We start from the raw sequence: 144,179 nt of genomic DNA on the forward strand, positions 1-144,179 counted from the left end.
AGCTATGTGTGACAGCCACAGCTGCTGCCAGTGTCCCCAGGGAAGGGTAAAGGACCCTTTCTGATCAAGGGAGGCACAGGCAAACTCAGCACCCTGCCAACAGAAGTGAAAGTATTTCTTACGAATGTGGAACAGCTCTTCCAGAAGGCACTGGGACACAACACTGGGAATCTGTACATCGAGGGGTGATGACATTGATAGTGCTTTTTAGGCTGTAGCCAGTGCTGAAAGGCTTTTTTTACAGCAGTCACACACATCCAGTTACTGCAGAAGGTCCTGTAAATAAGCAAAGCCCAGTTTTGCAGCCACCACACTGGACTTAGGTACTGAGTAATGAGTAACAGGACAGGAGACACATCCCTACAGCTTAAAAAAAAAAGTGACTTTATTCCATGACTGCTTTGAGACATTCATTAGTGGTGGCCCAAGAAGTGAAAACAAACTGACTACAGTACCAGGACAGGAGCTGTTTTTAATGGAGACACATTGTTGATCACAATTTATTCTGAAATCATGAGATGCCAGCAACAGAACAGACTGAATCAGCAGGTCAGGCTGGACAAATACTTGATTGTAGCCACAGCTGTTGGCTACGGGCAGCAGCACTGAGTTACACAACAAGGCAACGGTTTCTCTTCTACCTTCCTAACAGAACTGCCAGGTAAGGCAAAGGATGGACAGCTACTGAACTGTGGTATAAACCATGCAAGAGTAACAAATGTGAGAGTAGGTGTGTAATAAATACTTGATGACATTAGAGAAGAAGGAGGAGGAGAGGCTCATTAAAAAAAAAAATTATCTTCTGCAAGACATTAAAGCTATTTTAAGTATTGTCACCACCACAGTGGGCAGTCCAGTCCCATAGTGACTAATTGGTACATGGATCAGTTTTAAAACAATAGCCCTCTGCACATGAGAAGGTTTGAACAAATTATTTATCCACTTGCTAAAGCTCTGGGGTTAAAGAAGTGATCAGTAATCAACATTTATTTCACACCTAGGCAGAATGGCTAAAACGGAAGACTATTGTTCAGCTGCTTCTTCAACGACTTCAATTCTGCGAGGCCCGTAGAGTAGAACATAAGCTATATGCCAGTCTCCACCCCCAGATAACCTCAAAATGTCTTCAGGTGTAACAATGCTGACTTTGTCATCATCAAATTTAATCCATTCATCTGCAAGGAAAACAAGAGGATCGTTTGTAACTTAGGTGCATTAAATTGAAGCTTGCTTAACATCCCCTTTGCTGAAAGGAGCTGTGAAAAGTGGTTGGCAGGGCAATTTATTTATTATTTTTTACCTTGTTTCCTTTTAACCCAAGACACATAATGCCCAGAGGAACTTGATCTGCCTTGATGAGTTAGCACTGCCTGCAGGTCGTAATAGCCGCAATTGTTAGAGCCAATATCTGAAGGGGAAAGAAAAAGTAATGTTGAGTCCTGCTTGAACAGCTGCAGTGTTTTTAACAGCTCGCAGTCCAAAGATGCATCAGCCAGGCTGCAGCACCATAGCTGTGTGTGCAAAACCCCAGCTGCAAAACCACAGTACAAAACCACTGTGAACTAAAGCAGCAGCTCTCAGCCAGGAGACTCTCAGGAAACTGAAGATATTGTGCATTCTCATGAAATAAATACGTACCCATAAGAATTACTGATATAATGCACAGGGTGAGTGCTTTGGACTTCCAGGCTCCAAGCCCTCCCAAAACTGAGGCAACACCAGCACCACTACAGCACTTTTAGAAGTCCAGTTTAAGTTTTTGTTTGGAGTTCAGCCTTCTACCACACACTGACAAGACAGACAGCGTGCAAAACAACTGCACGTTACGTGCAAATGTCTTTTGATGTGCCTGTCTTCTATTATCACCGCTTGTCAGATGGATGGCAATTATGCCTTTCATTATCTCAACATTTTGGTTTACCTAATCTTTCCATTCCTGTCAGTCTTTGAAGATTAATTTTCAAAAGCATTAAAGAGACAGGCTTCTCAAAATAGTCCTACCATCAGGTACACTTAAACACAAGTAAATAGAAAGTTACTTTAAAGTAGATTTGATTCCCTGTACTCACCATCAGGAAAAGAAAATGGTTCATATTTAACTTCTTTCTGTGCACCATCACTTTTACTAGACTAAAAGAGAGAGTAAGTTGAATTAATGTGGAACAGTTTAATAAAAGCTCTAGCACAATCACATCAAATCCCAAGTCTCCATTAATTTAAGTACATTTCTAAATCCAGACATTTTTGTACAACTTGAAAGAAGTTCATTGCTGTATTTTTTAGGTGGACATGCTAACTTTTCTGAAGAAGACCAGTTTTAAAGCAAATACATAACCATTTTAGCACAACACTGCCTGCAGTGTTCACCCACAAGATTTATGGGTTTGTTTATGAAACAATTCTGCAATTGCAGATTTATTCCTTGGTGGGGGCTTGCTAGCAGCAGAAGTGGCAATAAGAAAATACCAGAGACAGACTCTCAGTGCCAATACATTCTGTTCAAAAATAGCACTCTTTCCTTGCTCCCATCTGTGTAAGAGGGGATGCAAGCCTTATCCAAATGCCTAAAAGAATTTGACATGAGTTAGGCCAGGAAAAATACCAGCAAACTTTAAAAAAATAGCTAAAACATGACAGTTTTAGCTCATTTGCATTTGTCTTTGTTAAAGACAGGGAAGTCAATCTTAGAATTATGTAGACAGGATAAGACATGAGACCATTTTCCAAGTTTTTACAGTGCTGACTTTAAGCTCTCTAGTACAACATGTACTCTAATTTTTACCAGTCAGGTACACAGCAGTGCCTTGTACAACCCTTTCCAGCTGCTGAGCAGGGAACAGCTTCCTATGCTCCACTGAAGAAGGGAGCAGCCACCAAAGAGTAATATTTGAAGAGAGTAATTTTGTGTAACTTACAGAAAACTTTTAGGCATAGCACTGACAAACAGAAGCGCTACGTTTTAATATATTTAATACCTGCTGTCTGACTACAGCATTTAACATTTCTCATCAAGCAAACACATCAAAGCAGATACTGTATTTTCATGAAAATACAGGATAAAAAGATCTAAAGCTCAATACCAAGGAGTTTGCTATGTAAGAAAATAATATATTAAGGGACATCAAGTTTTCTCTAGTCCTTATTAGTACCCCAATTTTAAATGTATGAATTAGTGAAAGTGTTAGAAGACTTACATTCTTTGGCTGTTGATTTACTTTTTTGTCTTCTAGATCTTTGAATTTTGATCGATAAGAAACCATTTTTTCCTGCAGGTCTGGCGTACACAGCTCGTACACATCCAACATAAGAGGAAATTTGACATCCTAGGAAGTAAAAAACAAAGATTTATTAACATGGTTTGGTACTCCACGTTAAAGCATTCTCTCATGGGAAGATAACACAATCAAATTAAATGCAACCCTCTTCAAACTGATGGCAACCTGACCTACTGGGATTCTGGTGACCATATTTACCAAAAGAGCTACAATGCTTTCACAGAAGAATGTCTAATTCACTATAAATTATTACCTTCAGCGCAGACTAATAAATCAGATTCGTTATTGTTAGCTGTCATACTTTTACACTATGGAAATACCTATACAGGCCTAAGGGAAAAGAAAAAAGAGGAATGACTGTACCCTGGCAAAAATGTTATTTTGTGCTATCCAAACTACCTTCTGAAATCGTTAACATGTACCTTCAATCCTGATTTCGTTTCCCCCTCTTGTAAGGAAGGAGCATCTATCATGATGCTCCTCGGGCAGCCTACGAGGTCTGTCGGCCACGGCCAACAGAAAGCAAAACCAGAACATTCAGCTGTTTGCAGCTGGTTCCTGCATTTGTCCATCAGAAAGCCAGACAACTAAAATAACTAATACAGGAAGTGTCTGACAGCATAAACATCTCTCATCAGAATTAGAACACTGTTCAGAGTTTGAAAGCATGGCCCTCTCCTTAGTTAAACGTTCTTCTCGGAACCACTAGTGAGAAAAGACCAAAAAACATCTTATTTACTGTCATGATATAATATTAGCAGTACTGGGACAAATTCACTTCTGCCCCTCACCTCCCTCCCCAGTCTGTCATTGGTAGTGTAGTTTGCCACACACCATCACAACTGGGAATAAAAGTACTTGGTACTTTGAGCAAATAAACTGCCCTCAATGTTTTTAAATGCAATTTAAAGGCAAACAACTTAGTAAGTAGTCTTCAAGTCCTCACAGTCTACCTTTAATAAAAACTCACAAAAAACGTAAAGAGGAATTAAACTTCAATATGCAGAAAACTTACCTTAAGAACTTTTGCATTCACAGATTCTTTCTCTTTGTAAAAAAATCTAACCATCTGAATAGTCAGGTATGCTGGCAAGCGACTAATTTTGGACTATAAAGAAAAAACAAATTAGAAAAAGCTATTACTTTAAATATTCACAGATTTTTTTTTTTACCTTAAACACTGGTCATCCTAAATTCTATTATGTCTATTCTGGGAATGTATTTGTACACAAACCCACAGGAATAAAACAAGGTCTCCTTTTTTGAAGCTCTGTCTTAAATTTCCTGGTAGTGGATACTCAGATGCTTTATAAACATAAATCACATGGTGTCACAGCAATAACTTTGTGGCTTGGAACAGAAAACTGACAATTAAAAGAATTGTAAAGAGGAAGGAAAGTACCACTCACAGATTTGATATAGAGTGCATTTCTCTGCAGTGTTGGAGAGAGTTTGGTGATTTCCTCCTGAAGACGCTGTTACAAGAAAAAGAAGTAACACATGTTCGTCATAAAACACAGCTTAGAGAAAAGCACAACAGGGGTAAACAAACCATAAACTAAATCTTGTTCTGCCAGTCTCTTCTGTTGCTGTCAGCCATTACAACACATAAGATTTTGAAATTCCTTGGCAGAAGGGACCATGCCCATTCATTCCTTCAGCTCCAGGCTCATTCCTGAGCCCTGACAACACTGAGTTTCTCTCTGCAGAAAATTTTGCCTCACAGGAGTAGAACTCACAATTGGATTTTATTATTAATTGTGTCTGGACTTGGTTACAAATGTACCATATCATGCTTGGAACACAATTGAAGAAAATCTAAATTTTCCTGTAAGATGAATATTTGCACATTTCTCAGCTCTCAGTCTCAAGCAGCCAGAGCTGCATCTAAACTGACAGCTGGCTTCTCCTAACAAAATTCCAGGAAAGACTAGCTTGGTTCTTAGTGTTGCAATTCTCTTGCTCCAGGCAATCTAGCATAAGAATTGTAGATTTCTTTTGGCCTGAAAGTGAACTTTCTTTTTTTATAGTTTTTTTTCATTTGTGAGTATTAGCTATTTTATCCTACTTTTCCTTCTAAATTCTGTTAGGAAAAAAAAAATAGAAGACAAAGAGATACAGAGATTATCTGAGAATCACACAACTTGGTTTTAGTCCTATACAAACCAGATCACTGCTCTAGTCTTACACAGTTACTACAAAGGTTTTACAGTAGCTCCTCTCCTTTCTACTTCAGACTCCCCAAAAAGCCCTTACAATTTCAAAATACAAACATACATAAAAATCACAGAGGAGTTCTAATTAAAAAAAGTTTGAGAATTATGTTATCACGGAAAATAACACCCCATTCAAAATCTGCAAAATCAAATTTAGTTGTTACATCATCTGGTGGGGTTTTATTTTGGAACCAAAATGCCACCCGACTTTCAAGCTGACTTTTTTGGACCTTTTTGGAACTGATTGCTGCATAAATCATGATACTGCTGAGTCTGGAGCGAAACCCAGCTGAAGAAACAAGGAGCAAATTGCCTTGCACTTGGTTACCTGCAAGGGGAAGACCACGTCAGGGTCCAGATAATGCTCTGCTGAACTCTGTTTGACATTAACATGCAATTCCCTTTCACAGCCATCTTCCCAATGAACACCAAAAGATTCCCGAAACTTTGTAAAGCTTGGACAGCAGACATCAATTCCAAGTCGCAGATTAAATACACTTAGAATTAAGTGCATTTAGGTCACTTAGAATTTCAACTGAAAAATATGCAGGCCATTTAGAATTTCAATTCAATAAAAGTTGCAATAGCTTACCAATTTTAGTCCTGTAAACAGGTATTTCACTTCTTGATTGATAAAGCAGCTAAGCTGAAGGAGATTTTCCTTTCCTTTAGTAACTTCTTCTTCTTCGGCTTCTGTACATTTCATGCTTCACAAAATTAAGGAAAACCATCATGCACCAAGAGCTGAACTACTACTCTAGTGAAAAGAACATGCCAGGCAGCACAGCAATTTAGGTAATGATGTGCTTGTGTAGACAGTACTTTTCCTTCTCATAGCACAAAAATGATTTGAAGGAGCCCTTCCTTCAGACCAATCTGTTCCTTCGTGGCTAAGGACACGGGACAGCAGGGGCAGACAGCACACCAAAAAAATAAAAATAAGTCTTTGATCACCATTTAAGCTGAGGCCTGCTTTTTCTTTCTTCTCCCCCATCACCACCCAAGCCCCAGGACACAGAACACATTAACTGGCTGCCAACACCCTGTTACAAAGCTCTCCTGCAACATTACACTCCATTGTTGCTTATGATTAATAAAGTTCTTCTATGCTGCTGGCCAGGCTTCCTGCTTCTTTCAACATGCAGAGCCTCCTTTCTCTGCCTTGTATCTGTCCTCTTCACTGAAATAAAATTAATTCCTTCGTTATTTTCTACACAATGCTTTTAATTGTTCTGTCCATCCTCTCATCTTTTCATAGTTCTAGCCCAATGCTTTTCTCTCATCTATCTCCTTCCAACCAGGTATTTTTCTGACTGCAGCTATTCTACAAATGCTGCTGTAATTACACTTAGAAAGTCTAAAACTCTTCTAACAAGTCTTCTTGCTGATACTGGTCTATGCATTATTCCTCTTAGGTACATATTCCAAGACTCCCAACTATTTTAAGGACAACAAACATCACAGTAGAGGGAGAGAGATGCAAGATTCTTACCTTAAAAAAGGCCTTTATTCCTCATTACTACCAAGCCATGAGATACAGTACCTCATCTAAGGGCATGTTTCCTTATTTCAGACAAGCAAAATGCACAGTGTATAATTCTTTCTAAAAGTGGTGCTCAGTTTGATGACAGCCAGGATTTTGGGGTGGAGAAATGGGAAAAGAGTAATATTTGCCATGACATGTGTGCCCCATGTGGTAATATCCTCTTTTTCTTGCTATAAAGAATCACTAGAAAGCTGTCAGCTGCATTTGTTTCTTACTCATACAACTGTGGACACCTACTTTATTTCTTAAGAAATCAATCAAGCTACCTTTTGTACATCTTTTAGTATACCAGGTATGTCAGCAACACACCCATACAAGCCAAAAAAGCTGATTTAGGACAACAATTACTTTTAGATGGATAAAGCATGTCAGCACCCTTGAAGCTGGTAAGTACCAATCTTCTCTGGAAAGGATATGTGCTGTTGAAATTCAACAAGGGCTTTTTTTCCTGCATTACCATTCCTTCTCCCCACATCATCCTCTCTCTCAAAGCATATCCAATCTTAAAGTTAAGTTTTGTGTACTCCTGCATAACATCATGACCCTCTTCCCCAACCTACACCTTCATTTTCCATACTATTCTGAACAATGCTTTTCATCCTCCCTGAACTCAACTGCTAAAGTGTGAAATCCTCGTTGTTTATGTCTTGCCTTAGTCTTTAGGATACGCTGTTTCAAATTCAATGCTGAAGAACTGATCAATTAAACTCTTCTTTTTAGAGGATGCTGCTGTAGCTCCAGAGTCTGTCTGTAAAACAAAATCTCTTATGATGTAACTTTAAATACAATGTAAATAGTCTTCTCTACAGACAAAATCATTTATTTAGATTCTTTAAAGCCTACTCCTTCATCTTTCTATAGGTGCATTTCTCCTAGTCAGTCAATCTTCTTACACAGCATAAAAGTTTCAAAATAAATATGCTTATAACATGCTGCTAAAACCAACCTGAAGCCCATTAACAAGCAAGATCAAAAATTCATAAATCACTGGCCCCTTAATTTAAATCCATCTTAAGTTTCAGGATAGTTTTCCAAGGCTCTGCCAAAACTCTCCAGAAATCAGTTTACAGAGAAAAGAGAAAGCTGTTCTGGTAAAATCTCAGCAAAACCTTTGAGCAATTTCTTGTATCAGGTTAACAGTTAAAGTTAAAACTGTAGCATGCTTTTTTCAGAAAAAAAAAAAAAAAGTTCTCATGTGTTGAATTCACAGGTTATCAGGGCCAGCTGCCACATACATGAGAGGGGGTCCCCACTAGCTTGGTGCAACACTGCCTTACACAGCCCTAAGGGCAAGGTTTCTTTTAGCACACTCCACTGCATCACTGACAGCACCATGGCAGCATTATGCTGATCAGAGACACCAGAAAGCAATTTCACTATTCCAGACATATGTTAAAGAACTCACAAACAGATAATACTTAACAAAACATATGTGAAATACTATAAATCCTTATTCTGGTTAGAGTAAGACTACAATTACCTCCATAATTGTATCACCTTCTATGCCTTCCAACTTCTGCTGTAGTACCCTCATCATTTGCACCCAGCACTCATTGGCATCCTAGGAAGGGAGCACAACATTAAATCTGACTACAAGCACTATGATTTAGTAACATTAAACCCATCAATTATAAAGCCAAACATGATGATTCCTTAACTAAGAATTTCTCCCAATTCCACCATGTATTCTCAAAATTAGCACTTGATATTACGTTCAACTTCTATGCAACTTTTCTTCAGAAAAAACACCCCACTTCACTGGGAGTAATTATTTTCACAGGAGAAGGAAAGTCTTAAAACATTCTTGTTCTCAACTTCTAACATACTGTAGAATTTTAAACAATAAGCTAATAATTGGTCTTTACCTGTTGAAGGTACTGGCCTTGATCTCCTTTCTCTGCAAACTGTGGGAAGGCCATATGTAAAAACTGCAGGAGAATGATAGGTGGGATACTGGAGGAAGTTTTATCCATGGAATCAAACAAGTCTCTAAGAGCTTGAAGAAAAAGTGAATGCTTTGAGAAGTGAAAAAACAATTCAAACATGGCAGGAAGTGTAAAAAGAACAGTAAAACAGCAACAACATTTAAAGACTGATCATTTAACAGTGTCAAATTTGATCTTTCCAAAGCAGAACCAAATTTTCCAGGTGGCATAACAGGTGCACCTATGATCTCCTTTCTGAACACAACTTGGAAAGCATAAAGATGGCAATTCTGAGAATTTGGCACATATTGCCTTGCCTTTCCTGGCTGCTAACAGGGGAAAAAAAATAAATTGAGCAATTAAGATTTTGTTTGGAATACATCTGAGGAACAACTTTTTCACAAAAGAAACCAGCAGGCATTCACAATCTTTCCTCTAGAGCAACTTAAGTTTCACCAGCTACCAGGAAAAAGAACTTTAATAAAATATCTAAGAAATACCTATGCTTAAGACTCAGGAAAACAAGTATGTGTATGCATATGTGCAGAGAGCTCGTAACTATGTGCAATCCAATGAATGATACTGACTGCATGACAACACACATGGCTTTCTTTTTTATCCCATACTCTAGCACATGTTTTATCTACCCAAGTTACAGCATTTTAAATCCACAGATCACTTCAAAGGTACCTGTTAATCCTCACAACAACCCTGTGAGGTAGGCAACAATCTGCATGGTCACTAATTTATAAGTGAAGAGACTAATGAATTGTTCTCTCCAGTAAGTGAATATAGGTAAGATTACAGGGAACCAAGGTCAGTTGCTTCCTCTTTTAGAAATGTCTTCACTGACCTTGATAAGAGGTGCAACTGATATGACAGAGCAATTTAAAAAATAAAATGCCATAAGTGTCATGCAGGAGTTCCTGAACAGCTCAGCACCCAAGAATTAACTACAAATTACTTAAACTATTAAAATTCCTAAGAAGCAGAGCTGTCACCTTAAAAAGAAAACGAGGGACACGAAGTAAAGGCAGTGAAAAGGGGAGGGGCAGGCATGGCTGTATAGAGTAACCATTGAACTTACCACCCCAAAATTCGATCAGCAGGCATACCCACAAACTGGACCTTTCCTTCCTTATATTGTTTTGTTTTTCCTTAAATGGACTGGTAGAAATCCCAGTGTCCTGGCCCAGCATCTTAGTGGGGCAATGAAATAGAGTAAAAAAAGAAAAAGCGGACAAGTAGTACCCTTGTTCAAGTGTAAGGGGTCTAACTAGAACTCTAGTTAGAGCTTGAAGATACGGGGCCACCGTGAGCTCCCACAGTGTGAGCACCCAGACCACCACAACAAAGAGTAACTTCTGCTTTGAAGACTCTCCTTTCCATTCCAGTTAAGAAATCTGGATCTTTAGGGCAGAGGCCAAGACCACTGATAAAGCATCAGTTTCCATCATAATAATGCTCAGCCAATAAATCATGCTAAAAAACACCAATGAAATACATATCCCCAGGAGTAGGGTGTTAGCCTACCACCACATGAAACAAAGAACTTAAGTTTTTCTACACAAAGCGATCAAATCAATAGATGGATGGATGAAATCTGCCTTAAGAAGTTCCAATTACTTCATGCCTACATGTAAAACAATTAAGAGATACAAGTTGTTTCTATCTAAACCTAGTCTGAAGTATCTTTTCCTTAGCCTGCAGCCTGACAATGTGCAGAGATAAATGCCTTGCAGGCAGGGGCAGAACAACCTTTAAAGACAAAATGAATCCTCCAGTGCCAGCAGATCTGACATTCCTAAGGCATATGCACTAAAGAACAATACACAGAGTTTTAACTGCAAATTTCATCTGCAGCTAGCAGGAAATCACACACTTGTCTAAAACCCTGTTTTCTACTCTAAACACCAACCTGCAGTAATGTATTGAGCAGAGGCCATTTCTCCTGAAGCTCTTAAGGCACCACCATACCTAAAAGGGAAGAAAAATAATTTGCATGCAATTAAACACAAATAGGAATGACAGCCAGGTTTTTGAAGCAGGCAGCAACTGGATTCATTTAAAGGAAATCTATCACCAAGCCAGAAGTAACCAAAGGTAAGATTCACTCACATTTGCGTCAAAGTTTCAGCTACTTTGCAAGTATGGAAGCAAAGGAAAACGGGCATCTTTCAGACAGTAAAGGCAGCCCAAGAAGTCTGGCTACATCACTGCTGCTTCCCTAATCCTTTTGCCTCAAAGACTCATTTTATTTTTAAAGAAACTGAGGAAGTCTAAACACAAGCTATGCCATTTCTGAAACATTTGCCATGGCCTCTTCAGATACATGGAAAAAAACACCTTCAAGGATAGATGGCAGATGAAATGCACACAAGCTTGCTTCCTCCCTCCAAAGCAGAAGCAAAACAGTGAGAGATGAGATGTTTTCTTGGGGGAAGTATTTCCTACACCAAGAAGGCATGGGAGTCCACCTGTATGACAAGAACTTACCACCCTTCTTTGAATTCCTAATTTAGCAGCTGGATGAGGAACAGATGGACTCCCCAAAGCCTTCAAGCTAAAGGAAGATCTCACGTATTCTCTGAACTTTTGACTCTGAAATTCTGACCATTGCTAGATGATGAGCAGGAAACTCTCCCCTGACATGCTACAGAACAGGGAGGAGTTCCTTGGGGAGATCAGCAGAGCAGGCTGCGAGGGAAGAAGCTTAACAGCTTTCCCAAGTGAGTCCTTTCACACCTCTCCCACTGCCATGCACCCTATAGCCTTCCAGGCTGTCATCAAGCAGGGAAGACCAAAAAAAGGCTAAATCTCCAGGGAAAAACAGAGCTTGAATCCGAGTGTGAATCTGACTTCCCACAGACAATACGGCCACATCTTGTATTGCAGTCTGCCAGTTGCATGGGCTACATTTTGCTTTTTTGGTATGTTAAATTTGTCCAATATTCAGATTCAGCGCCATAACTCAAAGAGTCTTTCACATGGAAAGAAGCAGACTTTCCAAAAATGCTAACACTGATAGTGTTTTTATTTTTCAATAAAAACCTTGAAACCAAATTTCTGTACTTCACGAGTAGTTCTCAGTGCTTAATAATTAAGGTTCACCTGCTAACAGAATGAAAAACTGTTTATACCTATTTAAATAAAAAGCGATTCTGTAATACAGAATATCCAGCTGGGTACCACGGAATCAAGAAAGCAGTGCATTTTAAAGGAATTAAATTAACCCTAAGACGGGTTAATTATGCTCTACCTAATTCTCACTTTTTAAAAATACTCATTGTTTTCTCATTACAATTCATCTGGAGGACAAATTCAGGCCACATTGGCCGGTATTCTTTTTTCCTTCAATATTCATAGCTTTCAAGTTTCTTGTATATTCCTTATGAAAAAAAAAAAAAACAAAAAACAACCAACCAACCAAAAAAAAAATCCACTAGCTATTTTCACATTTCAGTCTAGAACAGCAAAAACAAACAAACAAAACCAGAAAAGTTAACCTACAATCAGAAAAAACTAGCAAACAAAACAAAATTCCATGAAGACATGTCTTAGAACTTCCTGCTGTACCTGCAAGTAGCAAATGTCAGAATTTCTCAGCTGAAAATACTGTGCAATAGAGCCATTGCAGGAAATATTCCTCAAAGGAACAGGACTTCCATATGATTCTTTTATGTAGAACAGGACCATAAAAACTAACAGCAAAAAAAACAGGGTTAAGAGTTCAGTAGCTTATTTTAGAATTCTAAACTGGTCTTGATAGGAACTACTTTCTAGCTAAGCAAAACACATTCTCTCTATTAAAAGCCAGTTCCAAGAAACACAAAGCCTTAACTTCTTCATTAAAGTACACACACAGCCACAGGATAAACTTTAATTGATCATTCTGTTAATCTTGAATAGACCTAAAGAGTAATAGATTGTCATGATAATCTATACCAGTATTAAGATGACCACTCTGCAAAATATCTACTTCATAAGCTAAAGGAAACATTTTTGTCATGGTATTTTTGTCCTACCTTTTAAGGGCCTCTTTCACTTCTGGCACTGAGCGGATACACTGAACCGTAGCATTCATGTAGCAAGTGTTGCCAAGGTTTGTCAATCCACATGGCAATTCCATCTACCAAAAAAATTCACAAGGGTGCTTGAAGGTCAGAGAGAAGTGGCAACCATTTCTGCACAAATGCTATAATGTGACATTAACGTCTAAGCACATGAATTATGCATAAAACCTGGACTATTCCGTCAAACGTTATATGAAGATTTCCAGATCCACTTTATGATTATATTTATCATTACACCATTTGATACTTTTAGGGAACATTCAGGAATGCTTTGGGGTTTTTTCTGTGCATGTTGAGTTTAATGAATATGTTCTTCAAGCATGCAATTATTCAGAAAGTTCAACTATAATCCCATTCAAGTTTTGACCTTAAACTTCTACTTCTGTGAAATTTCCACATGAATACATTTGTACAAAACACTGATGTTTTAATTAGAATCAGTTTTCAGTAAAACTCTGAAAATTATGGAGTTCATAGTTGGAAACAAAAGCACTGTTTAAACTCCTCTCCAGAAATTTGCAACAGGTCATTAATCTGATCTTTTCAGGCAACTTGTGAATTTACGACGTTTTGACCAATATGAAGGCCAACTAATAATAAGCTAACCAGTTGCAGAAATAACTATAAATCACCATGTAATAGAATTTTTCTTTCTTTTTCTTTAATCCTGAATACTTAGGTATTTGTCAGGGAAAACCACAAAGTTTAATGAAACTGAAGTAGTACTGCATACTAATATCAACAAATTATTTTAGGAAGAGAGAACTCATTCATCATATCTCACAAGTGAACACATGCACTGCAGACAACTGAATTTTGATGTGTAACAAAATTTCCATGTGACCAACTTTTTTATCTGACAGTGAAATCATGCCCTTGCTTGCCTGTCAGTTATCTCAATGTCTCTGTATGGGGTTACTCCAAAATACATAAATACCCTTCACCTGCAGGTGGCCTGGAAAGCACTAAATCCTGAAGCACAAACCCAGTGCTGAACTACGGATCCTTTTTCATACAGACATGCATAGAAGTATTTCTGTTCTGCATGCACAGCTGACAGCAATCATGCAACTGTTAAGTATGACAAAACTTGCAGTTCAAATGACTGGTGAGAAAATTAAGGCTTTCAAGTTGTATAAAAGGAAATTCAGGAGTTACTTCATTAAGAAAATAATAATTATGCTCTTTCAGACTTTACTTCCACAAAGCAAAACACTTGTGTCAAACTTACTTTCGTTAGTTGACTCAATACTAGTAACATGGATACTAGTAACATGGACAAACAAAACCCCAAATACACCCCACCCCAAAACAAACCCTAGTTTCTCCTCACAGATATGAAAGAAGCGGGAAATAATTTTGCATATCTAAGAGGCCTTGTTTAGACAAAGTACAGGACACTGATGCAGTAAGGGCAATACAACTTCATCTTTAAAAACATCAGCAATGCTATTTTTAGAAAATCTACTAAGCTGCCTGCTCAAAGGAAAAACAGCACTATTTGTATGACTTTTAAATTAAATCTCAGATTTCTTTTCACTGCTCCCAGTTCGGTCATCGATGTGAATTTGTGATTCTTGGTGAAGATACTAAACAGACACTACAGTTTCAAAACCCACTTTTAAGCAACTGCAAGTATTTAAAAACTTGCCATTACTCGAAGGTTTACCAGAAACTGAAGTTGTAAACATGCTTACAGCTGAAGCCAACTGCTCCTCTGTCATGTCCTCCACGAAGATGGGGCGAGCAACCGGCTCTTCTGGAAGCGCGTCGGCGGAGCCCATCATTAGTAAGGTCATCCCCTTGAAACACAGTGAAAGCAGCAATGAATGGCTTGGGACAGTTATTTCCACTCAAACCCTTAAGCTCTTAACATACTTCAGCTATTTCCCCAAAAATAAACACAGCTGATTTATTTATTTATCTCTTAGTTTAACAGAACCAATACACTGCACTACCGTGACTGCAGGGCATGCCTCAATTCCTCATATCTAGGAAGTACCTATTGGGAACAACTCCACAGAATTATCCATGGTAGATGTTTCCACTGAAATGTCTGGTGAGGCTGGTGAGCTGGCCTGGCAAGTTCTGGGTTAAACCAGTTGAAAAGTGAAAAATAACCTAAGCTACCACATCAGTTTAGACATGAGAACTAACATTTATGGGGTAAAAAAAAAAAAGTCAATCAGGTTTCCATGCTTGCTGAGCTAGCATAATATGAAAACGAGTCTTTTAGCATTCAACAGGAGCACATCTACACAATAAGATCTGTCAAAGAGGAGAAAATTACTATCTGGAGTCTTGAAACATACAGTGCTAAGGAAAAGGATGAACAACAGAATGAAGAGAATGAAGAGAAACTGCTTTGACAGTGTAAATAAATCCCTAGAACTTGTATATAACATTATTAAAATGAATAAAAGCAGCTATTATCACAACCACATGCAGAAAAAGACAAGAATATTATGTACTCCATCTTTTGCTGAATAACTTTGCTACAATAGCTGCAGCTAGAGGCTGCTAACAGATGCTTGCAAACTAGTTACAAGGGTAAGAGCAATGCTCCCTAATTCAAGCTGCCCGGTGAAGAACTGGAATCAAATCTGTAAAGCTGCTACAAGAGGTTACAAGAGACGTACAGTAACGAAAATGACACAAAAAAAAAACCAACAGAAACCTGTGGGATTCCCTGATGCAATATTATACCGGCAAGCAACATAAACACAAACACTTTCTGTTTTCTTTTTGAACTAGCCGAAGGTATGAATTACCATTACTAATGGCTTTGTTTAAAAACAGCACTGTTTAACAGAGGAGAGCACATTTCAGCAGGCTGGTAAAAAAGGACTTAAGCAGAGGTGTAACTTCAGCATCACCAAAACATCTGTCCCTGCTGGCGATGTGCAAGGACAAAGGTCTGGAGACAGTGCCCAGGTTCACCAGATCTCTCTAAACATCATCACTTATTTTTATGGTCACAGATAAAACAGCATTGTTCTGATCCAGAACATTTATTGTCAGGAATAAATAAACATATGCACTCAAGTACTCCAGAAAAGACAGTAAGAGCTCCCTACTGATGCAAAAAAAGAAGTTTTTTAAAAAATCAATGATGAGACCTTTCTAAGCATGCTTACATATGACATCGATAAAATTATTTTTCATCAAGGTATAACTTTTTGAGATAGCACTGCCCATTCAAACAGAAACAGCAAGCACTTTCAAGTCTTTCTTTAAATGCCAAAATAAAAAATCAGAATAGTAAAATTTAGTTACTGCTCAGAACTTACATTCTTTATTTTTAGGTTTCCCCAGTCATCATCCTGTGAAATAAAAGAAAAGACAAGCTAATTATCTTGTAGCAGGTATTTTCATTAATATTAATCACATTTCTAAATATACAATTGTGTTTCATCCAAGGTTACACAACATTAACTATTTACATGTTATCAAGTCTTGTCTGACTAAAACAAAAAGCAGCCAAGTTGTGTTTTCAATAAGGTTTCTCATGTGTTGCTCAACACTGCTTAAATGTAAGCAACTTTTTGCAGCAAAATTGCCTATGTCTCATTACACCACTAAGTCTCCAGCAGAGAAGCACCCAAGAAAATTCTATTAAACAAGCTAGAAAGAAAAAACCTGCATTCAGATTCTGAACATAAAAAAGTAACAAAAAAAAAAATCTCCCACCAAGCTGTGTTTTGTATAAATAAGTCAAGAAGTGCAGTCAGTTTAACACATACAACCAAAGATCTTCCGGAGGAACACCCAGAAACATCGTCACTGTTCATGTTAACACATAACAAAGTTAGACATAATATAAAAAATTGATTTCTACCTTCAGAGTTCCTCCTTTAACCATAACCTTCTGTCTGGCTGGCTGAACTCCAGTCAGTGCAAATAACTGGGCTTTGAAGACCATCGGAGGTTCATCAGTGTTCAGCTCCACGCCATCAAATTTCTCTTTTCCCCATTTCACATTCACTGCAAACAAAATGTTTTGAAACTTGATTATTTCCTAATACTTAAGAATGCAATTACCAAGATTACCAAGACTTCATACAGTCTCAAAATATTCTATTTTCAGCTCTTAAAATTGTCAATAATGAAGCCAGGGAACACCCTTACTATATGGCACCTCATCCATCAGAACATACTACTTCCAGCAGGTCTAAAAATATCTGAAAAACAAGTCTAAAGTAACTTATGTACTGAGAAACTCTGCAAGCAGTGTGTCTAACAGCACAAGAAACCCTTTAGTGGGTCTTCAGAAAAGCAGCTGGGAACTAATTCTCCCATTCTCTTGGCACTGCTTGCTGCAAACAACTGAACTTTCTGAAGGAAGTTCAGAGGTGCGATTCCAGCTCAGTTATCCACAGGACTTCCGTTCTCCTTCAGAGGAAAACAATACACTGTTCTTTAAAAGCAAGGCTACTGACCCCAGTAAGGGTGCAGGACTGGAATTAGGAAGCAAAGTGAAATTTGGTCACAAAAAGTGTAAACCTTGATGCAGGAAATGGGATCATTAGCAGAAACGGGAGGCAGAATGGCACAATGGAATGTTAACTTCACTTCGGTGAGGTTAGTAATGACCACGAGCAGACAAAAAATGCCTGGAATAAGCTGTGTGCCTCTACAGTGACCAGAACAGTGACACACCTTTGACCACTTCCAAGAACTAACACAGGTACATAAGGCTTCCTTAGCAAGCTGAGATTTTACTGAAAATCTGTAAAATACAGCATGCAGCAATATCCTAAATGCACAGTAAGCAGCTGAAATACCAGACTTTAGGAAAGCCACATTCTTCTACCTCTGCTTTGGTTTTACATAAATATATTACAGCAACCATACCTTTTCAAAACACAAAGCCCTTAGAAGTCATAATTTTGAAAACTCTTCCAAAAAGGTTCAGATTTCAGATGTATGCTTGTGATGCGTAGTATCACAGAATAATCAAAAGCAAGTCTAAATGAGCTAGACTAAATTCATCTACAAAGGAACTCAAATGACCAACTTTTCAGTATTTCTAATAGAAAGCATCTTCTATTTTGCCCAACGTTCTGATTTTTTTAAAAACACATTTATTATTTTGCATATTCAAGATCTACAAAGCACAAGACAACCCACTCAGTCACTGAACAAGTCAGCTGCACAGACTTTTGGGTTTTGAATTTTTGAACAGTCATGCTTCCACTGCTAAATATGCACAAGAGTTAGCAATTATTAATCTGTAGTGTCGCTGGTTTTGACAATGCAGCACTCAAGAAGAAGAATGGAAGAGCATGACTGTCTTCTCTTCAGAGATGGCAACCAAGACTTCGTGCAAAACAAAAGAGAAACTCGTTAATTTGAAAACAGTGAAAAGTATGAAAAAGGAAGAACATATTTTCCCTGCTGATCAGAAAACACAGCATATACGCTTCACAGAATGGGTCAGGTTGAAAGGGACCACAGAGGGTCATCTCATCCAACCTCGCTGCTCAAGCAGGGTCATCCCAGAGCACAAGCCACAGGACTGTGCCCAGACTATTCCTGAACATCTCCAGTGAGGGAGACTCCGCTAGATTTGGATGAGTTCAAGAAAAATCATTAAACTGACATAAGGATCCCGGTGTGCTAACCACAGCCAAAACAAGCTGTGTACTGAGGCTGCATACAACCTAAAAACCTGAAAAGCCCAAATAGGCCAAATCTGTGAGATATTATCAAGGCAGTTACTGGTCCCAGAAGTGTCACTGGCGGCTTTGTTCTTACAGTCTTCCATGGAAACCTTTCCTTTCAGCAGGAAGGGCCAGCAGGATGAGGTACAATTTAAGAAAGCTTTAATTTTAGGTTTAGGCTAGACATTAGGAAGAATTTCTTCACCGAAAGGGTGATTAGACACTGGAACATTCCGCCCAGGGAGGCGGTGGAGTCACCATGCCTGGCGGTATTTGGGAAAGGGCTGGATGTGGCATTCAGTGGATGTGGCCCTGCTCTAGCTGACATGGTGGTGCCTGGTCAAAGGTTGGACTTGGGGTTTTCCAACCCAACGGAGCCTGCAGGATATAATGGATTTCAAAGAGCGGAGGCAGACACACCTGGAAGGCGCAGATGGCTCACCAGAGGGACAGCACCAGGCCTCTTTTAGCAGGAAGCCAGAGCAAACCGAGACAGGGCAGTGCCGCGGCACGGCGGCCCGCGATTGACACCCGCCCTCCCGCCAGCAGGGCCCGGCCAGCGCTGCCTCCCCGCTTCCCTTCCCGCCTCCCCGCCCCCCGCCCGGGCCGCGCCTCCCGGGCGCTCCCGCCGCCGGCCGGGCCGGGATGGGCGCGCACGTGCGAGCCGCTCGGGGTCTCATTCAAACCAGCCCCCGGGATGACGCTGCAAGCGCGGCCGAGCGGCGGAAGCGGGGCGGGAGCACTGCGCGCGCACCGCCGGAACGGGCGGGGCCGGCGGCGGGAGCGGGCCCGGCCTGGATCGTCGTATCTCTGCGGGGCCTGGGCACAGCGGTCCGGGTTGGCGTCTGGAACGGGCCCGAGCGCCAGGATGAGGTGCAGGCGGTGCTGGTGCCGCGGGCAGGAACGTCGGTGTGGAGGGGGCAGGGCTGGAGCGAGAGTGTGTCCGGTTCTGGGATCGCCGGTGCAGCAGAGACAGGAGCTCTGGAGCGGGCAGCAAAGACGATGAAGGGACAGGAGCATCTCTGTCACGATGACACGCTGAGAGCTGGGCCTGTTCAGCCTCGAGGAGAGGACCAAGAGGGGCCCTCATCAATGTGTATAAACATCTGAAGGGAGGATGGAGCCGGGCTCTCCTCGGTGGTCACAAGCAATAGGGCAAGAGGCAACTAGTGGCAGCTAGTGTACAGAAAATTCCACCTGAACACAAGATGAATGTCCTTATTGTGTGGGTGACCCTGCACTGGAACAGGTTTCACAGACAGTTGTGGAGTCTTTCTCACTGGAGATATTCAAGAGCCACCTGGATGCAATTCTGTGCAATGTGCTTCAGGATGACTCTGCCTGAAAAGGGAGGTTGGATGAGATTGGGGTTGGAGGCTGGACCCACTGTGCTCCCTCCCAGCCTGACCCATTCTGTGACTGCGATTCTGTGAGAGCTGAGCTGGGCTTTTGCACCCCCAGGGGTCTGCCCAAAAGCTGTGATTGCACAAGGCAGGGGAAGGGAGGCAGAAACAACAAAAAGCCTCTTGTGGATTAAATAGGTTTGGTTTATAGGAAATGGTGAAATAGGAGCTAAAATTATCAACAGAATTGGGAGGAGAGGAGTAATCAACCAGCAATGTTTTTTAGGCTCAGTGATAGATAAGGAGCACTGAAGGATGGGTGTGATGGCAACAGCCAGGAGCCTTCAATATGATAAACCCCAAGTCGTAAACATTGAAACCAGTAGACATGGAGACCTGAATCTCAACTGCTTCTACAAACACTCTTGGTATTTGGATGTGGTTAAAGAAACCCGAGCAGTACATTAAGCTATAAGGGAGAGAATGAAACAAGAGAGAAGCATCCCTTCCTTGGACCCCTCCTAACTTGCACCTCCAGAAACCCAGCGCTCCTCTGCAGCTTCACAGCTGCAGCTGTGAAGAGCTTCTGGCACAGCTTATACCGCTCTCTGGTTGTTGGTGTGTGCACTTCTGGCCATGCTTTTGCCAAAGAACTGATATCCTAAACAAGAAGGATCTTTTCCTTGCTGTCCCCCAAATGTGATTTTCAGTTCCAAACAGTAGAAAAATGAAATATAAAATAGCCATAGAAATAACCCAGGGTTTGAATGTAAGCCTTAAGGTGAAAGGCTTAGACATTTCTGTCTTTTCAGTTTGTCATGGAGAAGAACAGCAAAAGCTCATTTTATTGTCCAGTGTAGGCTCCTAGATGGGACAAGGAGTTTTGGGGCAGCAAGGATTACATTTCACAGAGAAGCTTCAAAGGGTGTTATGGTGAAATTTTGCTGCATTATCCTGGATCTTGAATGAAGTTTACAATTACTGAAGCGATTTAATTGTTAAAATTGACCAGCAAATGTGATGAATATTTTGTTACTTGGACTTGCTGGAAGAAGCTTTCTAGAAAAGCTTTGATCCAGCTCTAGGGCGAGATCCTGCAGACCACCTATTCAAGAGACAGCAGATCCCAGCTGCCTGCCTGTGAATTTACGTGGGGGATAACTCCAGCTGAATGTTTTGCTCTTTATACCAAAAGTGATATACGTAGAGTCACTTGTACTTGTGCCAGCTAAATGGAAGTGGAATGCTCTATGTTCTGAAGCTGCACTGAATCCTTCCCTTATGAGAAACCCTTAGCTGTGACTGCTCAGGCAGTCACAGACCATGCATTTCCAGAATTTGGGAAAGGCACTAGAGGGTGCTGTGCTGAAGGAGAAGAAACGGGATTTGTATCAGCAGGAAAAACCATCCCAACCTCTGCAAGGTGGAGAACGACTATGTCCCTCTTCTTTCCTCCGACACCATGTAGGCCTCTTCCTGCAGTAACAGCCGTGTCCCTTTTTCCTAAAGGAGGGGATCAACAGGTGCTGGTTTTCCTGTATCTTACACAAAGTGACATAAGGAGTGTTGCCATCAGGTGACAAAGAGTGCAGCCTGATGTATAAATATGAATTTGATGACATTAAAATTGTAAAAGATTGGTTGAGCATTATTAAATGCATCTTTTTTCTTAGTAAAGACAGCCCCCAGGGGAACCTTGGGTAGGGGCATGGGGACACTAGAAGTGTCCCCTGGCTGTGTCTCTGTGGCCTGTGACATCCTGAGCTGGTTGGATACAGGCCAGCTTGGATCCAAAAGCTGGGGCTGTGTCATCAGCACTGTAGTGCACGTAGGCCAACAGGCCTGGCAGGATTTATGAGTGCTGGAGGATGGCTCAGAGCAAGTCCAGATCTGTTTAGAAAAGGTTTTAAATGCTGTGGAAGCTCCCGTGGTCTGGTTCTGAGTAGCACAAGTGATAGGTGAACCCTCAGACAAGCAGGTGCTGCGATACAGCAGAAGGTGTGGGGAAGGAAACCAAACCCCTTGAGAAGACATGCTTTAGGCATCTGTGTGATGCCTGGGACAGAACAAAGATTCTCTTTAAGTAACAGACATTCAGGACTCAAAATACTGCATTTACATTTCTTGTTTCTCTAAAGGTCAAGATGAGTTACCCTCACTCAATACATTGGCAGGTGCACTTATTAATATATATTTTGTTTTCTGCGGGGAACACAATGTTCTTGGGAACCTGTCTACCACAGAATGGTTTGGGTTGGAAGGGACCGTGGGCAGGGATGCCGTTTACTAGATCATAGTGCCCAGGGCCCCATCCAACTTGGCCTTGAACACTTAGGGAAAGGAGGCAGCCACTCTCCAGTGGATCTTCTACAGATCTTCAGTAAAGAAAATGTAGCAATTCAGGAGATGTTTAGGGTACCAACACCCCCACCCCCCCAAATTTTTGTGTTACATCTTCCATTCCAGCAATTTTCAAACGTTTTACATTCTGAGTCACAAGTGTAGATCAAAGGGAAGGAACAAGAATAAAACTCTACCTGCACTTTTTTTTAATGTTTGTAATTAGTACATTAGAAAAATCCCAGCAGAGTTCACGAGCTCAGAGGGAAGCTCAGCTGCTGCTCCCTCTACTCACTGCACAATTCCCAATTTGCTTCTGACTACAGCCTCAGTGGCTACAGTAGGAAAATCCCACCTTTGGAGGAGGCTGTATCCTTTATTACCAGGCTGTTTTGCTACAGTTAGCTACTCTTTCCAGTTTCTTTCCTGTTGCCTTCAGCAGGAATAGGGAGGCTTGAAGAGAGAATCAGATTTTTCGCCTTCTGCCACTGTCAGTGAACCTAACACAGTCATAAAAAAGTGAAAAGGTGGAGCCAAATAAAAAAAAAAAATAAAGATCATGTAAGAATCTGAACTTTCTGATTTCTCAAGCAGCTTGTAAAACTACAGCTTCGCCAGCATAAAGGCAGCCAGGGTGATTTATGCTGGCTCTTCACAGCTTACATGTTTCATACCTCTTGATGATTTTCAGTTGAGATGGTATGCATTACTTTTCCTAACAGTAGAAACATTTGGCTGCTTTTTTTATTCAAAGTGTAGCTATTCCTGTACATAGGCACCTTGCTTACAGTAAACAAGTGCCAACATCAGTGTACACACAAACTGTAATTTGCACGTCTAGACTTTATTATTACAGCATTTTAGTTGCAATTTATCCAGACACACAAGTCAATGTAATTTTACACTTCATTATGTCTGCTGCTGCTTCCCCAAGCAAAATCAGCATTAAAAAAAAAACCTGCCTAACTTCAGCATTACTGAAAAACTCTGGAAATGACAGTAGGTGCCAGTCTATAGTGCAAAAACCATTTTTCCACAATCCCTCTTCTCACTAGTCACTAGCTATTCATAACAGGGCTTATGCTGTTTTTCAGATTAATGAAATATGAAATTACAAGATACTACTATTTATTAATAAATTACTCAAAAGATTTTGAGCCTGCAGAGGTAGCTAGTTACACATAAAGGAAAGCAGAAAAGCAATCCACAACCTAATCTGAGTCTGGAGAGACCACAAGCCTTTCCAACTGCTCCAAATTTCCTATTATAATGGATATATTTAAGTAAGATATGTTTGATCATCTTACTATATTTTCCCTTCCCAGTAGGTGACAGGAGATTAAAGCAGATCATAATTATCCCTTATATTGCTTGACAAGCTCACCATCAGTGTGACTGGTGATCTGGAATGTTGTCTTCAGTGTGCTCCACCACAGCTTTGATGCTGCTGACATTTCAGATACAGCAAGCTCAACACAGAGGAACTCGCTGAAGTTACATCAGTGGCTTCTCTTTATCTGCACTTCCCAGCTCTGTGACCTTCAAAGGACATACAGTCATTCACATGTCATTTGGCCTTACTGCTCTATTGTTCTGCAGGCCTTGGTGGATTTCCCAGGGAGATTTATGGACAGCTAGCTTCATGGGATGTACATGGCTGTTCCAAAAAAGCCCAAACAAGCCTAATGCCAAAACCCCACACCAACAAAAACTGCTTTGTCTTTTGAACAGTGTTCCCTCCCACAAATGAGTGGATTTTCTGAAACTCCAAACCTGCATCATGAAGGCCAATCACAATGAATGCAATCACAAGGCCAGCTCAGGATGGCGGTTGAATAATAAATACAAATTAGGCTACTACAGCAGGCCATGAAAATAAGGAAATGAAAACATTATTTAATATGGTATTTACTTATTCATGAGGAATAGTAAAAGAAAAAAAATACCTTCCAGACTGCCCTGGGCATTATGATGCAAATCCACCTTGTACTTGGAACCTGTTGCAATGTCTGAATGCTTAGAAACATGTATAAGCTACAGTCAGGAGAAAACACCATGCCAGTCATTTTCAAATGGGTCTTTCCATAAATTACTTTATTTCTCATTAAATGAGCACAGAGTCATTACCATATTAATAACAGATATGTTTATTATTACATATCCATCAGTGCGGCTTTCAATACCACTTGAAACATGCAAATCGTCCTAAGGACGAATCAGTTTTCCAGTGCTTCTTATTTAATACACAACTGCAAAGCCATTATAAATTATTGAGGAGGTATTTGGTTAAGAAATAAAATAAAATAAAACCATACTGCCCATACCATGAATGTATTCCTGCTACAAAGCAAGAGTCTGACAGCATTTACTGAAATTCCTGAATTTTACCCAGAGCTTTGTGTCTTTTTTTTTTTCCTGCATTGCCTGCACATCTCCTGGCTTATGAACAAGAATCAGTCTTTCTTTGTAAGAGGAATTCTCACTCAAAGATTGTACTTAATTTAGGAATGCATCTAGCATCTACAATACTTCAACCAATTAAAGTTCAGTAAAAACTACTGATATGCAATAGTTTTTTAGAGGTTTCTTTTGCTTTGTTTTAGGTTTCTACATTTATCGACATGGCAATAATACAATTCTCTCAAATTAAGGCACTAAAAGAACAATGTAAAACCCAGTAAAAGTGTTCTAAGAATAATTTACAGTTCAAACAGTGCATATATTTCTTAAATGTTTGTTAACTTAATGTATGTTATCACTTAAAATTGTAAGGCAATACATTATACAGTAATAGAAATGATGTACCCCAAAATATGCTTCCAAACTCGGTGGTTCTTTTTACTGTTAGTTTCTAATGCCTCTAACAATAAAATAATTCAGTATGGCTTGGCAAAAATGCATAGATTAAAGGCAATTACTTGTTTTCCCCCCTTTACAAACCTGCTGCATCAGTATTTTGTAAAGCATAATGCAAAATATTTAACACTTTGATCCATTCCATAGTGGGTGGTTAGCATTAAGGCCGTAAAGAACTCTGCAGTGAAGGCACTGAAGTTCAAGTGATAAGGCTTCATTTTAAGCTAGTTCTGCAGTCTTCAAGAGCACAACTTAAGAGTCTTGAAAGCAATTGCAGTCCTTCTCACTGAGAAACCTTCCTCTCCTACTCCGTTTCATATGCTCATCTTGACATAAATATCCCCTTCACAGGGTTAACAGTCTTTTTCTTTCACTGGTACAAAGAAAGTTGGCTGCATTTCATTGTGACTGACAGGCTTTTTTGAAAAAATCCAAAAGGCAGCACCTTTTTTATATACCTAGCTAAGCTTTATTTGCTTTAACTTGCATTACATAGTAATAATTAATCTACTCTACCTTGAGGCAAACCCGCAATTAAACACCCTCAGCGTGCTTTTGTGCCAAAGCAAGGAGGAGACAGTAATAGCAATCTTAACCCTGAAGCCTGTGATAGTTATGTTGAAAGGAACAACAGCCCGTCTGCACTGCTCTGTGTGGTTAAAAAAAGCCCTGTTTCTCTGACTGCATCCCATGAGGTTCCATCAAGCACTGTACATGTGGTTAGCTGGAACAAAAAAGAAAATAGACAATTAATAACAAATAAAAAAATTAGCTTTGTAACACTAGTGCGTGTTTGCCAAAAGCCTCAGTGAAGAAAATACTTGATTTTAACAGACTTTTTTTCAATTGACAAGGTACAATACTAACATCATACCTACATCATCTTCCACAAACTGTTCTCAGTTTCAAACAACATTAAGCAAACACAGAGATCAGGCAGATGAAAATATTACTGCAGCTTTACAAGTAAGCAATTAAGAGCCAACAATCATGGGTGTATTCATGGCAAATGCAAGGTGATCCTCTTTCACTTGCAGGACAAGAAAAGGCTCTCTAGGCTAAGAGCACGCACATGCAGTTGCAGAGCTCATCTGATGCACAGGAATTTTGGCTGGTTGGTTGTTTTCCTCTTCAAACATGCATTAACTTGACCAAGTGCCCAAGTCCAAATGTATTAAAACAAAAGATCTCAGCTGTGCTAATACAATGTGAATAAATCAGCAGACTGGAAGCTATAAAGTGTAGGTTCTGATCTTGAAGCAGTACTGCAAATGCCAGCAAGTTCATCATGAAGTTCTGATTCACTGTCATTAGTGGTAAGTTATTAAAATGAGGAATAGAACTTAGGATGAACTTTTATATGTGAAGCTCCTTTCAAGGGGTCTGAGACACCTCTCCATGAAGTCAAGGAAGCACTGCCTACCGACTGCAAAGAAAGGTGGGTCAGACCCTGAATGAAATATACTGAAATGTCTTCAAGCATGTGTTCAAGTCTGTACCCATTCAGCAAAACAGTTAATGCCTGCTTACATGGTAGGACTCCATCACCGAGGGCAAGTTCTGCTATACTGTCTGACAAGAGAACAATTTTCAGGTACTCAGTAAAAGCCAGATACATATATCCCATAAAAATCATTGCTCCTTCTCTTATTCCCACACTTAGGTAAAGTGGTGAGGGAGGACGAGAACTGCAGGATACATGAGTCCATAGAGGCTGATACAACAACTGACTGCCTCCTGAGAGGAAAAGAGCCTGCTGCTCCTCTGCTTTATCACCTCCCTGACCCCAGCAGAGCATCCTCCTACTTACCTGTCCTCAGCTTTGGCAATCACTGCACTTCTCAGTGCACTGATCTAGTCACTAGCTTGGCACAGTTAGTCTACATTTTTTTGACAGTCGGGAAACTGAATTGTGTACCTTCATGGAAGGGTCCAAAATGGATCATTTCAAACTTATCTAGGATCCAAGGACAGAAAACAAAGAAAAGACAACAGAGGGGGAAAATCCTCCCCTTTAAGTAGGAACAGGCTGTCAAATGAGCTCAGCTACTGTGTTGAGCTACCAGTTAAGTGTTCAGTACATAAGCTATACTGTGAATTTATTTAATAAGCCAAATTTAAACACTGGTACATTAGAAGTGAATTTTCCTAAAAAATCCATTGCCTCTTCTTTTTAAACACACAGGACAGAATGTGTAGTGGTATCAGGGCATAGGCCGGGCATAGTCCATCACAGCAGTACTTGTCTAGTTCATAGATACAAAAAATTTGTCTGAGAAAACCACAAAAATGTCCACAGTGTAACTGCCAGAGTGAAGAGTTCCAACCTGGTCTTTTTTTAATGCTTCTCTGCACAGTGGAACTCTGAATCTTTTCACTGTTTGCTCACATTGCTCTGCAGGTGGCAGGCAGGCCCCAGTACACTCCAGTCTACACTCCAGTACCAGCTGTCTGATGAGGACAGAGTGTGTCACAAAGACACCCAGGGAGCTCCCTGAGCACCAGGGCGGTGCAAGGGCCCCCACCTGCCTCTTGCAGACATCATGACAGCATGATAGGCAGGAGCACACACACACCCCACACTCCTGCTGCTCAAGGGCTGTGCCTCTCTAAATGGCTTATGCTCAATAGGACTCTTTCTCCACAATCAATGACTATGAAGCATTAAAACAGAGTTTCTTACAATTAATTACATGTTCTAAGAAGCTCTGTCAGTATTTGATACCATCAAGAAGCAACATATCAGTTATGTCATCAAGTTCACTGATGGATTTGGGTCAGTCTAGAAGAGTAATGTAAATGTTAACTGTTTGATCTATGTCACAGCTTGTCAGATAAATTCAAGAAGCTAAAGAGGTAAGATACCATGCAGGTATTAACTTCTGCATTGACAGAAAACCTAAGAGCTTTATTTCTTCCTAAGAACCTGGAAGATCTCCTTGGGTGATGGAGAAAGGTATGAGCAGAGGTTGCACACCAGAGCAGCTGGAGAAAATGCAAGGCTACAGTATTTGGAACAGCTGATCTGACTTGACATCCACTTGTGCAAGACCATCACCATCACCCTTCCTCCTTTCGTTCTTGAGGCTCTCCCACAAACCTCTGTAACTTCTGAATCCAACAGAAAATCCCAAGCTTTTCTTGTGTGGATTTAGGATTGGATTGTTTTTGTTGTCATGCTTTGGATTTTTTGGCTTTCCTTTAGGCAAAACATTCCTGGATGAATTTTCTGCTGAAAAACAGATCAGTTCACTCTGGTGATCTGTGAAGCATGAACTGACTAAAGATAAAGCTCAGGAATGCGCAGCTGTCCTCCTTCTGGTGAGCTATTAGACTCATTGTATCTTTAGGATCTTAAAAAGAGAGCTTTAATAATGGTGTTTCTCTTTTTTTAAAGAACTTCCATTCCCTGCTTGTGCATTTCTGTGATTCTGTAACACTCTCAACAGGACAATGCTAACAGGATTAATAACAGCAATAGTCTGGGTATCTGATGTCCCCAAACATACCCATTCCTTTAAGAGTTACTGTAAACTTTCAAATACCCAAATCTGTTCCTTCTATAACAGATTAGCTGCACACTTATCCTTGCTAAAGGCAACTCCAAACCAGCACTTCTATTAAGACGGAGTGAAAAATAATCAATTAATTGGTTTAAGAAAATGGATTTTTCTCCCAAAAGAGGATGCATGAAAGCTGGTTATTACAGCTACCAGAGGACCTTGCGAGGATAAAATGGAGAGCATACTCAGAATGCAATTCAAAGAGGTTTTGGAAGAGAAAGTCTACAACTCTAAACATCCAAAGGTGAAATAAAGAAGTATAGGATTATCTTGAAGGCCTTCAAGAATGTATTAGGCCTTCATGAATATATTATGATCTCAAAACTGTGATCCCTGGGAGTGTTCAAGGCCAGGCTGGATGGGGCCCTGAGCATCCTGATCCACCCTGGCAGAGTGGGTTGGAACTAGATGATCTTCAAGGTCCCTTCCAACCCAAACCATTCTAGCATCACTTATGTTTTAGAATGGAAGTCTTGGGGACAAGAAAATCAATGCCCTTTTTGTCTTTCATATTTTTTCTCATCTGTTCCCTTCAAAGAGGATGTTTCATGATATACCTCATGTCTCCTTATATGCAAAAGTCTGCTTTTATTGCATTTCATGCCAGGAATGTTTGGTAGCCCTGCCAATCTGGGAACACTCTTTTCTTACTGAGACACTAGTTTCTATTCCATACTGTCAATCCATTTGGTTATTTGGGGAGAAAACAACACACATACTGGATCAGGAAGCTAATAAAGGTTAGAATCAGATTACAGCAACCTAAGCATTAAAAAAGTATATTTTACACCATGTCCTGGTTAATGCATAGGGTCACAAATAGTTTACAAAAACAACTGCTGGGATAGAAGACAACTGGGAATGAGTAAGCAGGGAGGAAGAACAGAATTAATACTTAACTAGCCTCACAACAAAAGAATTGGCCTAACAACAGACAGAATCTGTAAGTTTCTAATTTCAGCCCCATTTGCAGAAGACTTCTAGCATACACAAGCTCTGAGTCAATCCATGGATGGGATGACTGTGGATCACCCTTGCTGCTAAATACCTTTACAGACATATCCACTGAGCCTTGCCTTTAAACAGGAAAAAAACCCAGCTCCCTCCCAACCACTGGCAGGCCAGGTACCACCTCCATGGTACCTTTCCAAATGTGAAGAGCTGATAAATTTACCGTAGTAACAGGAGAATTCTGTTCCTTCCTTTGGGATTTGAGCAAAGATTTAGATCAGCACAGCCATAACTATGGAATTATTTCACAATTTCACATGGAATAGGACTAAAGACGGAAGGTGTTTTAGCCAAGAGGATCTGTAGTTTTTGTAGCTTATTTCTCACCTAGCTTTTCCAGAAGTATTTTTAACAACTTTTCGGAATGACTGGTTTGCTGAGGATCTTGTAGACAAAGTTCTAGGAGAAGCACGAACAAAAGTAGATGGTGGTGTCTTAGGGATCTTCTTTACTAAATGTGTCACCCACTTCTTCTGTTCATCTTGACAGGATGCCAACAAGAGCATATCTCTTGCTGTAGTTACATCATAACTCACTACAAGGAAAAAGGAGGAAGATGATACAGTGAAAACCCGGGCTCCTTTTCAAAGTAAGAGTTATGACACACCAACTGTGCCACTGGAATGAACAATGGCACCTATATACATTCTTGTATTGATTTGTTTATATATTTTTAGAAGACAACAAACAGTAGGGAGGATTATGAATACAATGTTTTTCACGATTTGCCATTCTGCATTAAGATTCTTGAGTCTAACATGAACATTTGAGAAATGAGAAAGTTACACTAATTACAGTTTTAATAACTGAAGAGTTGTGTGGGTGCCTTATGGCCAAGTTCCAGAGTACATACCCTGAATGCTCCACTTCACAGCAGCACAGAGGAGAAACTTTTACTCCAGTCTGTGAGGTAGCTGAAGAATCACTCTGCAAGGTCTCAGCAGAGCCTGCTAATGCAGCCACTGCAATTGTTCCTGCCACAGGTATGAGTGCAGAGGGAATGGTGAGGGCACCAAGGAGCTGCCCAATACCTAGAGGCATAAACCTCTAGGGAACCTTGTGCTCTCAAGGCCCTCAGCAGAGCTCCATCAGGTACACCACAATCCTCCCTACAGAGATTTGCCACAGCTGCCTGTTCATAAACAGTGTAACAGACTATTGCTTTAGTAGCAACTTCCACATCTAAAGTCATGGAACTTCAGTTTTAAGTTTTAATTTTAAACTGAAGAGCTTTTATTCACCTCCAGTGAATAAGCACTTCAGTTAATTTTAAAATTAAACTGAAGTGCTTATTTGCCTCCAGTAGTTCAGCAGGTTTAGCTTAACCACATGGAGAATACAGAACAGAAAAGAACCATGAGTATACCTTTGCATGGTGCAATTAATTCCTCCTTTTTATCCAAGTGGTCTCTGTGGCACTTCACATGGCATCTTCGACATTCTAGGGCAGCAGGGGGTTTAAAGACGTGCCAGAGAGGTTTGGCACAGGCCTCACAGTTGGCTGGAAAGTGGTATAATGTGGGAATAAATTCATGGCCTTTGTGATTTAGAAAATTTGTCTTCTCCGCCGGCTGTACTGGTTCTACCTCCAAATCCTTCCTGCATTCCCCCTCATTAGCATAGAGAATCTGAAAAAGAACACTGCTGTGTTATTGTTGAAGCACTAAGTACTTTTATATCCTTTCCAAAGAAGCTACCACTCTTACAAGAGAGTCGAATTGACAGGAGAATATACTTCTTTTTACCTGGAATATTTTAGGAATTTCTTCAGTTTCAGCTCTATATACATCTCCTTGAGTTACAGGCCGGACATGAAACAGCTTACTAGATTAGGAGAAACATGAATCAGAAAATGCTAAAAAGTTATGTATGGTTCAGAACAATTATCAAACTACTTTGAATTTCTTAGAAATTATGCAAGCAACACGACCTACTTCAACACTGCAATATGATTTTGGGAACTAATTCATAAACCATACAGATTTTGTCTACCCACATAAGACCAAAATATTTCACAGCATGGAAAGAGGGTTATCTTACAATGGATTCAAGATCCATCATGATAAATTTACTTAAGATAAAGGCTTTCAAATACTTCCTCAAAACACTATTAACATTATTGCTAGAAAAGCTTAGTGAAAACCTGGATGAAAGTAACCATATTAAGTAGAATACTATCCAGTAGTTTTTTTACTAAATCATGTTATGGCTTGATGAACAATCTGTGCAGAAACATCACAAAAGGAAATCTGGGGCACCAGCTGTTGAAAAAACTATTTAAATTGGAACAAACATCATGTGGGTCAAGACTCTAAGTCCACCTCTCCCAAGATCCTGTTTTCAGCCGTGGCTGTAGCAGGTATTTATGAAAAGAGAGTACAAAACAGTTCTAAGAGAAAATAACTCTTTTCCTGGTTATGAGCAATTGGCAGCTGAAGCACTTCCTGAGTCTGAGAGTTGTTCCAGACCACTGTATTTGTTAGTTCCTGATACATCTATTCATGAATTCTAAAACCATTTTTCAATTACTATTCTGTAAGATCCCATAATGTCAATCAGCTGTTCAAACATCACAGTCATGTACCAATGAGGGGCTTCAGTGATATTTGATACAATTTTCCTCATGTATAACCAATGTAAAGGAACCACAATTAATTTACCACTTTAAACAGAAAACAGCTGGAAAAGTTAGAAATGCTTTGGACTACAACAGCAATGATCCTTTCTCTTTTTCTCTAACTTATAGCCATCATAGGACAAAGAGCAAGTACTGTCAAAGTTCTGTTAATGGTAAAATACAGATAGACATTTTTCCAACTAGCATGGGAAATTAAAAATTATTTATGGTATTTTTATTTTAAACGTCTGGATTTGCTATCTGCTATTTCACACACAACACTCTTCTGTCAACTTGTATCCAAAACTAACAATGACTTTACTTACTCTATATCTAGTACCATGGATGGATTAGACTGGTCCTTGTCTTTTTCATCATTGTAGAACAGTATCTTTTTACTGCTCACCACCACATACTGTGGAAAGAAAGGGTAAAACAGTTGAAATCACATTTTAAAAAGCATTTATTTATTCTAATATACTCCCACATGCACATAAAAAGCCAGAGTAAATGAAAGGTTTCAAATTAATATCAGGAGATATTCAAATCATCCTGAAGGCAGCTATACTACAGACAGCTCTGCAGTGATACAGTTGCAGTTGACTGCATTGTCCCTGGATCACTCTAAAATGCTTGTGATGACTCTGCAAGTCCATCTGTACACAAACTCACAAATTTCAGCTGCTACTAGCAGGTCACTAGGAAATTTACTGTATCGCTGAGAGTGACACAAAGCAAAAGCTATCACTTATTGATAATGTAAAAAAACTTCTCTAGTTCTACAGGCCTGCAGGACTCACTGGTACTTCACACCAAACTGCTGGTAGGCTAAAACAGAGTCCTATGGCTCCTACTATTTCCTACACCTCCAATTTAATAGACTGGTAAAATAAAGAGCCAAAATGAATCAGCAGAAACAGAGGTCTGGTGCCAATGAATACACTGAGATAGCTAAGATCAAACACCTCTAACCTAAGCACATCCCAGTAAGTTCAAGACTGGTATTCACTGCCTGCTGCTCTTCACTGGGAGTTGCTAGTCTAACATATTTGCTGGAGCTGTCCACAAGCATAAACTCAGTGACAGCTGTGGCTGTTCCCTCCCCTGCAGTTTCAAATGTTTTAGAAGGAACTGTAAGATATAAGACACTAAGGACGATTAAAAGGAGGCAAACTGGCAGCTCTGTCTACACTGATCTCCAGATTCACATATAATATAACCCAGAAGAACAGAAAAGCATGAGAGTGAATGCACCAATAGCTCATCTTGAATCCAAGTACTGGCAGGTAACTGGATGGGTTTCTGCACAATGGAGATACTGATAATTTGAATAAATGCCTACTCCTTCTACAAAGGGAGGTTTCAACCTCATTTTACATAGCACTTGAAGCTGACCTCAAAACCTGAGTATGAAAGTCACCTTAAGTTTATACAACAGCATTTTTAAAATGTGCTGTGCAAGGTGTGAGCTACAGTTGTAAATCTCAGTTACTGAAATGCACCTATAAAAAGCCATGAAAAGGCATTTTGCCACAACTCCTTAATAGAAAGCCTGATCAGTTTGAGTAAGTACTAAATGTGAGCCTCCTGTGATTTTTCCCATTGAAGAAAAAGACTGTACTTCAATTCCTTTATCCACTCCAATAGAAAACTAATGCCTTTTTCATCTTTGAAGCGTGCACCTTTGCCTTTCAGAGATAAGAGCAAGCCCTTCAGAGAACAACTATCACAAATGCAAATTCTGACTGTAAAGGGATTCAATTATCACACTATATATAAACCTTGGTGAAAGAACAATGTAACCTTACAAAAAAAGTTATGTACAACAGTGTCAATATCCTGTTGTGAATATATTAAAAAATCTACTGACAGTAGTTCTCTTTTACAGTGGATATTATATTTTTGAAGGATATTATATCATCCTTATTTGGGATGAAATGAAGCTCTATACAAAAATAAGGATAACCCATTTCAATGTTAGCTTTAGGTATAACTGAAGTGTTTATTCTCAAGTAAGTTTTCCACACTCATCCCTTCCTAACTTAAGCTAAATAACTCAGAGGGCATCGGACAAAAACATCAGTGCTACTGACATTTGAGTCTGAAATGCAGCAGCTCAAGTTGTAACAACTCAGGCATCAATCCAATTACACTCCTAATATGATTTTGCTTTTTCTTTAATTTAATCTGGACATGCCTATCTTTGAGGTTGCATATACCTCCCACTTTCACAAAAACTGCAGTAGAATTAGGAAGAGAAGCACCTGAGGAGGCTGACCACCTGCCAGCTTGTTTCAGCTACAACAGTAGCTGAAACAAGTCCAGTTCAGCCAACAGAATGCACATGAGTTACCATAGTCCCTCACTACTGTGTCTCACTGATATGAACCTCAGCTAGTTAAGGAACCTTATCAGTACAATTTATTTCATGACTGAGCCATCCATCTGCAGCTCAAATTCTTCCAAAGTGTGAGCGCATTCAAACTAGGGAAGTGTTGGAAAGGAATGGATTAGCTGCCTAAAATATCTTGAGGCAAGTAAATATGCCTATACTGAGCATGCCTGAAGAAATTCTGATAGATAGTCTTTCACTGGAGAAGCTGCATTTATCAGGAGTTTAAAATTTCATTTGTCAGAGAATGCAAAAATAATCTCCATTTTTACAAAACAACCACAAAAGGGTACTTAGAAGCATTCTGTGAGAAAAATTACACAGTATTTTATATAATCCAGAAGAGAACAAAGCTACCTGATTTGTGCCAGGCACCATCAATTCTATAACAAGAGGATTCAAGCAGCCTTAGCAATCAAACAGAACTACAGGAAGCATCTGCCATTTGGTTTTGTTCCTGGTGGTGAACACTTTTTTGGTAGGTAAAGCACCTTCTCTTTCTGTATATTTTTGCTATTAACATTGCTGGTTTTATTGTGCTTGCCTTAGTCTTGCTTTGTGCTTTCAGTAAACTGTTAACTCAACCCATAAATTCTGCTTTTGTTCCTCCTTCACCCGAAGGGGTGGGGGGAAGGTGACTGGCCATTAGTTGAAATAGGGCAGAACTTATCACTCACTCCCAGCAAGCCAGAACAGGCGGTGGTTTTAACTTACAGACAAATCACCAAGGTCTGATATTGATGTACAAATAGGCAGGTCTGGAACTCAAACACTTGGAGTGTTTAAAGAAATCCATGGAAGCCCATTGAAAATAGCAGTACTTCAAAGAAAGAGTACAGCAGTTAAAGACCCACCACAAACCCTCAAGTGCTTCTCTGACAGGAATGAATGCCTTCTCCCTTAAATTTTATAGGAATCTATTCCAGTTGTAGTAGAATGTGAATATAAATAGGAGCATTTGAGAAATACCTTTCAACAAGAATCAGAAAGTTACTTCAAAAGTAAACCCTAATAACTCAGCAATTCCCAGTAGCAGTCTTTGAATATAAGGAACATGAAGGAAAAGAAACTGTTTAATACAATTAGCTTTTAAAATTTAAAAAAATTCTAGAGACCATGTTCACTTTTGTTTTTAGTTGTACTAAAAGATGATCAAAGGGGGAAAGTGAAAAGCCAGAAAAGACAATCAGAAATTGGTTCCAAGTATCTCAATTTGAACATCAGATGTTTCAAAGAAACAGATCATAGCCTTTGCAGAGGCAAAACAAAAGACTGCTTTGTTTGGAGTGGGAATTCTGGCACAGAGATCCTGTTTCTGAGAATAAATCAGTTATTTTTAAGAGAAACGGATCATTTTAAAGGTAAGGGAGACAGAAACCTCCTTGGAAATCATGTGTAGCAAGTTAGAGTGTGATGCACTCATCCATGACCTTCAGTACATTTAAGTGTGGTATTCCCTATTCTCTGCTGCCAAGTTGCACAAAGAGGTTCTTTTTCAGTGACAGAATTACTCAAAGAAGAAAAGTGATTTTAATGGTCCCAAGATGCTCACTGTAAAGCATTTGTAAATATGCACGATGTCATTACTAAAGGTTTCATACTGAACTTGAATTTTCTTGAGGATTTTTCTTCAATAATGTACATACACTAAATTACTCTTAATTATCTTGTTTGTTTCTTAAATACAAGTTGTAAAACCAATTCACCACATGCCTAGAAACTTTTCCAAGGAAACTGAGGAAGAAAGGAAAAAAGGCATCTGTACCTGTTTCTTCCAGCCATGCCGCCTTATATTTCCTTTGTTTGGTACTGAAAGCCAACCTTCAAGTCTTGATTCTGGTTTTAAAAAATGCATATTTAATAATTTTGTGTATTTATAATAATAAAGCAGAATAGCACAAAAGCAAACTACTACTAGAAAGGAAGATGTACTACATGCAGTAATGGGCAATTACCTATTCAGCAAAGCAGAATAAAAAGCACAGCTAAATAAAATGAAGATATAAGCATTTAATTCATGCTTCATCACAAGCCAATATCTGATTACACAGTTACTGCACAATAAAAGTAAAGCTGTTTTCCTTGATGCCAATATCCAACATTGTATGTAAATAGTTTGCAAAGAGCCAGGCAGGAAAGACTTTGCTTTGAAAATATATTACAGTATAAATTAAGAGATTTTCAATGTAAACATAATTTAACATTCAGAGGGGCTGTATGAAAATATTCAGCAGGAAGATGCAGGAAGTAAAATAAATCAGATCCACATTTTCCACAGGAAACAAAAAAAGGAGAGAGTGCACAAGAGCAAGCAAAGCTACATGGGTGTCCCATTACTCACAGAAGATAAGCATAGAAGATAATTAAATAAGGAATGCAGGAAGAATCAACTAGATATAAAGAATAAGAGACAAGTGTTTTACTCAAATTTTCAGTGAAAAATTATCCAAAGAGAAATGTAATATCCTATTTTCCCACCATGAAACTACTGAAATAATTTAGCATGATACAAAAAAAGGGACAGGAAAGCCATAGAAAAATTAGCATTTTGCCTAATGTTGATTTAGAAAGCCCTTCCAGCTAACTGAGAGTGGGTTCTAAAATTTAAAATTATGAAGCCAGGTAATAGTTGCACTGAAAACTTCAAAAATATTAAGTTAAAATTTTCTGAAACATTCTCCACAACTATTTATGTCCTGAGGAACTACTGGTTTCTTTTGTCCTATTACTCTATGTGAGGTGTATCCCAGCAAGTTCTGAAATGCATTCAAATGCATAAAAGTTCTTGTCCATATGCTTTGCTATATAGAATTACAATGGCACTGACAGCCTAGCAATCATTAAAATTAGGCATGTAAAAGCCCTTCCCACATTAGCCTTACAGCAGACAATATTTAGAAATGGACTACACTTAGAAATATGGAATCATTTCCCACATTTCTCCACACAGAATAGCTTCAAAATACTGGAGGGCCACTGAAGTACTGGTATGAACTGGAAGTAAAGCATGTTAGCAGAACTCATTCCTGTAAGAAAACTTCCCAGAAAAATTAAGGAAATTTGTACCTCCCTGCCTTCTCACATCTGCATAAGAACTGTGGGGACTGGGGGTGTAGGGATCCCCACATCCCTAACCCTAACCCCTCTGCTATCCCAGACTCTCCCTGATTATAGGCACTCAGTAGCTTTGGAAAAGAAAACCTATTTCCTCCATGTCTACAGGCCTCACAGATATATTTACCTTGTTTTGAATACTTTGATTAATTTTTACATTAAAAGAAGATTCTTCCACTTTTAGAAATTATAGAAACATCCTAAAACTCAGATTTTCATTGCAAAACAAAATGATGAATTGCTAATAAAAAACAAAGTATATGGGAAACTGTTGTTCAAAAGTAATATAGGATGGGTGACTTGTTAAAAAAAAAAGAAAAAAGCTTCAGTTGAAATTATGGCATATGAAAATCTGGAAAGATCCAATGATGATGAATTTTAAAAGATACTTGTAGGGACAGTACAAGTTTTTCTAGGTTCCCTTCTATTTCAGCACGTTCTGAAAACAATTTCAAAAGAAGTAGGAAGTAAATGAGGTATTTCAAATGAATCCGTTGACATTCTTTTCTGTCTACTACAAATCTATTTAGGGAGCAAATTCTATTTGAATGAGAGACAGTTTCTGAGCTGTGAATAACATCTTGCAATTGAAAGTAACATACTCCTTTTCAACAAAGCTAAAATTCGTCTGGAACCAAATGTACTCTTGAAAGGGTAGATGAACTCTTTCATTCCAACCTCGCCACAAAGGTTCCTCTCAAGTAATATTTATAGTGCATTTTCTTTTCTCTTAACAGACTCAGCATAACTGCAAACGCTCATCTGGCCATTTCACAAATATTTGATCCAGAAGACTAATATTTATGAGTGTTCTGATTAAGTAATTAAGAAAATATGGGCTATCTAGACTAAAAAAAAAAAGAATCTTCCATTCCTGTCTTTAAAAATAGGCTCAAAACTATTGCCTGACAACTTTGCTGTATTTTGGAAAGAATACCAGAATTGATACCTAGTATTTGCAATGCAGAAAGTCTAAGATAGGCCTCAAAAATATCTGACGGCTAGCTGGATCTGAAGAGGAGATGAATAAAGAATTCCATCAAGATCTTGTAGTTATCTCTGAATATATTTAAATGTAGATTTGCATTCCAAACGTCTTCATGGCTAGTATCCAGGATTCATAGGGAGTCAGTACAATAAGAGTGCGACTTCAATAAAATCACACAAGACAACCATGACTGTACTGCTTTATGAGACTTTTTGTTGCTCTGGAGCTAAGTAATGTGGGTGCTTTCATGAACAGCAGAGCATCTCTTTCCAATGCTCAAGAATTCCTACTCCTAAGAGTCATCCACAGCAACCAAAAACCTGGAGATACCATCTTGCTAATTCTTCCCATTCTTCTGGCTTGGATTTTTCCTTCTGCAGACTGTCCTACTATAATTTCATGTGGATTTCACCAAGGATTTCTGACTGGATCTTGCTTTGGGCTTTATTCAGGCTGCTTCAGGAAGTCCTGAGTCCAATGAAACTGCCGGCTTAAATGCTCCACGCATTTATTATTCCATCCTATCTTTGTGCAAAACACGACAACATATGCTGTAAAATATTATGTGCTGCAGTTAAACCTGTAGGGCAGCTGAATTGTTTAAATGATCTTGCCAATCAGATAAAAACAAGCAATTCACAACAGGTTAAGTGCCCTGTAACAATTAGGAGAAAAAAACCTTCACGTTCCTGATTATGCTCCGTCTTGGCAAAAAAGAATTCTGTTTACAATCATGAAAGTATAAAGACAGCCTAAGTCCAGCCAGGAGGAAGAGGCATTCCAAAGGCACAATTTAAAAGCAAATACCTCAGTTGTTTCAGCAAGGACTCTGTTAACACTGGGGACACCAACTGAGATATGAGCTGCTATCTGAATCAATGATCAGGAGTGAGAGCTACAAAACACGCCTAGAATTGAATACAAGGAAAAACCTTCATCCACATAACGATCTTTCCCATGTGAGTGAGCAAGAGACTGAGAATAGCCTGGATTGTGTAAAGGGGCCAATGCCCACCTTGGGAGAGTGTAAGTTGCCATAGCAGCTACCAGAATTTGAGGGAATATTTAGGCCAGTGGCAGACAGAAAACACCTCCAAGTGAAAAGCAGCTGTAAACTGTGTTACCATATGATTTCTCTGTGTCTATTTCTAAATAGAGAATTTTTTTTCCTTCAAATTTTATGAGTATAAAACTTTTTCTCAATTAAACCAAAGACTTCCCATTGCCAGAATCATGACCATGGACTCATTCTTTTATACATGCTTATATTATTTTGTACCTTTATTTATTTCCCTGGTGATGTTTTTATTTTGACAGGAAAATGAATAAATCATATTATAATTACTTATTATAAAATTCAACCATTTATCTGCATAAATTTTTTTTAAGAAGTATCTTTGCCTTTAGAACTGGTGCAGCAGCTAGAGAATCCTATTGACTATTCATGACATCCAGCTCTTAAACAAGATACTATTCAAGGTTCTCTGAAGGAATGGCCATGTTTGGGTTGTAGAAGTGATGGGAACTTGGCACACAGTTGAAGACAATCAACATCATACAACAAAACTGTAGCAAATGAGCTGCTGTAATATGTCACCTTCTGTTTTGTACATTAATTACTTGGTTCACAGAAAAAAAACTACGTGCTGGACAATTTCCTCTTTCTGTGGCATGGGCTATTTCTACTCTGAAGTCTGGCTGGGTTCTTTGTCATCTTTATAATGCTACTGCACTCCTCTTTTGCCCTCTGCTTAGCTCTTTGACAAGTGTGTGAAATTTGACTATGCTAATGTCACTTAATCTCCCTTAATTACCAAATTGCTTCTTATTCAGATCCTGATCAACCCAGAAACTCAGCCAAAAAAAAAAAAAAAAAAAAATGCAGCATGTAGGGACATGATCTAAAACTAGAGAAGACCTAGTAATATGTATTAGAGGTCCTACCTGTCTCAAACCAGCAGGACAACTGCAGCAAAAATCAGAGGCATGTGTAGAAAAAAGGGCAAAAAAGAGAAGAGAAATGAAAATATAGCAAAAAAGAAATAGTTGAGGGCTAACAAGTAGACACCTCACCCAAGAACACCAGAACTTCCAGTAACTTCATGTTCTACTTAACAATGGGAATTACCAGCTGACTTGAAAAGATCTTGTACAGACTGAAATTTCTGCCCCAAAATGGAAGCAACAGATTATGCAGCCAAAAGCCTGATTATACACATCTCCAGAGGTAAAACTGAAAATAACCTTCCTTATTGAGGCAGACAAAGAAAGAGCTTTTTCCTACAGTCCATCCAAGATCTGGGACACAATGGAGTCATACTGAAACACTATTGCCCTTGAGAAAAAAATAGGGAAGGTATCTATGGCTAGATGAAAGCATTCATGTTTTCCATGTAATACACAACAGCCATCAGATGAAAATGGCTGAGAAGGGAAGTGAGGAAGCTCAAAACTACTCTTTTGAGTAGAATAAATCTGGTCTGTTTGTTGCAGGAAAAAACCCTAAAGCTCTCAACTGAAAAGAGTTCAGAAATTTTCTACTAAAATTATGAACTACAGTCTTCTTCAATTACAAGACACTTAAAAACAATAAGGCTTGATTCCAAGTTGTAATTTAAGGAGAGAAAAAATCCACTTGAATGAGCAAAACACCTCTGATTTTTTTTTTAAGCGCTATTAAATGGAATACACTAAAAATGAGTATCTAAAAGAAAAACTCCTAGGAAGTACTGATACTTCAGAAATACCAGAAGGAATTCCTAGCAGGTGACAGCTAAGAAAAAAAATGTTCCTTAATCAATTTAATAATTCTAAGAATTTACAATGGGAGTTTGCCTTGAAGATGTTGTCAAAAGACAAAATCTTTACAAGATGGCAATTTACAGATCAAACTCCAGAATGCAAAAGGCTTCTCAAACAAAATGGAAGTAGTGAAGGAAAAGACTATACCATTATCTGAACAAAAATCTATTCTAAAATGAAATTCATTACAGTATTAACTAAAAACAAAGATCTAAAAATACACTAGGGGAAGATAGGAAACAGAGACAGAAAGGAGTAACTACATCAAAACATGTACTAAGACTGATAACCTACCTGAAATTTCAATCACTCTAAGACTCCTGGATAAACTCTAGAATGTGGCAATTTGACCAGCATGAAGTGCATTAACAAGAAAAGACAGATCTAAAATTATTCTATTTACTTTTATCTGACTGCTCATCCACTGAAGTCATAAAATACCCAAAATAGCATTCTGGTTTTGCATGTCTAAAAATATTTTTCTACAATGAAATTCAGACATATCAAAACTAGAATAAAAATTTCCCAGTGAATTCCAAAAGTTACTTATCCATATAGAAAAAAGATATACCTAGCTATGATGTACAGAAATTGTCAAGCACATCTGATTACACTAATCATTTTCCTGTATTGAGAGATACAGAAGTGGATCATGTGGAAGAACTAACTGATTACACTTTTCAAACACTGGGGAAGGGGAGAGGTAAATAACCAACCAGTCTAACAGCGGGTCTCAAAGTACAGTGCCTGGTACTGATACATGGAAATGGCTGGCTATGCTGTATTAGATATTCTTATTTTAATCTGCTACATCAGAGTACCATACAACCGTAAATTTATTATGGAAATTCCTCCAATTATTTTTCACATCAGTAATTACTGCCAGTTGTCACAGAGGTGGTACATGACTGAATTAGAAGAGATAAGACCAAGACAATTCTGCATTCAAGATATAAAACACTATCATGATGTTGTAGATGTGTTGGCCCTGTCTTCTATTCACCAAATACTGCACATTGTAATCACTGTATTTGAAAAATAAGAGATGTAAATATACTCCTTCCTCAAAAGTGCATATAAACAATGCTAATACCAAGCCATACAGTGGGAAGTATGATGTGAGAAAAAAATTAAGTCTTAAATATAAGCAACTAAGATATGAAATAAAAAAAAAAAAAAACAAAGAAAGGAAGTGGAGATGTGATACAGAATCAGACAGCCAGAAGACTTCAAGAAGCAATAACAAGGAGTTGTTTGAAACAATACCTTCCAGGACTATGTGTATGCAACACAACCAAGTAGTTTGAGCAGATTCAAATCTGCTTTTCTCATACCTGAAAGATTTCCATCCGTTTCATCTGTTGGAAGACTGGCAACACTGGTAGAATCCATTCCTTGCTGGAGGTCCATGATTTTCCTTCGTAGTTGCTCTATGTCACTCTCTTTACTATCCAGCTGCATCTGGAGCTCATTCCTGTATGTAGATTCTTCTGCTAGTTGCTGTATTTATATACACACACACAGTTACTGTGTTACCAAAAAACATGGCAGCCAAGTATTTTGAAAACAAAACTCATATATATATACATACACACAAACACACACACATATATATATATGCATATATATCTGTATGTGTGTGTATATATATATATATATATGTTATATATTCCACAGTATGATAAAAAAATTAAATTATTTTACCGCTTGCATTTCATTAAGCTCCTTTTGGTATTTCACAACCATCTGATTGAATTTCTCTTTTTCTTGATTAAGTTCTAATTGGAGCTTTCGATTTTCCTTCTCCTTCTTCCTCAAATCTTGCATGTTAGCTTTCTTTCTGTCTATTTTAAAGTCTTTCCGATTCATTATCTCAGCCAGTTTGTTGACAGCCTGTTAAGAAAAAGGAGAACCAGTAAGAAATATGATATATGCAGCATGTTTCATGAAAAACTTTTCAGTTCCCCTAGTTACAGGATCTGATAAAAAAATCTCTTCACCAACCAAAAAGGCCCTTACAACTGAAGTAATACTGAAAAGTATACAGCATCAAAACTTCTTCTTTCAAATGTAAATTTAACAACACATATTGTACATCATGGTTAATATAAACATGATTTCAAAAGAACTAAGAGTTCAGAAAAGCAAGAAACCTGAAATACTTTCGTTAATGCAAAGTAATAATTGCTATTAAATTGCATATAAAGTTGTACCTGTGTCTTCAGAGTTCTTTCATTGTTTATACTCTTCTCATAATGCATTCTAATATTACTGATTTCCTCCTCTTTTTTCGTCTTGTAATCTGTTAAAATAATATTCAACTTTAAGTTATTTTAGTACAAGGTAATTATTTTTAAACTTAATTACTTCTCTAAGTGCACATTTTTTTTTCATTCTCCTGTTGCTTCCCTTTTTTGAGCAAAATACAGTTTGCAAAGACAAATATTACCAGTTTAACACTACTGCAATGACAGAAAATGACCAGAAGGGTATCTCAGAAAGGCACAAAGATGAAATACTAAAGCAAACATCAAGCCCAAAATAATATGGAAGATAAACAGCAATGTCTTCTTTCACTTCCCATTTCTTCACATATGCTTCAAATTCAGGCATGCTTCAGAACATATCAACTAAAACTCCAAACATGACATACCTTCCTCTTGTTTCTTAAATTTTTCACTGATCTCTGTGTTTTCCTTTGTTATTAAATCGACATCTTTGGTTAAAGTGTTATTAGTTTCTTCCAGCTACATGAAAAGAAACACATTTTAGAATAAAGAACTTGACATAAATTCTAAAAATATCTTTAATACTATTATTTTAAATACCCTTAATTCTACAACAATCATTTACTTAGAATACCTTCTGCCTATGTGAACTTCTAAAAAATTCTACTATACTTCTGTGCTGTTTTGATTTACCAGAAGGCTCAAAATACACCTGTCCCAGAAAAAAAAATCATCACTGCAGAACTGACAACACTGTAGTATGGAATCAAAAATCAACTTAAGCAAAGTTAGGTTGTCAGTTATGGAATGTGACAATTTTAAATTAAATGGTTGTACTTCGGAAAAATTAATATGTAGGGGCCTGATACCTTGAATTCAGACAGAAAAGCAGCTGACAGATGCTAGAACTCCAGCATTAAATCTGGAGTAGATACAGGCATTTACTGCTAGGTAACTGCCATAAATCATGAAAATCAGGATAAAAACAAAACTAAATTTGGACCAAGACAAAGCAAACACAGGTAAATATGTACACAACTGGCAAAACAAAGAAAAAAGTTGGAAAGGAAAACCACGATAACTTTGAATATGTGAGCATGTTCACTGCCATGGCAGTGAAGGATCACTTAACAAATATGTATGAAAAAACAGACATAATTGTATTCCTAAATAACAGTTTTGTTTGAAGCCTATACAAATGATTGCCTATCAAGCTGTCTGACAGAATTATCAGAAACTTGAAACCAAAAATATATTGGCAAGAAGGCATTCTTTTGATGCTACAGACATAGTCTTCTAAATGCTGCTTAAGAAATGGTAGCATTCTGGAAATCTCAAGCTAAAAAAAGCAAATTCATGAAACAAACACTATTTGCACTATCTTTTCACAGAGATGGAATATCCATGGTAGCATTAACAGAAAGCTTTGAGCAACGGAGCCAAGTTCAGTTACACCCGGAACTTTACACCCCCAGGATTTTTAAGAAAACATGCACAGCTGATGCTAAATGGGAAAAAAACAACAATAAAATAACTATGCTACATATGGCTTGCTGTTTGAGACCTCTCAGTTAAAGACATTTATCCAGCTCATACTAACATTCAAAAACTATACTATAAAGTGTCTTCAAAAATTACATTTTGGGGACTGGGTTGTGAAACTTGAGACTCTCAAGTGGGTTTTTTTTAAGACTAAGTTACTTTGCAATAAAAGTCTCTAATAAACAGCTCCACAAATTTACAAGACTTAAATAATACACTCGGCAATGACAAGAAGTAAATACAAAAGGGTTAATAACTGAATTATAGACATTCACTTGATTTTCATCCTGGCTTCACCTCAGATGAATGAATTTGGTTTTTTAGGAAGGTCACATGATGAAATATAAAGGTTCCAAGTGAGCACAAAACTTAAGATACTTAATTAGTTTCCACTTACGATCACAACAAGACTTCATTAATTAAAACCATTTGGTTTCCAGGTGGAAGAAATTTATACAGGCATTGAAAACAGTTAATTTACCCTTCTTATGATAATGTCCTTATCAGTCAATTCTTGTCTGTGCCTTGATGCAGCTTTTTTGCTTTCCTGATTCAGTTCATAATACTGTTCTTCAGCGAGTGCCCGTGCCAACCGTTCCGACTCAGCTTTGGTTTCAGCTAAATCCAACTGGGTAGCAAGTGTTTCTCTGCAAAAAGGACATTAACACTTCCTTTTCCTATGCAAAACATTCCAAATTTTCAGGAAAACTATCAAACCCAAATTATACCGCTCAGCTAATGGTCATTATCTTAGTTTCTTAAGAAAAGCAAGAGTTACAAAACTGCATTCTGTACACTTGTATCTTTTGATGGTCCACACAAGCTACAGCAGCAAGCTTACTGTGATTTTCATTAACATTCCAATGACCCATGAAACACCAAGATGTATTCTCCTGCCTTTAAGGAACAGAAAATAAAACTAAACTATATGTACAGAGTGGTCCATCAAAAGATACTTAACCCACATTTGCCCATTATCACAAATCCCATAGTTATATCCAAGTGAGAAACATTTAGGATGAACACAAGACTGCAGAGAATAGTGAGGCAATAGAATACAAAGCATCTATAAAAAGAAGAAAAGAAATAAATAACCCCAAGAAGAATAAGGGAAGTCTTGCCTAACTTCTTCTCTCTCCCCATTTCTTTATGTTGGTTACCACTCATGAACAACTTTGCAGAGACACAAGTATTTTCCTCCTACACAATACTTATTAGCACATCTTTTCTTTCTCCCTTTCTTAGCCTATCAAAATGCTGTACAAAACAAACACTGTACATAACCTCTGCCCTTCAGACTGTTTTCCAATGTTGATGCTTAAGCAGAACAAGAGACAGACTTTAGAAGAAACTGTACTTCATGCATAAGGCTACAGTCTCCTTCTTCAGAACATGAAATAAATTAAGAAATTGGAAAAACAAGCTTAATTTTTTTTTCTTATTTGATAGCTTAGAAACTAGCGCATCACAACTAATGGTTGTTAATAGTAATTAGTTTAGCTGTAATAAGAAGTATACTAAATTTCAAAGACTTTGTTACCTTTTTCTCAAATTATTTTAATGACTATAGAAATACATTAAGTAATTATCAGGATAATATAATCAAATTTTAAAAGCTGGTGAGACGATAACCATAAATTGGAATGTTTTCCAAAATTTTTGAATCTTACTAAATTTTCAGAGAAGTCATTATTCTTCCTACAGACATGATAATGTTCAAAGCAAATATGAATAACCATATTTGGCTTTTTGAGTCAGTATAGGTAACATCCTATGTATTTGCCACTTACAAGGTGTTATGGAACACTTTTGAGGCTTTTTTCTAAAGGAATTAAAACATCTTAGATCTGATTCAAAGTATACATGAGAGAGACAGTATTACAAGGAAAAACTTAGGTGTATGTGAGAAACACAATGGGCATACTTTTCTTTTTGCAACTCCTGCATTTTACTTTGCGTTTCTTTATTCCTTTCATCAATTTCCTCTTTCAGTTCCTTAACCTGAGTTTTGTAAAGTGTCTGTAAAAGAAAGCATAAAAAAATAATTATTCAAATTCCATACTGAAATTCCTCATTTTCAGACTGCTTAGTTTGAATTTGTCAAACCCCAACACACGCCAATACTGTCTTTAGTGAAATTTCCCCCTTCCTTCCTCTCGCAGATGTTTCTTTACAGTTTCTGTTAGGTAGGGAACTGATATGATCCAATTAGTTTTCAATTTTCTAGTGTGTTTTCCTACACAGCTGCACAAATACAGGTGTGCATAAGAGACAGAAGGCACCGTGACACAGCAGAACAGGTCTCCCGGCACAACAGGGCAAAACTGCATCTTGGAGCATCACTTGTCTCAAAATGTTCATCCACCAAGCCTAACACCATTCTGTGCTTTCACCTGTTGCATTCTCTTGGTGTCCATGTACCTCTTCTCTTAGAATCTTAAGTTCTTTCTGTACAAACTTAGTAAGTGATTCAAAAGAGTTCAGATTTATGTAAATTATTTACTGCTGTGAATTACTTCTGGGCTTTATTACTATATTGTTATAATTACCATCACCTGTAATTCTGAAAGTTAAAATTTGATCTTCTGCAGTAAACTACTTTTGCTAAATATTCAGACTGAATAATGAATGTCTTATTTAAACTACAAATTAGTGAAAAAAGAAGATACTGAGAAACACAATGCTCTGCATCTTCATTTCAGCAGTATATAATGGAGAAATGCAGAAAAAGCCCCTGTAACAGATAATGAAATTATAATCATATGCAGTTTAGTAAACAAATTTTTTATTGTCTCTCTCAGGAAAAACCAAATTTAAAAGTATTTCCCAAAGTTAAATGAGTCTGCTCATATTCACAAATGTATTTGAAGTTCAGGTGTTACAGAAAATTTTATTCTATTGTTTCTTTTCACAGGACATAACAGATCAAACTACATCTATGAAATACACATTTTAGCTACCTGGAGTACCCAGTAAGGTTCTTCAGAGATTCAGGTGCAGAGAAGGCAGCTTTTTAGAATAAGGAATACATGCAGAATGTTACTGAGTCTATGGTTCTTAAATGTATGTATGGTAGATCAATAGCATGAGCTATTTTCCAGTAAGTTTGGAAATTTTGAACTCTCTACCAAGTCTGCAATTGTATCAGAAAAATATCTCCTTTCCAACCTCAGGATAGAACAACTCTGACGAATAATTCAGGTAAGAGTTACTCAATATAATCTCAGTTTTGACAAACAACAAAATAACATTTTAGATACAACATCTAATGTTCTCTAATATTGTGTTCCTTGTTTGTATTTCAAGCAAGATTTTCTGAATTGCTGATTTATGCAAGGCTGTTACTTACATTAAAACAATTTTAGTCTCAGCTATTCACTGCTAAATGATTTTATGTCAAAATTCCTTACAAGTCTTACCGAAAAATACTGCTCAGCTTCAAGTTGATCCTGAAGCTCACGCATCTGACCTTCATTTCCTCTGTACTGTCTTTGAAGGAATTTAAAAAAAGGAAAACATTTAAAAAGTCAGCTACTAACAAAAGACAAAGACAATTTCTAACCAGAACAGCACTCTACAATGATCTTCCATTTGCATCCGTATTACTTCACAAAGAGCAACAGTCTGCTGTACCCTAGAATTCTGATTTAATATAGTTCTTATGCTAAAGCAATGATCCTTTCAGTATGCAATTTAGAAGCCAAGAAGTACTTGAAATGGAGAAACATTAAGCCAGCTGAAAGAATATATGATACAAGTCTAATTAATGAAAAATATCTTCATTTTAAGATAAAGAAAATTAAGAAAATGAATCAGGCAATGAAAGGGAATTACTGACTCCCATGTACTAAACGTCCCATATGATTTAGTATGTAGTATCAGAGTCAATCCATAAAAAAGTAATTCAAATAAAAGAGGCATGTATACATATATACATATATATACACACGCACATGTGTGTGTGCGCCTTAACATAGAATGGTGAGCCAAGAACTGTTCTGAATTGTAGCTCATAACAAAAATATTCCAACACTGAAGGCTCCACAGAAATCATAACATGCAGCTACATAGGAATCATAACATGCAGCTAAAAATACTCTTTCAGTTTAGGAAAAAATGCCTATGCTCCGGAGAACTTTATTCACTAGCAGGAACAGGCAAAATAGTACATGTATAATTAAGCAATTTTTTCCATTTTACTTCAGGTTTTTACTTACTTTGCAAGCTGAGCCAACTCAAATTCCAGTAACCTCTTTGCTTCCAACAAGGTATTGATTTCCTGTTTCAGCTGCTTCTCAGAACCCTTCAAGTTATCAGCTTCAAAAGCTTGTGCCTTTAACTCATTCTGTGCCATTATTCGTTTATTCGTCTCTTGTTCTAGCTTAAGTGTCAGATTCCTTACCTAAATGAGAAATATTTCAATTTAGGAGCCTTTGCTAAATAACCAACTGCATGTGGCTGAAGAGGTTTCACATATGCGTTATTTTATATTAAACACCACTAACTAGATGCTACACCATGTACCATATGTCAAAGTATTCCTGAATCTCCAAACACTTCAGTGCAATAATCTCAAAGCTGCTGCCCTTAGAACCTATGGCTATGATGTTGCAGGATGATAAAGCTTTCCAATTTTTAGTTTATTTCAAAGTCCCTGATTTAACTTATCTGAAAGACAACAACTGAAGGAACCTAAATTGTTTGCAAACCCCTCCGCGGACTTCAGATCTTAAAAATCTCTCACCCTAGGAAAAAAAATGCAGCTTATCAAGTACATAAAAACTAATTTACTTAAGTTGTGACCCCTAAGAAAGGTGTCATAAACCTCATTCCTGTCCTCTTTACTGTCCTGTAAAGAAAATGTAAGGATGAAGCTATTATTCTAAGTACCTAGTTTTCACACTCAATATTCTAATTGCGTTTCCTTAAACAAAAGGAAAGAATGCAAACTAGACAACACAAACTCAGGCCTGTAAATCATCCACATCAATCAGACTGCACAGTGAAATTCACAAGCAAATTTTTTCTTTAGAAAAGGAGAAAACACAAAAAAATGTATTATATTGAACTGAAGTCCAAATATGCAAGACATGCTAGAGTTATGAAACAAGCAGAAATTGCCTAAACCTACTTGGCCAACAACTATCCTCAATTCTGCTGAGAGTTGTATTATATAAGGAGCTCAGTATAAGTGAATTTAATTTTCTGTATCTCAGTTCAACTCTAATTTCTTATTTATATAGAAAATTATTAGAGATAAACCCTTTACTTACTTCATCTTCCAGTCTCTCTTTTTGCTGAAGAAGATGTTCCAGTTTCTGCTGAGATTGCTTTAGGTCAAAGTCCAACATGGAACACTGTTTTTCAGCTTGAACTATTCGATTTTCTGCCTTTTCTCTTGCTGCCCGTTCTTCCCTTATCTTTTTTTCCATTTCTAAAAAAGATTAAGGAAAGAAAAACAACCAAAATTATTACATAGCATCTGCAAGCATGCTTTTGTAAAAACAGTCATAAATATCCTAATATTTTCAGACCTTTTTGTTCAGCTATCTAAGCTTTTCTGCTGTTTGATGAAAGAAAAAAGATCCTGGCATTATTACAAGGAACACTAAAAAATAAAAATAATTCCAATCTGCATTCAAAACACTGGAATGTTATCATGACAACTGAAAGATATCTAGTGAAAGAAAAAAAAGCACAGATTCTTGAAGTAGTCATTTTGACGGAAGGTAAAGTTTCATTTCCATAAATGGATAGTAGCAAAAGAAAAAAATGCTACCATTATTGTTAAATCTAAAAGCCACATTTAGGTACTGATGACCTTCACAGAGCAAACCTGACATATAAAATTACAAAATCAAGATGCACCTTTGATTTGTGGATATACATCTATAAAAGAAACTTCTCACTTCAGACTAGCCTAATACAACACTGGTATTTTTAATGCAGTTACACAGGAATGAATACTCTAAGACAGCTCTCTTGATAATGCATTCTTTCAATTCTGTTTAGCATTAGACAAAATTTCAAGATTCAATACCATTTTAGAAGCCAAGGAAGGCTTTGAAGTAAGGTATGCAAAACATTAAGAAACAATTCATTTTTTGTGAAATAGTACGTTAGGGAAAACAATTTAAAATGTGTAGTTTCCATGTTTTAAGATTTTAATACACATTTTCTTTATACAAGGGATCAAACACTGGTGCAAGAATACTATGTTGTAAGACAATGTGTATAAAATATCATAATCAGAACGTGTTTTATCACGTATTTACCTGAAACTTGCAGGAAACACTTACCACACATCGCAACCGATCTTGCCTCCTCTATTGACTGGTGTTTGTCAGTTAACCGTGCTTTTGTCACTTTGTGCTCATTGACTTCCTGTTCTAACCGGTCTTGTAAGGATTTCAGCTTGTAGTTCAAATCTATCTCTAAATTATTCTTTTCCTAAAGATAAGGAAAAAGTGATCAGTTTTATGTAATACCTGAGGAATCATATTTTTATTCCCTTTTTTAGTATTAAATTTCTGTTATCATATCAATGTTATTTTCCACGCTTAGCAAAGAACAGTAACAGACCAAGACTGTACTCAGTGCTCTGGAAAAATTTCATTAACTTTTTTCAGTATTCTACAAATCTGTAAGAAAATTGAAACTTCCCCTTTTGTATAATCAGTAGTCACCTAAACTGGAAACACACAACTAATGAACGGACATCCTAGAGCACAGAGGAATCTGAATTATTGTTACCTGGATGGATTTGGGTTATTTCATCGCTAGGATTGCCAGGCATTAACAGTAATTCACCAAACAAGCACTGGAGATGCGCTTTGAGAGACAAGCACTGGCCTTTGAATGGCTGCCTCACATAACAACTTATAATTGCTTGTCCCCTTCCTCACAGGCTGTCATATCTCTGGTTTTTTTGCATAGACCACACAGCACAGCAAGTCTTTACCTAACCCCACTAGACAGAGTTAACTCTGCAGTCTGTCTGGAGACAGGGTGCAGGATTTCCTTTTACTGTAATTTGTTTTTCCGTCATATGGAAGGGAACAGAGATGTTAGAGGAACATTCAGAAGGAAGGATGGAAAGGAAGGACAGCAAAAAATTCCCCACCAAACTTGATAAAAAAGCCTGCCTGGCACTGATCCAGTCAAATTACAATCCAGTAAAGGCAAAAAAAAAAATCAGATTTTTAAAAAGTTCATAGATTTTCAGAGGCAAGTCTTTGCAGTCATAGTTAGGCAGGGAGAAAAAAATTCCTTGCTACTGGCAGTAGGACAGGATCCTTGAATCACTGATAATGTATGACAAACACAATTTTCATGCACAATGCTACAAGTAAGACCTACCGGAGGGCTTGGGAGACCATCCTGATGAGATTGCAGATTAGCAGTACTTAGTTCATAATATAAACACAAGATTGATTTATAAAGAGCAGTAACACTGAACTTATCAATATAAGTAATATCAATAACATTTGAAAATATAGTCAAAAGCTGACAAAGAACATCAGCCTCAACATCATTTCACCATACCTTTTCTGAATGATTAAGCATATCCTGTGCTTGTTTTCTTTCTGCTTCCACTCTTTCAAGATTGTTTTTAATGTTTTTTACTTCCTCTTGTAAAGCTGTAATCCGAACTGCCACAAAAAATTAAATATACTCAATATTAGTTACTTCATTTAGATCAATTGTCTTTGCACTTTTATTGGGCCTATAAAATATTTCAAATACTTCAAATCTTTCAGGCATGCAGTTTGTAGAGGAAACTGACCTTTTCAGACACTCTTTATGCAAGTCATCAGTAACAATTCACAAATACTAATCATGCAAAAATGGCTCCTGCCTTCCATCACTTCCATTATCTAATACTCAGAATTTCTTTCATTAACCCAAGTTCTGCTGTGCTACAGAACAAGCACCTCTAAGTGATGCTAACTTCATTAATGGGTACATAAGGCACATTACACAGAGAGTCCATTTCAAATTAATTTTTGGGTACTAACACAACATGTATTCACCTAAGTGTGCCTCAGACCATGGGGAAGTCAGGCACTGAAACAGGTTCCCCATGGAAGGTGTGGAATCACCACCCCTGAAAGTGTTCAAAAGATGTGTAATGTGGCACTTAGGGATGTGGTTTAGCGGTGGATTTGGCAGTTCTGGGTTAATAGCTGGCCTCAGTGATCTTAGAGGTCTTTTCCAACCAAAACCATCCTAGGATTTTAAGTGCTATGACATGGAAAAGGAACTATTCCTCAAAGCCCACAGCATCTACCCTTGTGTGGCATAAGAGTTTGTATGAAATACTAAGTAGAATAATGTGGTTTGGAAGGGACCTCTGAAAATCATCTAGTCAAATCTCCCTGTCACATGCAGGGACATCTCTCACTAGACCCTGCTGCTCAAAGCCCCATCCAACTTAGCCTGAAACACTTCCAGGGACAAGGCAACAACAGTTTCTCTGGGCAAGTTGTCCCAGGGTCTCATCACCCTTATTATAAAAAATTTCTTCCCATATATAATGTCAATCTACTCTTCTTCAATTTAAAACCATTGCCCCTTGTCCTGTCACTACAGACCCTGGTAAAAAGTCTCCATCTAACATGCCCCCATTCAGTAGGGAAAGGAGAGGCTCATCAAAAGCCTGTGCCTCATGGAAACTCAGTACTGCAGACAGATGATTCAAAATGGCAAGTTAAGAGTCAGGGTCCAATAGCACCAGGCACAGTCATGAACTAATGCATCTGACTAGTTTCTAGTATGGAAGAATCAGTACAAATAGTAGAAAGTTTCAAGCATCCTGAAAAAAGGGATTCCGCATCTGCATCCCTTTTTGTGCTCTTAACCTTGCTTGTAAAAGTAATGTAGAATCATCATAAAAGAAAACACGCAATTCAACAAAAAAAATAGCCTTCTCCACAAATGAAAGAAGAGCAAGTCCAGGATATACCAACTCGGCTACTGCACAAGGCAGTAAGACAGTGTTCCATCTTCTCTAGCACTGTATCATATTTTTGCACCACTGGACTCAGACTTTTAGTCAGCGCAGCCCCAGACTCACGATCAGTGTTTGACACACTTTGATTCTGATATTCTCTCCCAAGAGCTGCTCAACATGATCAGGAAGCCAGACCCAATCTTCAGAAATTGTTCAGTCACACTTTGTTTGCAGGTTGGCTTTCCTCCCATTACCAAACTCTACTTCACTTAATTAGGGTTATCACAACTTTTTTTGGTGAAGTATAAATTCAGAATAATTACCCTGTAGTTCTCCAATCATTTCAGATCCATGACTTCTGTCCCTTCGTTCTGACTCCAAAGCTGCTTGTAGTTGGTAATAATCTTTCTCCACCTGCAGTTTTGTGCTTTCCAGAACTCGGCACCTTTCCTGCAGTTCTCTGTTCAGTGATTCTACCTGACTTAATGACTTGCTCATTTCTGTGTTACCCTTTCTCAGTCTTGCAGCTGTGTCAGATTCTGTCCTTAGCAAATCATTTGCTTCTTCTAGCTGTAAAAATAAACCAGACAAAGATTCTCAAATATAAAGATTATGGAGCCAGTTTTGCTACATTTAAATGCTCAAATCTAAGAAATAATGAAGACAAGGAGCACAAACAACATACTTGTTTTTGTAACTGTGTTATCTTCTCATTTGAAATTTGTGAATGCTGGCTGATTTTTTTCAAGTCTTCCATCTGATCTTTTAGTGTGGACACTAAAGAGAAATTGCACCATTAATACAGCATACTATAAAAACCTTAGGGTTTTATTCTTGCTTTTTTACACAAACATGCTCCAAAATATTGTTTTGTATTGGTAAGTCCTTTGTTGACTTTTTGCTTCTTATATATGTCAAATTTTGTGCTTGCAGAGCAACAACACAGCACAGTGCTGCAGAGCACAGAATTTGAAAATAAGAACAAAAAAATTGTGTTCAAATAAAAATTACCTCCAAATCTGTGTTCATTATTTGAAAAGATCCCTTTTCAAACCTTAAAGTTGCACAGCACTTAAGATACTATGACACTAAATTATTCCCCAAAACATATCATGTACATCCTCAGTGTCAATGTTTGGACAATACTGCATACCTTCATTTTCCACATTACGTCTTTTTTCATTCTCCTGTTCAAATTTTCTTTGGTACTCATTTATCTTATGTTGTAATACCATCTTTTCCTTTTCAATCTGGGACACTGTTGTTTCCAAGTTCTTCCTTTGGTTTCCCTAAAATTCAAAGTATTGGTATTTTATACTTACATTTTAAGGAATAATCGTTAAACCAATTGCATGATTCCTGCAACTAATTAAACATGAAAAGTGATGCATTGTTTCAAATGAATTAATTTCTGGCTTCCTTGAAAAGGTTTTCAGAAAAGACAGCTTTTTTAACTTCTACATGACAAATTTATACAATTACTAGAAAAATTGTTGTTAGTACAATTATTTCTAAAGTAACTATTAAAATGATTATCAAGAAACAAGAGAAGGACTCAATAGAAAATCACCTGCATTTTTGTTGTTATTGACTTCGATAAACTCAGAAAACTTGCAACAAGCAAGACTAAGTAAAATATTTACCAGAGTAAACAGAAATCAGCATGACTAACAGAAAGAAAAGTTTTTGTAAATGGCTACAAATAAAAATGCAAACTCCCAATGTTATGTATTGAAACATGATCATTAGGTCTCAAACTTGAACACAGAACCATTTTTTTTTAGTCACAGAAAAAATGTCTTAGAATTATGAAAGTACTATTCCTAACTCCACTCTTTACCCAGTTAAGGCATCTTCAGGGGGGGAAAATATTACCTCTTCATCCAGTTCTTTCATTATCTTGTCTAGCTTTATGTTTGAAGATCTAAAAATAAAACAAGATCATTTAACAGATACATTATACATACTGTTTTTCTAGTGAAATGATTTGTGGCCGTTATTAAAGTGAATGTTAATATTTTGACTAATGTTATTTTGTAATGAACATTTAAAGCTGAGGAAGACAATAAATCATAGCAAATAATTTGTAAAATATATCAGTAAGTATTTATCAGCATTGTTACAGATTAAATATGTGAAATTTTAGGTACCATATTTTATCCCTTAATCTGCAAAAAACAGTGTATGTACACAACAGGTCATCCTTAAGATTAGAATACCCTGGTAAGCTTCTAAAACTTCCTCTAGATATGACCTCCAAATATCTAAAATAGCTCATTAATTCCACAGGAGGCAGCTCCCTACTACAGATAAAGGTGTATGAATAATATTATTTGAAAGTGTCTCTGTTGAAGCAACATATTAGAAGACTGAACTACAGAGAAAGTGTGGCAAAACACACAGCAAAACATCATTTAACTGGCAATAGCATTGACACATCCATTGCATTTCTGTAGGCAGCCATCCCTCTTCGAAGAGGCAACAAAGAGGACCCAGACAAGTTTGCCTGGCAGGTACAAAAAGAGGCAGTTACAATAGTGAGGGATATCTCCTAACTACTAACTCTGCAGTGAATGGCATGACATGCCAGAAGACACAGTTGTGCTCTTACAACTTCAGCAGTACTGCAGGAAGACAGCTACTGAATATTCCTCAAGAATGTATGTACTGCTTGTGGAAAGCAATCAGAACGTGCCAACAGCGAGCTTGTGTTTAAGTAAGCAACAGCGTCACACAGCCTAAATTCCCACTAGACCATTTCAGTTACCAGTTTACACCTGAGGAGCTTGTAGAACTACACACTATGGTTCTAATTCACAAGTCTAAATTCTTCCTGCATCATATATCTAGTGTTGCATCCTGGGATTATTTAATTCTTCAGAAAAAGACTTCAAAAGGAGAAGCTAACTGAAGAGGAATTTAGTTTTCATGACTCTAAGTAAAAATGTCTGATTATCAGAAAGAGAGAATCTCAACTGTTTGTTCCCGTGACTGCAAGAAAAACGCCAATTCTCACACAGCTGCTACTTCAGCATGGCAGAAACAGAATTTCAGAATGCAAATTGTTGTTCTTATATGTCAGCCATAGGAAAAAAAAAAAAAAGTTGTTTTCCAACAAGTACCCTGTATTTAGAAAACACCAATTAATTTTAATAATCCAATATATGCCGTATGTACAGAATTTCACATTGTCAAAAAAATCAGCATGGTGAGCATGTACCTCAGTCCAACAAAACATGTGAATACAGAGATATCAGGTAAACTAAAACACTTAAGTGTTCAAAAGGAACATGTGTTACATGGTTGTCAATGAAAAAAAAAATTCTTTATACCATACTCAAGAAAATTTTAGAGTTGCTTAAATCTGTGCCTGGAACTCCCTTGGAGAACTACAACACCATTCTTAGTGTTATCCTGGTAATCCCTAAAGCAGTACCACACAACTGAAGTGTTAGATAAATTATGTAAATAATTGAAGTTCAAAGTCTCACCTGCACTTTTGCTCCATTTCATCTTTCAACTGCATTTCATTATGTAGCTGTTCTTCTAACTCATAGATCATCTTCTGCATATTTTCCAGCTTTAAATATACATTTGTACAAGAAAGAACATGCATTAAATTTGAAATTTTAAGAAAGTATTTAATAATATTTAGTTCTGCTTACATTGTATCACAGCATACTTTCTTCTACCAAAATAAGACATTTTACCTTATTAAAATGTGATGCATGTCCCATCCTCCCTACCCCCCCACCTCCAATTTAATTACAAAAATTAAGACTGTTTTTTTCATTTGTATGCACAGGAAATTTCAGATATCTTCAAAATTCACAGGGCTAAGCTAAATCAAATCCTCCTTGTTTTACATATCTTCAGTACCTGGCTAAAGGTATTACTGCAAAAACCTAAGAAAGCACTTCAGTAAGTCTCAAAATTTCTTCTAGCATGAACTACCATGTGTAGTTTGCAATGTATCCTCAAGCTCCCAACAAGTTCAGGAAGCAGAACCAGGCCAGTCAGTTACTGGCAACAGGGAGAAAGTGCTCTCACCACCTCATTAGTCAGAGGTCATTTTTACAGCTAGAACTGTACCAAGCTTTGAAAGATAGTAACAGATTTCAGATGTTAATATGGCACATTAGTGCATAGCATGTACTGTTTACCAACAGAATAAACTCAGAAATTAATTCCTTTCATGTAGTCTCAAAATATCTACCACCTTCTACTGAATATCCAGGCACAATAATCCCATTCAAACATCAAAATCCTCATTTAACATGATGGTGTCAGCCTTGAAGAAGCTCATCAAGTCAGCCTCATATTGATTCATTATAAACCTTTCCACTGATACTGTGAAGATTTCAGCCTATTCAATTTTTATACATTTTCCTCAATGCTCTTGGAACTGCATAGAGGAGCACTAGATTCCTAATCTGGACTCTCTTCAAAGCAACATATTCAAGTGGTTCTGATTCTTTGCTTTCTTGTTTCCTGTTTTAACTCCAAAATCTAAAAAAACTTCAAAAAATTAGACATTTCAGCACTTAACAGAGCACCTCTGGAAAACAAATTACTGGTGTGACATAGAACATAATACTATGTGGATCAGACAATGCTTGTAGTTAAAAACAAGGGACAGCTTCTAAATCTAGACTTTGAGGACAAAGGAAGGACCAGTACACAATGCATTTATCTCTTCGGTCAAACCACTGAGAAATAAAGCAAGAAGCAAGACTACTTAAAGGCTCTCACTGTAATAAGAAAGGACAACAGCAAATGCCCCAAAACAAAAGATAACAAAGGTTGAATGTGATTGCTCTTCCATTTCCTTTTACTCGTGTTTTAGCCCTTCCAGACAGGGTGCACAGAGGAACTAAATGGGATAGATGAGAAACAGGTCTAAAAAGACATCTGGCAACTGAGGCCTTTCTGTACTGACTCCGACTGGCTTGGACTGCTATCGCATCCTCTTGCGTCTCTCTGTCTCTGCATGTTCTCACATCAGGCTGTACCCCAGGGACCCATCTGAGCTTGCTGAGCAGTCTAATTATATCAGTAGAGACAACAGGCTTCCGGACAAAGTTTTGCACAATCTGCTATCAATAGACTAAAGAATACCTCAAGAAAATCCTGAGTTACAATTAACTCAGTAGAAAAGCACGCCTTTAAGTTTTAGTTTGCTCTTGGTTTCCATTTTGAGTAGGAAGCAGGGAGGAAAGGAAAGAAGAAAAGCCTGTCTGCAGCAGAGAGGTAAAGAAAAATCTCTTTGGAACTGTAATACTTTTTTTTTCTTTTTTCTCACTCGCTACAGCAGAGGGAGTCTGGTTCTGTACCTTGAGCAATGAAGAAAACCTAAGACCTGGTACAAAAGAATCCATTAATCTCCTTTTTCTTAAAATCTAAACTGTTTACAGGTGGTTATGGCAGCACTAAACCAAAGTAAGCAACCAGATCTTCAAAGAGGTTTGACAATCAATAAAAGGGCATTGAATTCTCTTTTTGCACAACATCATGGCCTAATTCTGTTAAGTTTTACACACTCGCAAAACAATTTCTTAGAAATTTGTGGCACTCATGTCTTTCCCCAAAGCCATTCAAAACACAGACTTCAAAATGCAGAGAGACCAGGTAGCATCTTGTGTTGTATTTCCAGAACTAATTAATTTGCTAGCCATGTGCCAACATTACCATTTTCATTGCACATGTAATGAAAGAAAAACAGCTGAAAAAGAACTGTGGGGGATAACACCTTGTAATAAATACTTAAGATTTATTTATACCTTCCTGTATCACTTAAATTCTTCCAGACCTTCACCTCCCAAAATTACAAGACATTGTGATGTCCTGACAATGAATATGTCTAACAATACAGACAGGACTATTAAGGATTCTTCAACTACACACTGAGTAGTATTCCAATGAGTACGCCAAGTCCATTCAGTAACTCTCTTCAAAGTCAGCCAAAAGCCAACACACAGTTTCAAGTACTTTCAAATATTGGAAAGTCTAGCTTTGTTTTTAAATTTTACTGTATCAACAGTCAAACACGTATAAGGAAAAGAAAGTGTATCAAACACATCAATATACATTAAAAAATCAAGACATTTCAACTATTAAATTCAGTTGCCCAGTAAAGGACATAACCAGTTCCCCTGCCCTGAAGAAATTTTCTCTGGGCAGTGGCATGTATCATTAAACCTTTTCATTGCTAATTTAAGAGAAAAGGGAACACAGATCAGTATATTTTCTACTCTCAACAAAAAACAGAACAAAATACTAACATAGTAAATCACAGTCAAAGCCAAGATTTATTTTAAAGGTAATTATCAATTTTTGACCATGTTTTCTTCTGGAAAGAATGTAATTCATAAAATATCAAACCATTTTCAGGGAACAGTTTGATTTATATCAGAACTTACATAGAATCCAAGCACTCAACCAACTCTCAAACACCTTAGCATATCTTCCTGGAAACCTGACTGCCGAGATGTTTGGGAATAAGTAACTGAAAGAATTCCTGAGCATTTCTTGCTAGGTGAACTGCTCTGGGAAACACAGATCATCAGTGTCCCAACTCCTAACAGCTTGTGGGGAAGGCCTGTGAAGGAGCAGAATGCCCAAGCTTGGTGCATTGTCTCCCACATTCCACTGAGTTCACTGAAGTCCAGACTCCATGCTTGCCACAAAGTGACCCAGGATCAATAAGGCACTCTAGAAACACTGCACAAGTACTTTGGTATTTCTAAAGATAAAAACTAGGAATCCTTTTCCACAAGAAGTTTTTGCTATTTTACTCAATTCAGGAAAACCAATGTTATATTAAGAAGTGAAATTCTGCTTTTCCATTAACTTTATTAGGGAGGCCTAATAAACTAACATTATTAAGGAGGCCATACTAAAGAGCTAAAAATCATGCATTGATTTCATTGATCACAAATACTAAGATAATTTGAGACATTTTTAACTCAAACAGTTTATGGCATATATGCAGTATATATTTATATATGCAGCAGACTCCTTATTAGGATACAATAAAGATGAAGACATACCACACTTTTGTCCACATTGGAGCCTGTTCTGTTGTCATTGGAATTTTCTGCAGGGCCACCTAAATACCTGCAAAAACATTTTTAAAGTTATATTTGAAGAGTTGTTTAAAGGTAAGATTATTAAAAAAAGATTCAGATAATACAGACATCCTAAAATATATATTGCTCCAAAATGTGGATAATCAAATAGCAACATAATCTGATTTAAGCACATTTAATTGAAAAATTCAATTTCTTGAAAGGTTAAAGTACAAAGCTGCAATAGAAGGCCTCCAGAAAAAAAGGATTTCTGCCAAATACAATACAACCACTTTTCTTTTTTTTAATAACCATTAAAAAAAAATCTTTGCTTTCCTTAGTTACAACACTCTCATTGGCTTCCATCCCATAAATATTTACTCAGGCACTTAAGCAGCAAGTAGCAGTAATGAAGCAAAGTCTGCAGAGATTGTGTAACTTTCAACAAAGTTACTAAGAGCTCTACACACAAAAAGTTTTCCCTGAAGCCAGTGTTCTTATTTTATGTAAATGTTTTCTAAAAATAGCATAAATTTCTAGTTGCGATGATTCTGGAGAGTTAGGTAAATAAATACAAATTACTGTTTTCAAATTCTTTCGGTACTTGATGTGATATTCTTGGCCTGATAACTGATCTAAAGAGACATAAAGCATCTATTAAGTGCATCAGATTATGTGAGAAATAACACTCCAACACATGAACTGAGAAAGATGGAGACATGTTTTTTGTTTCACATGGATATTTCCAGATATAAAAAAACCTCTCCAAAAGATCAAGGAGATCAAGGTAAAATAAAAGGCATCTCCAAACCATGGTCAAATTAAACATCAATCCAGCTTTCAGACAATCAAATGACAAAGTGGAAATGAGACAGTTTCCTATGGAATCAAGCTTGCTGTTTGGAGTACAAGAAGCCACCATATTTTACACACCAGGTTGTTGAGCAGTAAGACTGTGATTCTTAGACAGGCACAGCACCAGCTCCAACAAATCTAGAAGAGAACTCACAAGCCAGATAGGGCTACAATGCGTTCTCAACTGGTATTCCAAAATCTGTGCTAACATGTCCAGATACAGACTTATTTTTCTTTAAAAGCTTGAACTATTCTCAGTACAAAAAGAAAACAAAAGTTAGGATTGCAGGTTTAGCAAGCATGAATAGTCATTTCAGATTTTTCAAGACAATCACACCAGCAGAATATTACAGGACAAAATTCAGTTCTAGGCCAGCATCATAGTTCTAGTAAGCCTACAAAGTTATGACAATAGCAGAGAGCAGCAGAGCTCCTCAATGACAGCAAGAACACAGCACTTAGCTCTCTTGAATTCCTGATATTGTCCCCCAAAAAGGAAGACAGGGAAGGAAAAAATTATGTTATTAACATGCTCCTAAATATATCCCAAAGTATTCCTGCAAGGCAAAAATTAAAACTTTTCAAAGTTACAGACTGAAGTGAGAACAATAGGTGAAACTCTGGAACTGCTGAACTCACCCAAAGCGTATGGAAAGCCTGCAAGTCCTTCTACACCTTTCCATGGCAAAAAAGTAACAACAAATCCAACTCTTTGCAGAGATGGAAAGAATTTCACCACAGGCTTGGAAAAGTGTTTCCTCTTCTACGCAAGGACGAAAACCAGATTTATTTCCTTTAAGATTTTCCTACCCAGAAATGCTATTAAAACTAACAGTCTCTATCTGACAGTTCTACTAGAAGTTTTAGCCCATTTTAAGCCTGACTGACACCACAATTAAAAGCAGCTTTCCAAGTATTAAAAAGTTATTGAGATTATTGAATGTAGATGTAGCTATCCATAGAGCCTGCAATAATAATGACTGTTGAAAGCATGAATTAATACAGCTTTAACTGATGCATTTAGAAGTCTTTTAAGCAATAGTGAAAGCCGTAAAGCATCACTCTGTCAGTGGATGTGTACTTAAAAAAAAGAAAAATTATGAAGCAGAAAGCAGGCAAGTAGGAAATATTTCTAGTAAGCCAAGGTTTAATTTACCACACACTAAAACACTGATGGAAAGTATGGAAACATCACATTCAGCTCAGGGACAGTAATATGCAGTAAAACAAATGGACGTTCCAACCCTGATTCATGACTCTACACACAATTCAGTGCTCTGCAGGCAGCTCTGCCTGGTAGTGGCAACAGTGGATTTTCTTGCTTAGCTTCTGCAGCATCACTTCCTTTTATGGGACCCTATAGACCCCATAGACCGCATAACCCCATAGCCACATTATAGAATTATATATTATTATTCTTGATGCAGAATAGGACACTCAACAACACAATGTGATATTTTAAGGTAATGATGTCCACCAGTACTGGTTATCATAGTTAAAGTATTAAAAGAGTGTAATTTTTAGTATTCTGAATGACTAGTAAGTATCTGAATAGATTTAAAGCTAGATATTGGTTGGTAAGAGTCAGAAACAGTGCTAACAAAGAATACCGCATTAATTTGCTTTCTGCACACATACCGACGGTTGCTGTAGTACGTAAATCCTACAAAAGGAAGCTGGTTGCCCACAAATGCTTTTGGTATGGGAAATGTTTCTTCCTCTCCTTTGTCTTCTTCCAGATCATCAAAATTACTAGTGTCAATGTCACTACTTAAGTCAGGCACAACTGGCGCTACAGCTAGAAAAAATGCAAAATAGTATGGTGATAATCAGTATATCACTCAAGTCACTAAGAAAATCTTGCTTGGTACAGAGTAAATAAAACTTTAAACTCCTTTAAACAAAGTACACCAGTCCTTTTGCTAACATGATACATAGGTAAGCCAGACCACCAATTCTGAGTAAAGCACTATACTTACTGTCTCTGAGTGTTTCCCAAGCCCACTGATCATTTTTGAAGAAAAGGTGCCGTTTAATTTCTTCTACACCGTTTCGTCCTAGCCTCACTTCCCTGTTAAAGAGTGTTTTGATTAAACATGTGAGATTCTGTAAGTTATCCTGAAGGAAAGACTCATTTTAAAGCATAATCTAACAACAGAAACAATAAAATATCTCTCAAGCTATGGTAGAAGGTACACATAACACAAATATTTTCATAAGAAGATCTCTATATGAGCAGAGCAGCTACATTTCAGAACACAGCCTGGTTTTAACTTTTGTCTATAAGAAGCTCTGCTACTTCTGTTTCCACCATCATGGACAGCTCAGGCAATTGCCAAGTTGCTACACCACACTCATGCCCAGGCACTAAGAATTTCACTTCTCCTGAGCAGTTTAAAAATGCACACAAAACAAATACTTCTTTTTTTTCCAACGTGACAATACTCTTAATGAAGGCTTATTTTTATTATGAATAAAATATAAACCTTACCTATCAGTTAAAAAGGCACAAATGAGGTTTTTTGCCTCTTTAGAAATGTCACTGTCATCAGGGAAAGTAAGGGAGTTCTTATGGTTCATAATCTTACTGTACGTTCCAACCAAAGAATCTGCATAAAAAGGTGTATCACCTGGAAAAGCAGAACCACAAACATGAAAAAGCAGATCAAAATTACTGTAGGCTTGATTTGCAGTATCTGAATTACATATACAACAACGTATGCAACCAAGTGAACAAGAGACAAGGACAAATGTTTGAGAACTCTGCCAGAATTTTTCTAAAATACATTCCGTAAATGCCAGGATCTGTAAACCACAGCTCATGCCAGAAGAGAAATAATGTTAAAAACAAGAGTGATTTTGACATGGTAGTCTAGTTGTAGTGCAGTCAGTTCTGATGATCCTACTACTCACCTACAAGCATCTCATACAAGAAGACTCCAACTGACCACCAGTCACATTCCCGCCCATAGTAACCATCCCCTCCCTGGGACTTCAGTACTTCAGGAGAGATGTAGTCTGGTGTTCCCACAGCTGTGTCACATCGTACCATTCCTTCCTACAAAAGAGAGGAAAACAGCCAGGCACAAATATAAGATCCAAAATTGCCAGTAAGTTCCGTGAGCTTATGCAGCCTAAGCAACATCAACAGATCCACATAAAATTTTGTCAATGTACATTCTTTTTAAAATGGGATTTTTAAAATATTTTTGAAGTCTAAGCTGCTAAAGCCAGAACAAAGCACTGCACCTGTCAAACACAATGGAAGTTGCTTTAAAAACCTCAGTTAGTATCCAAGAAGTAATCAGAATTGCACCTAGGCCCCGCACACACCACACAGCCACTCATGCCAGTATAAATGTGTCATTTGCTGACAGGATGTTCTGTAAACAGTGAAAGCTCCTCTGTTAGCATAAATGGGTCAACATCAGGGATTTTGATAACAGGAACAGCTGAACTGCAAGTTTTTGGCCTCTGACCCAAGATACTGAATGCTAGAAAGACTAAAGGTAGATAAGGTTTTGAAAATCTATGTAGAGAGACTTCAAAACAGGTAACAGATGAGAAGAGTCTTTGATGTTCCTCACACTCCCGAGAAAGTGCTCACAGAAATGAGATCAGTCACACTGGAGCTGTCATCCAGAATGCTGAAGGTGTAACCACATACCCCTTTCCAGTGCCACTCAGGCACTTCTGAAATAATCCTATGCCATTCCTAGAAATGGATCACTGGAAAAACTTGCATAAAAATACATAACTAAGCAAATAAAATAAATACTAATTTAGTGCTGCATATGCAGCAAATCCTAAATTAAGCTCCTCTGCTGAGCCGTTTTTCTTGTAGAGAATAACCTTTTGTTTTCAAAAGACTAGAGAACCAAAAGATAGGTTCAAGACGACTAGGATTTTTACACATAGCCTGAACTTGGTTTTCATTGGTGCCTTTTATTCAGCACCTAAGTACAGCAGTTTATTCAAATCTCCTGGAATATGATGAAAACATATTGTACATATTACACCAACTCTACTAAGTACCGTGTATTTCAGATTTCCACAATATGTTCTCCTCAAATATATGCGCAGGCTGACACAAAGCAGTCAGTTTTGTGTAGGGAACAACAGTGCTACACAATACTTGAATACATGTTGCAAAACATTTTTTTTAATGACCTCAGAATACATTTTTAAAAAAATAAATAATTCTATGACATCTGCTTCCTTCAGATTTGTCCTCATACTATGTCAGCAATGGCTAATAAGTAAAACTGGTATTCAGCAACTGGCATGTCAGTTTTGATTCTTTAATTTCTGGCACACTACGTAAAAATCATCTCATTTCTTTGCAGTAACTTTTCATACCAAATGACTCAAAGGAATAACCTTGAGCATCTAGAGACAATCAAAGGCTTGACTTCAGAAAATAAACTTCAGAAAAACTTGTCTCTAAAAACAGTACCTGAAGAACCATTTCTGCACTTTACATTATCACTGAATAAGATGTATGAATCACAGAATGGTTTGGGTTGGAAGGGACCTTAGAGATCATCCAGTTCTTTTCACCAGGCCATGAAGAACAATAATAGAACAATAAGAGAACAGAGTACACTCTTCTCATGTAGCTTAAAACTTTCCAGTGTCTCTTCTTTTCACTTTTAAGTATGTTTTCCTTTCACAAACAGAAAAGCGAAATTACAAACATATGTTTACCTTGTTCATCTTCATACAAGTACCAAAATCTGCTAATTTTAAATGACCAGCTTTATCTAGCAGCATATTATCAGGCTTCACATCTCTGAAAGAAAAATACATATTTTAAAAAGTAAAAATTTAATTTAATAGATTTAACTTATAAAAACAATGGAAGTCAACTGCTTTTCAGATGCAACATTTTATGGAAAAACAACAACATTAAAGCACCACTATTGCCTCCACTTTTTTTGCTTCCTCTAAGTACCATGACCTTTCACCAGACCATGAAGAACAATAATAGAACAATAAGAGAACAGAGTACACTCTTCTCATGTAGCTTAAAACTTTCCAGTGTCTCTTCTTTTCACTTTTAAGTATGTTTTCCTTTCACAAACAGAAAAGCGAAATTACAAACATATGTTTACCTTGTTCATCTTCATACAAGTACCAAAATCTGCTAATTTTAAATGACCAGCTTTATCTAGCAGCATATTATCAGGCTTCACATCTCTGAAAGAAAAATACATATTTTAAAAAGTAAAAATTTAATTTAATAGATTTAACTTATAAAAACAATGGAAGTCAACTGCTTTTCAGATGCAACATTTTATGGAAAAACAACAACATTAAAGCACCACTATTGCCTCCACTTTTTTTGCTTCCTCTAAGTACCATGACCCACAGAGACTGCTGAAAAACAACATTTTAAAAAATCAGAACACACGTGAGAATACAGCCTTAAATCACCAAATCTTAATCACTAATCTTGAACCTCAAGTTCCTACAAAACACTCACTGGTTATGTCAAACAGGCATTGAAAACATAGCTTCTTTCCTGTACCACTTCTATTTCAATGAACAACTGGATGTCATTTTCAAAATTCTATTATTGTGAACAAATATTTTCCTGTGACTCAAGAGGAGTATTAACTTATATCGCTCTCCAAGTACTTCCACTATAGAAGTTTTCATAAAGTAACTGGTAAAGTGCAGCATGTTGATGTCATTGAACATATGGAAGCAGAATAGCAGTAAGAAACAATTACTAAGACAGCACAACACAAATTTCAGGAGAAAGTATATTTCAGAGACCTCAAAGGAGAACTCTGGCCATAACTGTCTGATGAAATGTAGTGCAAGTGTACCAGTACATTCACAGAATAATTCTGGTTGGAAGGGATTTCTGTAAGACTCTCAGTTAGCTGCCTGATCAAAGTATAGCTGCAAAGTCAGATTGAACTTCAAAGTTACATTAGGTTACTCAGGGTCAAATCCAGGCAACTTTCCTTTTTCTGAGGATGAAGAATCTATAACCTTTCTCTTGTACTGTTTGACCTCCCTCATAGTGGAAAAAAAAAACTCCTAATGAATAGCTAGATATTCCCCTGCTGCAAATGGTGTCATCCATTGCCTTTCATCTTTTCACCACACAACTTCAAGCCTGGTCCACCTTTTTTATAAAATTCTGCTGGGCAGCTGGTGACTAATGCTTTCTGTCCTGCCTGAACACTGTTCATGTTGTGAACAGAGAGAGTGCTGATCCTGGCATCAAACCTCTGGGGAACTGCTGGTAGCTGACTGCTGCTGGACAGCACAATCCACTCAAGGAGTATCTAGCCAGTTCTACCTGTTCAAACTATGCCTTTCTAACCCAACTACATCTACAACCTTGCTGAAGTCAAGACAAACATAATTTGCCTTGTCAGTCAAGCCATCATCTCAACACAGAAGGTAATTGGTTTGGGAAGACATGTATTGCTCTTCATAAATCCATGCAGGCTGCTCACAATCACCTTCCCATCCACATCCTTAGAAACTGTTTCCTGACAATTTAATCCAACTGCCCTTAGGCTGGCTAGCCTTCAGCTCCTCTCTCTCCTCCCAGCCCTTCTTGGGGCGAGACAGGTGTGCCATTTGTTTCCTTCCTGTCACCTGGAATCTCCTAATTCCCACACACCTTCCAAGCTGACAGAGAACAGTATCATGAGGCTACTTGGCAGCTCCCTCACCACCCATGGCATGTCCCACCGTGTGCCCTGGACATGTTCGTATCCAGTTTGCACAACTGGGACTCAGCTTGATCTTCCTCTGCCAGAGCAATGCTTTTCTCTCCCAAGCTCTGCCACTGGGCACAGGATCTGAGAGGCCTGAAAGCAGACCTTATCAATGAAGGCTGGGCAAAGGCAGCACCTCAGCCATTCCCATGTCCTTTGTCACTCAGTCTCTGACCTATTAAGCAGTAGGCCCATATTTTCTCAAGTTCTTTTCATTCACCAGAGTTGAACAGACTAACTACAGGGGGAAACAAAATTTTTTTTAAAATCTCCTGGTGTCAAAATAATCTAAATTTTAATGAAAAAAACCTCTCTGTGCTGTTGGCATCTTCTAATGCCTGCTTTCTAAAGCTTGCAATACACACATACAAATGGTTCATTCAGCCAGATAATTTATCCATTAGATGCAGCATAGCTACATAATTAATGATGCTCTAGATCCTACTCAAGCAATGGATTAGTAGTTTATTTTGCTTTGTGTTAGCCTTTTTTGCAAAAACTTACGTGTTAACACTGATCTTGTGACCAAATCACAAACTGAAAATGTATATACTATAGTGTATACTACACACTACTCAAATTCTCCCCGTATTTTCTGTTGAAAAATTTATTCTTCGGCTCCCAGTTAATATAATCAAAAGCTAGAAACAGATACCAGTTCAAATATCAAAAAGAACCTATCCGAGAAAAGACTACATTTCACTTTAGGGCAAATACATAATATGAAACTAATCCAAGTCCCTTTGCTCTGCATCTCAATTTTCCATCATGCCCCTCACAAGAAAACATATGGCTGGGAGATTTTCCTCACATTGTTCACAGATTCTTGTTTAATGGGTCACTGAGGCTTCAAATGCCTAGCAGAGAATTAATTCCTAACAGTGGATACTACTGTGATCAAATTCCCTAAACAGCTTTTTCTAATCAAAAGAAAAGAACCATTTTGGGGCCAACATGCTCATACCATTTTTGTTCTTGTTATCTCTTGGTAAAGTGGGACAATTTTATTGTCCCCCAAAGTGAGGAACATCAGCCCGCTGAAAACCCTTACTTTATCACCTCAGACTTACAGTTTCTGAGGCAACAGCTTTTCAATTTGTAAGATGGAATAATTATGGAATAACAATAAAGAAGTGGTATCTTGAATTTTATAACTGCCTCAACTGAAGTGATTCTGGCAGCATCAGGAAATAAACAACCCTACATAATATCTTTCTTTCTCACCTGTGTATAAAACCCATTGAGTGAATTGCATCTAATGCAAGTACAACTTCAGCAGTATAAAATCTTGCCCATTTCTCTGGAACATCGTAGTTACTCATTAAATTCACAAGGTCCCCACCAGGCATGTATTCCATCACCATGTAAAGGTAACGGTCATCTTGGAATGCATAAAATAACTGCAAAAAAGCAAAAACAAAAAATATGACAGTTATGTTCCAGTTATCTTTAATACTTTGCTTGTGTGCAAATCAAAGACACTTCTGTGAAAGCTGATTTCCAAAGTAACAGAATTGCTACAATAACTGCAGCAACTCTGCATCATTCAACAAACCTCCTAAAAGGAAGTTAACCTCTAGAGCCAGATTCTCCATCAGTTCATATTACCCTGGAAGAAGTAGAGTTCAGGTTACAAATTATGATTAGTGAATTTGGTGCAAGGAATTTTGAGATCATTTCAAAGAATGCTCATTACATTTAGAAAAAATGTTTTTCTTTCTCACTGGGATGTTAGTTGACCCATATGAAAAGATGAAATTACTCTGTTGCAAACATCTGCCTGATTCTACTTGTAACGTCAGTAAATGTTCATTTTTCTATCATCAACATTCATTATCTAGAAAATTAGTCTAAACTTTAAACAATAAAAATATTTCCCTTAAAGTTGCCAGCCCTCTGTTCAACATGAGTAGTGCAAGCAGATTTTTCTTTACTTAAAACTGTATGAAATTCCTAAGTTTTATTCTGCACGATCACACCCAGACAGATATTTGATTTGGGTAAATTTTGAATGAATTTGTGTAATTCCAACCTAACAGAAGATGCTTAAGCATAAGAACAGTTTAAATAAACAAGATGACATGTGCACACACAACGCTCAATGATTGGTTCAGGCATGTTCCTTAAAACTTCAAAGGCAGCAGCGCCTCCCAAAAAACTGTCAGTGAGAACAGTGAAATGGGGAAAAAATTACCAGAGCAGGTATAATTTGCAAAGATACACACAAAAATTAGAATTTACAGAAGCTCTGTCTTAAGCACATCTTTCTGGTATGCTGGATGATTCAAGTAAGTACTACAGAGCAGATGCACCAAAATATATCTGGCAAAGAGTTTTAATAATATTTTTTATCTTGCAAATCTGACAAAATACAGTTTGAAGCAAGCGTTATTCCTGCTCTTTTGTATAGCACTGCTATAAAAAAATGCTATTATATTAGTCATGTATACCCTAGCAGACCAAAAAAAAAAAACAAAAAAGAGACTTCAAAACATGTCATTCCAGGTCATGCAGTGTTGCAACCAAACTATTCTATAATGCTAATATTTTAAAAGCAGTATCACTTTACCTGAACAACCCAGGGACTATTAGCAAAAGCCATAATATCCCTTTCTTCCCAGAAGAATGCAGAATCAGATCTTTTTATCATCTCAAATTTGCTCAGAAGTTTCATAGCATACACTCTCCTTGAGGATTTATGCCTTACCTGTGAAGACAAATGTGGCATACCAAATGTATTAGTTTGCCATATTAACACATGGAAAATATCACTGAAAACATTACTTTTCCTGCTTTACCATTTAACACATTTTATACGACTCTACACATTACTATAAAGGATTATATACTGTACATCCACAAAATAATTACATTTGACATTGCATTGCTTTTAAAATACTTGCTAGAACTTTTCAGTACAGAAGTCCATAGGCACAGAAGTCACACAATCTGCATGTATGTGCCTTTAGAAGGACAAATACTGGCAGTTAGTGATATTAAATACCATAAAGTTAAAACTACAAGCATTTTCCAGAGTTCATTAGCAGATGTGTATACTTGCTGCTGTATCTCCAGTTTCTCCCACCAGCACTTGATTAAATAAAGCAGGATTAACAAGCCTGGCTGCTAACCTATCACAAACAACACACATCTCTCATCTGTGAGAACTATGTCCACAAAAATCTGGTGTAGTCCCTGAACTGGCAGAAACTCTTCTAGCCCTTAAGACTTCAAGTGTCCATGTAAACAATGGTAAAGGCTAATTTTCTTGATTATGAGTAATACACATTCCATTTTAAGAGAGAAGACTACAATGCAAAACAAGTACTTGCGCAATTGGACAGGACTGAAATAGGACATTTTCAAAAACATTTCCAGAAATTGTAAAGGAAAAAAAATTCACTGAGCCAAAGGCTTTACTATTTAAGACTGCATGTTCTGAATACTACACTGAGAAACAGATGCATGAGCAAATACTACAGAATACATTCAAATGTACAAATAGAAACTCAACTTACCAACTGAACCTCCCCAAATGCCCCTCTACCGATCACCTTCACCACTTCATAATCTTCAGCTTTCATGCGCAGATCTCTCATTTTATTTACTGTGTCTTTATCTACATGGAACAAAATTCACAATCCATATATATTCAACTTAATTAAACCTGTTTGTCTAACTTCAATTTTTCATAGTTTTTAGAAGAACTGCTGCTCAAAGAACCTACATTGCCAGTGAAAAATTCTCTGCAAGAATGCATGACCTTATTCTCACAACCAGATACCAAATAACCAAATGCAGTGACTCCACTGTACAATCCCACTACAGGAGACCATAATTTAGAAATTTTGTTTAAAATATTTACCTTAAAAAAAAAAAAAAGCTATGCAAGAATTTCCTGTCCAGCACCATCCTGCTTGCAAACTGATCAGAATAAAAATATTATTTCTGAATAAATATGCAACACAGCTGAGAAAGTGTATAAAAAATACACTACAAGACACTTAAAAAATATTTTTTGAAAAAAGTTATGCTTTTCTGCACTTTCATGATTCCTAATACTCAAAAAAAGAAGATTTTAATTTAAAACATGCAGTGGGAATCACTGCAATTATTTATATAAACCTGTCATTCTATAAACTAGAATAATTTACAAACTCCCAGTGGACAGATATTCTAATTCTAATTCCAAATTTGGTAAAAGATTAAAACAGTCTATTTTAATCCATGTGGGTCAACACTGGCATGAGACTACGTAGAAAAGCTTCATGCTTCAGTATTTCTAAAAGCCAGGAAGTTCTACTAAAACAGATATGCTTCTAACAAAAAAATAATGCAATGGCATTTTATTTTCAAAAAATAGTATTCTAGGCCTAAAAGCAAAGTTTAGAGAGAAGTAAGGACAGCGGAAGAAGAAGGAGGAGAAATATTTTACATTCATATGCTAAAAACTGATAAAACAGTTAACAGAAAATTATTATTAGATTTCTACCTACACAGGTCACAATCTAAAACAAAAGCTGCCTATCTACAATAAAAATTCAGTAAGATTTTATTACCTCAAGAGGAACAAATATAGTTCTGCTTAAATAAGTACTCTGAGGCGTTATTATCTAATGTAAAGCAACCATTTACAATGTGTTTATAACACAGGTTTATTATGGTAAATTATAGCAAAATTTTAAATTCTGACAAATTCTGCCACACAGGGATCAAAATATTCAGTAGTTCCAACAAATAATGCATTGCCTTATTTGCTCTGGTGCGAACTGGCTTACAGAAGAGAAGGAGCAAGATTGCACAGAACTAAAATGCAGCAATTTTCACTACAGCAATTTTCTAGCTATTGTTAACTTTCTGCCTAGTAATCTCACAACAGGAGGCTCACCTCTCCTGAACAAAAAAACCTAAGCACAATATGAATCCTTTAAATGGTATTCAATCACAAGTACTGCCTTTGAACAAAGCAGAATTAAGGAAAATACATCTGAAGAGCAACCTAAGCTAAGGATCTTAAAATAATGTAAGCCAAGCTTGTGATCAGTTGCAAATTGAAATTTACTGCTAGAGATGCATACTAACACTCAGCTATCTTCAGATAACACCTTATAGTAACACCAGTGCTGGAAATTGGACCTCCATATTCTAAGATCTGTTAAACAAGGTTTATCAGGCTGCAATATACTTCAATAGGCAGTTCCTTATCTCCCAGGAGCAGTGGAGGACCTGCCCAGCTTATGCTGTATGAACAGCTGGGGTGGCTCCCATGGCAAAAATCGCCCTCTCCCAACTTGCCCTGAACTTTGGGTACAGGCTCAGATGCTGCCTTGAAATAAACTGAGTCACCACTGCAAAGCAGGGCTTTCAGATACCTCCAATACTCATTTCTTCATTCTTTTAATTCTATAGGGTAGAGAAACGATAAGGTTCTACATTTGCAAAAATCATCCTCACAACCTCAGCCGGTAGAGGCAGATTTTGGAGGCTCCACAAATATACAACATAAATTAGGGAGAAGTAAAGAGGGGATAAGGAGTGGTTCATAGGGCTATAAGTCCACAAAATAAAGGAAGCAAAGTCCCATTTTGTTTGCCATCCAGAAATTTATTTTAAATTTCTGCAATAACATTGCAAACCAGGCAGCTGATACTGCAAAAAGATATTTTAAACAGTCTCCTAATAAAATAAAAGAAACACGAAAATGTTTTTTTAAATTTTTTTAATAGAAATTCAAGGCAAACTAAGATTTCAGTTCCCTCTAAGGCCACTACTCACACAGCCACAGCTTGCTTTCATATTTCAACAAACACTGCAAGTTAATGTTTCAAAGGAAGTTTGAAGGGAACCAATGTGTTCTGTTCTCCACCTTCAGATTACTTCAGGTCACATCTTACACAGTATATAATTTATACCTAAAAGATATTCATTATCAGGCTGTAAATGTAAAATTTTTCTTTCACTCAGCCCTTACTGCAGAAGTGAAGCTTTTTGAGACTCACTAATGATTTCACTACTCATAAAAATTACATTCAAATTATCTGTTGCAATGAGTATTTCCTTTGCCTGATACAACTTCTCTTTCCTCCAAGAGTTTCACCACACCTTCTCAGTAAATAACTGAGTATACAAAATGTGCATGTAACTCAGCATATGGTATCAATACAGTTTGAACTGTGAAAAGTTAAACAGAACATTAGAGCTTAGGCTTTCAGTAACAAGCTTACGTGGAAATGAACCATCAAACAGATCTAGTGGACACAAATATTCACACAAATGGAGATTAATGTAAAATAATAACCACAAATTCACTATCACAGGTTACAATTGCACTCAATAAACCATTTGAAAACAATGTGGAAACAAAAAAAACCACTCCACATAAATTTCAAAGTAAAGACAAAAATTATTTTCGCCAAATTACTTCATATTTACCACAAAAAACACTTATTATAGAATTTAATTTAATTGCTTAAGCATGTAAAAATCTAACAGTATTAGCTTAATTTCAAGTTTTGCCCATTTAGTCTACAGGCAGAAGTAAATCTTCAATCAGTAAACATTTCTGCCATGATCTTCAGAATTTGTCAGTTTGGCAGCCTTCAGAAAAGTTTTGATTCATAAATGCCTTTTTGGAGTTTTCTTTGTGTTTTGATTTTTTAAATTATGAAAATTATGGAACTATTATTTCTATTAAAAGACCAACTTTACTACTTTAAAATGTTATTATAGAGTATAATGTGCAGGAAATCTGACAGTGGAAAAACACAGAGTAAATGCAGAGAATTCTGCAGCCACATCAGCTGCATACACAAGTAAATGCATCAGCTGTGCAGTATAAAATTTTCATGAAAAGAGACCTTTCGTACTAAAAAACTCAAAAGCTTACAAAATAATGCTCCAGCCTGTTAGTGAACAAACATTTAATACACTTCCATTACACTGTACACATCACTATGCCATTTTATTGTTAATTGCTTAAGATATCCTAGTACATGAAAATAGAAAACAAGTTATGGGAATCCAGGGAGTTGCCCTAACAAAGACAAGAGGCCTTTCTCTTAAAAGGCTTTGTGCCACTTCAGACAAGGCCATTTACAAGGGCAACAGATTGGACATTCAATTGCTGGGGATGAGATTTACATAGGCAGCTGTCACTTCTCAGTGGGAAATAAATAAATAAAACTCTTGCACCCAATAAATGAGACTCCTGCAACCAAAACAACTTGTACCCAAAAACTCAATGCACTCCAAACTCCTAGCTGCCTTTCAAAGAGCTGGAACAGGTATTTTCTTTTTGATATTACAGACTTCTCTTATTTTGTAAATTAAACATTAAATACTTACACCTGTTTAAGAAGTTATCAATGTTCTTGTTTTTTCTTAAGGCAGGAAAATCCAAGTCATACACTAAAGCATCTAATCCATCCTGAAAAAAACCAAACAAAACAACAAGCAAAATTAAGTATTTGAAAAAATAATTACACATGCCGCTAACTAAAGAGCCAAGTTAAAAAAAAAAAAACAAAAAACAGTTGTCCCTATCAATCTTCCATGCAAATGAAATCGTTCACATTTATTTAATGACTGTTAGCAGTTACGTGAAACAGCTGTTACTCCTTCACTTCCACGGGACTCATCAAAATTTAATTCCATATGCTTCTATGTATTATTACCTTAATTAGCTCCATACCTACATGAAAATAATTACTTTTTCCAAATACAAAAAGAACAAATAGCAGTTCTAATGAAGTTCAGTAATATTAAAAAGTCACAGTGCATCACAGAGTAGGCACTTGAACATGAAATTGCAACTGGCAAACAGGACAAAGATGGTAATTCAATTCACAGAATCAAACCCCTGCATTTTATCCACTGAATTCAGTGTGAATTCTCATGAACACGATGTTGGGCTTTATACACCCCTACTTAAATCTAGAAACAAACAACCACAAGCCCATCTGGCACTACTACCCCAGCATGCATCCCTATAAACAAAAGCAAACCAAACACCATCAGAAAACCCAATAGAAAAATACAACAAGGAAGGAAATAGTTTTAAGGTCTCATTAAGTGTTGTGAAATTTGTGACTTACAGTTTAAGTCTAAATTCGTCACTAGGTATAAATGACTCCTCAGTGGGTAGCACCTTCTTGGAGAAAGACTAAACCCAGTTTTTTGGCTGAAAACCACAGATATGGCTTCAACTGAAAAATGATCAAGTATTCTAGGAATTATGTAACAAAGAATTAAAGCACATTAGGGAGTCCTCTGTCTCTCAGGTAAGTGCAACAACTGCAAAAACAGAGACAAAGGTCTTAAAATACAAATTGATGGATGTTAGTAAAGCATGCCAGAGATGTACTGCTATTTACTTGTCCATTCATAGCTAGGTGTTTATATTATCTATTTTTAACCTGCTTGGAGTGAGATATTCGACCAGACATATCTTTGATCTGATCAGTTCAGATCTGACTAGACCTAATTTGACTGCTTTCAGCTTTTAAAAGGATTTTTCTATCTTTTTTTCAGGATTGAAAACTGATCCATCAGTATTGCTAAGTATATCAAGTAACTAGGCCTGAACAAAAGCTGAAACACAAGCTTTTTGAAAGCTTATTTTCCAGAAATACATAGTTGAGAACACATTTTATTTAGACTGAAATATTAGTCTTTGATCTTTCACTTCAAATTCAAACCTATTTTTCACCTCAGTCTTTACAACTGACTTTTAACTATAAAAAATCCCAAGTACTATCAAGACCAAAATTATTTCTTGGCTTGCAGTCCTTACTTTTAAAGTATGTGAGATAAGAATTATTTGCTTCAGATATAATAAGCAGTAAAATCATGCTAGAATTTGAAAACAGGTAGCTGCAAGGATAATCAGAATTACTTTAAAGGCTGGATCTTATTAAAGTTGTCAATTTCATAAAAACATTCCTTTTTTAAGCTACCTCTGCCTACAGTGGCTCATTTTGAATTAAGAAATGCTAAAATGAAAACTATGCAAATCAAGAAAAGCATCACAGTAAGTCACTTCTCTAAAGTAAAGTCAGGTTTTGCATCTTGTGCATTAAAGGATCACCTTTTTGGACTGACACTGATGATGAAAAAAGAAAGCAAATAGCAAGGAAACAACATTAAACCAGTCAGTAGCAGAAATAATAGAGTAAGAGGCCAACAACAATTTGGACTCAAGACCGATGCAGAAATAAAACTATTCAGGCAGGGTAACTGTAATTTAGTGAGAAATACTTTGCAAACTACTAAAAGACACCTTTTCCAAAGACACATGGTAAATACCCAGGAAATCCAGGAAAAAAAATTAAATTCTTTGGTTCTGATGAGTAAATTTAAGGGAGAACCATGATAACTGCTTGCACAGCAGTACACTAAGCCCACCAGTAGCTTCTGTGCATTTATCTCCATGCTGTGTGAAGCAGTAGGAAAACACCAGCTAGGAGGCTGCTGGGTTCCATCCAGTGATTTTTAAAAGCAAATTAAAGAGATGACAATGAACTGCCAAAATCTGGGGTTCAATCTGCTGTGAAGCCTTCCAGTCTGTACAGTCAATTGATTTGTCCAGGTTCACAGCTAACACAAAATTTCCACATGCCAAGCAGAACCAAAAATTCTCAAATCCTGGTTGGTTCTGGGATTGTGCAATTATCTGTTTCAATTCAGGGCTTGCTTCAAAAGCCAAAATTCACTATTTTACTTGATAGGAAGGGAGGTTTTAAACACCAAATACAAAAATATATGAAAAAGGCAATATGTTTAAATTAATAACATTAATCTTATTTTTGTATCATACTTTTTCTTTCAAAATACTAAAATATAAGCCCATGCCTAAAGAAGCATACAGTACAGAAAACTTCATGGTTTCCTTGGTGTCTCAGGCATGTTAGCTATTTTGCTGTGTTATTTTTAAAAGTTTTAATTTAAAGATGGGAAAAAGGATACAAATTCCCTTTTTAACAAGCAAAAGCAAATTTCAATACTGTTTAATTCAGAATTCACCATGTACAATGTTTCCTGTTCTGTTCTTCACCTTCCAGTACTTAGATATGAACTCCATCAATTAAAATACTTCACAACTCTGAAATACAGATTTAAGCTCCTGATCTTCCATTCATTTTAAATCATATTTCAAGATCATGCAAACAGTATCTCAGGAAGCTACATGCCAAGAATATCTTATTTAAAAGGCTCTTCAAGAACCAGCTTCCCTTCACTACAGTACCCAGAGAATAAGCTAACCTGTTCAAAACTTCCATTAAAAAAGGTAAGGATGGGTGATATTCTATAATTAAGAGACTTGCAAATCCTTAACTCTCAAAATAATTATTTTCTTCAACTGAAGTAACCTTCTGAAGAAAAAAAACCCTTGGCATTATTTTAGTGTCAGACTGCAAATGCAAGACTAAGCTTGAAGCAATTTTATGGAATCATAATTAATGGAAGTAAAATACTTGAGATACCCAGTGTAAAACATAAAGCATGAAACAGCCTACTTCACTTACATTAGCTAAAGCAGAAGAACTTGCAAACACTACAGGCTGTCCCAACACCAAGGGAAGCACAGAAGCACAGATATTTTTAAATGGTATCACTAGTGGACAAACAGGGAGGAGTGCACAAGCTCAAAGTGAGCGTTGGTTCAAAGTGGTGCGGGTCAGAGAGATGGGAACATACTACGGAGTTGTAGAAACAATGGCTTGCAGAAAAAGGGTTAAGTCTAAATGAGACATGATCATTATTGCCAGTGGCTGCTGAGATAGCTCATCTCTCAGCTTTCTTCATTCCATCTTGGTCCATCTTTCAATATGTCGTCTGACTTTTTTGCCAACACAGAAAGGAAGGGACATCATCTTTCCGTCAAGACCTATAGCAGCCATACTCTTCTCCTTAAAGGACGACGAGATGTCATTATAACAGGTAACCATACCTCCAGTAGTTCCATGAACTATATTAAAACAAGACTGCCTCAATTTTATGATGGATTTTTCCTCCACTTGGATGGGTGCCATATATATTTTAGTATGTACTTTCTTTAAATACAGCACATTCCATACTTCTTGGAAACTGTGGCTTAGAGGTATTTTCAGCTAACACTAAGTTCTACCTTATTTTGTCATTACAGAGCAATTTTCCTGTACAGCTTTCAGGTCTACACAGATATTTTTGTTTTAACAGTTAAATTGGATTACTAAAATAAATTGGTTTATACCTCCACTTACATGGTCACTTACATGGTATTTCAGAGGTGATTAAAGAAGAACAGGGAAAAAACTTCATTTCTAATGTTCTTCAGTCAGTTTCATGGTCTGATACAGCCTTTTCTATATCACATTCATTCAATGAAATCATCAATAGTTTCGTTATCTGTTTAAAAGACCTCATTTTATCCGTAAATTTTAAAGAGGGCACACTAGGGAGTCATTACAACATGCAGAGTTCTTCCTTATGAAAACAATTCCACATATTCTGTTGGTTGAATTTGTTCATTACTACACCATACTTAAAAGTTGAAAAGGTACAGATACATGGAATAAAACCAAAGGTCTGTATGGGTGAGCCAGAAATGGCACTGTCATAGCTGACTGGCATTTTGTCAACTATGATAAGAATTTTCTAGGCAACTTTCTTTTTTTTTGTGATTTTTGTCTAAATGTTTTCTCCATTGCATTTACAGCACTGCACAGATATGAACTCTACCACCTAGAGGCTATACAAAGTGTATCTCATCTCAAGCTTACCACTCTTCAGCCAAAAAAGAGACAATGACTCGTTACCCACCTCACCCAAGGCACAGATTTACGCACTTGCAGCATTTCTGGCCAACTCTTTTCCAATTATCCTTGCATGAAATTTATTTCAATTCCCACCATCAACACCCTCTGGTGATTTGTTATTTCCACCAGGTACATTTTTACTGGGGCAGGGGCACATGTGGAGAAACTGCACACTGTGTGTAAGTTGTGAGCAAGTAAGTAGACAATGCATTACAACAGTTACTGTTCTGTCCTTCATTGTATTTTCAGTTCTTCACTGAAATATCTGCTTAGTTTTTACAGTCACTGTGTACTAGATTGATTCTTTCAAAAACTAGGCATTACAAATCAAAGCTAGTTCAACATAACATAAGTCCATAAAGATGAGAGGGTTTTCTCCCATGCATTCAATCAACATTCAAAGATGAATTTTACCTACCACTTTTAATCAGTCAGGGACAAATTATTAATTTCTTCTTTGATTTGCTAGATCTTTAATTTTTACTGCTCTACCTCATAAATTGATCATTATTCACCATTTTAGATCCCTTATGACTGTGAAATACCACACACCTGCTAAACTTCATTACCAATCTGTTTTGAGTAGACTGATCACCACCTTTCCATTTATTCATCTATTCATACACGTAGCCAAGCCCAACAGCCTTTGCCATTACTTTCCCTTCAGTTGTTCTAAAAACACAGAATGCTGTAACATAAAACTTACCATTAACACATACATTAACTACACAATCTCTTAACACTGAATTTCTCAGGTTGTTATGCTAACTTCTTTTCATTAAGTTCATCTAAAATGGACTGATTTTCTTCAGTTTGTCTTAAGCGGTCTCACATTAACTGGATTTCTCTCAAATTTTGATCTATACCCACTTGCAAAGTTTTAATGCATTAAACTGCCAGTACTACTACGACTATGACTGCAACGACAGAGTGAAGAACTAATTTCAAAACTCACTACAATTATGTAATGCTGGTTTCAATCAGATGACTGAATTAATATTAATTTTATAGAGATATTTGAAAATATACACTATCAACCAATTCCAATTTAGCAAAACGTATCTCATGATTCATAACTGATATGAAGTAGAAAATGGAGTAAATGATCGACATTATCAGGGTACAATTACAGCATTTTTATATTTTGAAATTTTATTTACACACATTTCATTATGACGCAGTATCATCTAGCACCAATAAAAATACATGAAATTCAGCTGAAACTTTGTTACTGAGACACTTGATTATTTTACTATTTATTTAGCATTCAAAGCACTAAAAAATACTTAATGAGTATTACCAGCATAAAAAATTTGCATTCCTTGCACAGACTGGATGTTATCCAAGTTTAGACTCTTTTCTACTTTTCTTTTTTCAAGAGACAAAAGTAAGTCTTCAAATCTACAACTCTTAACTATCCATATTTTGGTTCCCTGTATTGTAGCCATTTTCCTATCTCTATAGCACTATGATCTTCCCCCCTTACTATCAAATCAACAAACCTGACTCATCTTGTTTTGCATGTGTTCATCATAATTCACAATAACGTCCTGTCATACGTAATTCTCTGGTCAACTACGCCAACAGCTACATTTATCTATCCCTCATCAAATACACAAAAGATCCCATTAAGTTTTAAGTTAATCATGCTCATTAATTTTGCTGTTCAAATAAGAGGAAACTGCAATTTAACACTTCATCTTTAAAGAGGACAAGATAATGTAGACAGAGTTAAGGCACTTCACTTAAGAATTTTCATTAAATTGTTAGAGCAGGCAAAGTACACAAACTGACATGTAAGCCTGGGTAAAAGGCCCTTGATTCATCACCCAGCACGGCAAAACTCTACAGAGCTCCTTGCTCCCTAGTATTCTAAAATACTCCTAGGAGTTCTTGCAAATTTGCTTAAACAGATATCCTTTCAAACAGAAATATTGGGGGGCGTGGGGTGTTAAGTCAATAAAGAGCAAAGAGTTTGACTCAGTGAAGATTTAACAACTGAATAAGGAGATCTTGAAACTTCAAGGCCACATTATTGAAAGCAGTATGGATTATTGCTTTCATGTGACCATTTTAAAGGGTTATTCCAAGTGTAGCTGCAAACTTCACCCACATTCTGTGTGCTTCCTTGTATAAGTACATGTACTTGCCTTCTGTTCAAACAGTAGCTGTTCAACACTTGCACTGACAAATTCCTGGAATATACATTTCCTGCATGACTCACCAGATTATAAATCAATACAGATATCTCAAACTATATTGATATACACAAACACATACATCAAAATACCCACTGAAACTAACACCAGAGCCGAAAGTCCTCTCAATATTGTTATATCCATATTAGCACTTCAGGAAACCTCAGGTGCAAGTCTACAGACAGATACACACACAAGTAGTAATTTGTTTTCACACGCACTTCTGGGTGTTGCTGTTTCATCACTTCAGCAATGGATCTTACCACCTGAAGCATCTCCTAGAATAAACTAAAACAAAATGTAGTGCAAGTCAGTGAAATCAACCTATACACAGTAAGCACACAGGAGTACTGCCAGGATCCACTACACGCCTCAGCCTTTCACTAAAACAGAGGCCAAGTCGTAGATCCTTCACACCAGAGCTCCTCTCTGTCCACTGACTACACAGAGAAATCTTGAATCGCTAGATCTGTTCGGAATGACACCTATTCGTGAGACTATTTCATGCCTAAAATTATGGAAAACTGACATGGTTTGAAGATGTGTTCCAGAAAATGTATTTCAGTGGGTGTTTCTTTCCACTCCAAATTCTAACACTATATTACAACATGAATTTTACTACAATAGCATAGTTTCTTGTGGTCAATAGTCTTTACATCCAACTTTAATTTATTACATTACTGCTTTATTATTTCAATTTGTCATCAGAATTAATTCCACTTAGTATTGCATCTTTAGGAACAACTATCAGATGAGAGAGCAGTGTCTTCAAAGATGATGAAGAACATAGACCAATATAGCACCAAGAACATAGTCAGTAAAATCTAGGCATAAAAGAGTTATATCATATAATTTGAAAATAGCTCAGAAAGGTGTGAAACAGGAGTAAAAGCTGATTGCCATTAAGTCAAATTAATGTCAACGGACTCATTTCACAGCAAGTGAGACTGCTGGATCCTTGCAGCCTCACTTCCTTAAAAAAGACCCACTTGCACTGGTTAATATGCTCTGTGGACAAGTTTTACAAACTTCAAAGCTTCTATACCAAATGTGGCACATTCTACCATGAAAACAATACTTTACATACAAAGACTAACACAGTTGTAGAACTATCTGGAAAGCTACAGAGATTCTTTATATTTTAATGTGTAGAAAATAGGCTACAGAGATTCTTTATATTTTAATGTGTAGAAAATAAGAAAATAGCCTACTTTAGGTTTAAATGATTTATCAAACCACATTTGACTAACACTAGAATTAAATTAAGCGTAAGTGCAGCTTGGTAAAACTGCCCTTTTCAAGAAAACTGTACTAAATGTGATTAACACAAGTACATCTAAAACATACATATTTAAATAGTGTTAGAAGAAGTAGGAGTCCTGGTTAGGAGCACTGACTGATGTTTATCACCATGGACGCAGCATTCCACAGCCACTGCAGCAGTCGGTATTAGGAAATGCCTCACAGGTCTAGAGTTCCCAGCTACTGTAACAACTGCAACTGGAGATGAGCAGCCAGCCTGACACACTATCCACAGAAATACCTCGCGGTGGAAAAAAGCGACTTCACATCCTTTCCACTTCTCAAAGTTATGGTGCCAACCAAAAATATAAGGCAAGCCCAGTTCCCTCAACTAAGATATAAGATAACTACTTCATTTTTTTTTTTTTTTTAAACCAAACACCACTTGTAATTTATATCAGCAAACGCTCTTTGAGGTCCTCACAGCTTTCTTGGTTATCCTGTGAGGGCAGATTCTTCCACAGGCAGCAGAGAGATCTGCTGTTCTGATTTGGGAGTCCCAGCCTTTTCATTTGAAACACAAACACTCAAAACTACCAATTTAGATCAATGGGAGTAAACACTCTAAGAAACGCTCATTAGAAAGCAAAAGTACCATGGATAAAAATTAACACTATGGATGCAAATACTGGTACATAACTTCCCTTCGACAAAATGTATAAAGACAGATCAGAGATAGGAAAGAATGAAGACAAACTGGTCCAGTCCCCGCTCAAAAGTCTAAGGTTTCTTTTGCAGCAACCTGCAAGGAGTTGAGTAAAGACTTCAACAAAAGGAAAGAAACTGCACAACTCCATTAAGAAATAGTGGTATTGACCAAAGGAAACAGAACCCCTCCACATCTGTTGCCTAGGAAATTGCTGTCTGCCTCCCATATTTTTTTCCAGACAGGTATCCATGAAACCTGACTTCAGAAAGTAAGCCTTAGCCACTTGGGCAAGATGTGAATTAGCAAGACACCAACTTACTGCAAACAACATCAATAAAATTGCTTTAGCTCTTGTAAAAGCTGTCAAATATGTAAAGCAACTTTAGATCTCTTAGCTTTACATTACACTAAAACTAGCGCAAGTTCTCCCATCAACAGCTTAAATTGCTGCTTCTAGCTCTCCCACCATGCTTTTGCCTGAAAACTGATACCTCTGCTATGAAAAACAAACAAACAAAAAATATTACCATCAAAGCATGCAATATAATAAGTCACTGGAAAGGATACTAATTTTTCTGTAAATCAACAATACCTTAGCAGCCATACTGAACCTGCTGTCACCTGGCCCAGATTATGTTTGCTGCTAAGATAACCAAGTGCTAACTACAGACATAAACAAACTATACAACAACAAAAAGAGAAGTTCTCTTTTTAGCTTTGACTACTTGGTCTTGGAGATTATATTAGCTCAATAATTATGCTGTACAAAAAGACTCTAAAAAGGTGCACCAAGGAAAAGAAAGCCCTCTGGTAACACCCCACAGAAAAATAATCCAGGGACTGGAAACAGACACTGAGAACAAAAGTACTTAATTTTTTAAACAGAGCACAGACAATTAATTGAACAACTTTTCAAGAAAGAGTGGGAACATCACAATTTTTCTAGCAGTCTGGAAACACTGCACAAAAATCTCCCCTTCCCCACCACTAAAAGGGAAATTCTTCCCTAACACTCTGCAAGTCAAAACACTTCCACAATTAGAGGCAAATAGCCATGAGAGAAGTCCAGAAATGAAGATTATGAAAGAATTATACTAAAAAACTCTGTAGAAACTGAAACAGTGATTTGTAAAGCAATATGCCTTTCCTTAGTGTCACATGCTAACCAATCTGCAAAACGAAAAATATGGGAAGTTGAGCACAACTGAAGCAAGGAATCAACTCCCAGAAGCTTCTTTGATTGCGCAATCTCCTGTCAGAGCTCTCGCTACATTTCTGCAATAAACATTCCAGCACAAGCAATCACACGTCAAGCAGATATTTGAAATATGCAACTAAACAAGAACTTAACACTATTTAAGAATTTGTGCATCGTTAGGCAGTTTTGTATCGCAAACCCTAGTGAAGCTCATAGACTTTTTCGTGCATTGATTAAAAGAAACACTTCACTTTCAATAAAAAAGATGTCTGTATGCATAAACCCAAAGTTTTTATATTTGTTCTTTTTTCCATTATGAATACACCCACAAAAATGACTTTCAAGTAATGTTATTTTTAAAAAAGGCTATAAAAATTCCATGAGAATTACTGTAGATGTAGACAAGTTATTTCTATTTCCAACCACTTAGATTCGTCAGAATTAACAGGATTTTGTTACTAACAGGAACAAAACAGCAAGTTTTCCACATTTTCGGGAAATTTTCACTGTTAATGTAGAACAAAACAGTTCTGCTAACAGATTACTTCCAGAGTCCAGAACCCAATGAATTAAATTTATAAATTTAAAAAAACTTGTTTTACCCATTACCTTTAAGCAATTTTTTTTCAAAGTGTGAAGAAAAAAGCTCTCTTTCAAAACCCACTTGAAGAAAAAATGGCAGCATATACAAACAATGCCACTAGTAACACCATTTTAATTAATACTGCATGTTTAAGTATATATTCAAGTCATTAATAGTGACTACTTTTGGGTCAAAAAATACTCCCCCAACAGATGCTTTCAGAGAAGTTGTGGATGTCCCATCCCCAAAAGTCTTCAAGCCATGCTGGACTGGGCCTTGAGCAACCTGGTCCAGTGGAAAGTGGCTGTCCATAGCTAGGTGATTGGAACTAGATGATCTTCAAGGTCCCTTCCAACCCAAAACATTCTACAGTTTTCTGATTTAAACCAAATCTCTAAGTACTCTTTTTACCCTTTCTGACACCATAGTAGAATCATGACTAAAATCCTGAATGCTTTGGACTGCATGTGAAAAAAGAAAGGTGTTAACTCTAAAACCAAAAATTTACATGAAATCATGGTTCCACATTCCACTACCGAAATGACAGAACAGAACCAAAGCTGTCCATGAAAACTTAAGGGTGGCTTTCTACAAACTGCAAGTCTGTCTCATTATAATCAGTAAGGATTTTACCATATGTAATACTGCAACAATATAAGCCAATTTATGCGGGATTTCCAAGTACAGTATTTCAAGACTAGAGGAGGACAGGAAATGTTAGGAATCCATTATAGGATCCAACATTTTTAATTTCAAGGAAGTCCAAAGATGTTGTGATTTATCATGCTTACAAGATTGTTAGGGGTGTGCAACTAAGTTCCTTTTCAAGATCTGAGACTAAAGTTTGAGGAAAACTAAAGCCACTGACTCCATACACCAAGAAAGAAGTTTTTCCCAACATTTCCATTGCTCAAGCATGACACATGCATTCCTAATACACTTGCTAAAACATGAGACACAGAGAGCAGAACTTCACAAAACAGTGGTATTCAACTTCTACAACACTGGGTATTTTCAGCAAGCTCATATACTGCGATCATAAGGATGAAAATACTAAAATACTAAGAAAGAATTGTAAAAGCAACTCTTCTACCAACTTGTCCAGCTACATCAAAAGAGTAAGTCAACTCCTCCCCAATACCATTCTTCCTCCTTAGCATTCCAGAACCTGAGAAAACCACCCCCCCACCCCAAACAGGATACGGTAGATTGATACATGTACTCCAAAGGCATGATTTTCTTTTGGATTTAGAACACGGGAGAAAACAAATCTTAACCCAAGAGGAAAGAGAGCCAGGGCTGTCTGGACCATTGCCACAATCATGGAATCTTGTCAAAGTCTCTCTTGCCTGTCCTTACAAGGGAGCAAGACTGAGCCTGGGCTGATTAACTTAATCTCTACAGGAGATGAGGGCAGGCAATATTTTTGTCACACCATAAAAGCTTGCCACAAGATAAATCAGAGCGCACTAACATGATATTTTCTGTTCCTCCATCCCACAGACCATTTTGAGTAGCTGTCATTTACTTTCTCATCAAGCAGTGAGCAAAACTGATAAAAATGTGGTTTTTACAAAATAAACCGAAAGGGAATGAAAGGCTACTTTTTACTCTCATCCAAATTCTACATGATTTTTACCCCAGGATTTGCTTTATGAGAACATTTTTCTAGTATCTAATTTTTAAAAGAAGTCATTAAAAAAACACTGCTTTCTTGGAAATCTACATGAAATAGGACACTAGAGATACATTGTATGTGTGTATAAAAATATTTAAAAAACAAGTATTTCAAAGGCCATGTCAAATGAGGTCAGGCAGTACCTGCTACTTCCCATTCATATAAATTCTGTGTATGTAAAACACTGAGGAAAGCACGTTTCCAATTTCTAAACACTACAAAGTATCAATATGAGATATTCTGGAATGTAATTAAGAGCAGCAATATCAGTTCAAGAATTTAGAGTCACACTTTTGTCAGACATCCTGCACTTCAATTTCCAGAAGTCTGCTGGACCACAGAGCCAATTTCTGAAGAACTACATAAAACATGGATGGAAACAGTAATTATGGAAACAGATGCTTGTTCCCAATCATGATCATTTTTATAAATTAATATATATAGCCTCAGAGACTTCAAAAGGTAATGAAGAAATCAGTTATACCTTTTGTGATATTCAAACAAAACGTATTGGCATTTAGGTAAACTATCCTTATATTTAACTAAACTCTGAACTACAGATAAACAATGTGACTTAGAAAAGGAAAAACCCAACCATCTGACATTAAGAAAGGTCTAACACCAGGAAGTGTGTGCATGCATATACCCTCTATACACAGATTTACATATTCCAAACAATCAAGCATTTCAAATAATTTTTTTTTAAAAGTGACCTACCACTTTCATTCAGATTCACATGTTACAAAGTGTTTGCTTGGCAAGAGAAGTAAGAATCACCAAATACTCAAGAGAGACACAACAAACAGAGACAAACTCCTTTGCACTTGCAAAATTACAAGCAGTTCATGATGCAAAGCTCTATATGCAGTCTTCAGAGAAGAAAAGCAATGCAGCATTTAACCTAATACTGTCATGCAAAGCACATTTCAAATCCCCCTTACTTGCCTCAGTCAAGATTACACATTGTGTAACTTGCAGCAAACATTGAAGAACTGAATTTCCTCTTTTCTCAACTGCTGTAGATCAACTCTAAGATCATGTCACATTCACAGTTTAGAGCTCTCCTTTTTTTCCTTCCAATATAGAATTAAGGGACAAATAGGAAAATTGGTCATTTCTTATAATTTTGTCCCTTTACCTACTGAACTACGACACGTCAAATTTCCAATTTATTTAACCTTACCTCATTGAAAAACCTCTTAATCTGCTTATTCTCTGAAGATGACACTTAGTCCAGTTCCACAGATTCAGTTAAAAGCCAACTTTTATAAATAAGAACACTGAGATAATACTTGTTAGAGATAATACCTCTTTTTGTACGTGTTGCTGTAAAGAATTAAGAAAACAGCAGAAAACCAGTCTATGAATACATAAGCTATTCCTTCTGAAAACCAATATAAAAATCCATGCCTGTCCAGAAGACAAGAGCAAGAAAATTCAGAAAAAAAGCTGAGTGGAATAGTTCTATATTCTCACATACTATTTCTATATAGAAGTTAATCTTAACAGCAGAAAATCATCTGAATAGCCTACAGCCTGACTTGCTCTCTTTCCAAACTCTGTTCAATGTCATAAGCATACCAAAAACATATTTTAACTTTTCATTACCAAGTTTTTAAAGATTTTAAATTACTAGCAGTATGATCTTAAAAATTACAAAACCAAAATTATAATACAGTTTACATTCCTTATCAATCCTCAAAATAAATATGCTATTTTCTGTAAAAAGGGAGAAGCATGCCTTTGAGTGTCCTAAAAGGCCAATGTGGCTTAGATCTTCTGTTCTGTCAAGAGTCAACTACCATCACACTGCATTATTCTGAGCTAGCAGAAACATAACAGGAACCTGATGGCAAAGAAATGACTAAAAGGCATCCTGATTGAACCCCTTTTCATTGCAATACCACAGTAACAATGACTGAATTTGCCTGTTTGGCACCACAGATGTTGGAGCATCTCATTTCTTCAAAAGCGCATGAGGAATGCCAATGGCCTGACATAGCTGCCACCGGGAAAAGACCATAAGCAATAGTTGGAATTTGATTTGCTCTTTCCACTGAGTTCTTCCAATGCCTTCTTATTTCACCTAATACACCTTCACTGGTGGATTACAGTATGGCTCATGGTAGGTGTCCTCCTGCCCCACAACCCAAACCATAAGAGGGTGGTAAATTCTAAAAGGCCTGTGGCTAAATAGTACAGCTACTGAATGTAGCACAAGGGTGGTAGCTGTATTAGATGCTGGCTTACAAAACAGAGACAAGAGGCTGTTCTAGAAAGATTGTGACCTCACTCTTGATGGACCGGCCTGAGGATTGCTGCTACAGAACCCTCTAATACCAGTCTCATTGTACAAGTGGAATTCTAAAACAAATCTCTTGCACTTCTAAGCTTTATTACAGAAAAATAATCAGCTGAGAAATAAAATACACTTAAAATTAAGAGCATAGTTTAGATAATTTTTTTTCTTTTTAATTCTTAGGGCTCCATCAGAAATAGAGATTCAACCAACTACTTCAGTTATTTCTTGAAAGCTTACCTGCAGCCTTGATTTTATGCCCAAATAAACCACATATCTTCATCTAGTAAAAGTTAAATGTTGCTTGACTATATCTGACTGTATATGGTAACAACCTTTCATATCCAAATTACCTGTTTTACTTCCATAACTCACGAAGAAGAATTGCATCTTATTTACAGAAAACTTCATTCTGTGCTAATTCTTAATTTGGAGATATATACTAATCTCACTTGAAACGTCATAAGACAAAACTGAAGCAATTTCTCATCTGAAACCATCATAAGACAAAACTCCTACCAGCTCCTGATCATTATGCAAGTTTATCTTGGCTTAACAGAGGTATCTTTCCAATCTAAATGGATAATTTGAACTTGCTGGTTTAAATTCTCAGAATGTTCTTCCCTCCTTCCAGACAGAGTTTATCTTAACTTCTAGAGTATTAAATGTCACAAAGAGACAAAAATTAACTCTGTGGGAGCTGCTTTTCCTGATGCTTTCTTTTTTTAAATTCAGATACTATTGTTAGAGTTATCATTTAGAGTGAAAAATATTTAAGAAAATAACAGTGGTTTATATTTTTGTCCACTTAGAAACTAGATTTGTTATACATGCATTCTGTGGTTGAGCTTCTTCCATGTCTTCAGGCCACTACCTTTAAAGGTTTTTCTCTTTAAGTCTCTTTCACTCTCATGAGACCAGATCTGCCATTAAGAGAAATTAACATTGCAGTGCTCAGCACACATACCGTATCCTGTACAGTGTCACAGGTCAGAAAATGGGACCTCAATAGCTGAGGAAACAATTTGTACATATACCACATACCATTACTTTTGGCTTAACTAACACTGCTGCAAACATGTTGTTGCACTGATTTGAGAGCTTCACTGAGGCTCTGAAACAAAGCTAGGAAAAGGCAAAGAGAAAACCAACCAGTGAAACACTGTAGAGATGTTTTCTCCAAAGACAGAGGATCACAGAACCACAGAACAGTCTAGATTTGGTGGTATCTCCAAAGTTCACTTTGTGCAACTGTTCAAGCAAAAGGGAGCCTTGATGACATTGCTCAGCACCCTGCTGAGACTTGAAAACCACCACCAATGGGGACTCTACCACATCTGAGGACATTGTTCCAATGACTGACTCTTGTCACAGTAAAAAATTTCTTTTGTACATAAACCTCTCCCAATGCAACATGTACACGTTGGCCCTTGTTTTCTTCTCCTGAAAAGACAGATTTCATGCTCTTTGTAGCTGCCCTTATAGCACTGGAACACCATAATGAGGTCCCCCAACCCTTCTCTGGGGGAACACCTTCACTTTTCCCTCACAAACCAAGTGCTCCAGCCCTCTGAATCACCTTTGTGACCCTCCTTGAATTGCAGCAACAAGAACTGGACACCTCCCTACAGATGTGGCCTTACCAGCACTGAGTGGAATGCTCACATCTCCAGCTCTGCTACTGACCCCGCTGCAGATGCGGCCCAGGGTCCAATCTGCCCTTGCTGCTGCAGCCGTGCTCTGCTGACTCATGCCCACCTTGTTGTCCAGTGGGGCCCCAAGGTCAGCAAGGCTGCTCCCAACCTCACAGATCCCAGCCTGGACCAGGCCCTTTGGTTGTGTCATCCCAGATGTAAGACACTTTAAGTTTGACTTTGTTAAACTTCATACTGCTCTTGCTTGCCCACGCTTCCAGCCTGTCCAGATCCCTCTGTAAAGTGTCTCTTCCTTTTAAAAGGTCTCCTCACTAATCAGTTCAGTGTCATCAGCAAATTTACTGAGGGTACTTTCAATGCCACCGTCCAGGTCATGCAGAAAGACACTGGACAGCATTAGGCCCAGCATCCACCCTGGAAGACCCCACTTGTGACAGGATGCAAGCCTGAATAAAACCTACTGACACCAGAAGTTCTGATATATTTTTAAAATAATACATATTTGATGTCTCACCAAAATTAATTCAACTCTATATTAGCAAAATTTGGATTATTCCTTGTGCAATTTTGGTGTCACCATTCACTATACAGAAATATTCTCATCACAGTTTCCTTCTAACAAAATCTAGAGTAGAAAATTATAATTGCACAGTGTTGAAAGCAAACACGCCTCTCAGTTTTTCTGAAGCTTAGAGGACTTGAACTAAATTTGCAGATTTTTTTTTAAGGAAAATGAATCTCATTATTTCATATTTTCATCACATATAGTGTGTATACATGTCTATAAAAGTCTGAAGGTACTGAGCATAATTTTTTTTTTATCCAATTCATTCATTTAATTATGATCTGGAATGAGTAGTGAAGCTTTTCACAGAAAGGCTTTTCTGGAAAACTGTTAAGCACATCTTCAGATTTAAAAAGCAAGCAATAGTTGTATATGAATTCATTAAGGTACAAAACCACCACCTACTCAGTATGTAAGGCTAACAAGAAGGAGAATTATTTCAGAGAACTAATAAACTTTATTTATTACAACCCTCAAACTGCTTAGGCCAAAGGAACATTTTAGTGATCTCCCCCCTTTCCTGCAGTGATTACACCACTGGAAACTATGGCAAACAGGAAGAGTCTTCCTTTATACTACTGACTATTATCAGCTGAGCATTGGACACCGCAGTTTAAGTGCAACTTAAAATGCATATATCTTCATTTTAACAGCCTCATATAAATGCACAACACAGTTCCAACAGCCAGTGCTGACATTTTTCCATCAAAAGCATCAAATTTCATTAAGGTCCTCTTTGTATACAATTTTCCCCCTAAAAACACAGTAATTCTCTACCACACGTTCAATGCAAAGAGAGTGATGAACATTATGAATATGCTACTAAAAAAGTTAATGTATTGTAAAAATTTACTTATTATATTGAAGCACAGTAATTTCTAGGTTCATGTAATAATATGCATTAGCATGCAGAGAAAATAATTTTTTTTTTACTCAAAAAAATTATTTTGCAGTTTTAAGCCCGTGCTCATCTACATCAGTTTTCCCTACTTGTCTGTGGGAACAGCTGGAACTTAAGAAAAATACAGCTCTAACTCAAAAGAATAACCCTCTCAATGATTTTTTAATGATTTTGGGAATCTAGAGAGGTTCCAGTTGACTGGAAGATGGTAAACATTGTCCCAATTTAAGAAGGGCAAGAAGGATGACCCTGGAAACTACAGGCCTGTCAATGTCACTTCAATGACTATTACAGATAGTAAAAAGCTTATTTGGGGAGGTATTGAAAAACACCTGAAGGAAAATGCAGTCATCAGTCACCATCAGTATGGGCTCCTGAGGGGAAAGCCCTGCTCCACAAACTTAATTCCCACTTATGACAAGATAACTCACCTAGGTATCAAGGGAAGCCAGCTGATCCAATCTTTTGGGATTTCAGTAAAGCTTTCAGTACTGTCTCACAGTGTCCTACCAGATGAAATGTCCAGCATTCAGCTGGATAAACACATCACAGGACAGGCGAGCAACTGGCTCACAGGTCAGGCACAGAGTCGTAGCAAATGGGGTGACATCAGACTGTTGACCTGACACTAACAGGGCTCTGCAAGGCTCAATCCCTCCACAGGGCCTTGTGCTCATCAACATCTTCATTAATTACTTGGATGCACAACTGGAAGGAATATTAAGTAATTTTTCCAGTGATACTAAATTGGGAAGACCTGTTGACTCCCTTGAAGGCAGGGAGGCTCTGCAGAGATACATCAACAAATTTGAGGGCTGGGCAACCACAAACCATAAACAAAAGAGAAGTGCTGGATTCTGCACCTGGGATGGGCAACCCTGGATGTAGACACAAACCAGAACGAGATGCTGGAAAGGAGAGCCATGGGAAGGGACCTGGGGGTCCTGGTCGATGGCAAGTTGAATCTGAGTCAGTGCCCTGGCAGCCAGGAGGGCCAAGCGTGTTCTAGGGGCATCAGGCACAGCATCACCAGCCGGGCAAGGGAGGGGACTGTCCTGCTCTGCTCGACACTGGGGCAGCCACACCTCAAGTGCTGGGGGCAGTTCTGGGTGCCATAAAATTAGAAAGATACAAAGCTATTAGAGAGTGTCCAAAGGAGGGCCACTAAGATGGTTCAGGACTTTACAAGGAGTGGCTGAGATCACTTGGCTTGCTCATCCTGGAGAAGAGGATACGGGGGAGACCTCACTGAAGCCTGTAATATCCTCATGAGAGGAAGTGCAGAGGCAGACACTGATTTCTCTCTGGTGATCAGTGACAGGACCCAAGAGAATGGCATGAAGCTATGTCAGGGGAAGTTTAAGTTAGATGTTAGGAAAAGGTTCTTCACTCAGAGGGTAGTTAGACACTGGAACAGGCTCACCAGGGAACTGGCCACACCACCAACCCTGACAGTTCAAGAAGCATTCCGACAACACCCTAAGGCACATGGTGTGATCCTTGGGGTTTGTAAAATGTGCAAGATCGGGATGATCCTTGTGGCTGCAACTCTGTATCTCTGTGATTCTACAAAAATAATTTAAAATTTTGAAAGCAACAGATTATATCAAAAAAGCAGTTTGCAACATACCAGTGAAGATGCAATGTTAAACACACTCACAATTTCCTTCTGACTTTAAGTCTTGCTGTGAAGGTTTTTGTTGGCCATTCATGTTTGACACACGTCCTTGTAGCTTGATGTCTGCTTTTCAAATACTTAATGGTACTACCAGTGAAATTTCCCTACCCCTTAAAAGGAGTACAAAAAGTAACTTGCCTCCACACCATCAAACCCACAAATTGTGGGGGCTGGGGGAAGTACTTCCTTATTTTAGATGCAGGAAACAGAAATACAAAACAGTCTCACAAAAAGACTGAAGAAATCAGGAAACCCTAACTTAAGGCACATTAGGCCAAACAAACAATTCTAACACCAAAATCATCTTTAATTATCATCTTACTAATTTCTCTGCCTGTTTTCCAAACCTCATATTTGTGTAATTATCTTTCAGAGAGACAAGACTTCCTTCTCCACAAAGGTAGTTTTTTTGTTCTTGTACCCTACCCCTGCCACACCATAAATGTAATCTGTCATGTTCTGTAGTTTAAAATATTCAAAAGCAAAGAAAGATGCATCACAGTATCAAGGATACTGCACTGATGCTTCTATTTGTTGATATTTTATTTACCAAGGCAAGAGGATAACATGGCACACCAATTTCCATTTCACCTCCTATCTTTTCAAGAGATATTTGACTAGTACTCAATCAAGAGGAAGAATTTAAATTGAATATTGACTTTTCACAACCTCAACATCAAAAGGATAAAATTATTGTTTATAACTGTCAATAATTAAGTAATTTATGGTAGGCAAATACCCATTGCACAAGTTTAAGAATTAATTCAAGACTATAAATTGACAGGACTGGCATTACTGACAAAATCATTTTTGTTGACTGCCCCATTAGTTGCTTCTCCTTTTCATGTCAGAACATGATTACTGGTTTTGTTTCTACTGCAGAAGTGAAATAGAAATCATATGAAGGCTGAAGAACACAAAATCATGACAACAGACACCACCCTTCTGGATTTAAAAATTAGGTGATTCTTGTATTTTGCAGAGATGAGGACATGGTTATCTTGTCCAACTTCATCAGGTGCTCTTACGGCTAACACTGCTTCCACCTTCTTCTGGATGTAGAAGGGAAGTTAACAAATAAACCAGCTCATTTCTGTGAGCTGCACTTCATTATACCAGAAAGACATTTGTTTATCATTATGAAATTCAAGGAAAGCAAGATCTACAGAGAATTATCTAATCTTAAGCATAGGTTTTAGCTCTAAGTTGCAAGTTACTTGTTAAAGATTGTGTCTCTTTCCATTGTTATGAAAGAGGTTATGTTGATTCCAACTCCTGTGAAAAAAATCAACTTATTTTGTAAAAACATCATATTACCTTTTAAAGTAATTCTTCAAAAACTCATGACCCTATTTCTTTTTTTTCTGGTTTTGCTAACCCATCAGCTCAGAAGACTTGTTCTTAAATTACATGTAAAGGCCTATAAGTGGAATTATCATTCAGAAGAAAGCTTAGGATTTCAACTTGTTTCAACAATACATCTTTGCTGAACAGTTATTTCCTCCCACAAAATATGAGTAATGCAGCACCACTATAACATAAGTTTTTTGATGTTGAAACATACAAGAAAGAATGCAAAAGATGTCCTGCATTGGTAGAGTTAGTCAACCTCCCACAAGATAGCCAGATTTGAACGAAAACCTTCAGCTGCCTATTTTGGTGGAATCTTAATTAAGCTTCTACTTACAGGGCATCAGAAACTTGGAAAGAAACTTCCCAACCTGCAGATAAATGGTTTTGATAAACCTTTTCTTTTATTCCTGACCATATCTATGAGTTTGTCAAATTGCAATGAAACAGGGTATATAGAAAGAAAACAAAATCCCTTTTTCTCTCCTCTAGAATTCATGGTTCTCAGACCTTTCTTTCCCATGAACTTGCGAAGAACTACAACAGAAACTATTCTTTATATGAAGGTGAAGTTAGTCTGACTCCATTCTTTGCCAGGAGTTCAAAGAGGAGATGACCAAAGAAAGGAACAATGCAGACATCCCATCTATTCCCTGGCGCAAACCAAAAATCAACCGTACAGAAAGTCACAGAGGAGTTGCCTACAGTCACTGCAGTCCCAGACACAAAGCAGCTCCTGCAGCACCAGCATCTAACACCCCAATTTTGCCTCTATATGGTATCTGCTTAAATCCCAAGTCCAAACTACTAATGATAATAGTGTTATGTACACAATGTATTCAGAAGGACAAAAGCTTTCTTATCAAAGCCGGAAGGCATTTGAGGGCAGAAAAGAAACAAAAGGAGAACACTTCAAAGATTCCACTGACCTTACACTCATCGAGAACATGAGCAAGAGAGACTTTTAGTCCTTTCCTTATCCCAATCCAACCTGCCATGCAGAATCAATTAACAGCTCTGAGCTTGCAAGTTACGTGATACAAGACCTTCTTTGTGTTACAACTTCTTTCTTTCGACAAACAACCCAGAATTCTCCTAAATATGGTCTTCCTACCAAAAGTCTTCATAGCTTGACTCAGAACCACATTGTGAATAGATCTGATCATTTCTCTGACCACCTGATTTTGCAAGTCAAAACTATCTCCAAACACTTTAAGGTCATGCTACTTCCAAAACCCATATGCACAAAACAGTTTGTAGAGTATGAGAAAGGCTAAAAATAGCCATGGGCATTTTAGTAAAAGACAGAAGACAAAGGCTCTTCCAGGAAACCTACTGATTTATTCACTACAGAGAAAGCCTAGCTCATTAATGACATGTCCAATTATAAATTCAGTGTATTGGAAAGAAAAATCAAAACAACCAACAAACCCACCGCTCAAACAAAAGGCAACCCAATAAAATACACAATCACATCAATAGTTCAGCTTTCACTCCCAGGTCTTCCTGGGCAATTTTTTTATTTACGTCACCATCTTTGCTCTACAAATGTTGGCAACAACAGTCCCTCTTTCAAAAGTGAGTCTACTGTGGTATTCACGTGATCTCTGAACAGAGAGAAGCGGAAAAAAGAATGATCAAAACAATTCTTATTTCATTTGCTGCTCCTGTGTTTTTAAACATGTAGAATATATTAGAAGATTATTTACCTGAAGGTAATTACTTAATTAAATTCTAGTAAACATTGTTTTTGTTAATTAACCTATCAAGTCCAAACTGTATTGACTGTCTGATCAGCAGACAGTCACGAGTTTCTTCAGTTTAATACAATTCTTGTTAGTGTAATACAGTGTAATATAGGTCTAGTATAATAAAGTAATTAATTAGCCTTCTGATATCATGGAGTCAGATGCACATCATTCTTCCCTGAGCTGGGAACATCACAAATCCGACAGTCTACCAACTTGGCTGGCACCACTTTCAGCCTTGAATTTCCACATAAGAGGATACCTAGCATGTAAAAGCAGGTTTGAATGGTCCCAAGACCACCAAAAATTGTATCATTGTTATGCTGGCAATTGTTTGTTTAACTGCCAATGAACTTAGTAATTTAAGTTGAAGGAGGAGGACAGCTACCCACAGAAGATGTATTAGAGCAATAAACAAACCATCAGTGAAGTGGCAGAACCACCTTCCCTCTTTGAAAGAGGAGAATAAATTCTCTCAGTTCAATGCTGACAGGATTCTTTGCATGCCTACAATCAAAGCTACTTTCTAAGAAGAGATTAGTATAAAAACACATTTGTATCATCAGATTTCATAACAAATAAGAGAATTCTATGATTCCACCTCTAACACTGACAGCAGTGCAGAGTATCAACACAAAGTTGTGAGGCATGAGAATTATCTCTCTTTTCAACCAGAGCTTCATGCCCTGCCTGGCATTATTCACACAACCTAGCATCTGCAAAAAGCACAGGCCAAGTATAACCAGCACACACCCACTCCTCCTGTCCTACCCTCACCTCACTCCTCCCTGAAGAATCTCCCTCATCCACTCCTACTTGGTTAGCTCCTGCCTGGAGAGGTTTCCTCCCCTCTTAACTACTTGACATAGTCACTTGCACACTTGTAGCCAAATGAGCTCCCAGATCTCATACTCTAGGAAGATGGTGCTTGTTGTACTGACACCTTACACTTCAGCTTCTCTGAAGTCAAAGTTTGAAGCTGAAGTCTCCTCTGAAGACTCTGCCTGCAAACTCCACAGGCAGTCTTCTCTTCTCCAGTCCCTCAGGGACAGATAAGTTCCTGTCACATCAGTATCAAAAATTCTTTCACATTTCCAGGACAATAAGGAAGTCCCACACTGCCTATAAAGAGGGAAATTATCTGTGTACACAGATACAGAAAACACAAGGCTACATAGTCATAAAAAACTGCAGTGGCACTAGTGGAGTGCAAACTGGAGATCACAACAAGGCAATCACTCTCTTTTTAGCTCCAATAGAAAAATCCTACATCTGTTTCAACCACATTCACAAATTAAATATGAGCTTATGAATTTACAGTGACTGACCCCTCAGATACAAATTTTTCTGCTTAAAATATCCAAATCTACAAATGCCTCCACACAAAGTTCTTCTGGTCTTCTGTGGCAGATACCTTTCAAAAAATTATTTGGGCTACAAACAGATTTACTGAACAAGAAGGCCAGAACTCTACAAATAAATGTCAAATGAGTACTGATGGCTTTTCTATTTAGTTTTGGTGAATTTTATTTTCCACTGTGTGAAGCTTCAACAGAGAAAGCATTCTTCTGAGAAGTGGAAAATTACAGGTTGCCCAGAGAAGTTGTAGAGATGTCAAAAGCCTTCCTGGGCAACCTGGTCTAGGTCACTCTATCAGAGCAGGGGGATGAAGGACCCCTAGAGATTCCTTCCAGCCTCAATCATTCTGTGAAAAAAAATGCATTACTCACCAACATACTACTTTCCCACAATACATGGTAATAAAAATTAAGAAGGCAGACTTCCAAATCACCATCCCAAGTAACTGATTTAGACAAAAGAAATAAATGATCAAACAGTAGCCAGTTGGAGATGAATGCCCGAACCATTGTTCCTTCACACTTTCCCACTGGAAATAACCATTATGGCTATAATACAAGTTTTACTAACCATCTGCTGAAAAATGTAACATCTCCAACCACAAAACAGGAAAAAATTTCCTAGCTGAAATTTCCAGATGTCAAGACAAGCTTCTGGCTTCCTCTTCTTCAAAAAAGCACACCAGATGACATACTCAGTTTTGTGTACTCAGGGGTTTTTTCGGCTGTTATTTATTTGCTAAAAATTAAACTCAGCCTCCACAGAAACAGTATTTTCATAGCAGTTAAGTCACTGACCACACAGGAAAACACCCATCTTCTATTAATGCATTTTCTATGTAGATATCTCATATCAAGTTTTCCTCAATATATTCATACCTTAGCATTTAATACATCTCAATATAGTGCAGCACTGAGTACTATGCTGCTTCCTACTACATTGGAGAAAAAAATATAAAGACACAATTAGTCAATATTTACTTAACTATTAGATTTTGAGGATTTTTTCTAAGTGAAAATTATGACTCACGAAGATGTGTAATAAAAAACAAGGACATGTTCCATTTGTGTTTCCAGTTCAGTTATAAGCTCTGCAGCCCAGACACACTCAAGCTAGAAACACTCTTAGGTAGTTCCAATCTAGAGTCCAAAATAAAGCCTTAATGTGTGCAGTGTTTACTACAGAGGTTTTCAAGCATTAAGTCTTTGCATCATCTCAGACCATGCAACTGACGAAAAACAAGCAAACCTTCACATATTTCTGAGCTCTATGAGAGAAACAGAAAAATGAATGCATATAAGAAACATAAGAGAAGCTAAAATGAAGAAATTTGCAGTTGGATTGGCAAATAGGACCTACTAATAGAGATCTTACATACTGTCCCCATGACAGTTTTTACTGTATAAATATTGACAGGGAGTGGCAACCTTTCAGCTAACGAAAGCCAATCCTTTACAAGATTTTGAGTATCAGAATAGACTTTGACCCCTGCTCCAGTCAAAAGCTGGTGCTGATCCTGGGCTGGTTCTCCCTTAGCAACATGGGCAGCCAACCCAGCCAAGCGGCTCCTGCTCATCTAGACAGCCTCCAGACAGCTGTAACTGAAGATGCACCACAGCACCTCACACCCTGCAGAAGCTGGGCACAGCACAGAGGCATCTCTACCCTGCTGACTGGAGACTTCAGCACAGATCTCAGCACAGCAAAACAACGGGGACAAGAGAAACTCCAAACCACTTTTCTTCTTCTCAAAGATCCTGTTTCAGCGCTAATACAACCACTGTTCACAGAATCATTTAGGCTGGAAAAGATCTGTAAGATCATTGAGTCCAATCATTTCCCCAGCACTGCCAAGAACAATCACTAAACCGTGTCCCTATGTGCCACAGCTACACACCCCTTCCAGGGATGGGGACTCCATCACTGCCCTGGGGAGCTTGTTCAGTGTCACAGTTTTCCTGCTGCACGTGGCTCCCTGCTCCCCCTGTTCGCTGTCCATGCTGTTTGCCTTGTCATTAATTCGAGTATTAATTTCAGCAGATCGCTAAGGAAGCTAAAAGATGGTGTTATTTGCATTTGCTGCAACTGAACTATAACTGGGTGTCGCCTGCATGGTGCCTGCAGTTTTACCAGTATTGTCTCATCATCCTTCTGGCTTTATTGCTGATGGAATGACTGGACAAATTAAGGCAAAGACAGAAAAGTTTTTAACCATTCTCCAATTTTTTTCTCAGAGAAATAAGTTCAGTTTTTCAGTATTTCTACTGGGAACTGCAATTTCTTGACAACAAAGGAGTTTTGATAAATAAAATCAAGCAACATCCACCAAAAAAAGACTTTAATTACATGGTTTGGGACCTTTTAAATTCAAGATAAACATCCTGTATCAAGAAAAACATCTCAGTGTTCTTTGGTAAGAGACCTTAAAAAGTGTTTTATTTTTATATAGTACTCAAGTATGACCTAGGGAATTCTGCTAACAGCAACTGTGAGGTTACCAACATCATCTGCTCACAGGGCTTCTCAGTATTTATTAAGTTCTCAATGAGTGGCTCCTGAAGCTATCATTGTCCTCAAAGTCAAAGATTTACAGACCAACAGGTTGATTTTCAATTTGTCCAGCAAACAAATTCCAGGTGTTTCCCTCTTCCTTCCCTCAAGCAACAAAAAAAACCACTCTGTAGTTGCCAGGGAAAAGGACATTGTTTACAAATATTTTTACTTTTTAAGAGCATTTATAGCTTAGTTGGGTGTTTTATTCCTCTTGCTGAAACGTGTCTTAACATCAACTTTCTATTATCATTCCTCATTAAAACTTTTTACAGGAAAAATAAATAATTACATTCCTACACAGCCTCTAGTTTTATAAGCAGAAGAATTGGCTAAGTTAACTATTAATTCCTCTGTAAAACCTACCATACACCATGAAACAAATGCTAACATTTTGACAGTTCCACATCTCTACTGTTAAATTTCTAAAGTCTAATGTAATACTAAAAAATTCTTAAGAGATGCAACCTGAAATAAGAAACCATCAAACTACTGTATTCTCAAAGCCAACTTAGAGTTGCTTTTAGGTAGATTTTACCTTTGACTAACATATCAAGATATATTTTATCATTAACTTAACATGAATCTTTATATTTCATAATCTGCAGTGATAAGTAAATAAAATTAATGTTAAATAACATCATTAGTAATGTTAATTAACATTAATAATTAACAGAAATAATTAACATTAATTATTTTTGCATATAAAGTTCAGATATGGTAACTTGAAGACATGGAATTGTATTTTCTAGGTCAGTCAGAAGTCTTATTTTGAATCTTAACTACCAAATCACAGAATGGTTTGGGTTAGAAGGGATCTTTTTAAGGATCATCACCAAACCCCTGCCATGGGAAAGGACACCTTCCCCTAGATCAGGTTGCTCAAAGCTCCACTCAATCCAGCCTTGAACACTTCCATGGATGGTGTATCCACAACTTCCCTAGGCAAGCTGTTCCGGCACCTCACCACCCTCCCAGTAGAAAACTTTCTCATGTCCAATCTAAATCTGCACTCGTGTCAATTTAAAGCCCTTGCCCTGACACTAACAAACGCTGTCAAAAAGGTCTTTTTCTGACAGATGAGCCAGAAATTCAGGTAAAACCCCCAAATCCTTCTCCACAGGGCTGCTCTCAAACTATTCAACACTCAGTCTGTAGTGATTGCCCCAATACAACTGCAGACCCTCCACTTGGATCTAAAAACTGGTAGAAAGATGTCCAAGGAGACTGAGTCAGTCACAACACTTTCCCTCACTTTGGACCACCTTCAGACAGCTTAAAGAATCCTGAAGCTGACAATCTGCAACTGTTCATGAAGTTCTGCTTCTTAAAAAAAAAAAAAAATTCCAAATATCAAAGATGAGGAGATCATCTTGCCTTTTCCTATGCAAGACAGATGAACATGAATTCATCTAGCTGATGAAACAGGCCTAGGAAAAACAGGTGAATCAAGCTTTGTAGCTATGCATTTCTGGTGCAACAAAAATGGGAACCTCTTCAGAGCAGATAAAACAAGTTTGTGATATGCTTTGATTTGCAGTATTTACTGCTGTCAGTCATTTTGAAGACAAACTGCTCAACAAAAGAAATATTTGACATCTTTGAAGATTAAGACCACCAAAAGTGTGAAGTGTCTAAAATCAACTATGGAAGTAACAAAGTACCTGAATAATTAAAATATTATATTGGTTTATATATATTTATTTATTTATTTATATAAGAGAACATATGTAATAACTCAAGTGCCTGGATAAACCATGAAAACACTCTTCGTGAGCACTTACCTGAACAGAAATAGAACCAAAATACATTTTCATGGAAAGTTGCTAGTTATTTTAGAATCAAAAACATAAGCAATTCCAGGTCAAAATGTCCCACACCTAAACTCCCTTATTACACCCCTTAACTCCCACTCTCCAAAAACTGGAAGCTCATAAACCCCAAAAATTTACTAAAACACAAGTTCATTCCAAAAATTGTAGTAGAACGATGCTCACCGAATACTGCTTTTCAGTGTTTAAGCTCACTCAGCTCAAGTTAATCATTAGAACAGTCAGTCACTTACACTGCCTTTGGGCCTACTCAGCACCCCTATGGAAATTACCAGGATCTGACCACTGCCCATCCCACAGTGTGACCACCTCTCTAACACAGCCTTCAGTGTTATTATATCTTTTGGGGACTGTAGGACTCCTAGTACCAAATATTTTGAGAAAATGCTCTACATGATGCTGTGACACATTGTCTACACATAAATCAGGTTTGAGCCTCCTCATGCCTCATCAAAAAATAAACAGACAGCTTATCTGTGATTCCCCTGCCTAATACTAAATCAGGTGAATAGAAGCCCCAAAAAAAACAAATTTTGTTACAGACAGTTGCAACTGAAACTCATTCTCTTACTTTGTTTTTTATTACAGTTGCATAAGAGAAAACAGGAAAAATAAACACATCCCCTCCTGCACTTCAGCTTTATGAATTTCCTTCCTGCAGCATGTAAATCGAAATTACAAGGCCCTCAGTGTGCCTCTTCCGCCTGCTCTGCTCTGTTGTCAGCACTCTTCTCCCACACCTTCCTGAAACGGTAACACATCTTCCTTTGTATCAGGCCCCACCCCCATCTTCTTTTCTTAGAGTTCTCATACTACTTCACATATAAATTTAGAATCTTTCTAGCATACAGAAGAACATAGCTTATGACAGTTACAAAACCCAAAATGGCAACAAAGCTGATTTAAAGGTTATTCCATGTCCTGCCTGTTAGTCTACAAAGGGTACAAACTTATGGGGAAGAAAAATAAGAGCAGAAGAAAAATGAAGCCAAGTCAGAGGATAAAACCGTCCTAAGAGAAGCCAAGAGCATTGCTGGGACTTTTCATTGTACAGCCAAAAAAAAAGTTCCCTGAACCTAAATGAACCCCAGCATTTTAAATCTCCACATACAGAATATCAGATGCTGAAGTGTCTGTGTATCTGCTATTCCTGTATTTCCACTCAGACATGCTACCATCATTGCTTAGGAAAAGTCAAAAGCAGTTATAAGGAACATCAATGCACAACCTTAATCAAAGGTAAAAAATATTTTAGATTTTTAAAGTTTTACTAGAAAGAATTTTTGTATGTAGTCAGATCAGAAAAATATTACTTAACTTTCTTGTTAAGTGTACCACATCTAAAGTCTGTCAAATTTCCCTTTTTAACTGAGCCTTGGAGGGAGGAGAATGGGGAGTTCATTTCAGAAGGTATTCAAATGCCGATCAATTACACCTACACCTAAGCATCTCTTCCTTAAAAGCATATCCATACAGATTTTAATGGATTTGATATATAAGTAATACTTTGCACCAAGAATGATGCTTGTAGTGTGACTCACCACATTAAAAACTACTGTAAAATATTTAACCCAGTTAGAAAATGCTAGGATACTTAAATTCTTCTATAGAAAAGATCCCAAGAACAAGTGAAGCAAAGTATATGTCCAGCCAGCAGGAAGACTAATATATTGACCATACACATATAAAGTTAGCTTACCAAGTGATTTTCTCAGAAGCAGCATTTTCTTTTTAAATTGATAATAGTTTAAAAGAAATTGCCTAAAAAATTGTCACTTCAAAGGACCTCAAAATCTGTAATGCAAACACACGTTCTAAAACTTTCAACAAGCATGACAGGAAGCATTCCAGCAAGTTCATTCCCAAACTGACTACAGCTTAGCTCCTAATCACAATTAAGATAACTGAAATGGGGCAAATCCTTAAACTGATTATAAGATTAAGGAATACGGTTAAAGATACTACCAACTGCATGTCTGACACCTGCCAATTCTTTCCTACCACTGCAGGAAGGTCCCCATAGAACAGCCAGCACTTCAGCACATACTAGCAACTGAGCCATGGTTAATGTAAACCCTGAACTCTTAGCTGACTTTATACTCTTGACACCTATTAATAGAACCTGGCTGTAAAAATGTCTGATTAGTCTCGAGGTACCAAAATTGACACACTATATCCTAAGAACCAGAGGTCTCCTCATTGGCTGTGGTTCTAAGATGTCAGATAGGTAAAGCAGATCAAGAGAAGCAAGCTAACTAGAAGATGCAGCGCTATTTTCCTTTGTGACAGCAGCATCCACAAGGCTCTGCTTTTATCTAGGGATGTAGGTTTGACCTGCCAACACTTCAGAAGCTCACCAACCTGTAATAAGTTAAAGAGAGTAAACAATATTGTGAACTTGCACAGATTCTTGCATTTTACTTTTAATATATTCACCACCCTATGCTCAAGCAAGCTTTCTGCCAAGAACCATGCAGTAGAAAATGAAGAATGACTATTAAGAGCTATCTCCACCCCCACACCTCCCTTCCCTTCCAACCCCAAAATGTCAGAGTTCATACGAGGAACAAATTCAACTTATTTGTTCCTCTCTCTGACAACAGAAAGCCAGGGAAAAAAAGAACTTCCATCACTTGCTCCAAAGAAAATAAGCCTTCTACTTCAGTGAAAAAGCACAAATTACACTTTGGTACTATTTAAGGACATCTCTAGGCATATCCAAGGACCCAGATGCATCCCAAACGAATCGGTTGTATTTGGCATGCAGTTTATTGCGGTACTAAGTGATCTAAATGAGAACTAAAAGATCATCCAATTGTGACAATCAGCTACCAAATGACGTTAGTTGGTTTTACATCAGGAAGTGTTATGGCTTGCTCTCCTATGATGCAGTTTTAACACTGACAGCACTGGTGAGATCCAGCTATCAGGTACGATCAATTAGGGAAACAGCAAGCGAGCAGGCCTAGCACAACCACCAGTTTAAAATGCATTTAAACACCTGCCCTCACCTGTAAGGGCTTATTAATCGTGTTGCATGCGACTGTCAGCACTACAGTGCTTAACCACAGCACAGAAGGACCTCAGTCTTTAAAAAAGTTGTTGGAGAGAGAACGGGTATCAAAGCTAATTGACGTCCTGTGCTCACACAGAGGAGAGGAGCGGCACTCAGGAATTCCGCCTTTGTGCAAAGGCTGCACCGCCCCTGTGACAGCCGGCGAGGCACAGAGCAGCGCTCGGAGCGAGAGATGACAAGCGTGAGGCAGGGCTGGGCAGGCGCCTCCCTGGCATGAGCCGCTCTCCCGGCACACGGGCACATTCACGCACCCTGAGCCCAGCGCTGGGTAAACAAAACAGCAGCACGGAGCTGAGCAGGGCGGTGACTCAGCCAGGAGTGCGAGATTCGGTCCCACAGGGTAAGGAATTCGGGGAGACGTGACCGGGGGCCCATCGGCGCTCCGTACTCACCAGCAAACAGTCCACGTTCACTTCGGATTTGGGGTCCTTCAAAGTCACGTCGATTTTCTCAAACCGAGACTCAAAACTTTCTCCCGTCGACATGTTTCCGGAGTTAAAAAGTTTCCCTTATTCCAGAGCAAAGTTAAGGTTAAAAAAAAAATAATAAAGTAAAAAACAAAAAACCAAAAACCAGGAACAGGCGAGCACAAAAGAGAAACCACAGCCTGTACCAGGCTGAGGAAGCGCCTCCTGCGAGATCCCTTCAATCACAAAAGTCTCTGGAGCAAGTCCCCGTCAAGGGGGCAGAGAATCCAAGGGGAGCCCGCAGCAGGCGTGGGACGAGGCTGCTTCTCCCCCCGCTCCTCCAGGCACGCACGCAGCTTCCCGGGATGCTCAGAGCTCCGCAGCAGCAGGTTTCCTCTCCCTCCCTCCTCTGCTCGGGCCCCACCGTCTCAGCATTCCCATTTTCCCAGCCGGGGAAGCCGTCCTGGGCTCCAGCGTAGCGGTCTCTCCTCCTCACCCTGCTGCAGCAGCGCCGGCGGGTCGGTGCCAGGTTCCGGAGCGCGGCTTTCTTTCCGGTGAACCAGAAGAAACAACAGAAGAGGGGAAACAAAAAAAAAAAAAAAAAAAAAAAAAAAAAAAAAAAAAAAAAAGAAAGAAAGAAAAAAGACAAAAGCCTGCAGCCACACCAACAAGACAAAAATGGATGGAAAAATAAAACTTAGGGGAATCCTCTCGACGGCGTGTCTCAGCACCGTGGGGTCGGTCGGTCCGTCCGTGAGCACGGGGCGAGGAAGCGAGGAAGGCACCGGGCGAGTGTCCCCGCGGGCGGCGGACGAGAAACCTCACTGGCGGAACGGCCGCAGCAGCATCTTTCTTCCTCTCTCCTCCTCCTCGCTGCCTCCCGCCGCTGCCAACGCCGGTTCAGCCCCTCCCTCTCCGCTCCTCCGCCTCACGGACGGGACGGCAGCCCGGACCGCCTCAGGACCGACCCGAGGTTGCGGCGTGAGAGGGGAGGAGGGAAGGAGGCGGCTTAAGGGGAGGGGAGAGCGTGAGGTCTGGCGGCTGCAAGGGAACCTGCGAGAGCCACCAACATGTCCGCCTTCCTGTTTGAACAGTCGGGACGGGGCGCGGGGCGCATGCGCGGGGGGAACGGCTCCGGTGCGGGCGGGGACGGGACGGCGGCAGGAGGCGCGCGGCTGGGAAGGAATCGCCGTCACCGAATCGGTCAGGGTGGAAAAGACCTCTGAGACCATCCAAGCCAAGATGTGACCGAACACCACCGTGTCAACTAGACCAGGGCACTGAGTGCCACATCCCGTCTTTCCTTAAACACCTCCAGGGACCGTGATTCCACCACCTCCCTGGTCAGTCTATTCCAGTGTCTAACCACCCTTTCTGTGAAGAAACTCTTCCTAATGTCCAATCTAATCCTCCCCTGGCGCAGCTTGAGGCTGTGTTCTCTGCTCCTGTTGCTTGTTGCCGGGGAGAAGAGGCCGGCCCCAGCTGCTACACGCTCCTTTCAGATGGTTCTAGAGAGCGCTAAGGCCGCCCCTGAGCCTCCTTTTCTCCAGGATAAACACCCCCAGCCCCCTCAGCCGCTCTCCATCAAACTCGTGCTCCAGACCCTTCACCAGCCTCGTTGTCCAGCTGAAGGGAAAAGCGGGAGAGGCGGGAGCGGGCGGGAGGCAGCGCGCTCGGCTCGGCCCCGGCCGCGGCGCGGTGGGACAGCCCGGGATCCCCCTTCCGGGAGCCGCTGGCTTTGTGCGCCCGCCCCCGCCCGGCGGTTCCGGCGGGAAGTGCGCGGAGCCCAGGGGCAGCGTCCCGCCGGGAAAAGCGCCCCTTCTCGCGGGCTCGGCGTGCCGTGGGGGATGCTGCCGCCGTGTTTCCGCCCCGGCTCCCCGGAGGCGCCTCAGCGCTGGTGGCTCCCGTCGCCTTGGCACGGCACGGGCACTGGCACTGGCACGGAGGGACAAGTGGCAGCGAGGGTCACCCCTAGAGCTGTTGTGGGTTCCATCCTTGCGGATCTTCAAAAGCCAGGCCCTGGGCAGCCGGCTGTCGGTGGTCCTTATTGCAGATATTCCAGAACCATATTGGTGCAATCCTGTGCCATGTGCTCTGGATGGGATGATCCTGCTTGAGCAAGGAGGCTGGACCGGATTACCCACTGTAGTACCTTTCCAACTTTCTGTGATTCTGCGGTTCTGTCCTGCCTGATGGGGGGACTGGAGAAGTTGGCCTCTATAGATCCATTTCAGTGGCAGCCACGCTGCCATCCTGCGTGTCCAGGGAAGGAGAGGCCAGTTTCCACAGTGCCAGAAGTTCAAAGCATTCCGGTTTATGTCCAGATAAGAGCCATGTGCAAGGTAGCACACCAAATAGAAAGAAGAGATACCAGCACTGAACATGTAACCTCTGCAGCCTGTGTTGGTGTTTCCAGTTCAAACCTTACCTTCAGACCACAGCAGGGACCTTGTATTCAAATAAGGAAACAATCATAGAATCCCTTAGGTTGGAAAGGACCTCTGAGATCATCCAGGCTAATCTCTGCCCAAACACCACCATGTCAGTTAGAACATGCCACTGAGTGCTATGTGCAGTCTTTTCTAGAACCCTTCAGGAATAGTGATGCCACCATCTCCCTGGGCAGTCCATTCCAATGCTTAACAACCCTTTCTGTGCAAAAAAGTCCTCCTAATGTCCAACCTGACCATCCTGTGGGTCAGCTTCAGACTTGAGCAAAGTAATAATTTCAAATATTACTGGACAGAGGCCACTGTACTGGTTTGGTTCTTTGACTTCCACTGCAGTTCCATAAATGGCAATGGCATTTTTACAAAGATCACTATAAATTGCATAGAGATTGTCAAGTCATTGATCTCTGGTCACTGAACAGTTGCCAGCAGCAAACCTGAATCATTAGCACTATAAGTTATTTTCCATATAATGGTTGGGAAACAAATTCATAGCCAAGTGTTAGAGAATTTGAGCTATTCAGTCTTGGATGTCAGTACTTGCTATCTTACTTTATTCAGAAAAAAATAAGAAATGGCATTCTACATTTTGCTTTTTCTTATCCACAGCTGCCCGCATCTTTGTTTTTGTTTTCTGCTGAGAAGTATGTACAGTTAAAGCAAAAATACAGGCTACAGCAACATTTCCTGCCCTCTCGTTTTGTGCTGGCTACTGCCACAGCCCTTTGATTCAGAGGATTTGGTTGCTCTTGGAAATGCAGATGTTCCATTTCAGCAACCACAGTCCAAAGAGAACATTTCCGCAAGCTACAGGGTGTAGGCTTGGGATCATTTCATATGTGATGCAGTAAGTAATTTCTAAAATACACAGACAATGCTTCTTGCAGTCTTCATCTAAAGCAAGATGAAAATCATCACTAGAGATACAGAGCCTAATTCACAGTGCTCTTGGGCACCTGATTTAGGCATTAGGAATGATGCCAGGCCTCAGCAGGGTGATTTGAGGCACTTAGCTGAAAAGAGTGCAAAAGCCATGAGCCTGTAATAGCATATGGAAGAGGAAGCCTGAATCTGCAGCTTAGTGGGCAGGATCACCACTATGATCAGCAGGTGCCACTTAAGTGTTTTATCCCATGTCTGTGGGAAAACTTACAGGTACTCTTGGAAGTGCAAAACACCTTGCATGCTCTCCAGATCTCCCTGCACAAAGCTACCTGGGTCTTGCTCTCTCTTGCTCTTTGTTTCTTTGCTTTTTTTTTTTTTTTTTTTTTACAGTGGCCCAGATTCAACACAGAAAGTGGAGAGAAGCACCATCCCATTGTTTGGCACCTTGGAGAATTCACAGAGATGAGAGCTGGGCATTGGACAGGCCCAGCCTCACATGTTTTTTTGCCAGTGAAGGATCTTGTCTCTGGAGCAGTACACCTGAGAACTTCTACCAGTGTTTCTGGTGAGCAAAGGTGCTGTGTTTGTGTTCATCTGCGTGCACACTCCATGTGTTTCAAACATGTCTGCCAGACTGGGCTTTTCTCACAACGATGGTGGACTAAAAGTGCTTGTCTGTCTCTCTCAAATAGAATAGAATTTGTGTGGGAGGTACTCATGCAGCTGTCTAGGAAACTCTGAGCACTGCTTCGAAACTGTAAAAGGCAGGCTTTGGCTACCAGCATCAAAAAGGTTAATAGATTCTAATTTTTAAAAGCAGGTATGGGTTAAGTGTCCAGTGTGATAAAGTACTCATGTTGTAATGTGAGAGTGTAATGTAATAGTTTCTAATCCAGAGAACACTCATTCACATGCTGGGATCTTAAAGCCTGTTTTCACGTACTTCAGTGAGACTATTTGTATCTATATGATTAGGAACTTGCATATTTCTAGCATTGGCCCCTTAGAAATCATATGAATCCCCATCTACACAACCAGCTAGTGCATTGAACTTTTGAACATCTAATTGTTTTGTTTTATCTTCCTGATAAATAAACTAAAAATGGGTCATTTCTTTCTGTTGCTTTTGTTATGTCACATTTTGGATTGAACTAGGCTTTGTTGAGTGAGATAGGAATTGCTCAACATATACATGACCTGAAAACACTCAGATGGTAAAACATGCAACCTAAAAGATAATTTTTTCTCTCTTCAAAACCATGTAGTCTCTAATTCTTGAAAGTGTCTCTAAGTTGATGTCCATGCAAAGTAAACTAACAAACTGATAATCCTAATAAAACCAAAACCATGGTCCCCATATCCATATTCTCTTGCTTGTTTCATAAGATATTTAAATGTTCCTGCTTCTTCTGTGATACAATTTGGCACTGACTTAAGAACTGATTGTTTGGCAGAGACTGAAATTTCTTATTAAATACAGAATATCAGTAAACTGTTGAATGACTACATTGGCTTCCTCTAAACCATAATAAAATACTTACAAAAAGTACAAGTAATACTGTTTATTTTACAAATAACATTCTTGTACATGAGAGTAATAAAACTATGCATGTAAGAGGTTTTATTTCAGGAACATTTAGCAAACAGCAAGAACACAAGAACAGTGGAATACTCAAAGTATTGGCTCAGCCCTCTCTGAGCAGGTACTGTTACTCCCATCCTCTTGTGAAAAAGCTAAGAAGAATTAAACAAAAGAGCTGGTAATAAAGTCAAAGAAAGGCCCTTTACATTTTTGAGTCACCGAATGTGCATCTTAAAAGGCATACACTCTCAGAAAGAGAACAGGCTGGGACACCCATGTTCCTGAAGTAGTTACTGACTTCAGAAGAGTTGCACAAGACAGAAATGAGACTGTATCCTGTTCACCATATTAGGCCAAGTTAGTAATGCATGAGGTCCCCTCACATTCAGCTTCCAATTTAGTCAGCATGAAACCTTTAGCAGTTAAATCACGTTATATTAAACCTGCCTTTGGTCCACTGCCTTCTCTCCTTCTTTGCCCTGCAAAACTGGCTTAGTTTAGCCTCTGCTCTAGTCTTAAGGACAGTTAATAGCACAGGCCAGTGTGGCTTGAAACCCTGGCAGGAAAACTGGTCAACAAATCCAGGCCTTGGGCAAAATATTTTATCATTGCTAAAACCCATCTGTGCGACAGGCTACTTGCAGTAGCTTTCTGCTTCAGGCAAGGTGTGATGGACGCTCAAGCAGACTTCTGAACTGACTTTGGGTAAGATAAAGTCACACTAGCATTGATCATAGTGTGCTTGCAAAACCTGGAAAGTAAAGGCTGCATTAGGTAATGAATGCTGGTGTCTGTAAGTAGCTGATTTAAAGTTGCAGTCACAGTGATGACCACACTGCAGCCCCCTCACCTCCTCTGGGAACTCACCTATGCACTAAAGACTCTCCAGGGGATTACAGACTGAAAGCTTGAGGTGCAAAGTGCTTTGAGCAGTTAAAACGCGCTCTGAACATGTTAAAATGCTCTATGAATAGCAGAGAGAAAGTAAAGAAAAAGCTATTAGTCATAATTTAGTATGCTGAGAAAAGTCTTTTTGGCTCTTGATGAGGCAATACGTATGACCTATAACAGAACATAATATAAGTGGCCTAGGCAAAAAGAACTGCTAGCATGAGAAAACACTTTTGCATATAATAGATCAAAAGAGAATTTCCTATGGGTAGACACAAGCAAAGCAGTATCTTTCAAACATCTGTTTGGCAAATAAATGTTTGATGTTGAAACAGTGCAACGCATACCTATATGTATATAAATATGTTTTTCCTGCATGTCACCAGATTTAATAAAGGTGTGAGGCTCCAGGCATATGGCCTTACCTGTTCCAATGTATCCCAGCTTCCCAGCAGAGGGTAGCTGCTGCTGTTCCCTATTACAGTGCATTTTCATTTTCATACCAGAGTACTTGTGCTGGAACCCTGAGGAGAACCTGCTCCCACTGCCTGCGAGTGGTGAGTGATGAGTAAGAAATGGGGCACCTGAATCTGAATCTTTGTTGCATGTTCTTGAACAAACTAGAAATAGTGGGGGGGAAATCACCTTTTGGAACTTCATGGCTCAGTTTGATGGAGAGGATCCGGTCTGAAAACAAACTTCTGCAAGGGAGGAAGTAAACTGGCTGGCATTGTCTGTTCCAGTCCAAAGGCAGATGCGTTTGCTGCCAGCAGACAAGGGCATCATTGTATAAACAGCACAGACACTCCCAAAGTAACTTCTGTTGTATCTGGAAAGGAGGGCAGCTGTGAGCCCAGAGATAGATAGCAGCTCCCATATCTGGTCACCATATGGCTTAGGCCAACATCAGCCACAAGTGCATATACAGCACAGGCTCCCTCTGCTTTTATGCTTTAAAAGTGCAGAAAAAAATTCTTTGACCAATGTATGTCAAAAGCCCACAAACTGATTTGAAAGCAAATCAAAATTCCACTGGAATGCTGTAAGATTCATACCCTAGAAAGGACCATTTCTGTGGCAAATACTATTTTCCCATTAAAGCCACTTGCTGGGTACAGAAAATGTCAATATACCAGAAATTCTTCCTTGAGGAAAAAGCTTTTTTATTTTCACTGTCCCAGGGCTTAAAAATGGCCCAAGTACTTCTTGTTGGAAATCTCTGAAAAGCCAAACAAATTCAACTCTAAGTCAACAAAAAACTGTGAAAAAAAATTGCCTGAAATAACAAAGGTTTCAGAAATGTAGGAGTATATTAAAGCAAGAGCTAAAAAATAATCTCCTTATGGTCTCATTCACCAGGATATAAACAGAAGTAATACATCCTTTGTGTCTATATATTTACATTGTATAAATGGAAATATAAATAAATATGTATTTCTATTAAAGTAGAGTGATTATCATCATTTTAGACCTCTTAAAAGCTATCATGAATCCGATTTTCTACACCGTTATTATCTTGTTAACTGTGAATCACCAATAAGATTAAGGAGTTTTCTTCTTATTTCTCCAGTTCATAACCCTAAATGCTCTCTCCTAAAAAAATTTCTCCCACCCCACCTTACTCCTACTTCCCTGGCATACACATATCACATTTCCTGTGGTTGGATTAGTTTTGCAGTCCTTGCTCAAATAGGTCTTCTGAAGACAAAAGTTAAAAGTAAACTAGGCTGAGTTTAAAAGTAAACTAGCTTCGATTGCCCTGGCTTTGTTTTTATGTATGCTGTTCTAAATATCTACACTCCTTGTAAATGCTTTGCTCTGATGAAGACTATGACAAATCCATAAAAAGCCATGTTTTTTATCTTGGGCCTGGGAAATATTTAACAGTTTCAGCCCTTAACAGATAATTAACTTCTAAATTACACATCTCATAACTTTGCTGGTATAAACAGAGACGGCTCCGTATGGTCCTTTTCAGGACAGAACAGCAGAAGATGCCATCCTAACACTCACAGTGTGAAAATTCACAACACAAGTCATAGACAATTGCTTTTACACCATGAAGCTTCATGAGATTCTACATGTTTTGGATTAAATTAAATGTACTCAAATTCCATTCAATATGCAGCTTTAAAAAATGCATGTGTTTCATATGACTATCTTCCAGTTGTTTTGTTTTTTTTTTTAATTTAAGTTTAGTCATTGAAAAAGAATTCAAATTCTCTGCAACTTCAGGAATTATAAATGATCAAGTTAGTAATTTCTGGTGAATTCTTATAACTAAATCCCAGAAGCTGATTTTGTTCACAATCGGGATATTTTCAAATTATTTTTTTAATCTCATGCTACTCCGTAATCAGTTAACCGTTATTTTATACCAATTTTATACCACTGGTTTTTTTTTTTTTGTAGAGCTTTGCTACTCTTTGAACACATCTATAAGGTTTGAGAGAGTCTAGTCTTAGACAACAGATTATTTATATATTGACTTTTATTATAATTCTGTTTTTGTTTGGCCATTAACAACCCAAACTCCAGAAATGAAAATTTTATAGGTGTGATCATAGACAGAAAACTATGTGTATGAAAGTGTGAGCATCACACATCATCAAAGAGTTAATCTTATTCTTCTTATTCTTCTCTTCCTCCCCTCTTGGAGATAAAAGACACCAAACTTCCTACTTCCTGTGGTAAAATACTATGCAAGTCTGTTGGGTAATTAAACTCTTGATACTCAGAAGATGGCAATTTTATATCAGTTTTACCTCATTATTTTGCTTCTTTATTATTATAATTATGGTTACTTCAAATCCTCAGAACTGCCTTATTTGAAATGGAGAAGGGAAATAGGACAAGAACAAATGGCCTCATGTTGTGGTGGAGGGGGGAGTTTAGATTGGATATTGGGAAAAAGTTTTTCCTGACCAACCAAAAGGAATGTCAAGTATTTAAACCGGCTGCCAAGGGAAGTGGTTGAGTCTCCAGCCTTGGAGGTATTTAGAAGATGTGCAGATGTGGCAGGAGGGGACATGGTTTAAGTGGTGGACTTGGCAGTGCTGGGTTAATGGTTGGATTTTTCCAACAGAAACCATTATATTATTCTAATTTGATTGTAGCAAAAATAATCTGTCGAAGGGACAAATCAAAGGCCAGGAAGAGGCCATTTCAAAAGTGTAGTAGATGCAAAGTAATACCTTCTTGATGGAGAGTTTTTAGGCAGAGAGAAAAAAAGAGCCAACTCAGTTTGCTTTTTCCAGAGTCAAATAAAGCCCATCCACCAGGACTGGAGAATGTCAGCCTTGTCCTAAGCTGCCTCTACACCATCAGAATAGATGAGGCTGCTCTATAAAGCACTGGATTAAAAAAAGTACAAGGTGATTGACTCATTCGTGGCCCATAGCCATACTAATACTTGCAAAATTGCCTCCGGCTGATGTTCTAGAACCTTTACCATAGAAACAAAAGGTACTGTGGCAAACAAAGCTGTCCCTCAGGAGTTTTATACAATGAAAACAAAGCTGGGAACATGCATATGCAAAGCAGTATTTGTAAAGAGTTACATCATTACACCTTTGCAGTCAATCAATTTTTTGTGCCAAACTTTGCTGAAATTGTGGAATAACTCAGAACTAGAGTGAGTTCTTTTAAACAGATTATTGAAACTGTAAGTACTATGTCCAAGTTATCATGGAGTTTGAGTTTGTTTTAATAAAAATGTCTTTTGTTTACCTGTTTGATGGAGTTCCCAGCACTCCTTGGTGGTGGCCATGCCACCATTTTATATTCCTGTGAATGTTATACTGAAATGTTATACTGCCTGCACTCTAAAATATCCATAGCAACTTAGACCACATCCACAACATTTTGACAGATGTCATTGTATAATCCATCTGGCTGAAGTCAAAGCAGGTAACATGATTTACCTGCTAGCCCCAGGTCATAGAAAGACTAGAAATTTATCTCTTTGCTTGTCAATGTGCATGCAGAAAAGGGGCATACAACTCTCTAGCTCCAGACTTACCTGAGCTAGTTTCTAGTCAGCTAGCTGAGGCACCTACAGTGACACAATCAGCCCCACAGACCATCACGTTATTCACCCAGGTCCCAGATCCCATGTTGCTGAAGCTTCGTGCAGCTGTTCCTCAGTCAGCTGGATTACACCATCACATCTGCTGAGCACGGCATGGACATGGTCTGAATTCAATGGGCACTTCATGGAAGCATAATGCTCCTACCTTCACACATGTAGAAAATGCTGGCACCATCACCACAGGGGCCTGCTGGGCACTACTTCAAGCTGGATAAACACAAGACCTTTTCACAGAAGGAAACCTGAACTCTGTCACAGTTTAGATATGGTACTTGTATTTTCAGTAATTTGAATATAGGAATCTGTCCAATTATAAAAAATCATGCAGTCAGTGGTCAGTGATGTTATCTGCACTGTGGGTAACTATGGCAAGAATTTCTTGCGGCCAGTATTTCTACTATTTGATGACCTCATGATTTTTTTTGGTTAGTTGTTGCTATTTCCTTCTTGACTCACTCCTAAAAGACACTGAAACATCACAGACTTATCACTCACACAGCAATAATTGCAACTGTCCTTAAATCAGTTTTGCAAACCTGCATCCAGAGCATCCCCTACCAGAAGGGTGTGTCCTCTGCATCTTCTTAGGCTGAAGTCCCCCACTTTGTTTCGATGTGAGCCATGAGATCCAGCCTTTCATTTGGGCTTCTTTAGACTGAACTTAGTCTGAGGGGAAGCTCCTGCAAAGTACTGGAGGTAAAGCCACACCATGGGAAAATGAGGAAAGAAATGTGTGTTTCCTGCAGTGTGGGAGACAATCAGCTATTAGCCACCATTCTTCTCAGCTGTGTGGTGGTTTTAATCCTCCCACCTCACCCTGGGCAGCCAACAGATCATTTCACAGCAGTCATCTTTATAGTATCTACGTGAGCATGGTGGGGTGCCTTGTACTTCTGAACACACGTTTCGTTAATGTCTCTTTTCATGTCCTGATCAGACTATTGCAAAACCCCGCACGCAGACTCCCCAAAATGAGTCATGTCTGCCGGCAGGGATGTCTGCAAGATGTCTCTGCAGAGAGGTGCAGAGCTGTGCAGGAAGCGTGGGAGAAGACCACCCTGGCACAGCACAAAAGCTTATTTATTAGGGAGAATGCCTTAGTGGAGCAGAGAGGGCCTAGCAGGTCTATCCCAGGGGGCAATCCATTAGCTTCCAGGTAAAATGTAGTGGGTTCATTTGACCTCCAAAGTCTGACTGCCATGGGGGCTGCCTCTCTCTGAAATATGTCTCCCCTTGCATCTGCAGAGAACTGAAGTTTTGCTCTGGAAGGGTAATCCCCCAGTGGGACTTGGGACACTGGAACATGATCTGCTCTGCATATCCAGGTCCCGAACTTTTCCTTTCTTATGGCATATTCTTATTTGTCTGGTTTTACACCCACTGTCCATGAGATTTTTCCTGTACATCAAATCTGACACTGGGAGAAGGAGCTGCATTACTCATACATAATTTCAAAATTGTGGGCAAACTGGATGGTTTCTTTCTCCCACAGACATATGACTTCATCATGTCTATCTTCCCAACTTCATGCACTGATACTCTTTGTTTCAGAGGCCTTATCACCTGCTGAAAAAGAATTCCTTCCTTATCACCTGTTAAATTGAAGGATCATTTGGAGCAGCCATGTGGCATCTCTTGGTTTCTGTCTGCCAGTAAGTTAGCTGCATTCAGTTTCAATAACATGGCTTTTCTTAACATGTTAACTCATTTTCTGTTATTTAAATTAGAAGAAAATAGATTGGTAAAATTCAGACCCTCTAAAGCATAGTAGACTAATACAATAATGCCTTGATATGGAACAAGCGACAAATATTTTCCCCTTTGATGACTCCAGAGTTTACACAGCATAGTTACCTGAGCAATTTACTCAGGTTATGCATGAGTAAGTTGTGATTAGCAGTATGCCATTAATTGCTGAAACCCTCTGGTCTGCTGCTATTGTCCATAAAGGATAAAAAAATACTCAGGCAGCCTAGTCCATTTCCAGCCCTACAATTTAAACTGACTAAATTACTAGGACAAATCTATATTCAGAAATTGTTCCGTCCTACTCTGTATGCATTCTCACTCTATTTCCTCTCATCTTTTTCCATGCATGTATTGAACAACTTACATGCAGAAAATAATACCTGTAAGACTTATCTTGATTTTTAAAATTTTTATTCCCCTGTCGATCAAAACACACACACACACACACACACACACACACACACACACACACACACACACACACACACACACACACACACACACACACACACAAAAAAAAAAAAAAAAAAATTACAAAGCTATGTGCAAACTGATAGAGAAAAGGTAATGCAAATTTACCCATCTTTCACACTCAATAGCTGTTTCTAGTACTCTGCCTTTGTCCTTAGGATTTAATTAAATCTCTCACAGAAAACAGAATTTGCTAGTACTTGACCTTTGTTTTCAGAGCCCCGAAACACAAAAGCCATTTAGAATCAATGACAAGGAGCAAAACACAACGCACTCCATTTAGCGCTCAGGGCAACACAATGCTCATCCTTTATATGGAGAGACCCTGGGTTAAAAAAGGATTAAAATTAAGCCCCAGTATTCTTTTCTAGGTTGTCTCCTGAAGAATCACCACTGCTGCTTCAAGCTGATTATATGCTTTGCAGTCCACCAGCACATGATGCCCAATGCTGCCCCTAAAGTAATCTTTTTTTCACTATATAAACTATATCGCCACTCTTTATTTGCCCTCACTGGCTTCCTTCCTGTCGTAATTCCTCACTGCAAGCTCCTCACCCTCCACTTGAAGACCAAACACAAACTCCCGGCTCCCATTTCTGCTCCCACTTCCCCTTCCTCCCATCCGGGCCGCCTACAGCCAACTTTGTTCCAGCAGCCTTTCTGCTTTTGTTTCCCAGCTGCTCTCTCCTTCATCTCTTCAGCTGCTGTTTACACCCCTTTCATCCCTTTCCTACATGGCTTTTTGCAGAGATTCTTCACACTTTCTCTTCCTTTTCTCTCACTGATTTCTTGCTGGATTTTTTTTCCTCCACTTTGGTGTTAATGGCAGAGAAATGGTGGATTTATATAGTGAGTAAAATTTTAATTATTGCAGAACTCATTGAAGCAAGTCTGAAAATTAACACTTAGCTAAAACCAAAACTGGTAGAAAGCTAATTAAGGGAAAGCATGATGTTCAACGGCCTTGAAGTACGTAGAAAAGGGCCACTGAATGAGAAGCTACAGAGAATGATTTGCTTCTGTTCATGTTAACAGGGTATAGTAAGCCACACAGTAATTATATTCCTTGAATTAGAAGGAGTTTTGAGAGTGAAACTTCCTTAGCTCTCGCAGAGTGGCTCACAGTAGGAGAAAGGTGTGCTCTGCCTGTCACACCAGCCAGCCAGGCCCGTAACATTTCCTTCTGTTGATCTCTTACTCATTTACCATCCCACAAGCTGCAAGAAAGCCTGTTCACAGCTTCTTTCCCACCCAGTGGCAGGCTACACCTCTGCCTGCTATTCATGCAGCTGGGAAAAGTTTGTCTGCTTCCCTGAGCTAAAAAGTGTCATTCTTGTATCTTTTAAAACATTGTCACTCAGCACAGCTTACAGTCCCAAAGTTCACAGCCTGGCTTTTAGCTTAACTAGAACCTGGGCATGTTTTTGTTTGGGTTTTTGAGTTTTTTTTTTTTTTTTTTGTTGTTGTTTTTTTTTTGTTTGTTTGTTTTTTTTTTTTTTTTTTTTTAATGTGGGAGTGGAAGAAGCAACAAATACAAGCTAATTTATTTGAGGGAAATAATTGAAATAATTTAATAATAACAATAATTAAAATTATATTGTAACTCAAGTTACTGCCACCAGTATCCTGCAGAAGGATCAGCAGGTTTGCTTTGGCATTTTTGACCCCCCCATAATATTGCTTACTGCAATTTATACTGCTGAGAGGCCTCCTACCTCCTGGAATACCTTCAGGGATACCTGGGTTTGGCCCATATAGTACAAATCACATGTTTTAAGCCTTCTGTAGGAAAAGCAAAAGGTGTCCAAAACTTCTGAAAACAAAGAAGACTGGGAGAGATGCATTGGCACTGGTCCCATTTCCATCTTCTATTTTAACCAATGGCTATTTTTTAAAAGAACAAATTATTCTGTAGGTTATTTAAACAAACTCCCATAATCTACACAAAATCTGAGGACTTTTAAAGGTCCTTTCCAACCCAAACACACACACACAGACACACACACACACACACAGAGGAATCCACCTCTGCCTCTGCTGGGCCCCTCCAGCAGCTCTGTTGGCAGGAGCTGCTTCGAGGACGTGTGAATCACTGAGGTGTTCCCAGTTTCTGCAGGCTGTTTTACCAGGTGCCAGGCAAGTTGTAAAGCTACAGCCCCCAGCCGGAGGGATTCTCTTGCTCATGGTCCTCTGCTGGGCTCTGCACAAGCAGGGACCTGATTCTGCAGACAGGTGAAGGGGGGAAAGGCAGATGTTCTCCCGAAGGAAAAAAAACTGCATGAACTGAAGACACATCCTGTACCACGACTGCACATGCCTACAGAAAATGCTGCACATTACTCTGCTACAGAAGCTGCCTCTCCAGGACTTGCATTTCCTTTGATTTTCCTATGACCAGAAACAGCAAATAACAAATTGGGAATTAAATGCAATACCCACCCCTGAAACCCTCTGCATTTAACAGAAACCAGCTGGTTTTCTGCAGCATTTTTACTGTAATCTATTAAGCTATTTTCAGAGTGCTTGAACCAAGAATAGCAGTGAATGTCAAGTCCTTCTATGCATGGCTGTACCCTTCATTTCACTGCGAGATACATTTCCAGGCAAGTATTAGACCTTGACAACTATATCAAACATTCAGATCAGGAAATGTTGTGTCCAAGAGGTAGATAATTCCCCCCCCTGCTGTGGCCACAAACACACAATATTCTACAACCCAGCTCTTCTGTTTCTTCCCATCACATATGCCAGGCACCACTGTTTTCCTTATTCTGTCTTTGTCCAGAGTTTTGACCTCTGATTGACTTTGAAGTTTACATATGAGGAAAAACAGTCAGGCAGCTGCTAAAACAAGCGCTGAGAGATCAAACGGTTCTGAAAGAATTAAAAACAAACAACTTTTATCTTTTTCTTTTGTGTTTACCAATACATTTACAGATCCAGATAGATGGAGAGATACCCAAATGCGCATACGTATATATTTAAATGGTAATGTTAAAAAATTACATTAAAAGAATATTGTTTAGAAGGATAAGGAAATTAGGAAAATTAGGAAATACCAGATTAAACTGCTATGCTAATTTCTTTCTGCTACTGGGTGTGATTATCCTGTGTTGTAGAGAATGAGGCATGCATCCTGTGGGAAAGTCTAAAATCTGACTGTGTTATGGAAGGGTTTGTAAGAAAACATATGCACATGGGGAAGGACAAAAAAAGATTGTCCAGAGAGTCTTAAATCTGCCATTTTCTAATGTATCAGGAACGGAACTGTAGCTTAAGTGGCACTATTTAATGACTGGAGCATAGGGAATTGGATGTTCTACCTTGTTTTCAAGGGAGAAAACAGCTAGCAGAGGGAAGTTTCCTGTGACATGCATAGAGAAACACAGACTCTTGCCTTTTATTGAGTCATTGCAGACATTTAATTAATTGGGTCTGGAGTATCAGGCATAAGTAGAAGTTATTTGGTCTGGAGCTGGAAAACCACTTAGTAGAAACCAAGTTTTGTTTCCTCTACCATACTAAACCTTTTTGAGCTTCATCTCTATTAAATTGAGTCCAGAAATTTCATTCTGCTTTTGCTGTACAATTTCTCCTAATGCTTCATCTCCTATTACTGTTTCAGTGTCAGCAAGAATTCGGGTCTTTAAAACAGTGATGTTGCCCAGTTACTATACTGGCAGACTGCCTTGACCTTTCCTGGAGAAACCAACAAGAGAAAAGCAGTGGTGGTTCCCAACAGTTTCCATCTCAATGACTCTCACACAGAAATTCACAGAACACAGGAAAAATGTTGTCTCTGAGATGAATGACTTTGAATTTCAAAGGTCTGCCGAAAGTAATAAAGATGTTAAACTTTCCAAAATATGTCAAATTTCACAAATGCCTAAAAAATAATACTGCAGATACCATATAAGTATGAATAATAATGTAAACCAGAATGTTTTGATTGACAATGGAGTTCTATTTGGTTTGTGAGAAGTTTCCTTTTTTGTTTTTTTTTTAAAGATTACTCTGGCCTGTATAACTCTATAAGGCTCTGTAACTTGTGGCAGAGGCAAACCAGTCTATGCATTCTCCTGCCTCTTGATATCGCTTGTACATGTAAGATAATTTCCATAGTCAATTAATTCAAATCTGCTTTCTTAATGCTTAAAAATCACTAAGTTATAGAATGAAAATTCTACCAAATCACAACTTCCTGTGTGTCATTTTGCCCTTCTGCCGTGGATAAGCCATTGTCTCTTACATAGAAAAGACTGCCAAAGGACCAGTTTGGATAAATGTAAATATGTTTTCCTGTGGTTTTGGGGTTTTCTTAGTGCTGAATTTCACAGATTGTTAAGATAATTTTTGTTGAGCAAAGTAGCAGTATAAACAGAAGTAAAATTGTCTTTTCAGTATTAGCTTCAGAGCTGAAGCAGTTTGTGTACAGTTATCTTTTCCATCTATCCCTTGGGCATAAAGGCAGTGAAAGAATTCCTAAAGAGGGGAAGGAAATTGCGTTGGTCAAGATCAAATTGCAAGCATGCATAATTTGATGTACTGATGACTCTCCACCAGATATCACAGTAGGAGACTTGCCAAGATGTTAATTGTCCCAAGGACTGGAGTTTGATGCTTAACAAACCTCTCAGTTTCGTTGTGGAATGAAAGTTATGACAGCTGGAAGACTCCTTGTCTTAGTTGCATGCGCAGTAGTGAGTAGCATTGAGAGAAATCCTAATTTTAAATGAAAATGTCTTCTGCTTGCAAATAGTAGTTATTGGTAGGGTTATGAGAGAGAGAGGGAGTTTAACTTCATAGCTTCAGTATGTGGACTCAGTACAAAACTCCAGGGTTTTCCAGCCACTTTGTGGCTTCAAATCAACTCAGACACTAGAGGAGCATGTAATTTTGTGTAGCTCTTTCTGCTTTTGAAAATGTCAGGTTGTATCTTAGAGACAGTCCCACAGTGAAGTCCTTGTATAAAACAACTCAAACCTCTATTTCAGTCTTTGCATAGGAGTCTGCAGGTTGCAAATCTGGCATACTGCAAGTTGGTAGATGTCATTTGTCACCTCTCATGTCCAGACATATGAGCCAACAAAAAAACAGGCTACTTTTTTACTATTATTTGAAGAAAAGGAGTCAGTCAACAGCCCATTAAAAATACTTATGGTGAATAAAATATTTCTAAGCACAGAAGACTCCCCTAATCTGACTTCTGTTAAGCAAGCCTGCTATTCATCACCCCAGTCCTGAGCAGTGTACATAGTGAGAAAAAATACTTCTCCATTTAGGACAGAAGTTTTTCTCACTTTGATGGCTAGGATTTCATCCCAGATATTAAGAAAACTCTGACTGCAGTAATTGTAAATCTGCTGGTTTTGCAGGGAGCATTAGCCTCGTATCAGCCAAATAATTGTTGTCCAGTTGGACAATGGTATGGCCTTTCTCTCTGATATTTCCCCTTACCACCAGATGGAGAAGAATCCTTCAACACAAATGTTACCATGTCTGATTTGTTGTAGCTGTTACTGTGGAAATTGTACACATGGGCTTGGTTTTTTGTTTGTTTTTTTGGTTTGGTTTTTTTTTTTTTTTTTTTGGCTGAAGCAGATTAATAACTGGAATAACTGGAATTAACCAAGAGCTATCACATATATGCTGGATTATTGAAGCACATAGGTGATCAGCATTTCCCATGCACACCAGTAAAAAAATGTCAAGTCCTTTTTCTGCAATAATCCTAATTTAATCTCAATATTCTTCTGAAAAAAAAAAAAAAAAGTGGTAGTTATGTTTATCTACAGCATATATCCATGATTGTTTCAGTCTCCTCTCTGTGTAAAACTACACAGGAAAAATGACCCAGGGTGGAATACATTAATTACTTCATTTGCTGATGAAACTGGTATCTTTGTTATAGTATTTCCAGACAGAGTTGTTGGAAACAAATGTAAGGGCAAATATCAATAAATAATGTTGAGAAAAATAATGATATCAAATGAGAAGAATTACTGGACTGTAGTGACTGAAAGATGAATCTTTATCAGGAATACATCCAGATACCTAAAAATAGTGTGTACTTCAAAGCTCCGTATGTCCATATTGATGATGAGAAATAGCAGCCATATTATGGCCATTCCATAATCACTACTGATTCCTGAAATGCTTATCTATCTGCAAGAGATGCTGTCCAGCAATCTCAGCTGATCAAATTTTAAGCATTTTCTTCCAAAGCAAGAGAACTTGAGCCCGGAGTTCAACCTGGGGTAGGCAGGATGAGTTGTGAGCTGGATAGAGCAGCTGTTGATCCTGTTTTTGTTTCGACTGCTGCTTGCAAGGAGTTATTTACCCTGCTACACTTCATAGGCTGCTCCAAATTGCCATGAGGCTTTTCTTTCTTTCTGCAGCATTCAAGAGAGGCAGGCCTGTAAATTGTCTTCTCTGACTACTCTGAATCACATTAGCCTGCTCTTTTTTGTAAGCATACCCCATAGTGATAACAGAATTCAATCAGGCAGGCAATGTTGCTGTGCCTGCTCTTCCCCATGTGCACGTACATTCCTGTGTTCACCACCATTTGGGGAACTCATACCAGGGAGCAGATTTACCCCCATCATCAGGGCAGCTCTTGGGGCTTTCCTGCTGCAGGTACAGGGAGGAAAACCCTACTCACCTGCCCTCTGGGGAATGCATAGCCTGTGAGAAACCTACACAGCAGGGAGGCCATCCTCTGTGAGAAATATCACCTTGGACAGTTTTGTTTCTAGCTGCCAGGGAAAATATTGACATTTGACTGTGGCACTGGTGCCAAGTTACATTTAGGCTTGCTCATGCTCAGGAACTTTTTGGCTTGGAGAGAGAAGAAAAAGAAAGCAGTTAGGCCACAAGGCTCTTTGATGCCTTTTATTTTGTCCCTCTGGGCTGCTGCCTTTTTCCTTACTCCACAGCAATTCATGTGGGAGGGGAAAGAAGTGACTGTGGCAGAAAGGCACAACAGAAACTGGAAGCAGGAACCTGCATATTAGGGCACGGTGACCAGCAAATCTGCCAGGAGCTGGCGATAATACCCAGGGCACAGTAACCTACACTTACAGCTAGGAAAATTACTTTATGTGCTTCCAGCTTTGCTGGCCTGTTTATGCTCTTACACCTTCGTGGAGAAAGTATGGAGTTGCTGCTTGGTGTCAGTGCTGCTGGGCACCTCAAAAGAGTTTCTCCATGTGCTGAATACTTGCCTCTGGGAGGTTAAGAATTTTGGTTTGCATAAATAGTTCATATTACTCAATAATAAATGTAATAAATTATTTTAGTATTATAATGTGTTATGTATTTTATGTAAATATATTTGCTTCTCTAACTCCAATTTGGATTGCTGGCTTTACTTTCCCAGGAAGGAAGAACCCTTGTTTTGGGAGAGTGTGTATCCACCCTCTGAGGAATTGCCAAAGGCTTGAAACCCAGGTTTCTCCTGCACTATACAAAGTGAGGAAAATGCCCTTGGTGATTATTACCTTGGGCAGAACTGAGAAGGAGCAACAAAATCTGAGGAACACAGTCTGAAAATGGGTGAATTTGTTTGCTTTCCAATCCTGGTCTCCTCTTTGCTCTCTCTTACAGAAAGATGTTGGTCTGGATCAGTTTCTGTTTTTTTAACGGGAGCTTGCCCTGGGATATTGGGGTAGCTGAGAACAACTGCTGAGCAAGGACATTCCCCACTTCAGTTTGAGCAAAATACTGTTTACCCCATTCTCACTCATTTGCCTCTCCCATTTCCCTGTTTCTCACTGGAGGCGACAGCTGCCTGAGGCATGGGAGTAACAGCAGATCCCTCAGCTGCAACTGTTGTCAGACCAGGAAGGGCACAATGAGCCCCACAGAGCGTACCCAGGACCCTTGGAAATCTGCTCTTTGCTTCCTGGTCCTGTTACCCTGCCCAAAGTCCCTTACACCCTACACCCAGGGAGATTCCACCGCATGGTCTGACACTCTTCATACACATACCCCACACTGACTAGGGCACTCTGGCATTTACTTCCAGGTGTCACTGCACACATGCTTATGCACAGCTGGAGATGATCCTCCTCTTCCCATCACCCTGTCGCTGCTTTGAGATACAGAGGATCCCTATGGATATGAAGAGGGGTGTCTCTAATTGTGGTTTTCTGGTCCCTGGCTGGTGCCAGGACAAGTGTCCCTCATTCATGGGAAAGCACAGAAGAAAGAGGCTCAGCAACTAGACCTGTAGCTGCCTGAGCTCAGAAAGTCTCAGGGTCTCAACTACTGGCACTCAGACTTGGCTTCCTTTGCGTGTCTGGCCCCTTCCTGCTTGCCCACAGTTCTCTTCAGTTTTGCCAGTCTTCTTTGCAGGAGAGACCAGGAGGCTTGGGCCAACGAGTTCTGCCTACACTTGGTGACATGGATTGAGTGCTGGTTCATCAGGACTGGTTTCTGCATATCTGTAAGGTTACTTACTCATCGCAGACACCACTACCCATGGTGAAAGCCCAGGTTCTCACAGTGGTCCATGAAGGAAAAAACAGCTTGCCACTCCCTGGGCTAGATTTGTCAGTGGGACAATTGATGGCAACAAGAACAGGAAAGCCCAGGAGGGGGAGCCCAGCTAAACAGCCCTGGGCATGGCACATGTGTGAAGGCAACTCTGACCTGCCTGCATAAACCATCCTTCCCATACTTGTGTTTTTTGAGTCCTCCCACTGTTAAATCTGACTTACACGATTTGCTGCACCTGTCTATGCCAGCTACATAGCGTGCACACAGTGGATCCAACCTACCTATCAGCAAACCTGCTGTGCACTGGAAGCTGCTGTTGTGACCTGCCTTTCCAGTTGGGAGACAGATGCTTTTGTCTGTGCACTTGTGCCTTAACATGGCATTGGAGCCAATGTGCTGAGGGTTGTTTCTACAGCATGAAGAAATTTGTGGTGGAGCCGCTTTTCCCTGGAGTTGGTTACAAGACTGTTTCCTCAGATGGTGTAGAAGCCAACCATCAGAAGGCAGAGCCTTTGTTTATCCTTACCAGCTCCTGCCACACAGAGCTCAGCTAAAGAGGCTCTTAATTTCAATTTTCCTCAGAGAGACATTCTCTGGTTTCTTCCCAGACCACAGGATCGAATAATCTTTTGTTCCTTTGTTTCATAGATTCTCCCATCTTTTCTGCTTTTCTTTCATATATTTCCAACATGCACTGAATGTTGGCCATAGTTGGTTATTCTCTCACACGTGTCTTGTATGTCTGCTCTGCTACAGGCATTGACTTGCTCCCGTGTTTGGGATAGAGATTGCTATTGTTTGTATGGTCTAGCTACATGGAGATCCCCTACAGAACTATCTTAAATTACGGATGACAATTAGTCAAATATACAGCCATGTAAAGTAAAAAAAGGTAAGTTATTTGAAGACTGGGGGAACAAGATGCTGGAAAGCAGTGCTGAGGAAAGGGACCTGGGGGTCTTGGTCAATGGCAAGTTGAATCTGAGTCAGCAGTGCCCTGGCAGCCAGGAGGGCCAGCTGTGTCCTGGAGGCATCAGGCACAGCATCACCAGCCAGGGAATGGAGGGGACTGTCCTGCTCTGCTCTGCCCTGGGGCGACCTCACCTTGAGTGCTGGGGGCAGTTTTGGGTGCAATACAAGGAGTGTCTGAGGTCACTTGGTTTGTTCAGCCTGGAGAAGACTGAGAGAAGATCTTACCACAGTCTTCAACATCTTCATGAGGGGAGGTGAAGGGGCCAGTACTGATCTGTTCTCTCTGGTGACCAGTGACAGGACCCAAGGGAATGGCATGCAGCTGTACCAGGGGAGGTTTAGGTTGGATAGGAAAAGATTTTTTACCCAGAGGGTGGTTAAGCACTGGAACAGGCTCCTCAGGGAAGTGGTCACAGCACCAAGACTGCTAGAGCTCAAGAAACATTTGGACAACACTTTAAGACACATGGTGTGATTTCTTGGGCTTGCCCTGTGCAGAAACAGGAGTTGGACTCGATGATCCTTGTGGGTCCCTTCCAACTCAACATATGATTACATGTTTCTAAATTTTTGCTCACAATTGTCCCAGACTGCTCACTCAAAGTTAAAAGGAATTTTTTGCTTTGATCCTCGTGTTCTGCTTCATGTATAGGGATGAAAATCCTTCACTTCACTAGAATAGAAAGATGAAGAAATATATGTGAATCTCAAAGATATTATAATAGTGAGAAGCATAGAAAAGCCTAGGAAGAAGCTGGTGGTTTTTCCTCTGATAATGGGACTTGGGTCAGGCAAATTTGATGGAAGAAAAACTCAGTTCTACCATGATTTTTTTCTTTCTTTTCCTGCCTAACATTCAGCCCATCTCCTGATACTGTGAGACATGGGAGAATGTGTAACCACATTACAGCAGAAGAGGTCCCTTATTCACCAGGGAGAATCTACTGTGGGAATCTCCAGTCAGTTTAAGTTCATGCTCTGCATGCATAAGCAGAGCAAACTTGGCAGGCTGAACAGTCTGTCCCTTGGGAATATTGACAGATGAATATAAACTCAATTACCTTGCTTTTTCTTTCCAGTTGGGTTACTTGTGCTCTGTAACTAAGTACATCAGCATCTGGAGTCACTCTGAACAGGAGAAAACATTTTCTGGTGTTGAAACTAGATTTTTGTACAGCATTTATAACTTGCAAAAAGTCAGGAGGCTGGCTGTGCTTTGTTTCCCACCACCCTGAAAAAACCAAACAAAGCAAAACCAAGGTAGAAGGGTCATCGTTGCCAAGGGCTGGGGTTTCTTCTTTTGATATAGCTAAAAGGCTGATAGCCATTTTCCCTATGAACGTGCACACCTGAAAGACGTAAAATCAGCTCCTGAATTTTCCTTACCATTCTCCCCACCACCACCATCTTCACTATCCATCAACCTGCCTCACTGCTGAAAGCCGAAAACACAAAAGTAAACATTAGTTAAGGAGTTTTGCACCCGGGGGTGGTAAACAAAACTGCTCTCCATGCCTGTGAGCTCTGGAAGGGAAAGTCTGCTGTAGGAAAACAAATCTCATCACAGTAAGAACAGGTCTGCCTGGGGTAGGGTGTGTGTGCAGAGAATGAGAAGAATATTTTCATTTTTCTGATTTCATAATTAGGGAATGATGAAGTACAAAATCTTTCCTAAATGTGTCCCTCCAGTTAGAAAATACATACTTGCCTTATCTTTGTTTTCATTGTAGCTAGAAGCAGCAGTTAATGCTAATCTGATTCCTTACTCCTCTGTAGTTTGGGACATTTCAAATACATATTTTTTGTCCCGAGATTTTGTCTCAAATGGAGACAATTGAGACTTTGTCTTGGACTAGGAGAATCAAGACTTTGTCTAAAATGCAATAATATGGCGCATGCTAAACAAAACAAGTCTTTGTGTGTCATTGTTATTAAAACATTGTAGCAGCAGGAAATAGCTAGACATGGACTTTCCTTTGCTAGTTAACTGCTACTATAGATCTGTTAAAGTTCAACTCATTATACATTTAAATCCTATTACAGTAGCTGAATGCTTTGACAAAGAAAGAAACAGCCTGTAAGACAGTTCCTTGCAAAATAGTAGTGCATATATTAAATCAGCTTGTTCTCACCTTACCGTGTCCTTCATTCAGTCCGCACTTCTCTGAACGTGACTTTCACTCCTGCACCCAGGCGTGACCTCCTCCCTCCTGCCCAGTGGAGCATCACCAGCGAGAGGCAGAAACCCCCCGGCAATCTGGCCCCCTCGGGAGCTGCACGACAGGGTCAGGTCCACCCCTTCGGCATCGCTCACCAGAGCCGGGCTCAGCCCCAGTCCTCCAGGAGCTCCTTGTGAGTCGCTGCTCAGAAGAAAGCCCGCTCAGCTTAATGACCGTGGCAGGGTCTGCTCTCTCGGTCGGTGCTCCCCCTCCGCAGGGCTGTGGTCTGAAACAAAAGCAAGCTCTAGAAAAGCAGATCTCCCTAGTCATACATTTAGGGATAGATTTTCTCCTCTTCTTCTGGTGCTGAAATCAGGGAGAGGACTAATTCCTCTGAAGATAATGGAGCAAACCAACACAAGTCAAAGGAGAGTCTGACTGTAGCTCTAAGAAACACCTATTCCTATTATTTCCTAGGTTTTTGTTGGGTTGGTTTTTTTTTTTTTTTTTTTTTTTTTTTTGTTTTTTTTTTTCCCAGCAAATATATAAATCTCTGTATTAGCTGACTTCAGAGATCATATATCCCTAATTGTATGTGCAGACTACTAATGCAGTGTGCTGCTGATGCAAAAAACACGTAGATATTACATAAATACACTCAGGCTGGGCTTAAATTTAGCTTCAACCACACAAAAGATATCTTTATAACTAAGAATGATGGGAAGAAAGATCTCATTCCAGACCAGATGAACATCTCATTTTTTCATTAATCCTGGATTTGGCTGATCTGACTTAAATGTGTCCTAAGACGTTTCTTAGCGCTTTGGAAATTACATCAACATACTTGGGTTGGAGATGCCAGAGTTAGGAAAAAAAGGGGGGATTCTATTTTTAAAATTCTGCTGCTCCTTTTAAAAATAGATCAGCAAAGCATAACTTTTCCTATAGCTGTAATTTTTCAGGCTAAGAAAACTCCAGTAATTTCAAAAGCAGTGGGAACAAGGGGTCACTTGGGGCTAGCCAGAAAAACAATTTAACTCTTTGCTCTTTTCCAGCACAAGTTTTTGTCATGTTATTGTTGTTGAAAAGAGTCAGCTTATAAATGAAAAATAAAGTTTTTCCTTGCAAGAAAACACAAACTGAAAAATGTATGCAGCAATAGTGATTTGAGAGCTGGATAAGAACATTAATGAGGGAAGAGAAATAAAAACAGGAGTTCAGATGTGCATTTTCTCAGTACTTATCACTATAGCCAGACTAGAATTTGCTAAATGACATCTGTCACTGACAGCTGCTGTCATCAGGAGACTGCCAGGAGATACAAACACCTTTCAGCAGCAGGAGGCTATCAGCCATGGCAGTGGCTTTACAAGCTTTTCATGACATTGCCTTCAGTGGTGAGAGCTCCAAACCCTTTCCCTAATAATATTGCTGCAAGTCTTCAGTTTAGAGGGGAAGAAAGCCATGTTACAGCAGCATGACCTGACTCTCTTGAAAATTTAACATGAATAATACAGATCCTTGTTTCATGATTGTTTTGTATCAGACAGCTAGACTTTCATGAGTTAGTGTTTCAGGTGATTTTTAGATGTTACGTTTTATACAAATATACAAGTAACCCCTAAACAGTGAAAAACTCAAGCACAGGTAGATAGGCTGTCCTTGCCATTAGGGTGTGTTTAGCAAATATATGGACTCCCCCTGGCCTGAATTCACACCTGTGGCCATCTCACAGATAAAATCCCTAGGAGTAAAACTCCATCTTTACTTAACCTGCCAGCTATAGCTCAAGTTCGCTGAGTTCAACTGGGGCTCCACTCACATTTATGTAGAAGTTATTTGCCATCATCCTGGCAAGTCATAGGGTAAATGATTCTTTCCCCCAGTACTTTTCAAGCATGGGAATGGGGGTTAAAAAATCTATTGGTTTCCCAAGTGGCTTCCAACAGGGTAATGATAGTTTGGCACTGGAAATGCTTGGCCTCTGTAGTTTGAGAACCAAACTGGGGAAGGTAGGATAGATGTTCAGGCTTTGAAAACACCAGCTAGTTCTGTTTGTTTGTATCTACATTTACATTGGGATGAACAACTCTCAGCAGAAGAAAATGCAATTTGTTTAAGTATTTCAGCTAGATAACAGTAATTATAAAAATAGGGCCCTCCTTTCCCTACCTTCAAAGCATTTGCTGGTGTCAATAACTAGGACCTGAGACCAAGTCCCAAGGCTTAAATCTCTTCTAACTGGGCCAGCCTGACACTTAGGAGATTTACTATTTTGCCTTAGACATTGTGAAATGTTACAAACGCTTTCCAGGTAGAGCTTTTTTTTTGTCCCATTGACTCAGGAATAGTCACACTGCAATGAAGTCACACTGCAATGATGTTTTAGACTCCTCCTTGAGAAATGAGCTGTTTCATGCTGTAACTGCAGAGTGTGATCAGTGGGTAGAGAGAACACCAATGAATCTTTAGTCACAAGCCATCCATACAGTTCAGTAGCACCCTCTGAAACATCTACAGCTCCTCACTTGTCAGGAATTGTGTTGCCTTAAGAAATCACATGAAAAATCCTTAATGGTTTTTTAACAGCACTGACCATGCATTGTTTCTAGGAAAAAACCCCTAAAACCTCAAAAATTTGGTGATCTAAAAGTGTATACCAGGAAGGACAGCCCTGTATCTACAACTCAGAGTAGCTTCCGATGTTGGCATTGACAAAACAAAAGGGAGTCTTTGATGTAAAAAAGATTTCCATAGTTGATCAGAAAATACAGAACTCTCTGACTCTTTTATATAAAAAAAAAGTCTGCCATATATAAGCTGTTATAAAGAATAAATTTTAACGGCATAATCAAATAAATTTTCATGAAAGATAAATTTCTGGAGATTGAAAAGTGTAATATAAAGGCTAATTGTTTGTTTTCTGTCTGTTACTGAAAAAGTTCTGCTAAAATAATAAAAAAACGCTTTCATCATTTATTTCTTCCTCTTAATTGTCAAGTTTTCTATATTTTCATTTTTGCATTTTCTTTCCAAAAAGCAGCTTAAATATTGGACCAAAATTACACTTGTGAACAACCCAAATTTGTGCGATCTAGTGGCTCAGTGCAGACTGCTGTGTTCAAAGACAGCAGATGGGTCCTATATGAAACACTTCCCTGAAAATCTAGTCACCTCAGGCAAAGGCTATTTTGAATTTTATAGCCTAAATAGTGCCAGACCACCAGTCAGATGAGAAATATGCATGGAAAAAGACTAAAGATATTTTAAGGAGCTGTAGTGTGGGTTTGGGTAGACACAGTAAATTTGGGTTTAGGACTTCCAGTATCAGATCAGAAGTTGGCAGTTGCATACTGTAAAATATTTTTGAAAAAAAAAAAGTCATGCTTTTAGCTGCATTCTATTTGAAACAATCTGTGCAGGTGACACTTGGGCTTGTATTGATAGTGTCAGAAGAAATGTCACCTGCCAGTCCTCAGCTTCTTATTTTATCATCTGGATGTTGGTGTTGCCAGTCAGTGTCCTTTAATTTCAGATCCAAGTAAAAAATCTAATAATCTCTGTATTGCAGCCATTTCCCTATTTGCCACAGATATCTTGCATGTTCTTTTGACCTCTTCTTTTGCATCCACACTTTGCCTCCCTCCTCATGTGCTGAAGAAAGTAAAGAAACTCAGGATGATCTCAGGAACAGATATGGGTTTCTATCCGTAAAGAGGCACACTATAAATCACTGCACTATTTGTATTTCCCTAGCCCTGTCTGCCAAAATTCAGCCTGGTCCCAGGCTGTCAGCACACATCATGATGAAGTTTACGTCATGATCAAGTTTACAATGCCATTTCTATGTGGATATCACAGGATAGACACCAAAGGGAACTGAAGCAGTGCAGGGATGGAGATTTGAAGTATGATTACAAGAAAGGAACAGATGACTTGATGCAATAAATAGGGTGCTGCTGGCTCCTGAGATGACCAGCTCATCCACAGAAAGTGGGTACAATGGGATCTTGATGGCAGACTTCAAACTGAAACTTTGAGCCTAAATGCTCTCTTATCAGAAAATAAAAAAAGATTCAAGGATTATGAGGGGACTGTCCTAAGGGCAGTAGCCAAAGGGTAGATGGACAGTACTTTCTCTGTCCTTGGATGTTGTTTACAGGAGAATATCAAAATAAAAAAAAAACAAAACAACTTGCCTCTGGCCCAAGTAAAGAAGCTACTATGAGAGCTCTCTTCTGCGTGCATTTTTTTATTTGTTTGCTTTATTTCTTTTGTGGGGTGCTCCAGTTTTCTGGGCACGTCTCCAGGGGTTGTGTGCTTTGCCAAGCGGCTGCTTCACATTCTCAGGCAGGCAACATCCTGGTTCCACCCTATCCTTAACGGGGTGTGCTCACACACCCTCAACTACCGTCAAGAACACTTTATTTCAGATAGATGTCTGGTGAAGAGAAATTAGACTAAATCTGCATTTCTCCCATGAACTGGCCTTATTTAGTGTACTGGCACCTATAAATATGAACTGTAGCTTGACACAGCAGTGCTGGAGAGATCCCAGAAGAAGAGATACTCCCTGAGACGTGCACAGGCTCTTTCCACAGGCAGGTTCACAATGTCTCCTCAGGCATCATTTGCTGTTGGTGCATTGTGGCATAGCTTGACTTGAGTGACAAGGGACTTCAGCTGATTAGAAACTACATGGATCACTGTCACATTCTCCAGCAGGGCAGAGGTTTCACCTGTGGACTGTCGCCCACAGACATTTACTGTCTCCAGGGCTGGCCCAGACAGGGAAGGAAAAAAAAAAAAAGCCATCGCCCACATTTACTGTCTCCAGGGCTGGCCCAGACAGGGAAGGAAAAAAAACAGAGATGCAGTTTCTAAACAGAAAGGAAAATAGTTACTTATTTGTGTAATAGAGGACAACTGCTTAAATTTTACAATACTGCCCCGGAACAGGGAAAATTCAAGGGAAAGATGATAAATCCACACGTGTAAAAGCCAGGGAGCCGGAGAAGGCAGCTGGGGCGACAAGGGCAGGGCTCAGCCCAGCAAGCGCGCATCCCGCCCCCGGCGCAGAGCTCTGCTGCCGGGCAGCCATGGGCAGCGGCCGGCTCGCTCCCGCAGTCCCCGCTCCCAAGGAGGGGAGAGAACAAGCAGCTTGGTCAGGGGAACGAAACTTACTCCGGTGGGAGTGGGAGCCGCGGACCCCGCACTGCCGTCCCGGGCAGCCAGCGCCAGGCGGCGGCGGGCCGGGCCCGGCTCCCCGCGCTCTCCGGGCCGCTGGGCGGCGCTGCGGCAGCGCGGGCCCGGCCCCGCGCCGTGAGGGGACTGCCTTGATGGCGGGGCGCTGGCGCTTGTGGGAAGCTGTGAAAATAATGTGTATATATAGAGTACTAAAAGGGGGGGGGGGGGGAAAAAGGGGGGGAAAAGGGGAAAAAAAATTTAATTTAAAAAATTGGTTTAGGCGCAGAGGGAAGGTTCCGTGGGAGGATGACGTCCGCGGCGGCGCTACTTGCGTACTGCAGCGAACCCCGGTGTCGCTGTCCCTTTGTCCCCCGGGAGCCCGGGCCACCGCCGATGCATCCCCCGGCTCCCGAGGGTACAGGAAGCACGTTCTCATGTGTGTCCCACACTGAGGCAGTGCCGGTACTGGAGGGTTTGTCGGGATTTCCATGGAAGGACGGAGTGACAAGCGGCATGCAGCCAGGAGAGGTGGCTGCCGTGTAGCACCACAGAAGGGCAAGGGCGCCGCAGAGATGAAGAGCAGCATAAATACAGATAATAAACATTGCAGAAGAAGGTTTCTCTAAAATGATAGTAACAAAGGGAGTTTAAAAATGTATTAATTGCTATATGGGGACAGTATATAAGTGGTAGCAGTGACATAGAAAGGGGTGAAGCTTCAAGCTTCCTACTGTGCTCCAGTAGGAAACATTTTGAGGGGATTTGTTAAGACTCTGCCTCAATTTTGACTCAAGTTTGCCTGGAATTTTTGCCTATGCACAATATAAACCAAACAAAGATTTGCAATGGACCTGTTTTGGGAATTTCAATGACTACCTCAGTTCTGCATCTGGAAGTAAAAGCAAGTGGAATCACTGCTGTGGAGGAAGAGTAGGTATGTCCAGATGCTCAGAACGATACCAGACATTCTAATATCAGAAAATGTGTCAGCACCCCAGAACTTCCTATGAGCTGGCAGAAGCTTGTCATTAAAAACTCACTTTCAGAAGACCTGGAAATCCAGGGGATCTCCAGGGGGTCGAAAAAAAAGTTCGTAATGAAACAGTATTTGAAAGATACACATAACAACCCAGGCAATTCAGGCAGTGAACTTCTGTCCAGCCTTGACATTGCCTGGATTCTTCTGGCTCTGGGCCTGATGGAAGTCCATAGCCTGAAATCTGTGCTGCCCAAAATGACTGTGTTAGTAAATACCAAGATAAAAGAAAGTATATTATTCATACTAAGTAACATGGATTTACAAGAAACAGATTTTGCTGAGATAATTGAATACCTTTTTCAGAAAAGTAAGACATTTTCATATAAAGCTGCTAGATACATGAGGCTTCAGTTTTGTGCAGCTCTTTGATGGAGAGGTTATAGTATATCAGTATATTAGTTCACAATCCAGTAGTTAACTTTATCTTAATGTTAAACAATCATTGTTCAGTATCATTCATTGTTCAGGGGTATTAACTAGTGAAGCTCCACCTAGATTGTCTCCTGGCTATTTTTCATTTTGATCTGTGGTACAGAAAAAAACCCCCATAAACTCACCCTATGGCAACTGACCAGAGGAACAGAAACGAAAATAGGCCACTGATGTAATCAGATGGTAAACAAAAAGCAAGCATATAATATGCTACCGTATTGCAGGTAAACATGAATCTATATATCTAAGAACAGAGAATGAAGGCCAAAAAATTAAGATGGGAAACTATGCTTTGAAGCAGTAGCTCCGGAAAAGACTCACAAAAGAGGGACACAGCAACTGAACAGAAACTCCCACTGAAAGAGGACCTAGAGGGATAAGAAAACCTTTAGATGTACAGGCAAGTGAGTTCTTGAGTTGGGCTAAGGAAGATTTTGAGATTTGTTAGTAATCTTGCCATTATGCAGAAATACTGGGTCTAGTTCTCCTATGTTTGGGTCTGGGAGGATGTTGTCACATTAGTGGGGGGAGAGGTCAGTGTCATTTTGCTATGCTAGATCCAAAGCATAGACCCAAAGGAACCCCTAGTGATCCAGGGACTTCTCTTACAGACAAGAAAATGGTGTAATGCAGCAAGCAGAATGCTGACATTTGTGAGAGCAAAGCTTTTTATACCTGAAAGATTGATTTCTGGTTGTTATCAAGTATAACTTTCCTGGAACTGAAACCATTCAATACAACTGTATTTTTCTCCTAGATGGAAGTAAATGCCTTTGAGGTCAAGCTTTCTAACTTCTACCTGTGACTGGGAAAAAAATTATGTCCCATAGGATAGTTTCCTGAAACAGGAAAACCTTATGCACTTCTGAGGGTAAATGTATGACTATTTCTTTTACTGGACTTCTGAAAATACGAAATTAAATAATAGAATCATAGAATCATTAAGGTTGAAAAAGACCACTAAGATAATTTAGTAAAACCATCAACCCAGTACTTTCAAGTCTGCCTTCCTTCTTTTTGCAAGGGTTTCCTCAACCTCAAGCACCCTTTTCTCTGCCCTCATATTTTGCTCTTGGACTGCTTTTGTGCAGAGCAGCCAATGTCAACACTTGCATGTGTCCCCATGTGAGGATTTATGTATTTGCAAGTTGCCTGCACCTTAACGCTTCACCACTGTGCTATTTCTTTTCATTTTAGTGACGGCAGCACAGTGTATGCAACTAGGAGGCTGAAAGTGCTTAAAAGTGTCCTTTCTTTTTTACTGAGTCACTATGCAGTTGCTTACTGATGACAGAAAAAAGGAACAACTGGAGAGCACCTGCTCCAAACCCCTGCTCAGGACAGGGCCGATTTAACAGTCAGTTGTAAATAGGCCATGGTATGAGATTCCTCAGTACCTCCAGGCAGCCAGTGCTTGAAAGGGTTTTCCCCCCCCTAATGTTGTGATGGAATTTCCATTCTTGTTCCCTGATAGGCAAGCAAGTGTCAACTAGTGTTTACAGGGAAGGCAGTGTGCTTGATGGTGATGCGATGAAGGACGAATGCAGGGAGGTGGCATTTACATTCTTCAGCTTGCTCTTGGTCTTATTGGTTCCTCTGCAAATCCTCTTCAGTGAAACCAGATAAGATTTGAGTAGCAACGTTGTTCTCCCAGTCAGCTGGCAGTTCAGTGACCAGGTAGTTGACCAAAGTGTTTGATGAAGTCAGAGCAGATTCTGTTTCAACCAGGACTTTAATGAGCATTGTGTTTACCTGCCTCCATTTCATGTCCATCTTCTCATGCCAGTTTTAGTAATTTCTGGTTCCCTCCTTAGTTGCATTTCTTGAAAGATTTGATAAACTATTCCCAATATCTGTCTGTTTTCAGTTCTGACTTGCTGACAGCACTGGACTTCTTCCTTGACTCTTTACCTCACAAGTGATATGCTTTTTCTCCTACCCTCAACCTTATTCAGAATCTTGTGATTTTCAAGTCTATGTTTGCATAATGTTCACGTTCCTGGTGCTGATGATTACAGCAGATGTAGACAGCACCCAAGCACCAAGAGTAGTCTCTGGCAACACTAGAAGTTGCCACCACAGCTGGAGCCACTATCTGTAAGACATCACACATCTCATTTGGTACTTTAGGAAAAGTGTTACTCTCAGGTGGTCTCTTGAGGAGGTTCCTGCTGAGAAGACAACAGCATACCTTATTTAATTTGGCGGTGTCAAAACTCAAGAAAATCTTTGGACTTTCAACTACAAAACATTATGTAAAGATGAACTTACTTATGAGGAAAAACCTTCCTCACAGTCTAGGGAAAATAAAACAAACAAACAAAACCCAAAACCAAACAAGACAAAAACAAGAGTCCAATCAACTAACCAACCAAAAAGCAAAGGAGGGCAGGAATACCATATAAATTCATTGATTGCCAAACATCATGAGTGAACATACTAAGATACTTAAATGACTTTTTGTTAATTCAGATGAACAAAAACTCTTTAAACAAGCTGGAAAAGCCAGAGGAATTTGTTTTGCATAACCTGGATCTGCCCTTTCTCTGGAGCTACTGGAACATGAACCATTTTATACAATAAACATAAACGATTTTATACAATAAGGGAAATTAATAGAGATTAAGCCACAGCATTAATAAGTTCATGTTTTGTAGCCCTCAGGATTTCCTTGCTCTTTTTGGCTGACTGGACAGCAGCTGGTTTTGGAACTGTTTCTAACCAGCAGAGCAAGCAGGCAGGTTTCCTTCCCTGGGGACAGCAACACAATCCTGTCTGTTTCACTGTCAGGAGGTACCAAGAAACTGGTTTAAAAAAGCAATATGGAAATAAAACATGACCTGAAACTACACGTTGCAGTCATGAGGATCCAAACATGTCTGAGCTGGGACTGGGGGCCATAGATTGGCTGTTGTGGACTCCAGGGCAAAGCCATGCAGGGAGTAAGTTCAGCAGCCTTCCTTGCTGGCCTACCCACATACAAATCCTATCCCAGATTGCTTTCAAAATGCTAGTAGGGACTCTTCACCAATTCTCTTTCACTGATGTCACAAGAAGACCCACAGAAATCCGAAAGTTCTACAGCAAGTTTTTAGCAAAGGTAACAAATTCACTATGCATTTTTTAGTACCATGTGCTTGAGAGATGATAATACAGTAAAAGACAGAAAATTACACTAATTTGGTTAAACAGCTGCTTTCCCTGAGACACAGATGAATCTAACTCAGTATTAAATCCAGTAGTTTTGTGAGACATTAGCCTAAATTAATCTCCTATGAAAGTTACACACAGAGAAAGAAACAGAAAATGGGTAGTTGGACAAAAGTATTTGTAATTAATACATTATAACTCACATACAAATTTATTTTTGCAATGAGTACATACAAATTTATATTTGCAGGTGTATAGATACTGCAGCATTTAACTTGGTTTGTTTTCTTTTTCTCTTTTGTTGGAGAAACAGGAGAAACATCTGGGAGATGAGTAACTAAAGTATTCTGTGTCTGCACACCTGCACAGTGCAGGTTGAGACACCTCAATGCCAAGACCCTGGAAGCTGCCCAAGAGAGGGATGGTAGGTATCCAACATGTTTCTGTGGGAAACCTTCACTGTGGAAAACCCAGCTGCTGGCAGGTCACACCCCATGGCACACACCCATTTTTCTTTCTGTGCTTCAAGAGAATTGAGCCAAGCTATCTCTGCATTCACATATGTCTGTACATTTTTCTGGTGAAGATGGAGATTTTATAAATATGGGAGTAGATATCTGTGTAGGCTTAGATGTTTGCCTCCACAAGACTACGACAGCATTTGAGCCAGTTAAGATACAGTGAATGCTGGACTGAGTTCCCTTACTGGAAAGGGAGTCTGGTCTACTATGATGTGTGTGGAGCCAGTAGGAAAACTGGGAGAAGAGTGAATTACTGTCACTTCTGGCAGCTGCACAAGCCCAGGAACTTTACCATAGGCTGCTTTAAGTAGGAATTTTTTTCTGTGTAAAGGAATAGTGACAAACCTGTGAATAGTGTTGTGCAGTCTTACCTACCTCACCTTAAAAGTATTTTCCATTTGTAAGAGTCCCAAAAGCTCAAACACATCTGTGGCTTTCTGGCAAAAAGAAAACAAACTCACAAGCCAAACTGAAAATTTGATAGCCTATATAGAGAAACCTGCATAGATTATAGGTAGTGCAAAACATTAAAAATTCCTTGCACTACAAATATTACACTTAGGCCATGGGTGACATTCCATTACAACACATGGGTGCTGTAATTGTGAGATGACTGTTTTTCACCTCTAAAATTACCAATTTCCGTGTTTTGACTCCAGTATGGATTCAGGGCCATTTTCTCTGCTATTGTTGACATACTTGTATTTCATAAGCAGCACCTCTTAGGCAATGCAAATATCTGTTTAAGAAAAGGGCAGCAAAAATAATGTAGCAAAGGAACTAATTGCCATTTCCCAGATAGATTCAGAATAAATATCCCAACAAATGTCAGCCAACACTAATGACGCCAAACTGAATGGTGCTCTGAGCAACCTGGTCTAGTGGAAGTTGTCCCTGCCAATGGAAGGGTGCTGGAACTAGATGATCTTTAATGTCCCTTCCAACCCAAACAATTATTCTATGATTTTTTACCAACTTTGATGAGAATCACTTCTCTTAGTGATAACAACTACAGGAAACTTTGCAAATTTGGAATTTAAAAAACTAACTATTGAGCTTTACTCTTCAAACTATGTCAGTGCCATGAACCCGTCCCCCCCACCCCCACCTCTGTAAGCTCTAAATGTAAATGCTTATATGAAACTGCAACTTATCTTTTTGCTGTATATGATTAACTAGTCAGAGAACTCACAGCCAGCCTGTGAGTGGTTCTGTTGTGCAAGTCAAATGGTGAACAACAGGGAGAATTTTTTTATATCCCTGTGGTAAATGATCAAGTGATCCCAAGGAGACAGTCTGCATTCCCCCACTATTGGTGATGTGTAGGTGCATAGTCTAACCTAGGGCTCTAAACTCTCTCAAAAGTCAATGAGAACAAGAGAAGAGGGATTGCCTTTTGAAGGTGTTCATTTAAGAATGGGAAGAAACTGCCAAGTCATTTTCACTGTCTATAAATAAAGATAGATTAGATCTCAAGTTTTATACCTCTAAAAGTTAGGCAAGACTGCCTCCTCTATGGGTAAGCCCTGTTTAAAAGGATTATTTCACTCTAGGCTATAAAATAATTTGATTTGAGTAGATGTGTTTGGCAATGGAGATGTGTCAGTTAGGAGCAATGGATCTAAGTTTCAGTAGTGTCTGAAGGAGCAACCCGTGGTGAAAAATCCAGAGCAGACTGGAGTATTTTACAGAATAATCAGTATTATGCATACCTTGTATTATGCATATTTTTTCCATTTTGTTGAGATTTCTTTTCATATGGTCTTGCACTTTGAAAACATTTAAACAATTGATAGTATTACTTTTTATTACATACACTTAGCTAAGTAGCCTTGGCAAAATTATTATTTTTAATAATATTTCCTGATGAAGAAAAGACTAATCTATATCTAGGTATCCCAGGGGGAAAAAACGAGTCTTTGATCAATGGACCTCATGAGTATACTAACTATGCATTCAAAGATACATGGAAATTCTTTATAATGTAGTTAAAGTGAACAAATCCAACTAAGTATTAGAAAACACTTCTTGAATAATTTCAAGCAGTCACCATGCTTTTAATTTCCCTTTTAAAAATGATGGTGGTATTGATAACATTTTGTTGTATAGTATAAAAAATCTGTCTGTATTTTCTCACTGAAAGAGGTCAAAATGGATTTTGCTA

At 38.7% G+C, this 144,179-nt stretch overlaps 2 protein-coding genes across 7 annotated transcripts; both read right to left on the bottom strand.

Moving 5' to 3' along the window:
• Positions 1–361: 361 nt before the first annotated feature.
• On the bottom strand, positions 362–17,197 carry USP14 (ubiquitin specific peptidase 14). Its single transcript, XM_041477805.1, has 16 exons — positions 17,164–17,197; positions 16,874–17,019; positions 16,326–16,358; positions 14,733–14,837; positions 12,988–13,091; positions 10,881–10,939; positions 8,903–9,033; positions 8,518–8,598; positions 7,706–7,785; positions 6,084–6,198; positions 4,685–4,750; positions 4,291–4,383; positions 3,195–3,323; positions 2,070–2,130; positions 1,301–1,408; positions 362–1,175 (listed from the first exon to the last, which is right to left on the bottom strand). The coding sequence occupies exons 1-16, from the start codon at positions 17,180–17,182 to the stop codon at positions 1,024–1,026; spliced, it is 1,482 nt and encodes a 493-aa protein (XP_041333739.1). The 5' UTR covers positions 17,183–17,197; the 3' UTR covers positions 362–1,023.
• A 7,257-nt stretch (positions 17,198–24,454) lies between these two features.
• Positions 24,455–108,515, bottom strand: ROCK1 (Rho associated coiled-coil containing protein kinase 1). 6 transcript variants are annotated; one of them, XM_041477632.1, is made up of 34 exons: positions 107,921–108,508; positions 76,457–76,538; positions 72,631–72,731; positions 71,682–71,819; positions 70,337–70,512; positions 67,484–67,568; positions 65,283–65,427; positions 64,861–64,999; positions 64,349–64,440; positions 64,008–64,167; positions 61,497–61,563; positions 57,939–58,027; positions 56,323–56,371; positions 55,601–55,736; positions 55,133–55,224; positions 54,771–55,017; positions 53,040–53,146; positions 51,794–51,944; positions 50,768–50,928; positions 49,712–49,896; positions 48,914–48,983; positions 47,419–47,513; positions 45,976–46,141; positions 44,378–44,471; positions 43,938–44,026; positions 43,429–43,617; positions 43,059–43,224; positions 36,586–36,656; positions 32,755–32,843; positions 31,557–31,635; positions 31,178–31,439; positions 30,139–30,346; positions 26,768–26,809; positions 24,455–25,961 (listed from the first exon to the last, which is right to left on the bottom strand). In XM_041477632.1, exons 1-33 carry the CDS (start codon positions 108,011–108,013, stop codon positions 26,782–26,784), a joined length of 4,101 nt encoding a protein of 1,366 aa, XP_041333566.1. In that variant the 5' UTR covers positions 108,014–108,508; the 3' UTR covers positions 24,455–25,961; positions 26,768–26,781. The 6 variants fall into 6 exon arrangements, 5 of the variants coding, with proteins under 5 accessions (XP_041333566.1, XP_041333567.1, XP_041333568.1 ...); XM_041477633.1 differs by lacking the exon at positions 26,768–26,809 and having other exon boundaries at positions 107,921–108,507; XM_041477634.1 differs by lacking the exon at positions 107,921–108,508 and having other exon boundaries at positions 76,459–76,528.
• Between the last annotated feature and the right edge of the window lie 35,664 nt (positions 108,516–144,179).

This window comes from Pyrgilauda ruficollis, unplaced genomic scaffold (genome assembly GCF_017590135.1).
Source record: "Pyrgilauda ruficollis isolate IOZ18807 unplaced genomic scaffold, ASM1759013v1 scaffold41, whole genome shotgun sequence".
In the NCBI taxonomy this organism is placed as follows: Eukaryota; Metazoa; Chordata; class Aves; order Passeriformes; family Passeridae; genus Pyrgilauda; species Pyrgilauda ruficollis.

What these genes read in the sequence shown, in the direction of transcription:
- USP14 (XM_041477805.1), bottom strand. An exon ending in TTAAAGGAGGAACTCTGAAG is followed by an intron (nt 16,359 to 16,873) that starts GTAGAAATCAAT and finishes TTTATTTCACAG; the next exon opens with GATGATGACTGGGGAAACCT. An exon ending in AGGAGCAGTTGGCTTCAGCT is followed by an intron (nt 13,092 to 14,732) that starts GTAAGCATGTTT and finishes TTTTTTTGGTAG; the next exon opens with ATGGAATTGCCATGTGGATT.
- ROCK1 (XM_041477632.1), bottom strand. Translation starts at nt 108,013, where the DNA reads ATGTCGACGGGAGAAAGTTTTGAGTCTCGGTTTGAGAAAATCGACGTG. An exon ending in TCAATGGGTTTTATACACAG is followed by an intron (nt 67,569 to 70,336) that starts GTGAGAAAGAAA and finishes TTTTTCTTTCAG; the next exon opens with AGATGTGAAGCCTGATAATA. An exon ending in AACGGATGGAAATCTTTCAG is followed by an intron (nt 36,657 to 43,058) that starts GTATGAGAAAAG and finishes TTTTAAAACCAG; the next exon opens with AATCAAGACTTGAAGGTTGG.